The 121,006-nt window shown below is 51.4% G+C and overlaps 4 protein-coding genes and 1 long non-coding RNA gene across 7 annotated transcripts; 2 read left to right on the top strand and 3 right to left on the bottom strand.

The window, feature by feature from the left end:
* Nucleotides 1–15,113: 15,113 nt before the first annotated feature.
* UBE2H (ubiquitin conjugating enzyme E2 H) lies at nucleotides 15,114–65,709 on the bottom strand. 2 transcript variants are annotated; one of them, XM_061346875.1, is made up of 7 exons: nucleotides 65,535–65,709; nucleotides 41,865–41,941; nucleotides 41,132–41,206; nucleotides 29,245–29,284; nucleotides 28,736–28,788; nucleotides 23,953–24,081; nucleotides 15,114–17,483 (listed from the first exon to the last, which is right to left on the bottom strand). In XM_061346875.1, the coding sequence occupies exons 1-7, from the start codon at nucleotides 65,585–65,587 to the stop codon at nucleotides 17,359–17,361; spliced, it is 552 nt and encodes a 183-aa protein (XP_061202859.1). In that variant the 5' UTR covers nucleotides 65,588–65,709; the 3' UTR covers nucleotides 15,114–17,358. The 2 variants fall into 2 exon arrangements, with proteins under 2 accessions (XP_061202859.1, XP_061202860.1); XM_061346876.1 differs by lacking the exons at nucleotides 41,865–41,941; nucleotides 65,535–65,709 and adding an exon at nucleotides 30,064–30,200.
* A 2,352-nt stretch (nucleotides 65,710–68,061) lies between these two features.
* ZC3HC1 (zinc finger C3HC-type containing 1) lies at nucleotides 68,062–79,765 on the bottom strand. The gene is made up of 10 exons (XM_061346878.1): nucleotides 79,504–79,765; nucleotides 77,995–78,106; nucleotides 77,525–77,675; nucleotides 75,325–75,408; nucleotides 74,701–74,828; nucleotides 73,282–73,439; nucleotides 71,745–71,961; nucleotides 70,680–70,889; nucleotides 69,813–70,022; nucleotides 68,062–68,522 (listed from the first exon to the last, which is right to left on the bottom strand). The coding sequence occupies exons 1-10, from the start codon at nucleotides 79,629–79,631 to the stop codon at nucleotides 68,454–68,456; spliced, it is 1,467 nt and encodes a 488-aa protein (XP_061202862.1). The 5' UTR covers nucleotides 79,632–79,765; the 3' UTR covers nucleotides 68,062–68,453.
* Nucleotides 79,766–80,024: 259 nt separating this feature from the next.
* Nucleotides 80,025–97,316, top strand: KLHDC10 (kelch domain containing 10). Its single transcript, XM_061346844.1, has 9 exons — nucleotides 80,025–80,167; nucleotides 88,417–88,638; nucleotides 89,146–89,300; nucleotides 90,456–90,604; nucleotides 91,209–91,293; nucleotides 92,273–92,339; nucleotides 92,923–92,970; nucleotides 94,384–94,523; nucleotides 95,753–97,316. Exons 1-9 carry the CDS (start codon nucleotides 80,047–80,049, stop codon nucleotides 95,960–95,962), a joined length of 1,197 nt encoding a protein of 398 aa, XP_061202828.1. The 5' UTR covers nucleotides 80,025–80,046; the 3' UTR covers nucleotides 95,963–97,316.
* A 2,442-nt stretch (nucleotides 97,317–99,758) lies between these two features.
* On the bottom strand, nucleotides 99,759–107,043 carry LOC133208749 (uncharacterized). The gene is made up of 20 exons (XM_061346843.1): nucleotides 106,953–107,043; nucleotides 105,867–106,013; nucleotides 105,657–105,778; nucleotides 105,434–105,542; nucleotides 105,219–105,335; nucleotides 105,015–105,082; nucleotides 104,816–104,929; nucleotides 104,491–104,676; nucleotides 104,287–104,389; nucleotides 103,500–103,641; nucleotides 103,240–103,423; nucleotides 103,038–103,137; nucleotides 102,850–102,968; nucleotides 102,664–102,701; nucleotides 102,371–102,483; nucleotides 102,129–102,277; nucleotides 101,607–101,701; nucleotides 101,255–101,333; nucleotides 100,895–101,003; nucleotides 99,759–100,518 (listed from the first exon to the last, which is right to left on the bottom strand). Exons 1-20 carry the CDS (start codon nucleotides 107,014–107,016, stop codon nucleotides 100,445–100,447), a joined length of 2,232 nt encoding a protein of 743 aa, XP_061202827.1. The 5' UTR covers nucleotides 107,017–107,043; the 3' UTR covers nucleotides 99,759–100,444.
* Nucleotides 107,044–111,744: 4,701 nt separating this feature from the next.
* Nucleotides 111,745–112,813, top strand: LOC133208730 (uncharacterized). 2 transcript variants are annotated; one of them, XR_009724504.1, is made up of 3 exons: nucleotides 111,745–111,858; nucleotides 112,000–112,162; nucleotides 112,602–112,813. It is a non-coding gene; the product is annotated as an uncharacterized LOC133208730 (long non-coding RNA). The 2 variants fall into 2 exon arrangements; XR_009724505.1 differs by having other exon boundaries at nucleotides 111,746–111,849.
* The last annotated feature ends 8,193 nt before the right edge of the window (nucleotides 112,814–121,006 follow it).

Here is a 121,006-nt window from a genome sequence, read left to right as displayed (position 1 = left end):
CCGCTCGGCTCCCCTTGGTGCACACTGGAGACCTTGTCCTTACTCTCTGCTCTCGGAGCGTACCTGCCATTGTCCATCTTCTTCTTTCCTTTATTATTATTATTATTGTTATTATTATTATTATTATTGCCCATTTTTTGTGGATCTGAACCCGAGTGGGAACGCCTCTGGAGGGGCTCCGGCTGCGTTCTTCCCTGCTTGCCCAGCGCCGTCCCAGCGCTTCCCTCGCCAAAGAGCCACCTTGGGCTCATCCCAGTCCCCGTTATCCCCCCAGGACCCCACATCCTCCCTTCCCATCCCCAGAGAGTCTGATTCCCACAGGAAAAGGTTCCCTTGAAGGTCATGGGGGGGCTATGAGCACAGCCCTTTCCCTTTGGGAGACCCCTTTCCATCCCCAACCTTCCAACCTATCCCTCCTCCTGCCTTTTGTGCATCTCTAAAGGACTTTTAATCCCCATTGCCCCAAAACTTCTCCATAGGCCTTTGGAGGGGATATTTGGGGGGGGGGGGGTATCTTTACTTAACGTTCCCATAGGCCAAACCCATCCCAATGGATCTTCCTCAGCCGCAGCCCCCCCCGCACACACACTCATGGAGTTGTGCATCTTATTTAATTCTGGAGTCGGGTTTTCTTTATGGGGGGGGGTTAAAGTTTTCTTTCCACGTGCCCTTTAACGGATTCCTCCCCATCCCGCTCCGCCTTTGAGGGAGTTTTCAGGTTTTCTTGTATTCCCTTGTTTTCTATGGACAAAAAGAAGCGATCCCTTAAACATCCTTTGTATACGTCCCTTCCGTGCTGTTCGACGAGGGGGAAGGGGGATCCTGGTTCTCCCCATGGGTGCCCTCCCGTGTGGAATTCTTTGGGAATGACTATTTTTCTATTGTCGTTGTGAAGATGTCGGTGGCTTTCCCAAGTCCAGTGTTCCTTTGGCGATGAAACGATGCCCTTTGTCCCCCTGCCCTCCCCACAAAGAGGCACAAACCAGGCAAGTAGCAGAGCATGGACCCCCCCCCGTCCCCTCCCCTTTGTTTTTCCAGTGTCTGTTATTGCTTCATTCAATAAATTGTTACAACTGTGTCTACCCCTGCCTCCACCTCTCCTCTTTTTGGGGTGGTTTAAGGGGTTTTGATGTATTCTGCCATCCCCTCCATCCCTGGTGGGTGTTTTGGGGCTGGTCCTGCACCCCCGCCCCCCACCCCAGTGCTCCACACGTTGATGATGTTTGGGCTGGAGCACAATGGGATGATTTGGGGGCTTGATCCTTTCTTTATCCCATTCCTTTTGACTCTTCCAGCAGCAACCTGGGGCTGGGTGGGAACCATGGGGGTGCTTGAGCATCCCCGTTGTGCTCCCACCAAGGGCTGAGCTTTTGGGTTGAATTCCTCCATTTTCAGCCCAGATGCTCTCACCAGCGACCTAGGATGTGTTATTCGGAATGCCCCATCCCTGGCAGTGTTCAAGGCCAGGTTGGACACAGGGGCTTGGAGCAAGCTGCTCCAGTGGAAGGGGTCCCTGCCCGTGGCTTGGGGTTGGGACTGGAGGAGCTTTAAGGTCCCTTCCAACCCAAACCATTCCATGGTTCAAACCCAAGGAGGAGCAGGGGAGGCAGTGATGGGTTTCAGCAGCTTTATTTGAACGTGGGTGCAGCATCAGTGCTCCAGCACAGGGACTTCTTATAGCCTGGGGCAAGGAAGAGAGCAGAGGAAGGCCAGAGAGATGGACAGAAGGAAGGAGAAGGTGAACGTGTCTGTATTATGGGCATCCCTGACCAAACAGGGAGCCAATGCCCATCCGAGCTCAATGTCCTGGCACATTAAAGATGCTGAATCTGATGGGAGGCACCCCTGGGGACCCCAGGACATCCCTGCCCGTGCTGGGGTGCCCCAAAGAGCCCCAGATCTGGCAGTACTGGGGGGGGGGAGCAGCAGACGCTGCCACAAGGCTCTAATCTCTGTTAATCTCTGTAATAAGCAGGTCGGGGCCTCCCGCTGGGCTCCCTCCCTCCAGCTTCCCATGTCCCAGCTGGGAAGAGGCTGCTGGGGATGGGTCCTGCTCCTCTCCCCACCCCGGCCACTAAGGGGGGGTCCTACCCCCCCCCCCAAAAAAAACCCATCCCAGCACTGCTTTGCTTTAGGATAGGCCCCAAATGGCAGGATTTGACCCATGGGGGGTATTGGGGGTGCCCCCATTTGGGGGTGGAGCCTTTGGGAAGGGGGTGGTGCTTTGGGGGGTGGGGCTTGGGGGATGCTCCACCCATTCCCCCCCCATTGCTGAGTCCATTGGGGGGGTTAAGCCCAGCACTGGGGGGAAGGAGGCATGGACAGAGAGACAGCAGGGAGGTGGGGCAGTGGCTGGTTGGGGAGAGGGATGGATGGATGGATGGATGGGTGGATGGATGGATGGATGGATGGATGGATGGGTGGGTGGATGGATGGATGGATGGATGGATGGATGGATGGATGGATGGATGGATATCTACAGGACAGACCAGTGGATGGATGGATGGATGGATGGATGGATGGATGGATGGATGGATATCTACAGGACAGACCAGTGGATGGATGGATGGATGGATGGATGGATATCTACAGGACAGACCAGTGGATGGATGGATGGATGGATGGATGGATGGATGGATGGATGGATGGATGGATATCTACAGGACAGACCAGCGGATGGATGGATGGATGGATGGATGGATGGATTCATGGATAGATGGACAGATATCTACAGGACAGACCAGTGGATGGATGGATGGATATCTACAGGACAGACCAGTGAATGGACAGATACATGGATGGATGGATGGATGGATGATGGATGGATGGATGAATATCTACAGGACAGACCAGTGGATGGGTGGATGGATGAATGGATGGATGGATGGATGGATGGACAGATATCTACAGGACAGACCAGTGGATGGATGGATGGATGGATGGATGGATGGATGATGGATGGATGGATGGATGGATGGATGATGGATGGATGGATGGATGGATGGATGGATGCACAGATGGACAGATAAACCGGTAGATGGAGCAATAGCTGTCTGCCTGGACAGACGGACGGGTGGGTGAGTGGCTGCATATACAGGCAGATGGGTAGACGGACGGTTCAATGGCTACAGACAGACAGAGGGACGGCCGGGTGCCTGGCTGACCCTACAAGAGGATCGATGACCCCACACACAGACACACAATCAGCCTGTGACCCCCACCATCCCTCCCACCTTCCCCGGGAGGGTGATGGAGACCCCCATCCCTGCATCCCTCCCGCCCCCCGGTGCAGGAGGATGATTGGAGCCTAATCCAGCGTGATCCAATCTCCGCGGGCTTATGCTGAAAGCCCCGTAATCACCCAGCACTGCCCTACATATCCCGACAGCCGCATCCCGATGGGGGGGGTGCAGAGCCCCCCAATGTGTCAGCCTCTTCCCACACTATCCCTGTTCCCCCCAAACCCTGTCCCCGTCCCTCCTGCACCAGGGACACGTGGCAGCTGCTTCAGTGGTGCCTTGGTTCCCCCATTTCACCAGCAACAGGGGGCTGGGTCAGAGATGGATCCAGGACCAGGGGCTGGATCCAGGGCTGGGGATAGGAGCTGGACACCCCTAATCCCCCCCACAGCTGCCCTGCCCACATCATGGAGCCGGATCAGCCCTTAATGCCTGGAGTCACACAGGGACACGTGGCTGCGCTGCTCCAATGACCAGTGCCTGGCAGATCCCTGTCTCCATCCATGGAGACACCGGGATGCCGGATCCCCTCCATGGGGGATGCTCACCATCACCTATGCCCAAACACCCACTGCATCCCCTCACATCCATATGGATCAGGACCCATCCAGCCCAGCCCGGCAGCACCCATGGGTAGGTGGGTTTGGGGTGCACAGGGTGCCCAGCTGCACCCATGGGTGCCGGGGGGGGGGCCATGTCCGCGGCGGTTCCCCAGGGCTGTAGTTGGCAAGTCTAGAACCACCGGATCCTGCTACCGCACCAGTGTGAGTTCTACCATTGCCAAAGGCAGCCCCAGGGCCAGGCACCACCGGCCCCGTCTCCGCAGCCGGGTCTCAGTGTGGGGAATGGGGAGGGGGGGGGACACGGACACGGTGCCAGGCCTGGAAAGCTGCAAGAAATAGGGAAAAACACATAATTCCACCCCCCATAGCCAGAAACCCCCATTCATGGCCCCAGCATGGGGATGCTCGGCTCAACCCCATGGAGATGCCAGCAGTGTGGTCCAAGAGCGGAGAAGGAGCAAGGATCCCATCCTGCTTGTGACAACCACCATGGGGACATGGCCTAGATGCCTCCATAGGCTGGGGCACCACACTGGGATGGGCACAGCACCCATGGATGGGGTCTGACATCAATACCGGGCTGGTTCCCACCATCCCTCAGCATCCTTGCGCCGCTCCCACCGCCCAGCACCGATGCCCACCCGTGTCCATCTCCCCCCTGGTGCTGCTCTCTCCACCCTCTCCCATATTGGCACTACACATAATTGCTCAAAGGCTACAAACAGAAGCAAAAATGTGCTAGTGCCAAAGCGGGCGAGGGGATGGATGGATGGATGGATGGATGGATGGATGGATGGTGGTGGTGGTGGTGGTGGTGGTGGCCCCGTGGCGCTCGCGGGTCTGTCTCTGCTCTGTTTATGGCCCTATGGTAATTCACTGACCGCGGGGTTGCACAGTGAATTCTACCAGTGCCATACACAGAACAGGAGTAGCGAGCTCGCACCTTCTCCTGTTATCCCTTAGCCCCCGCCCCGGATACAGGGAATGTCCCCGGCCCCAACCGTCAATGGGAATGGAATGGGGATAAAGCAGCTTTGGAAGCTGCCAGCGAAGGGAGATGCTCGTCCCGATGCTGCACCTCCGGGAGGATGGGCAAAAGCCGGTCCCCAGCGTGGCTGGGGTTTTGGGAGTGCTCCCCAGTGGGATGGGGATGAGGGAATGCCAGGATCTGCCTTTGGAAGCCATTTCCCAGCCATCACCATTGCAGAGTGGCTTGAGGACACCCCAAAACAGCCACAACCCCCCCCCCCCCGATGGTTGCAAAGGCCTCGAATGGATGCACCCCCCCCCAAAAGCTCTCCCCCCCCTATGTTCCCACCCATCCGGATGGATGTAGCCCCCCTGAAACGCTCCAACCCCCCCCCAAAGGTTGCACATAACCCGAATGGCTGCGACCCCAAAAGCTGCAACCCCTCTGCATGGGACAAACCCTCCTGATGGCCCCCACATCCCTGCCTGGTGCCGAACCCCAACCAAGCTTCTTGATGGCTGCAGAGCCCCCCCGGATGGTTCCAAACCCCTTGAATGGCCAAAACGCCCCCCCCCAAACACTGGAAACAGCCCCATGGAAGGTGGAACCCCCCCCCCCCCAGCAGTGCTGCAGACCCCACTGATGGCTCCAAACCCTCCCAGAGGCTCGTAGCCCCTCAGATGCTTGCCAAGCCCCCCCCCGGGGTGGCCGTGACACCGTGGCCATGGCGGCGGTGCAGGAGGAAGCACAAAGTCTCCTTTGTGTCCGTGAAGCCGAGGCCCCATCGAGCCCAAGCGGATTCGGGATGAGCTCCGGGAGCCCCTGATCAGGACAACGGGACCTGAACCCCATTGGGGATGCAGCCACCGGCCCCTCCATCGCATCCAGCCTCAAACCTGGGGGTGAGGATGAGCGGCGCTGGCTCGGCTCAGCCATGCCATGGCTTGGGTTCCGCATGGAGGGGACGGACGTGTGCCCCCCATCCACACCCACCATGGGCACCCCAAAACCCTGCTGGAACCCCCCCCCCCCCAGGTCATCCCATAGCCCCAAAGCAAGAGAAGCCCCCCAAGGCCGCGGTGATGTCCTCACCGTGGGGTCCCCAGGAGGCCGCGGGTGCCATGGAGCCCAACCACCATCCTTGGGGTGACATTGACAGCGATGGCTTCACCCAGTCCCTGCATGGCCCCGGAGCGGCGCTGGGCAGGATCCGGCCCTTCCCCATTGACCCCAATGCATGGAGCTGGGGCGGCAGCTTTGGGGGTGCCCCCGTTGTCCCCGTCCCCCCCTATTGCCTCCACCCGAGGCCACTGCGGCAGCCCAGGGACCCCGGCAGGGCTGAGCCTGCCCCTCTGCAGAGGAGCCCGCTCGTGACGTTGGGAGCTGCCGCATTGCGGATGCGGCTCCCCCCGGGCCCCCCCCCGGCTCCTGCAGCCCCTCCGAGGGCTCTGCTGCAAGGCCCAGGAGCTCCAGAATGGGGATGGGGGGGTCATGGTCCCCAGGACACGTTTTGGGGCCCAGCGGGGCAAAAACCCCATCCCCATCCCCATCCGGCCACTGGGGATCCTGGTGGCATCGGCGGCTCCAGGATGGGGCTGGGGCGCTGGCTCTGCCATGGGCAGGGATGGGGGACGGGGTCTGTGGTGGCCTGGGGACATGGACACTGCCAATGGATTCCCCACCATTCCTTAGGGAGAGGGCACCTGCCCGTGCTCGACACCCCGATTCCATGGGTGCATCGCCAAGGGCAGATGGGGAGAACACAGGTGGGAATGGGGATGGGAATGGGGATGGGCACTGGGGTGTGGACAGGGATGGGGACAAGGACAAGGAGGTGAAGGAGGGATGGGAACAGAGACAGAGTTGGGGATGAAGAAGGGGATAGTGATGGAGACAGGGATAGGGATAAGAAAGGGGATGGAGAGAGGGATGGTGATGTGGACAGAGATAGGGGTAGGAATACACATCAGGATACAGATGAGGATGGAGACAAGAATGGGGCTGAGGATGGAGACGGACACAGAGAAGGAAAGGGAATGGTGATGAAGATAGGGATGGGGACAAGCATAAAGATGGGGATGGAGATGGAATGGGGATGGGAATGAAGACGGAGATAGGAATAGGAACGGGAACAGGGATAAAGATGGGGATGGAGATGGAAATAGGTATGGGGATGGAGATGGAGGCAGACTGGGATGGAAGTGGGGATGGAGACAGGGTGGGGACGGGAATAGAGGTGGGGATGGGGTTGAAGACAGGAATGGGGTCGAGGATGGAGACGGAGACAAGCACAGGGATAGGAACGGAGACAGGGATGGGGATCGGGACGGAGATGGGGACCGAGACAGGAATGAGGTCAGGGACAGAGATGACGACGACGAGCGTGGGGCTTGGGATGGGGACAGGGATGGAGACTGAGCCGAGGACGGGGTCGGGGGCAGCGGCAGCGCTGCTGCGTGCACCCAGGAGCCCCTTTTGGGGCTGAACGGGCACCCCCATGGCCCCACCGGTGCCCCAGAGCACGGGGGGACCCCCATTACCCCCCATCCCCCCCAGCCTGGCCAGGACCCCACCCTGCCCCCCCCACCGAGGGCTCAGTGTCCCCCCCGCCGGGCTTTCGTTATGGGCTCTATTGAGTGACACCGGAGCTGCCACCGGGGCTGCCAAGCGGCCACATTGCAACGGAGGGGGTGAGGGGAGGACCCCCCGAACCCCAAAATACGCCCCCCCCAGGCCGAGGGGCAGCGATGGGGCTGGACCCACATTTCGTTGTCACCCGCTTCGCCCCGGTGCGATGCGATTGCTGCGACACCCCCCCACCCCCGACGGCAGAGATCTGGGGTGCGCGGGGAGGACGGGGGGGAGCGTGAAATGGGGGGGACGGGACTCGGCCCCAATGGGAGGACCCCTCGTAGAGGAACAGAGGGGAGAAAGGAGAGGGAAACGCCGCAAAGGGGCGAGAGGGGGGAAACGGGACCGGTGGGGAAGGGCACGGCCAAAACGGGGTCCGTGAGCCCCGGGGGGGGCCCCAACCGGACCCGACCCCGTTCCCGGGGCCGCCGCACTTACCTCAGCTCCGGGCGCTGCTCGGCTCCGAGCGGGACCCGACGGGGGGGGCACCCCGGGGCTGGGAAGGGCACGGACGGACACGGGACCCCCCCCCCCCCTTTCGCCCTCCTTACCCCGGGGCGGGGGGGGGGGTCCCGCCGCCTCCCGCAGCCCCGGCGCTCGCCCAAGTGGCGGGGAGTGGAGGCGGCGGCGGCCTTAGCCCGGCCGGGGGGACCCCCCCTGCGGCTCCCAATTGGCCCAGGTGCCCCGGAAGGTGGAGCCGGGACCGGGGCGGGGGGGGGGGGGGGACGGACGGGACGGGGACGGGCTCACCTTGGGCCACCCACCCCCAGTACCCCACCCCCGGGGCCGCCCCGCCGCGGGTCCCGGCGCTGAGGCTGCGCCCCGATACCCCGAGGGGTGCTGGTGGTGGGACCCCCTCCTAAAGCTCCCATAGCTGTGGGGGGGGGGGTTAAACCGGAGCGACCCCCCCCCCACCACCACCACCACCTCCTTCTCCAATCCCTTCCCTTAATGGGCTGGGAGGCGGTGCCCGCCCATCACCGCGGCCTCGGGGCGGGCGGCTCCGTCCCGGCGGCGGCGGCAGCGGGCAGGGATGGGGCGCAGGGGGGGGGAATGGTGAAGGCTGATCCCGAAGCGGCGGCTCCGTCCCCCTGGGGGGTACTTTTATAGCCGGTGCCGTCCCGTCCCGCCCCGGGGCCGCCGTCGGGGCCGCTCGCCGGCTGTCGGGACACCGGATACCGGCGGGAGGCGGCAGCGCGGCCGCGCACCTGAGCCGCCCCTGCGCTGCCGACCGCGATCCGGTTTCCCGAGCCCTGAACCCCCCCTTCCCTGGGAGTGAGGAAAGGGGGGGCCCCACACACACGGAAAACGATCCCCCCCCCCCCACCCCCCTCCTCAAACATCGCAACTCGAGAGGCGCCGCCGCGCCCGCAGCTGCCGCCGCCCGCCCCGAGGGGACGGGGATGGGCGCCGGGGATGGGGAAAGGAGGGGGTACGACCCCACTGTGTGTAATGGACCGGGGGGGGGGCTCCCTGTTTGCCCCTGGGGTGATTGAGCCGGGGGGGGGGTTGGTTCACCCTTGTATTTAGCCCTGAAGCGACGAGGATGGCCCGCACCGGGGCACACCCCTCCCTTTAAGATACACTCCCCCCCTCTCCAAATTGTATCCCCCCCCCCCATTAAATCCACTCCCGCATCACACACAAGCACCCCCCAATGCACCCCCATCAATGCAAACCATATATAACAATATATAGAGAGATAAGGGGGGGTCATTGCAGATCCAGCCCCCCCCACCCCAAAGTGCTTGTGCAGCGCTGGGCTCCAGTGCAGGAAACCAGCCCGACCAGTTTGGGGCCGGGCTGCCCGCTGGGACCGGGATCAGGTTGCCGCAGGCCACGGGATGGAGATGGGAGAAGCCGGTTGGTGCCTCCCCGATGGTTTTGGGGGGTCAAATCCAGTGGGAAGAGGAGTTTTGGGGATGGGGAGCACAGGGGGGAATGTGGGGAGCACACCCCCCAGCCCCCCCCCCCAAGGAGATGGGGGGGAATAGGGCAGAGGAGAGGGGCAGTTTGGGGGTGAAGGTGTCAGGTCTTGGGGTGGCCATGGGGATGGGGTTGAGCTCAGCCCTGCAATGGGGATGGGGATAGGGATGTGTTTGGGATGGAGAGAGCTGTGGCACCCTGGGGTGCTGCTGGAGAAAGGAGGGACCCTGGGATGGTCCCCAAGCCCTGCAATGGTCCCCAAGTGAGGTACCCCAGATGGTTCTGAGGACCAGGAGTGGTCCCCAAGAGCCAAGAGGGAGGCACCTCCAGATGGTCCCCAAGACCTTGGGATGGTTTCCCAAGATCCTGGGATGCTCCTCAAGCAGGGATGAGCCCTGGATGGTCCCTACCCCATGGTGTGGTCTCTGAGACCCCAGGATGGTCCCCAAGCACCAAAGCATCCCCGGGAGCCCTGATGGTCCCTGAGGGTTGGTCCTGAAACAGAGCCCCCTTGGATGTTCCCATGTACAAGGATGGGCACCAAGACCTTGGGATGATCCCGAAGCAGGGAGGAACCTGGGTTGGTCCCCAAGAGCCCAGGATGATCCTGGAGACCCCAGGATGGTTCCTGTAACTCTGAGATGGTCCCCAAGAAGGGAAGAGCCCCAGATGGTCCCCAGAAGCCAGGATCATCCACAAGACCCCAGGATGGTCCCCAAAGAGCAAAGCACCCTGCATGGTCCCCATCCTCGGGGATTATAGAGTGGTTTGGGTTGGAAGGGAGCTTCAAAGCTCATCCATCCGCTCCAACCCCCTGCAATGAGCAGGGGCATCTTGAGCTAGGATGGTCCCCAAGCAAGGAGGCACCTGGGATGGTCCCCATGGCCAGGGATGGTCCCCAAGCAAGGAGGCACCTGGGATGGTCCCCATGACCAGGGATGGTCCCTAAGCAAGGAGGCACCTGGGATGGTCCCCATGGCCAGGGATGGTTCCTAAGCAAGGAGGCACCTGGGATGGTCCCCATGGCCAGGGATGGTCCCCAAGCAAGGAGGCACCTGGGATGGTCCCCATGGCCAGGGATGGTCCCCAAGCAAGGAGGCACCTGGGATGGTCCCCATGACCAGGGATGGTCCCTAAGCAAGGAGGCACCTGGGATGGTCCCCATGGCCAGGGATGGTCCCCAAGCAAGGAGGCACCTGGGATGGTCCCCATGGCCAGGGATGGTCCCCAAGCAAGGAGGCACCTGGGATGGTCCCCATGGCCAGGGATGGTCCCTAAGCAAGGAGGCACCTGGGATGGTCCCCATGACCAGGGATGGTCCCTGGTCCATGGTCCAAGCACGATGTTGCCCCTCCTGGCACTGAGCTCATCCTTCTCTCCATCACCATCAATATTTGGGCTCCTCATGGAGCCAAACCACGTGGAGGCCTCATCCTGCGTAAACCGAGCGGCACAAATGGCCCTGTTTAAACATTTACATCGACTTCTTCTGTTCCTCACCCGAATATTGGATGTGGAGGGACCTGGAAGAGCCTCTGGAAAGGCCGGGGGGGCTGGGCAGAGGCCGCCCCACTGGCGTGAGGACCTGGACCAGCTCCTTTCCATGGCGCCGCGCTGGGCTCAGATGGGGATGGAAACACTAATGCAATATTGATGTGTCGGGATGCGGGAGCGCGGCTTGGAGCACATTAGCCAAGGAGACCTCCCTGGAATGGTTTATGGCACTGGGGAGGCTGGAGGTGGCTAAATCCCCCCCCCACCTCCATGAGACCCCATGGGGTGAAGCTCAGGGGTGGGGAGGTGGTGGCCGTTCATCCCGGTGGGTATCATCCCGAGGTGGGACGTGCAGGGATGAGCATCCCACCCCGGTGGGCTGGATAACACAGGCTTCGTGGGGAATCTTGGTCCGGGATGGAGCTGTTGGGTCGGCATCACCACGCTCAGATAGGGAGAGGAAAACTGGGGATGAAAGGAGGGGATTTTGGGAAAAAGAGCTAAAAACTGGGCAGGAGCAAAGCGGGGAGGAAGAATGGGTCAAAATCACGGGTTATGGGGAAAACCAGAGGGTTTTGCCAGCAAACATGCCCCGAGTTGTGACTGTTCCTTGCTCCTGGTCCCCTGGGGTAGCGGGACCCTTCCATTCAGCATCACGACACCGTGCTCACGCTCCCGTGTTGCCCACATCCAGCACCAGCACAAGGGGATGCTCAGGGCCCTCCCCGAGGGGTGCAGAGAGCCCGGGGGGGGGAACGGGGGCCGCTGCAGGGGTCGGATGCAGCCGTGTCCCATGGGAGCATCATGCATTAGTAATGGCCACCGATCCGCCAGCGCTGACGCCATTTCTTCCAGCCGGGAGGAACAATCCGGTGTAACCGGAGCCGGAGCGGGCTCAGGTGTCCCCCGGGGTCTTGGGGTCACCAGTGTGGCCCCACCTCGGTGCTTGGAGGTGCATGTCCCTGTGTCCCCCCCCCCTCCCCGGTGGTGGTGTCCCAAGGGATGTGCTGCACCCCACAAAGGTCCCTTTGGGTCCCCTGCAGTGGTTCCTGCCCATGGATGAAGCCGGGATGGGAGGGAAGACCCCGCTCACCCCATGGACCAGAGCCCCCGAGGGCCTGTCCCCATCCATCACAGGGGCTGCGTGGCCATGGGGATGGCACCCAAAGCACTTTGGTGAGGGCAACCAGAGCATGATGGGGGTAGCACCCAAAGCCCCACAGGGATGCCACCCAAAGCCTTGTGATGAGGGCACCCAGAGCCCCTTGGGGATGGCACTCACACCTCCATGGAGATGACACCCAAGGCCTTGTGATGAGGGCAACCAGAGCATGATGGGGGTTAGCACCCAGACCTCTGTGGGGATGAAACCCAGAGCCCCACGGGAATGGTACCCAAAGCCCTTTGGTAAGAGCAACCAGAGCCGGATGGGAGTTGCACCCAAGGCCCTTGGGAATGGCATCCAGACCTCCCTAGGGATGCCACCCAATGCTCTGCGATGAAGGCACCCAGAGGCCCTTGGGCATAGCACCCAGATCTCCATGGGGGGTATCATCCAGAGCCCCTTTGAGATGGCACCCAAAGCCCCTTGGTCATAGCACCCAGATCTCCATGGGGGGTAGCACCCAGAGCCCCTTTGAGATGGCACCCAAAGCCCCTTGGGTATGGCACCCAGAGCTTCACAGGGAAGGTACTTCAGGGATGTCACCTAGGACCCTTTGGGGACGGCACCCAGAGCCCTATGGTGGTAGCATCCAGACTCTCTTGGGGATGGCACCCAAAGCCCCTTGAACACATCACTCATGGGGAAGGTAACCAGAGCCCCACAGTGACAGCACCCAAACCCCCACGGGGAAGGGTGCTTGGAGCCCTGTGAGATGGCACCCAGCGCCTGGTGGTCCCTTGGGCCCCTGGTGGCTCCCTTGGCTCAGGGCTTTGCCCTTTGGTGCCCTTCAGCATCAACACAAACAGGCCCAGGGGAGGGTGTCTGGGGCAGCGGGCACCCAGGGGACAAGGGGCAGAGCAGCGATAGGGCCGCTGCAGAGGGCACCCAGAGCCGGGTTAGGGTTAGGGTGCGGTGGGGCACGGGTGCCACCTGCTGGGCAGAGGGGGCAGCGCCACCCCGCGCCGGCTCCGAGAGCCCCCTGCGAGAGGAGGATGCAGCGATGGAGGTTTCACCCTCCATGGGGTGCCGTCCTGCTCCCTCCCCGTAGCCATGGTGACCCCAGGGGGTCCCCATCCCCTGGCCCCAGCATCCCCGGGGTGGATGCTGGCAGCAGATGGCACCGGCACCGCCCTGTCCCCAGGCTGGGTGCAGTGGGGACAAACGGCCCTAGACGGGGAGGAGGATGGGGACGAGGCCCATGGCAGGGCGCTGGCCCCTTCCCTCCAGCTCGGGGGTCCTTGGGCTGCTCGCACTGCCCGTGTATCCGTGATCCCAATCCCCAGCAGCATCGAGCCAAAAGGATGCGTGATCACACGGGAAGCAGGCACCCCAGACACAGCTCCCACGACTGCAGTGCTCCCTGCAATGGCTTGTCCTGCTGCATGGGAGACCATGGGTGGAGGATGGATGCTCATGGATGAGCTGGTCCCTCATCCCCAGCCCGACACCCTAACACTCAGCTCTGGTGCCAGGGCCATGGGGATGGGGCACGGAAGGGCAGCACCCGGTTGCTTGCACATGGCTGGAGAAGGAGCTGGTTACTACAAGCTCCACACTGGGTGTGCACAACCACCTCTACTCCCATCTCCAGGCAGAAGGCAGGCTTCAAGTGGGAATTCACGGGCCATGGGGTGCAGAGTCAATGCCATGAGGTCCAGGGTCTCCCCTGCAAGCCCCAGTGACCAAACACCAGGCACGTGTCAGGGTATAGACGTGTTTTACACAGCAAAGGGTTACAGGTCTTCCACTGTACACTGCTGCTGGGGGTTATCCTCTGATGGGGTCAGGGCAGCCGCGGGGCCCACGCTGCAGGAGTGACACAAGAGAAAGGGGGTGAAAGAGGTGCCAAAGGGCAAAACACCCCGAATCTCTTCAAGTATCACCCAATGGGTCCCAAGCACAGGCAGGGAACCCATGGCCATTGCTCTGCTGGTGGCAGCCTAGGGAAGCACCAGCAGGACTTGGGTGAGAAGGGTGAAAGGAGGATGAACTAGAAGAGGAAGTCATCAAACAGCTCCCTGATGGGCACTGGGGAGGGTCCCTGCTGATGGGGGACACGCAGCAAACGGGGTGGAAGGGGAGCACTGTCTCTATGGCCTGTGTTAAGCGATGGGTTGGAGCTCAACCATAGACACACAGTGGGATGACGGCTCCAGCCCTGCACACCAGCATCCACCAAACCAACCTCGACCTCGGCACAGCCCCGAAGCACCAGTTCCCACCACTGAGGGCGCTCAGTTCTTCATGGCACCCACAAACCTCAGTGCCAACAGAGAGATGACAGGAACAGAAGCCAAAGGCTGTTTCCACCCAGCACCAAGGGGCTGGGACAAGCTTTGGTAGCAGGGAACTCAACCTGGGATCCATCATAGGCTGCTGAGAAATTCCCATCGCCCGGATAGGGCACAGGGTGACACCAACACTGTTGTCTGAAGGAGAAAACCCCCCAAATGACCCAAAAGAGCTGCAGCAGGGCTCCACCTTCCCTTCCAGGCTATGTGAGTGCAGATGGAGTTACAACCAAGGGAGTTTCTTTTGGGAGAAAGGCGATTTGGGAATAAAAGAGGTGGGAAGTGATGGAGAAGCTGTGCTCCCACCTTGCAACATGAAGCCCACTCCACATCATTCCCTAAAAACACCTTACATCCAGGACCGACATCCTCCACAAGCAGCATTTGGGTAGCTGGGATTTCTCCAGTGTTTCCAGCACTTGGGAATGTTGGGAAGAGCTGGGATATGTGGTTTTTCTGGCTCTGGATCTATTGAGCCCCCAGTCCACAGTGCTTGGACAAGCTCAATGATCCCTGCTGCATCTCTGCACCCAGAGCAGGAATCCTGGCAAAGCTGCAGTGTTCCTGGTGGGTTTATTTTGGAGCATGGATATCCCAAGAGGAAGTGGGTAATTCCATGTTAGGGGATGGAACGCTGCTGTAGGGTGGCTGATGTGCCCACACTACAGCATCACCACAAGCACAAGAGGATAGAAGGAAGCTCAAAGAGGTGCCAAAGGGCAAAACACCCCAGCATCAATTCAAGCATCACCTCATAGGTCCCACACATGCCATGGGGAAGCACAACCTGAAAGGGGGGGGGGGAGGTAATTAGAACACTGTTTTTATACAATATTGAAAAAATACAAATTTTTATTGTGATTTTTTGTCCTTTTTAATCTTTGAAACTGCAATCACCACCCAGCACTGAACTCTACTCCTAAGTAGCACCTACAAGTAAAGGTTATAGCACAAGCAAACTGCTAGGGCAGCAGGTAAGCAAGTTAAACAGTGCCAGCAAACCCTGGCCCCTCCCTCCCCAAAGTAATGAGAACAACAGCGTGCTAGATAAGAGTTAAGGACACCATAACATGTTAAATAGTTAATATTACCCTTCCCACAAGCCACAAATGCTAGATAGAAAACTTCAGCACAGTCACTAGCCACAGCCCTAACATTACTGCTTTAAAATCAAAAGGGGAGGGGGGAAATCAAAACCTTTGTTTCATGCCCATCATTAACAGAAAGGATTTGGTTGTAGGGTTTTACTAAGGAAAATCATGCTAAAGCAAAGTGGTACTTTATGAGTTGGTTTTCTTCCCTCCCAACTCCCCCCCCTACCCCAAAGAAAAAGGAATTGATTGTGCTTTATGAAGCAGGAATAGGATTGTGACCTTCCAACCCCGACTTGGTGGCATTCCTAAAGCAAAATCCCAAATAAACCCCCAATCATTCTGGGAGAACGACAAAGGAACAAATGAGACATTCCAGACCCTGCTCCAGAGCTGCTCAGGGTGGGTGGGTTCATTTCTCCATGTTGGTTGCACCACGAATCAAAACACCTTGTCCAAAACAACACCCCCCAGAAGGATACAGCAGGTAACATTCGGCTTTAAAGGAATCCAGCTTCAGTTCCCATCTCCAGTGCACAGTGATCCAAAATCAAGTTACACTGGCATGCCAGGTAGACATTGACTGGATTAGATTTCATAGCATCAAACCAAACACAAATCTCAGCTTGCCGCAGGACACCAGGAGAAACTCAAAACATTCCAAGTGGGAAGCATCCTGGAATAAAGAAGAAAACAACAAACCAAACCCCAAAACAAACCAGAGCAGATTCACTTTTGCTTCCTCAGCGGGTGCTTTTAGGCTCTTTTATTCATCTCAATTATCTTTCTAGATCATATTCTTTTGTTAACTCTTAAAGGAACTTTAATCCTGTTGTACACACACAAGCAGATGGCTACCAAGCTGGTGCAGAAGGGGGAGGCAAAAAGGAAAACAGAAACCAGTGCCGATGGATTCGTGGACTACAGCCAATGGGGCCAATCGTCGTGGATCCAAAGCTCTCAGCCAGGCTAATCCATCTGGTCAGAGGACCCTCTCTTAGGAGATGGAGAGTGCTTGTGAGGTGTTTAACCATACTTCAAGCAAGAGAAAGAAAATAAACCAACCAACCCCCCCCCCCCCTTCCCCAAAAGAAAAAGCAATCTCGAAGCCATTAAAGGGCAGCAGTTCCAAAACTCTGACAAAGGAAGAGTTTTGACTTCAGATGTGCTCCAGCTAAATCAAAGCACTGTTCAGAGAGCATCACTTGTGGTTTGTGTTGTTCTTTCTTTCTTTTCTTCCTCCCACAAAGGGAACGGCTGGTAATCCACACCAAGGAAGTGAGGAACATCCACACGAAAGGCTTTCAGAAGTCCCCAAAAAGCAAACAGATCAGTGGTTGTCAGTCCCTACAGTTCAGAAGGGCAGGCAGGAGTCCACATAGGAAAAAACAGCCTTCAAATCCAAGTCAACTTAGTTCAAGCTTCAATGCTCTCAATAGCTCCATGCATTTGTATTCTCTCTGATTGGGTTTTTAATGTGACTTCCATGTGAAACAGGATCAGCAAGGTTGACCTGAAGGAGCACCTTTGATTCCACTGTCTGATCTACACGCTTAAGTGTATCATCCCCCAGACTTTAGGCTTTGAGACAATGCTGCTCCACGTTAGCATCCAAGGTGGTGTCTTTGGAAACCTCTGATAAAGAAAGCAAACATCTCTTTTGACTAACTCCCTACCTACCAGGGCAGCTGTTTTAGCTGACAGTTTAGTAGCACACAAGTTGACTTGGCCAAATGGAATCTGAATGCATGCATTCGGGCTGCATATTGCTACCAAAATGGAATGTGGGAATATGCTATGCACCTCGGGTTCGAGAAATGACCAAGAAAATCAAGATCTAAAGGGTGATATATATATCTCAATGCTATTATTCATAAAAACCTTGTTTAGTAATAAAAAAAATTGCTTTGTTTAAATATGAATATTATAGTCTGCTTCTTATGGTTAGGAAATTAAGAGTCTCTCCAAAAATCAGGTTGCCTCTTTTACTACAACTCCATATCCTGAGCCTCATCTTCCGAGAAGTCAGACATGGAGCTCTCGGATGAGCTATCCCCGGTGCCTTCTTCCTGTTCTTTTAGTGCTTCTTCTGTTGCATATTTCTGAATGTATTCTGTGTGTGACAGAAGAGAAAAAACACAGTAAGCAGCATGCATCCAACAGTCAGGGGATGAGAGAACTATGACCAACAGCTGGGCTGGGGCGCATCGTGTTTGACAGGTCACAGATTCCCGTATTTCTCAGACCAAAAGCAGCACAACAACATGTGAAAACAGCTGATGGAGACCTTAAAGACATGCAAGACCCTTGAGAACAAGTACGATCCCAAAGCCCCTACATCAGCATCGTGTGTAATTGTAGCTAGACACAACCTAAGTCCTCCCTGGGATGGTGTTATCTCACGTAACAGCATTCGATTTACTGCCAAAACAGGCGCCTGCAAAGGGGACCTACAGAACAAGCCTAAAAGCCAGCAAGGTGTCACTGTAGAGCCTGACTTTCAGACGTGAGTATCTGAGGGTTTAAACTGATAGGGCAGAGCAACCATCATTGAAACCAAGCTGAGAGCCAGACTAAGCTTCCAGACTAAAGCCTGCATAAGCAGAGCGTAAAGGATGGACACAGAAAGCAGAGATGATGTCTAATGCAGGAATAGCTGCATTTATTTATTTAGCCCCAAAATAAACATGCCTCTGCCCCAGGCTCTGTTTTCAAAGCACAACTCTTGCAACCTGCTTCACATCAGAGAGCAGCAATAGGATTAGCTGAGAAGAACCCACAGGGAACAGGGGCCACCTCACTGCAGGTGACCCATGGAAACCATGTTTCACAGCAGGGTCTAAACCACACTGGCTCTGGGCACCCACATCAACGCCTTGAACTCCAGCCAGGAGCAAGCAGGAAGCTGTACAGCAAGCAGGGAAACTGGTTTACTGGGATTCCTGAAGCAGGCAAAGGAACTGCTGCCAAGTGTGGCTTGTGTGGTCACCTCTGTGCAGAGGAACAGAACAAAGAGGCACCATAAAGTGGGTCAGGTCAGAGTGAATCTGGCAATCCCCTTCCTCCCTTTGTGGCTGCAGGAAGCTCCCAGTGTCCCCTCTGAGATCCAAGGAGGGGCTGGGGATCCCACCTTGAGCAGAGAAAGCCTGTTTCTTACACACATGCAGGCCTGCAGAATGAAGCAAGGGTGAAAACCTGGCACAAAACTGGACTCACTGGGGAAAAAGGGAAGACCACCAGCCCTTGAGAATAGAGCCCCTGCATGGAAATGTCAATGTCACATCCCACCGCCAGCCCAGCAGCCATCTCAGCTGTATGCTCTTTAATTCCTCCCAGGGAATGAGGTCCACAAGGAGCAAGCACCTCTCCTCCAGGAGCACAGATCACTGTGCTTTTCATTCCCCACTGCATCAGCGCGTGGATGCACTGGCAAAGCTGCAGGAGGGTATAGCTAATGCCAGATAACCAAGTGCTACAACACAGGCTTTAAAGGCTGCACGTTGCACAGCCTAAAGCTGTCCCTCCTTCCCCCTGCACTTCCATCCTTCAGCCTACTGGATACTCTCCAATAGGTCTGCATCACTGTGGAGTTTTCCCCCATTTCTAGAGCTGATGTAAGGACTTGGAGCCTAAAAGTGTTAATCCAGCTTCAGGAGCATAGCATGGCCAAAGCAACCCAAAGGCAGCACTTTGTGGAGGAGCTCCCAGGATGCAGCAGCTGGTGGCCTTGGCAGAGCCACTCCACCCTGGGAAAGCTGGAAGGTGCCTTCTGAGCTTCAGCTTCTCCATCTGCTGACACACTTGGCCTTGGTCAGAGTGGTTCACCTACACGATTGACCTGCTCACTCCAACCACAGAAACAGCTGCTCAAATTTGGCTTCCAAGAACTTGTTAAGAGCTGATAAAACACTGAAGGCAGCTATGTAAACACTGGGGAGCATGGAATGCTCAAGGTCTTGGATTGCTCTCAGGCTGCAATGTAGTATCAAACACAAAAGCACCTCTGTGCTCCATCCTCAGGTTCTGGCCACTGAGAACCCCTTTGGAAGGTGCTGCCTGTGTCACCGTTGAGCCTGACCCCATCTCCTGCCTGTACTGGAGAACAGAAGTTGCAGAGTGTGAGGCAGGAAACATCTGCCAAGAGCTGGATACTGCAAGGCTGAGAGGAAGTGGAGTGACAGACCCAACGGTTTAAAGATGAGAGGGAGCAACTGAAGGAGGCACCCCAAAAGGCAGCATGCCTTGGGTGATATGGTTTAGAGCAAGCTGTCCCTGCCCATAGCAGGGGGGTTGGAACTTGATGATCTTAAGGTCCTTTCCAACCCTAACTATTCTATGATTCTATGTCTTCAGAGAATGTACATGGGAAGCTGGGTTGGCAGTAGGTGACAAGCAGAGCTAAGGAGATGGGATGCTGAGATGACATATCCTTGTAGAGGCTACTCCCTTCCCACAGTTTGCCAATTTTCCCTCTGGAAAAGGGCTGGTTACCCAGAGAAGTTGTTATTCCTTGCACAGTAAAGCAAAGAGAACCCAAGTGCCTTTGCTGTAAGACTCTAGATGTCCTTAGATGACAAAGACAAACCCCTTAGTGGGAACCTTCCCTGTATGTTTACCCCAAAGGCACCGAAACAAATGCTGTAGCTGCCTTGTGAGCCCCCAGACACATCAGACACAGCCATGACGTTGGCACAAGAGGCTTCTTCACTGACTGCTTCACGTGCTCTCTGGGCCACTGGAGATTTGGCCATGGAAGCCACTATCTCTGTTGGAAAAGGCCTGCTTGAACCTAAGCTAAACCACAACCTGAAGCACTTTAAAAGTGCCATCTTCTACCCAGGAAAGCAACAAGCTCCTGGGCTGGGTGTTTTTTTACAAGGTTTAGAGTGGGAAACACCAAACTTCCAGGGAGCTTCTGTGCTGAATGTTGTGCTGAACCTGGATCTTCTGCTTATTCAGGGAAGGTTATTGTGTGTGCGGTTGGAACTGGGTGATCTTAAGGTCCTTTCCAACCCAAACCACTCTAGGATTCTAAGAAAAGCAAAACATCTAAATACTGATAAACTGTCTTCTACAGAAGAGGGCTGAGTAAAGGAAAGCCTTGATAAAACCATTCCTCCCAAGGAAACATCACTTGGATTCAGCTGGTTTAGAACCCTGGAGCAACAAGCACAAGCTGTGGTTATGCCCTATGGCTGGTACATGCCAGTGAGCCATCCTAGTGTTTCAAAGGACTCCACTGGAACTCCAGAGCTGGCACATGGGATGGGAGGACTGCTCCCAGAGGTGTCCTCTGCTCCCTGCAAGCCCCTCAGCACCCTTCAGCTGCCAGCACCACCCTCCCAAGGGCAGTTTCTACGTTGGATCTACCAAAGAGGAAGAAAAGCAGCAGACATAGGAGTTAAGCACCAATTCCCAACAGCTCAACACGAATATTGAGCTGGTTTTATGTAGCTGAAGCCCACCTCCTGGTGCTCTACCAGTGCTGAGGCAAGTCACCTCACCAAGGACTGCCAGGGAGACTTTAAGGGAGCACTTAGCTCTGTGTCCATGACATTCACATCTACCTGAATGCTCTAATGCTAAAAATCACAGTTTGTATTGGTGATATTAATGGACATTTACAAGTTGCATGGCAAATCCTCACTTGTTTGGGTCTCACATCAACAACAATCACAGCAACTACAAATCCTGCGCCCCATCTCTAAGCTTCTCCCCATCAGACAACCATGTCAAACAACTGCTTTATGTGCTCATCACTAAAAAATGAGGAAAAGCAGCAATAAATTATGTATTTGCACTAGTGAGTTTCCCTGAGCAGAGAAGCTGCTACAACCCAGTGCATCAATTTTAGCATGTCCAAGGCTATTTTTATACATGCTACAAGATGAGGGATGATGGTGTTGAGCTCTATCTTCTCCTTGGCACGCAAGCTTGGGAAGAGACAGCAGAGGCAGGACTCTGGGGTATATGGAACACAAGACATGTTGCAAGCACTTAAAGCTCCTTCCAGATTATCTTCAGGGCCTATACCTGGCTGTCAAGAGGGAAATGATGGAGCAGACTATCCCATTTAGCCTCCCTGAGGGATGTCCTCAGATCTGCCCAAAGCTCCTGCTCTTGCCAGCATCAGTTGATTTGCTTATTTAGGGGTGTATCTTCTTTTATCCCTGTTTCATTAAAGCAGAGAGGACACCCAAAGTGTCCCTTGTGTTTGCCCCAGGGATTTTATCTGACAAACCCTTCTGCCTGGAAGTGTCTTCATAAGGAACAAGCAGCAGTGGACTTCAGGACACTGAGCAGGCCAGACCTGCAGGGTGGTTTTCATGCTCCTGTCATGCAGCTGTCAGAGAAGCCAAGCAAAGTGGGCTGAATAACTCAGCCTTTAAATCACAGCTTTGCCTGGCCTCATTTGGTGTTCCACCCACAAACAAATTGCTGCTGCTGAAGAGTCATTCTGCATCAGAACAGAGTGACTTGAGGTTTAACCACTCAGAGTGATGTGGCAGAGCTGATGGAAGGCCTCTGTCACCAAATCCCATTTCTTCCTGGGATACCTGAGCTCTCCAAACACAATGCTGGTAGGAAAGCTGCTATCCCACCTCACACCGAGAAGACTATGGGATTGTGTGGCTCATGGAGGCTGTACTTGTTGAACTACAAACCCTTCTGGCAGGGCTCCCGTGGGCAAACAAGCCTTATGGTTATTGAGTAACAGAAACAAGAATCAAGCAGTCATGGCCCCTTAAAAACTTAGTGGAAGCCTAAATGCAGGCCAAAGGCTGTAGATTTCCCACCACTACATGAAATGCTGATTGTGTTCACTGGATCAGGGGGCAACTGAAGTCCATGGCTTTGCCACAGGCTGTCACATAAAGGAATTCCAGACTGGTTTGGGTTGGAAAGGACCTTAAAGCAACCCCTGCCATGGGCAGGGACCCCTTCCACTGGAGCAGCTTGCTCCAAGCCCCTGTGTCCAACCTGGCCTTGAGCACTGCCAGGGATGGGGCAGCCACAGCTTCTCTGGGCACCCTGTGCCAGCGCCTCAGCACCCTCACAGGGAAGAGCTTCTGCCTAAGAGCTCAGCTCAGTCTCCCCTCGGGCAGGTTCAAGCCATTCCCCTTGGCCTGTCCCTACAGGCCCTTGTCCCAAGCCCCTCTCCAGCTTTCCTGCAGCCCCTTTAGGCACTGGAGCTGCTCTAAGGTCTCCCCTTCAGGAGCCTTCTCTTCTCCAGGCTGCCCCAGCCCAGCTCTCTCAGGCTGTGAGAACTGGTTCCCTGCTCCTCTCTGCACGCAGCTGATTCTAGGGAAAGCACAACTTTAAAACACAGTTCTCATTTTTTTATCTTATTTCTTACATTTGCAAGACTCATTTCTCATTTACCAGCTCGCTAGGACTGTCCTATCACTAGGCTTCCCCAAAGTATTTGAGAGTCCTTACTGGGAGCATTGCCTGACCCCAAGGAGGTACTGACTCCATTTCCCAGCCTTGTCTAACATGTCCTTCCAACCCTTCTAGGAGCAGATATGGAGCACCCTCACTGGCTCTGCCAGCACTCACCTGCCCTCACCAGTCACTGTTAATGTTTAGCCTGGGCTCCCCCAGCTGTGTCAAACTAAATACCTGTGGCCACATCCTGCTCACACTGATCACAGGATCAATCATTCCCTTCCTCTTTGAAGGCACATTTGATCCCCTGGATTAAACCCCTCCAATTCTTTCCCTCTGTCTTCTTAAGACCCATCTTCAAGACATTCTGCCTTTCATAGAATGTTTGGCTTGGAAAGGACCTTAAAGCTTACCCAGTTCCAACCCCCTTCCATGGGCAGTGACACCTTCCACTACAGCAAGTTGCTCCAAGCTCTGTTCTTCTTTGTATCTAAACCAAATCTCCCTGTTTCAGTTTGAACCCATCACCCCTTGTTCTATCACTACAGTCCCTGATGAAGAGCCCCTGTCCAGCATCCCTGTAGGTCCCCTTCAGACACTGGAAGCTTCTCTGAGGTCTCCATGAACCCTTCTCTGTTATACTCTAACAGACTTCACTGGTCTCCAGCTTTCTTAAACAGCAGCCCCTGAACTGGGCACAGCACTGGTAAGCCCTGGCTGGACTAGAAGTACCAAGGAATGAATACCTGCCTTTTACCTAAAACTCCTGCTCTGTCACAGTACAAAAGTGCTCTCTGCAACAGCACCACCAGTTCCTTTATTGCTGCTCTCAGACCACTTTCCATGCCACTTTCTATCCCTTAATTGTGCAGGTGGATGATCCCATTTAAGTTCAGCCCTTTTCCCTGTCCCTTCTTCTGTCACATACTTCTTACTCCCATATCTCAAAATCATGTTGAATTCTAACCCAGCCTCCTTGCTTAGGGTCTGCAATGATTTAAACCCCTGCCCCACATACTGCAGTGATTCATCTACCCCTTACTTCAGACTACCCTGTATAAAATGGATTAGACCTTTGTAATGGGAAGGAATGGGCACTGACACACAAACAGGTGGCAAAGACAGCTCTCACTCCCCCAGGGTGGAATCACAGCAACACCATTCACACCACAATGTGCCATTAATGCCCCTACCTTTAATTTTCTGTTTGTACTCTTCTGGTCGGTGGAGGTACATGGCTGCAGCATCACCATTTAGAGGATCTATAGGGTTGGGATAGGCCAGCAGCTGGGGCAGGAACGATTCAAATATATTGGTGAGATCTGCAAGAAGACACAGACACAGCCTCAGAGTAAGCCTCATCCATCAGCCTGCACTGACACAGCAGCACAAAGCTGCAAGCACACTGAAAAGCTGGGCACAAGTCAGAATGAAAGGAAATGGTTTTGGAAAGCACAGACATGGCTGGTAAGAGAGCTGCTGCTGCTGGAGGAATGCTGCAGCTCCTCAGCTAACTGCACCAAACTCAGCATCCCAACAATGGAGATACAGAATCCCAGACTGGTCTGGGCTGGAAAGGACCTTAAGCTCATCCAGTTCCAACCCCTGCCATGGGCAAGGACCCCTTCCACTAGAGCAGCTTGCTCCAAGCCCCTGTGTCCAACCTGGCCTTGAACACTGCCAGGGATGGGGCAGCCACAGCTTCTCTGGGCACCCTGTGCCAGCGCCTCAGCACCCTCACAGGGAAGAGCTTCTGCCTTATCTCCAACCTGAACTTCCCCTGTTTCAGTTTGAACCCATCACCCCTTGTCCTATCACTGCAGTCCCTGATGAAGAGCCCCTCTCCAGCATCCTTGTAGCCCCCTTCAGATACTGGAAGGCTGCTATGAGGTCAATGTAGATATTTAGGGGTTAAGCAAAGAAGCAGAAGGGCACAACTGTGTCCTGCTTTTCCATTGAAGCTCAGTCCTAGCTTTAAAAATGGTAAAAGTTCAGAAAAGCAGTGCTGTGCTTCATCCCTCATTGAAGTCTTCTGCTTCTATTAAGTTTTTACGTGCCTTCTGCACCACTGATGTACTGATGACTAAATCGATGTATCCTGAGCACAAAGCATCTTCCAGAGTGCTTTAGATAATTGTGTTAATAGAAAGAGCAACCAACAAGTCCCTCCCCCAACTCAAAACAATTGTCAGAATGTGAAGCTCACATTAACACCTTGGTGCCAGTTGGCACCAGTCACTAAATAATCCACAGCAGGAAACCTACTTCTGGTGCTGAGTAACTGTGGATACGTGAAACCCTCTTCCCATATCCCTAAGACAAGAAGGGCCACACTTGAGTCATGGGGGTGTTCAGAAAGAAGCCCTGCATCATCATTCCTCTTAGGGCCTTCAGGAGGACCACAGGCACCCACACGGAGCTGAGATTAAACCCCCAGAGCAGGGCTGTGGGCCAGGTTTCCCTTTAGCTTCTGGATAACTGCTGATGGAGACAGAGCAGCTTCTGTTGTATGGGGTTTTCTAATGGATTTCATTGATATTCTACACATCTTGTGTCAGGATTCCCCCTTTCCTCCCTAATTAAAGAGTCTTTTATGGTAGCAGAGAAACCCTGCTTTGGATGAGCACCACAAGTCCCATCCAGCATGAATCTAAAGGGACTTATCAGAAGGGAAGCCCAACACCACCCAGGATCCACTATGTGAGCAGCTGAGCCATCTCAACCTACCTGTGACAGGAACAAGGCTGTGTGACTATTCCCAAGCCCAGACAATGCTGAGCTCCTGGAGCTGCTAAATTCAAGCAGCTGTGATGGTGAGCAGGGATCTCAGAGCCATTAACATTCAAAAGGAGTCAGCACAAAGGGGTGGGCAGTTGATGGGGAGAGATGCATGTAGCCTAGCTCTGGGCTGCAGTCATAGAAAACCAGGCTCTAACTCCATCACCAGTGAAGATACAGCCTCAGAAGAGCTGCACAGTAAGTCCAGACAGATCTTTGCTATTGCCCCATGTTACCACCTCTAGAGATCTACCAAAGGATGTGGTTATTTCATCTTACTTAAGAGGATCAAAGGAGACTTGATGTTTTCTGAGTTCCTCCCTCCTCCATCAACACATGTAGGGTGTACAGACACTGTGCTATGACTACTTCAGTCACCCACTCAGCATCAACTCTGCTGAGCAGGAGGAAAGGCCATGGCTTTATGTACTCAGGAGCATGCATCACCCAGTTCCAAGAAGTAATGACACTGATTGCTATGGAGAGAGATCAGCTGGTCTCCACTATACAGGTACACCACTAAGAAATCAGGCCATTTTACCCTGAAATCTCTGCTATATATAAACTGTTGCCCATCCAATATTGGCTAAGGACAGTGATGAAGCACTTCAGAGCACACATTCTACAATGAAGCACAACAGCAACTGTAAGAAGGATCCTAATGCAAAAAAGGAGCCTCAAAAAATGGGAGTATACTCTGTAAGAACATTTTGTGCTCTGGCAGTGGCTTGCCCTTGGTAAATCAGTTAAGCCTCCTAGGATTGGGTTCAGACACTGTCAGAAAGAAGTTGACTTCAGTTTGTGAAAGCACCTGCTTTGGGACAAGCCTCTGCCCAGAGCAGGCTTAAATCAAGTACTTCTTTGTGGCCATTAGACAGCTAAGATCTCATATAGGCTGAGCAAGCAAAGCCCTGGAAGGACATCACAGTTCACAGGACACATTGCATGGATTTTATGAGACTTTATAATTAAATCCCCCAAAGTAGCATTGGCTTAGCAGGAACGAGTCAAACACATGTAGGAAGCCCAGCCAGAGGACTAAGGACTTCATTAGGGAAGTACAGAGGATCTAACCATGAGGTCCTCATGAATTCATTAGTGGTTATTCTGGGTCTCTCCCATCTTAACTGCTCCTTGAATTATCTGACCTGCATCCTCTGCAAGCACAGGAGTGCTCTGTTTTGAAGGGGTGACTCTCCAAAACAGAGCTGTGCTGAGAGGCACTAGGGAATATTATTTTCCCCTTCTCAATGAGGGTGATAAAACACTGGTACAGGTTGCCCGGAGAAATCAACTCCATCCATGGAGACATTCAAGGCCAGGCTGAATGTGGTTCTGAGCAACCTGATCTAGTTGAAGACTGCAGGGACTGGACTAGATGAGCTCTGAGGGTTCCTACAACCCAAACTATTCTACAATTTTCATTTCATGTTCAGAAATGGGCCATTTCCTTACATCACATAAGGATGCAAACCCCTGGGAGTGAAGAGATGATATAGGTACTCTAGCGTCAATGTCTTCCAAGAGCAGGGGCAGAGAGAATGCAGTCGCCCCTGTGTCCCCCCTGCAGCTTCAAGGCATCCTGCAGCAAGGCAAGGGATGTTTGCAATGAGATGACTGGCAAGTGATGCACTTTCTAATGCCATGTTTCACCAGCTGCTTTGGAAAGCGCTCTCTACCTTCAAGCTGCCTAACACCTATCACAGGGAGAAATGTAGGAGGGTTTTGCAGGCTAGCTGATATGAATACATCCCAAGCACAGCAAATATCAAACTGTTTTCTTCTACCTTTATGAGCAATGATGACAGAAATACAGTAGCACTCATTAGGAAACCTCTCATAGGAAGCCTTCCTATGGAACTGTTTGGCAATAGCCAGAAACCCCACTGCGGCCTTCTGTGAGAGCATGCAGCAGCACAGGGAGGTTATCCATGCATGGCTTCCAAAGAAGAACCCAACTGAGCACAAAACCAGCATCACACTGGTTGTACTGGGGTGATTTTGTTTTGTCCAGCCATTCCCATGCTGTGCAGGTGGCATTTAAGGCTGTGGAACAGCAGCACAAGCTGCAGTGAGCTGGGTTCATGCAGGTTCACCCCTAGCAGAGGGCTTGGTTTGCTAACAACTGCCTCAGGCCCTTCCAGGACACAAGAGCATCCTCTTCATCCATTAGCAACACCACCAGGGTCATGGCTAAGCTGGTCTCTCATAACAAACCCATGTGAAGTGTGTGCCCTGCATCTACCACATGAGGACTTCAGGCATTCAGATGAGGAGTAAAGTTCAACAAGTTGCTATAGCAATTTCTCACCCAGGATTCACCAAGTCTGGTATTCCCTTACAAACTGTGCTGGTGAGGAAGGAAAAGCAGCTTGTCTCTCTAGCAACTGCTTCAAAGCTTCAACGAACATAGGTAAAATCAGCTTTTCATGGAAGAAAGGGAAGGATTTTACGTGCTTATTCCCCAAATACTCTTCCACAAAGCGTAACTGGAACATCTGAAGAAGTTCACATTTAAATGAAGCCAACCTAGGGTAGATACGCAGCTGTACTCCCTTGAACAAATCCAGCTTGCCCTAAATGCTGTTTTAATGGGCCTTCAGCTACCAACTGGTCTTTTTATGTCTCTAAAAAGGAGAGTTATAACCAGAAATGACCCAATGGGAAACCCAAAACATCCTGCAGCAAACAGTGCAGTCATGAGATGCAATCCCACATCTCAGCCTGCAAGGAAACGATGCTGCCATCGCAAACAGGAATGGTTTTTGGTGCCAGCTTTTGCACAAGTAGAATCATAGCCTTGTGCAAAGAATGCCAGCTCGAATGCATGTGCAAAACATGGATGGGGGAGCTGGAACTAGGTTTACTTTAGATGCAGTCATTCTTTCAATGCTGAATCATGGTGGGGTGTAGTTGCCAGACAATGCCAAGCAATGGACTGAGCAATCCTTGGTGAGGCTTATGGAATATTTTTGCCTTTCTAGCATAAAAACAGTTTACAAAAGTACCACCAAACGAAAACCTTCTTTTTCAGGAGATCTAGACTCAGTGAGGAGCCTAAAACTCAAGTAAAAACCCCCAGCAAACCCAAACAACCAAAGCTGGCCTAAGTTCATGTGTCTCCAGCAAGCTGTGTTATGTTAACATGCCAAACATAGATGTTCATGTCAGGTGCTTTCAGGGCAATGCCAAACTCACCGTAGAGAGCTGTCCAAGTTTGATTGATTACATCTAGACATACGGTTCCTGACCTGAAACATACAGAAAGGATGGAATTAAACACAGTCACACTCAGAAATACTCCGGGGTTTTAATACCATCTACCTCCCCCCTTCCCCTGTGCCACTGTTTCAGATAAGCTGTGATTTACTCCTATCTTGTGGTTAAGAGGAGGTGCACCCTTTAAATACATGATGCCAACGAGGAGGGGGACTACAACCTTGAGTTTTCTGTAAGTGAACCCCATTGCAATACAAAGACCATGTCTGCAAGAGAATCTGCAGCATGCAGCTCCCTGCTGTTACCCACGGCCTGACCCACTCCTAAAAGTTAACCTGTGACAACATCCACATCTATCAAATCCCGCAGGCTGGACTCTTAGGTTGATGAAAGCATCATTCAACTCATCAGCATTATTACTGTGAAGCCAAAATGCAGTTACAATTAGGTAACTCCTCAGGAAACCCACACACTGGGGATTTACTTACGCTTCGTCAATGTTGGGATGGAAAATTTTATTCATGAATCCTGCAAAGAAGAAAACAAAGATTTTTTTTCCTTTATTTTTTGTACAGGAGAAGTCTGGAATTCACTGAACAAGGACCCATCTGACTGGTTTCAAAGAGAACCCAGACTTAGCTATATATAGCAAGGTAACCTTTAAAATACACAGGCATCGTTCTGACCCCAGGGGCCTTATCCATCCCATTGAAATTCAGCAGAACCCTCTGCTTCCAGTGCAGCAGCACCACAAAGGCTTTGTGGTTCAGCATTACCTTGAAAAGAGCTGCCCATCAGCACAATGGAGCAACCACATCCAAGGAAGTGGTCTTAAAAGCTGTAAGGATCTTATGAACAAACACTACACACAAAAATGAAGTTTAATATTTGCTTTAAGATGAAAGGGTTGATAATATCTTCCAACATATGAACTTGAAGTTGCACCATTGATCAGAGGATCATGGAATCAAGCAGGTTGGAAAAGCCCTTTAAGCTCATCCAGCCCAGTCGTTCCCAGCACTGCCAAGGCCACCACTGACCCATGGCACTGAGGCCTCGTCTCCACGCTGTGTGAACACTTGCAGGGACGGTGCCTGCAGCCCTGCCCTGGGCAGCCTGTTCCAATGCCTGAGCACCCTCTGGGGCAGGAATTGTTCCTCAGCTCCATCTAAACCTGCCCTGGTGCAACTTGAGGCCGTTTCCTCTTGTCCCATCCCCTGTTCCTTGGGAGCAGAGACCCACCCAGGAGCAGAGAATGAATGCTTCAAGTTTTGCATCAATACAGCAATAAATTCCTCAGTTGGTACCTCTGGTCTCCTACAAAATAGCTCAGATGCAAGGTCTACAACAAGAGAGCTCTCCATGGCTTTGTCCACATTTCAGACTTGTAGATTTGACAGTGCTTTCTCTGTTCTGACTTGCAAATTAAGCTGCTAAATAAATCCTGTGGTTTCGAGATGAACAACATCAGGGCAGAAGATGCCTCACACCTGAAGGACTGTATGTGAAAACAGCAGCTGGGGGTAAACTGTGTCTTCCAGCTGCCTACTTAAACCTCAAGTTCAAGTACGGAAGCCCAAAACCACTCCCCTCTTCTCCCACAAACAGAGCTTATAAAACAAAGACACTCAAGGAGTTAAAACACACCACGCTTGGCTCCACAGACTGTGTAGAGGTAAAGCACATCCACCCCAAAAGCAAAGCTCAGTGTTTCAGATGATGCAGAATCTGGCTTCCAAACTCTTCCCTTTCCTTTCAGTAGGAGGAACTTAAATAGCTGGGTGCAGGACACATCCCCAGTGCAGAACTGACATGCAGTAGGGATGGAAAACTGGCTTTTCCAGTTATTTCACTGTCAAACGGATCGAGTATTCCTACACTTCTTGTGGCCAAATCATTTGGGCTCTGCCCAGAAGGGCTGCGGCATCCTTGGATCAGCACCAAGTTCAGCTGCTTCCAGATCCAGAACTTAAAAATAAAACCTTCTTTCCTTTGTTGTACCTCCATTCTGCAGCCTGTAAAGCCCTACAGACATTGTCCACATGGGAACTGTACCTTCCTGCAATAAGGAATAATCTACTTAAGCCAACAGCAACGATTTCTTCTCACAAAGGTCCATGTTTATATAAACGGGTGAGAAATTTAGGTCTGGGATATTGACTCAATCCATTTCCAAAGCTCCTTCCAGGACTCAAAACCACACATAAATCCCTCCAGAAGAAATACATCCCTGTGTATCATCCAGGAAACCCCCTTCCTTTACCCAGCCATTCCAGACGAGACACGGCACCAGCGCTGATGCACCATCTCTGCCCAAACAAGCAGCAATCGTGATTTGAGGAACAGCATGGTTCCCATCTGGGGTAAGAGCTGACATATGGATTTAACTCCCTTTCTTTCCACGTATTATGACACAAATATCATTCCATGTTTACTTGTTCTGCTTGGGTTTTGCATAAATACAACACAGGGCTGAAACGCTGCCCGAAGCCAGAGCAATCTCTAAAGGAACCACCAAAACCTGCATAAACAAACCCATGCTAACAAGTGTCTTTTTACCTTGCCATCATTTAGCTTGAAACACTGAAGCAGGCTCAAAAAAGGAAGTTCCATCAAATATTTACATTATGGCAGCTCTCACAGGTTTAAATCAGGTCATGGATCCATTATGCTGGCACTGGAGAGCTGCAGAGAGCACTGATCCTGATTCTAAATCCTGGCTGTCTCTTAGGGGAGAAAACAGGAAGGAAAAGTTAAGCTTCTGCTAAAGCAGAATAGAAGAGAGGATGGGGGAAGACACCAAGTAGGAATATGATGGTAATGTGTAGACCTGCTGAATTAAACACACTCTCTTCTGATATCTGGAACACAGAGTGTCTGTCTTTAATCCAGCCAGACACAGGCATCGCTCTGCCTTCTCTCATTTTGGGTTTGTGATCACCTCACCTGTTTCTCAGTATCTTCTACCACAGTCACCTGCAGCTGTGCTGCAAACCCACCTGTAAGGTCTGGGTCAGCTCCTCCTTCACACACTTTGGCATGTATGCTGTACTCCATACCCATGGAGAAGAGATTATGTTGTCTGCTTGAGCAGCTCCTGTGCTAGAGATCTGTAATTCTCTCTCTGTGATCTTTGCAACCACCCAAGCAAGGAACAATCCCGTCTTCCATTTGGAAAGCTTAAGACCAATGACAGTGTGAAACAGTTGTTCTTCAAGAGAGAACACAAACATCCTCTCCCTGTACTCCCTATTTCATCGGTTGTTACACCTTGCAACTCTTCAAGGTCCTCCCAGTCTCATTCTCCTACAGATATAAACTGCCCAGGCCAAAAGCAGCTGTTCCTGTTCCTTATCTTTCTTTTTCCTGACCTAGAAATAAGCCCAAACCATTATCTCCTCCTGTATTTGAAGTGTAAAGCTTCCTGCAGCAGTAAGGCGCCAACATCGCTCCAGTAATCCCAGCTTGCTCTGTTATTTAGCTTTACACCCACAAAAGACAAAGCAGCACAAACACCCATGTCAAAATGAAACTCCAATTTAGAGAGGAAGCCAGGAGTAAGGAAAACCAGCACACCCAAGCCAGCATAAACACTGGAGCAGGTTTACTGCCAGTTGTGAACACAGCACGCCCCAGTTAACATGCTGCGTGCAACTCGAGGTGAGTGGTCCATGAGGCATGCCAAGGGACAGGCTCTTGATTTTGGGCTCTCACCATAGCCTGAAGCATGGAGTCAAGGTCACAGCCTCAGCAGTCATGATTCTGTCTGCAGGACTGGTTGTAAACCCTTAATTTAACGTTTCAACCCAGTATTCACACTGAACTGTGGAAAAGTCAAAGCTCAGGAGGAATCTGAGTGGCTGCAGTCCACCCTTTCCATAGAGGCACTGAGCTCCAGGGTTGGTTTTGAAGGTAGAAAGCAAGACTGCCTAAAATCTATATAGACAAAACACCCTGGGGTGATAACAGGGTAAAAAACCCTATACATCCACAAAGGGGTTACACAACAGAGAGGGAAGCACCTGTTCTGATACTGGAAGATGCTGAGGCCAATATGCAGGTGCTGGCCTTCAAACAGGCTGGTATTTCAGCAACAGCCCTGCAGAAATGAGTCCTTGGGTGGACAAAAACCTTTGAATAGTAGTTCTAAATTAAAAATCAGCTCACTGAAAGGCTGTCAATCTGCCTGGTGCTGCAAAAACAGGGACATGCATAAAGCTCCAGCAGCTGCATGTGTTCCAGTGTGAGATGAAGCTTACTGTGCTTACACATCAACCATGGATGGGGCTGAACATCAAGGGCCTTGACCTGTAGCTGAGAATCAGGTCCTGTAGCTGGGTGACAGCTGAACACACCCAGTGAGCAAAACCAGAGCAGAACTAGGGAGGAATTGCAGACTTTGGTGTCAGTGTCTAAGAACCACTTGCAGGGATGGTGACTCCAGCCCTGCCCTGGGCAGCCTGTTCTGATGCCTGAGCACCCTCTGGGGCAGGAATTGTTCCTCAGCTCCATCTAAACCTGCCCTGGTGCAGCTTGAGGCCGGTTCCTCTTGTCCCATCCCTTGTTCCTTGGGAGCAGAGCCCAGCCCCTCCTGGCTCCATCCTCCTGTCAGGCAGTTGGAGGCAGCCATCAGGTCCCCCCTGAGCCTTCTCTTCTCCACACTGAACCCCCCAGGTCCCTCAGCCCTTCCCCATCACCCCTGTGCTCCAGGCCCTGCACCAGCTCCGCTGCCCTTCTCTGGCCCCACTCCAGCACCTCAATGTCTGTCCTGCAGTGAGGGGCCAACTCTTACACAACTCCAGACTAAGACTCCCAAGAAATGGCTTGAAAGCACTTGAGAACCAACCTGCTGTCGTGAGCTGCTTTGCCATCAAGTTTCTCCCTGAGACCAAGAGCCCCAGAATAACCTGGGGAACACAGAGGACTCCCAAGGCACCTCTTGCTGTCCTGTAGTCAGGTTCCCTACCTTGGTACAGCCTCCATGGAATCACAGAATGGTTTGGGTTAGAAGAGACCTTAAAGCTCATCCAGTTCCAACCCTCCTGCCACGGGCAGGGACACCTTCCACTAGAGCAGGTTGTTCATCTTCCATTCAGGCAAAATGAACTCAAAACTTGGATATAAGAGGGATCAAAATCTTGGGCTGGAGACTTCCTACTCGCTCCTTCCACAGCTCCAGCTGCACAACACTGTCCTGCAGCAGTGGAAACCTCTCTGCACTCCTCCATCCTTCTCCAAGTCAGGAGCTTGCTGTGATCCAACAAGCAGCACTTCAGCAGGTGGCCTGGTGCTCATCTTACCCAGCTGAGTTGGTAGGTTAGGGTGAGAAGTCCCCAAAAGGGACATTTTTTCCCTCATCCAAGTGATGCTATTGCTGCTAGTACTGTGGAAGCACGTGGGAGGGAGGGAGGAAAAGCAGCAATCCAGTACATCCCAACTTCCCAGCATTGCCTCTTCTTGCTCAGGGGAGCCAACCCACACCAACAACCAATGCAAGAGGACTTCCCACTGGCTCTGGGGAATGTGGAGCTGGTTTCTATCCATTCACCCATCCCAAAGTCACCACTGCTTGCCCACATGTTGGCTCTCTTTGCTCACATAATAAAGCCAGCTGGGCACTTCTCTACCTGAACAGCTGTGACAGCACATTCATATCTGTGTGACACCATGGAGCCAACAGTTGATGGGACAAGGGTATGTAACAGCTCCTGACTTTTCAGTGGGGCAAGCCTGACCAGCCTCTAAGTTTCCTTTTTCATAGGAGATTAAGGCCAAATGAGGAAATGGGTCAGACTGGCTGGCTGGTGAGGTGGGAAGGTGGCTGCAGTGAGTTTTAAATGCCACACCAAATCAATGTGGCTTAGGTGACCACCCGAAGCTTGGAGCAGAACTATATGCAGAGAGATCAGCACACAAAGAGCTTATGTACAGCACAGACAGGTCAAGAGCAGGGTTTTTTCATCTGCTGCTTTTAAACCACCAAACAACCTACCTAACGGAAAAAGATGTCCCATGTACCTGTGCAGTGTTGCCAAATAGCCAGATAAGATTGGTCTAAACTTCATGTTTTTAACTTCCCCCTCCCCAGACACCCCAAAGCCTACAAGGGAACATACATTTAATTATTACTTTTAAAAACACACTGCACTCATTTCAGGGACAAAGTTCTTGTGATCATGAGCCTGCCACGCACCATGGGTTGAGAAACTGTGGTAGGGGATAGGGAGAGGGCACAAGAGCAAGACCTCTGCCCCCAGTAGTCAACTTAATACCTGTTCCCCTCTGCAGTGGAGCAACTGGTTTAGCACGTGGCTGTTCACCATCTGAAGGGCACAAGATAATAGATCACAGGATAGTTTGTGTTGGAAGGGACCTTAAAGCTCATCCAGTTCCAACCCCTACCACTAGAGCAGCTTGCTCCAAGCCCCTGTGTCCAACCTGGCCTTGAACACTGCCAGGGATGGGGCAGCCACAGCTTCTCTGGGCACCCTGTGCCAGCGCCTCAGCACCCTCACAGGGAAGAGCTTCTGCCTAAGAGCTCATCTCAGTCTCCCCATTCCTTTGTCCTGTCCCTACAGGCCCTCATTCGAAGTCCTTCTCCAACCTCCTTGTACGCCATGCCTACACGTAGGATCTGCCTACCTTGGGGGTATGCACCTTGTCCAGCGCTCAGGTCACTAAGATCTCACTGACAAAGACAAAGATTCCTTTCTTTATGAAATTTGGAAGTTAGGAACCCATTCAGATCATTAACTCTGGGTTCAGAGTTAGGACTCTGAAGTCAAATACAACACCGTGTGCTCAGCACAGAGGCATTCACTGCATGGCAGTGGCGTGAGGTGCTGTGTACCATCAGCTTGCTAACAGAACTAGAACAGTTTCTATTACCACATTCAAATCCTTGCAGCTTTTCAAAACAATACCATAAATAATTCTGTGGCAGTTTCATGAGGCAAAGATGAGGACAGAAAACCATGGCTGCAGCTGATGGAAAATAGTGGCAGAGCTGTAAACTCCAGACCTCCTGCTCAGAGTCAATCACTGAGTGGGTCCTTGGAAGCTGAAAAGCTGCATCCACACACTCACACTGGTGCTAAGAGCAGCAATCTCTGGAAGAACACCCAGAGCTAAGCACAAAGCAATTGCCCACTATCAGTTCATCTCATTGCTTAGGTGCACCATCGCCCATGTTTCAGAGCCTGGCCCAGAAAGCACTGAATTTGTGCTAAGTCAGGCTGAAAACACCTACCCCATTTTATCAGTATCTTCCCATTCTCTGACTGTAGCAGGGAGTCTGCAGAGGGTGCAGAGTTGTGCGTCAGACAGGAGTGGAGACAGGGATACAAATTACCTTTAGGTGTCTCATCTTTCCCCTCAGACAAAGCCAAAGCACCTTTGAAAGCAACAGCGTTTTCCCATCACTTATAGGTCAGACTAAGGGGCAACACACAGAGGGAAGAGCAAGCTCAGAATGGTCACAGGCAATAAGTGACTCATGAAATTCTACACAGCAAAATGTAAGGCAATCCAGAGAGGAGCTGGAATAAAAATAGCAGCTGCAGTTCAAAAGCACAGGCCAGGAGAGATCTGTTAAATCCTGGCTGGAGCTAAACACCTCTTCATTCCTGTACTGGCTGCCACAGTGTCTTGTGATAGATGTATATATCCACACATACTTCCATGTGTTTTGTGCTTATACTGACCATTTTGTTTAGCAAAACTCTTTGAGAAAGGTGAAATCTAAATGCAAGCTACCTGCAGATAACTGGGCCAGAGGTGGAAGGAAAATGAGAGCTGTGTATAAATATACAGAAGTGATTTGAGAAATGGAGGCTCTGAGCATATTGTACACAAGCTCTGACATTTGATTGTTAAGGAGCAAGTGTTGGCCTAATATTCCTGCAGATTTGAGCAATAAAATAAATGCCACCATGCTGCCAGGTAAGAGCCCAGGCTCCCAGGTTCATATGTTACTACTGCTCTTATCATCTGAGCAGAGCAGGACATTCCCACTGTGCTTCTTTCCATGTTTATGGCATCAAAGAGCGTTAATCTCCAGCTCTTGGCAGGAGTATGGACTGATTAAAAACATACAAGAGTTACATAAAGTCTTCTCATGACCTGGGAGCTCCGAACAGGACTTGAAGTACTTCACAACTCCCCTTTGGAAAAGCAGGAAAAGACTAAGCAGAAAGTTCTCCTTAAGATACTCAGTCCCAGAGGGAAGGGAAAAGCAGCGGAGCTGTGCCAAGAGGGTTACTGAAATCATCAACAGCTCAAAACACGTTGCCTGGGTGATAGCAGAAATGGAACCAAACATCTAGCAGGGGAGTGCTTGAGGTCCTCATAAGCACACAGGGATCTTTACATTGATGAAAGGTTCAGGAACAGCAGCATTCCCTGGCTTCAGGAATTGGGTTTGTTTTACCACAGAGCTCAAGTTCAGGTTTGTTTCCAACCTGAAGATGTGGCTATTTAGGGATGATGAGTGGAGTTAGTTCATCTCAACAGGAGCACTCGAGCCCAGAGCCAAGAACAGCCCCACATCTGGCTCTAGTTAGGTCTGTGTTCTTCCAGGATGCACGTTTCCCTTTTTCCTCTATGTTGTATAGATTTTGTTAGGCAAAAAGTCACCCTGCTCCAATATGGGATGTCAGATTACACAGCGAAGAGCAAGCAAGGAACAGGCAGTGCCAGAAACACCAGAGAGATACTGCAGGACATGCTGACACACCGGAAGCTCTCCCAGGAATGGCTCTTTTCACAGATTCCAGGATTGATTTAGGTCTTTAAGCAGAGACATTTACCCACACTGCCAGGAAAATGCTGTCGCTGGAGCAGCATCATTTAACAGACTACAGCAATAACTACCAACCTGAGCAGGGCAGGAAGTGAATGCCACACATAGCTGAGAAGGGAGCTATGGATGGGGAAAGGGAGCTAAGATATGGCAGAAGAGCCACCACACTGAGCAAAGGCTTCTGCTGAAGACCCTCAATAGTGAAGAAGACCACCACTCATTTAGGGTTTAAGAATAGGGCCTCACCTCTCCAGATGAGAAATCTGAAGCCCAATTTAAAACCCTTTTCTATTCAGGTTTGTCAGTCACACTTAGAACAGAACACCAAGTTTTCATGTACCTTATACTTATGGTGGGATAGAGGCAATTTGAACAGACTAGGAAGCAACTATTAGCAGTTATTTGTCAGAAGCAGCTCTCTAGAACTGATGGATATGCTTCAAAGCATCACGTTCTTTGTTGCAAAAAGCCCATGCCATGCTCAAGACTGCATTAGGATGGAAAGAAAATGTTAGCCTATAGTAAAAGGAACAAGGAAAGCTGCAAGGACATCACTTCTGCTTTAAGCTTCAGCATAAAAGTGTAATTTATTAAAGGAAAAGAATCTGCTGCATTCTGTACTTTATACAAGCTAGTGAGTGACTTCTACAATGTGAACTCTGCATGTCATCACCACAGTGGGAGCTATCTGGTGGTGAGAAGACAAGGCTTGCAAACAAGCTCCATGCGTGCTTTACATGACCTTCTGTCCCTTTACAAGCTCTACCACCTCTGAAATCCTTCACTTCTACCTCCTTCACATCAGAGATTGTCACAGCAAGTTTCTTCCCTACCAGTTCCTACCCCTGCGTTATCCAGAGCTCAGTCCCAACTCCTGCTAGGTTAGGACACCCTTTTTCATTGGAACAGGCAGATCTAGGAGAGGATCACATGTCATTTACAAGCTTGTGAATGCTCCCAGTGCAGCTAGGATGAAACCTTGCTCTGGAGCTATCTATAATGCCAAATCCAGCAGTATCAGGCACTGCACACTGAGCCTGCCCCCAGAGCAGTGGTGTGGAGATCAGGCTGTCCCAAAGGAAGGGGTTGAGACATCACTCAGCCCTGGCCCCTCCAGATAAGCTGGGCTGGGGCAGCAGAGATGGGAACCAGACAAAGCAAAACAAACCTCTTCCTGCAGCTGGCTGGGAGCTCCCACAGGTCCCAGCTCTCTCCTTGGCACTTCCACTCCTTCCTCCTCACAGCAGAGTTGAGCCCTGCTTTGCTAAGCCAGCTCTTGTCTAGCATCAACTGTTTATTCAACCTGAAACCTCAGCTGCACACTGCTTCACTTGGGAGGGAACCTGCACTTCCAGCAGCCCTTGCCCAGCACAGAGCAACACAAAGCCCCAGAGCAAGAGCCAGCATTTGGGCAGCTTAGCAAGAAAAGAGGTGGTCTCCAGCCACTGAAATAGACTCCCAGGGAGAGGGAAGCATGCAAAAAGGTCTGCTGAGTCCAGAATAAAACAGTTGCCACATAGTGGATATAACAGAAAACTGCTGTACTGAATAGAAGAGAAAAGCAACATTAAAAGGGACAGAGCAATGCAGTGAAAAGGGGGAATGGCTTTAACCTGCCAGAGGGGAGACTAAGATGAGCTCTTAGGCAGGAGCTCTTCCCTGTGAGGGTGCTGAGGCGCTGGCACAGGGTGCCCAGAGAAGCTGTGGCTGCCCCATCCCTGGCAGTGTTCAAGGCCAGGTTGGACACAGGGGCTTGGAGCAAGCTGCTCTAGTGGAAGGTGTCCCTGCCCATGGAAGGGGCTTGGGACTGGATGAGCTTTAAGGTCCCTCCTGACCCAAACTAGGCTGTGATTCTGTGATGATTTAAGCAGAAAACAACTCCCTGCACACCCACCCCACCCAGAGCTCACAAGGAGAAAGGCCAATCTTGTGGTGTCGTTCTGAAAGCGCAGCTGGGTTCACTCTGATCCCAGTTTACTCCCAACCAGCACGAAACAGCCTCCAAGCCAAACCACCCAAAGGTCAAAGCTACCACCTTCCATGCAGCTAATCAGAGCCTAAATCAACAGCACAATGAAGTTACAAGAGCCTGGCCAATGTTCAGCTGAATGCCTTCACAGGCTACTGGAAAGAAGGTTTGGTTTCGCTTTAAGGCAGCAACCCTCATTTCTGATATGCACAGACAGAACATCAGGAGAGAGAAAAATACATCTTGAGGAGACCAGTACCAAAGCAATGAACGGCAAGAAACTGGGTTTAAATGGTGAGTTTGTCTGTAGCCAGCCCACATTTCAGATTGCCAATATGACAGTACCCTGATGTGCAGCAGGGAAATGACTGGCACCAAATAACACGCTGTGGATCTCAGAAGCAGTCTCTAACCCAAGAGGTCTGTAGCAAATTTCACAGCTGACTGTGAAAGAGGAAGGACAAAAGGGTTCACATTGCTACAGCACCACTGTGTTGTTACTCAGCTGTGTGCATGTCTCTGTGGTTCAGTTAAAGTCTCAGCAGTAAACAAAGGTAAAGGATGGTGTAAACCCAGTGTTGCTCTTTCCAAAAAGGCACAGTTCACATTTGGAAACAGCCAGATTATTTTTCACGCCAGAGAGCTTAAAGAGAAGGCACTCTTAGTGGAAGAGTCTATTTTAAGAAAGCAGCTAATACTTATCAACTCCAAATCAGGATGTTGATATTGGACGGGACCCATCTTGTCCAACCCATATAGTCAAGTTTCCACATCATTTCTCCTCAGGCAGTCTTCTCCATTCTTTCCAGTCCTCTGTGGCTTGAACCACAAGCACACCCTTCTGATGGAGAAGTGCCATGTCACTGAGTTACCAGCACTTATTTCATAAGCCAGAATAGAGATGTTGGAACTTCATGCATCTGCTCTAGTTTTTCAAGCACTGTTGGCTATTTTATTTAGAGCTTAAGTGATTGCAATTAAAGCTGTCTACCGAAGACATCTGAGCACCATTACCCAAGGACAAAGGCAGCATGGATAAACGCTAAAGAACATTTCCTTATCAAACTCAGAGGTGAAACAAGGCTGACCAGTCCAGCCAGTTGCCATATTTCTGGTGACAGGTCCCTGCTTCATGTTCTTCTACTTATGCATCACCCAGTCCAAGAGAACAGACGGTTCACTTCCATCCACTTCTGGACATCCCAAAAGCTAGGTTCACCCCAAGACCATGAACATGCACCAAGGTCTTTGCTCTCCATACTAACAGAGTCTTTTTACATAAACAGGCTCCAACCACTCACTGCACCTTTCCCATGAATGAAGCTATAATTAAAACCACACATGGTGAGAGACTCAGTTCATCCACACATAAATGTGTGATCAAATCCCATTTCCAGCTCCTAACCGTTCAGCCAAAAGACCCAACTTCCTCTCTGCTTAGCATGTGGTATCTGGCTATCTATGATACAGCATTCTGCAGACCTAAAGTAAAGATCTTCCGCTTGCACCGAGGGTTGGTACAACTTCATCTGCAACAGTGCTGCAAGCAATGGTCTCTCCTGCACAAACAGCAATATGATTTTGAGTAGAAGTGGTTATTAGTTACCTATAGACGGCGATTTAAAAGGGTATTTATCAGGAAGGTCGACTCTAACTTTCCACACTCCACCTTCATATGGTGCTGCAAAGAAAGAAATGCATGTGTCAGACACTTCATAGAGAAGAAACAGAACTGCAACATGAAGCAAAACACAGCTTTGGATGAATACTTGGCTCCATCAGGGGGTAAGATTTGTATCAAACCTCCTACGGTAAAAGCCTTTTCCTGTGCTGCCTGACAGGAAATCCATGATTTTAACTGATACTGCAGCAGATCTCAGCACAAAGGCACAAGAGCTTCTTCAAAACACAGACTTTGGAATAATCTACTTACTTTTAGAGATGTTACTATATTAGGGCACGCTGGTGACCTGACTTGTGAGCTTGGCATTAGAAAAGCCATTTGTATTACAAGCTCCACCAAAAATTCAGATGACTGATGCAAAATTTATGAGCCAGGTCTAGAAAAGCTAAGAATCAATGGCACAATGCTGAAGGCCATAGCAGAGGGCTTAGCTGTCCAAAGGCTCTGCTCAGCTCCAAGGGAGGTGGTTCATCTGCATTACTACTCACAGTTGTTGTTTCTCCCCGCCCTTGAATAGCCTTCCAACACTGCTACCCTTTGATTTCTCAGCCCCATTTAGATTTGCTCATCACTTCTTCCACTCCAAAGGAATGTGTCATTTCAGTGTTCCCCACCATTAGCTTGTTTTTACAGAAGGGCTGGGTCATATACTTACTTCCTTGTGGTCCATAAAACTTCACAACAAATTCATTGAGTCCTCCTAAGATTGTGACTTCGTGCTTGCTCTCAATACTGATGTATTAAGTAAAGGAAAACATTCTGGCTGGGAAATAAAACCCATTTACTCAGATATGGGTAACTAGAAGCCTGTCAAACCAAAGAGTTTCAACCCAAATCTTCAGATTATGCTACAATGTGCAGTTTAAGCATCTTGACACATGCAAGTGACCACATCACCACAATGACATTAGTGAAAGCCTGTTCTAAGGATAAATAATACATCCCCCTGTGCTGAGCAATCTTGAGATGATTTCTCCCTTCCCTGTCAAGCTGCTCAGTGTTTTCCATCTACTTAGCTTAAACTCTGATTTAAGAGGACAATGAGCCACTGTCAGAGGCATACCTGACACATATTTGGACTGTGGAAAGGAGCTAAAAGTCTAGAACTAGCCCCAAAGCCTCACCACACACAGACATGAACCAACCCAAGAGGCAAGGCTTGGAGGTGAGGTCTCAGACCTCTCTCCAGTGCTCAGGAGCTGAGCCACAAAGCACAAACCACTCACATGAAACCTTTCCTCTCCTGCCCCGATGAGAGGAGCAGAACTGTGCTCTGACAAACGCAAGAGCTGATGAATTCAATTCTCCTTGGCTGCCTTTGGTGCTGTCAGATGGTCTCCCGCAGCTACGATGCAAATGATGGCAATCTCATGTTAATCTGACTTTGTGAGACCAAAAACCTCCGTGTCTTTGGAGACGTGGCAGAAGGGTGAGATTATGAGGCACAGTGTGAGAAGAACAAGTGTATTTCTCAACACTGAAAGGCAAGAATCAAAGCAGCAGTGCTTTGGGAAGAAGGGAATATGAACAGAGAGGCAAGAAATCTTCATTTCAAGTAAGGCTCAGTTAAGACAATTAAAGGTGATGTTTCAGCACCTGAGCTTGCTGAAGAATTCTGCTCTAAATTAGGGTTAATGGATTGTGAATAATATCCTACAGCAATTGCCTTTAATCAATAATCTCAATATGAATTATGAGAGAAGCATCAGAAAAAACACAGAGCAGGAAGAAAATCAAAGGTTTATTCCCACCTGAACTTCAGGCTGCAGCAGTACTGCCTCTGTTTGAGGGAAGGGAGCAAGAACAGAGAATATCAAGCATGAGATCCTTCACATCACAGCAGTGAGCTTGGCAGAAACACTCAGGCTAAGAGGAACTGAAGGCAGGTTCCCTTTAACAACCAAGACTTTTCACTCTGATGCAAAAGGTTTTCTGCTTTCAAGTCACAAGATTTGCCCACAAAGCTCTACCCTGCGTGCCTTCACTCACTTAAATATTCCTGATCCATCAGAATGTAACTGCCCAGGACCTACTCCTAGGAGCAAATCTCAGCTCAGGCCTATCCCTGAACTCACATGATGATCTATAAAATCTGCTTAAGGTGCGTCACAAACTAAGAGGAGAGGCTTCTGTATCCCAAAGTGCCAATTCGATCCCAGCAGTCTCTGTGTGTGCTCCTCAGGATTTATTACAGTTCCTCAAGTACAATGGCTCCCAGATTGGATGGAGTTTTCCCACAGTGCCAGCTCCAAGAGAGTTTGGATGCAACAACCTCCTTCTTCCCCTCATTCTCATGGGGAGGGAAAAGAGCTTACAGTGGTTTGGTTTGGCTCAAGAGTTGTCTTGGTTCAGCATAAGCTCCTCTGCCCTATAGTGAAACGGCAGCAAGTACCTAGCAGTAACCCAAGAGCAGCTCACAAAGGGCAAATCCATGCCTAAATGCCCCAAATGCAAGTCATTTCTCTCCCTAAAAGCCAACAGGCATCTCTGGGAAAAGCTCCATCCCTCCAGGTTTGCAGAGAGGAGCTTAGTGTTATATATACAACCAAGTATTGCAGTGTGCTTCAGACCTGGCCTTAAGGGACACTGGTCACCAGATCATGTCAGCCAGTGCTACGATAGTAGGTTTTAAATATAGGTTCAACTGAGGTTAAAATGTACACACTCATCTAAGGGATAACTACTCCAGGTTGAGAAACGGGCTCTTACACAAACGTTTAGTGCTAAGTATGATAACACAGCAGCCCCATGGATCAGGTTAAATACAAATGGTTTTACTTAGGACTAAATCAAGTCCTACTTAATAAAAACCAGCTCTCTCAGCCTGGTTTTCAGAGCCAGCTCCTGAGCAGCTGAAGGCTGTAATGCTCTGCAAGTTAACACTGACCATAAATTAAAGCAGAGCTTTCTGCACTCAGGCTCACTCCTGGTGTTCCCAACTTCAGGAGACTATTAGTAAGCAACGTGGTGCCATATTTGATTACTGGCCCTGCTGTGGCAAGGGCCTAAAAGTCCTACAAAATACCCCAATGAAGTAGTAAATGAGTTAAGTTGGCAAAAGGGAAATGTATTGGGATGCAGATGGGAGGTTTGGGAACGACCACATTGTTTACTGACATGATACAAGAGATTAAGGACAAACAAAGTGACTTTCAGCAATAAAGCTCTTGTATCTACACAGGGGAAGTTCTCTGGAAATGCATTAGCAGAAATGAGGTAGCCAGGGAAGTCCTTTTTTCCAGGGCACAAGGTGAATTCCATGTGCCAGCATCTCAAAATCCCACTAACAAAGTGATTGAGAGCACTAGTCAGGGAAGTACATGGAGCAATTCAGAAAGAACAACATTTACACCCTATGAGCTCCTTCCATCTCCAAGAAGTCTTCACAAAAGGAAGCCCTTGGGACTCCAGGAAGACCAGGAACCAGAGGCAGAGCTCAAGTTTTCCCCATCCCACAAAGCCAGAGAGGAGACTCTCTAACAACACAAGAGAAGAGCACAGAGGAACAGCAGAAGGGACTTGACAAGTTCAGAGGACTCCAATCCTGATCCCAGAGAAAGCTCTACCACCAAAGCTCATGGTATGTATCTGAGTAAAGAACACAGGCTCCGACCCAACAATTTTCTCAGCTCCAATATTTTCCATAATCCCAAATGAATCCCATTCCAAACACGTTTCAAACAGCAGTAAATCAACTGTCTCAGATCCAAGAGCTGCCAGTTTGGAGACCCACAAAACTTAAGGAACCCAGTTGTGCCTAGGGCACAACGAACTTCCCTTCCCTAGACTTCAAAGTTCTCCATTCCAGTGGCAATCCAGTGGTTCATACTGGTATGAGCAGTCTGTCTTATTTCCACAGCAGGACATGAACTACACTGTGTGTATACGGGGTCAAAATCAGAGCTACAAATCCAGCCTGTAACACATCACAAGTGCTAAAATGTTTAACAAAACCACAGCCAAATCCCTTTCAGGATGAGTCCAGTGACTTCTGGCCTTGCTGCTTTTATCTCCTTATCATCTCAGGATGCTAATTTGACCTGGTGTCAGATACAGCCAGTGTAGAAGTCAAGGGAAAAGAGGAAAATTGGGATACAAGTCAGGTTTCTAATGAATTAGAAGTTCAAAAGCCTTACCTTAACACCAAAGGAGTCCCGAGGACCTGAAGGTAAATTATCTTAGTCCCAAGGCTCTTAACGAGAATTTCAGTGACAGCAAGTGTTGAAAATATTTGGATGCTGATATGGAAAGCAAGCTTCTTTTACAGTATCAGTTCAGAAGGGGTTGCTAGGAGAGAGACAGGAGGGAATTTTCTGCAGCTGATTACAGGCTCCCTATATAGTGCCTGAAATGTGCCAGAAGCGCAAAGGCCAACGGTGGCACGTATTAGCATTACAGTAACATCCACAGCCCCCTATCAAGATCAAGGCTCTATTGTTCAGGCTTGAGCTCGTAGGAAATTGTTTCTTCAGCGAGAAAGAGAAGTGATTTAAAGCATTTTGCCTATTCTGCTTTGGGACAAAACCCTTTCAAATGTGGAGTGTGAGAGACTGCCCAACCATCAGTCAGAAAGAGAGTGGCCACTGTAGATTTGCCTGTTCCAGGGATGAGTTCCCATTCCCTCATCCTTGTGCAGGGCCACCCACCACTGTACAGCTGGATCTCCCTTGTAGTAATAAAAAAGATAATGGTAGGACACAACTTCACACCCAGATCTCCCCAGATCCCAGCTGGATATCACACCCAACAGATACAGGTCTGTTTGCAGGGTTGAGTGGCTTTTTCCTGGCCTGCAAAACAACTCCAACAAACCCTTCATTAAGTTCCTTTTAAATTAATCTAAGTTATAAGCTTGGATACATCAGTTTTTCAGCTAAAAATACTTCCCTGGCAACATTCGTGCAAGCCTAGGGCCATGAGCACCTTGCCCTAAGCACAAAGAGGCAGACAGAGGAGAAAGGGAATGCCCGAGGGAAAAATAAAGTTGTATATTTATGTGTGCGCATCTCAAAGTCACAGACAGGTCAATGGTCATTACCAGAAAGCAAGTTTCTACCTTCTAGGATCTTTGCCATGCTTTCTGCTACTTAGAGGCTTGGTTACAGCTATTCTTTCAGATTAAGAGCCTCATCAAATAAAACACTCCGAATTTGAGGGAAAAACCGGAAGACCACACTTACGTATCTTTAAAATATAAACAGGATCCCAGACTGGTTTGGGTTGGAAGGGACTTAAAGCTCATCCAGCTCCAACCCCTTGCCACAGGCAGGGACACCTTCCACTGGAGCAGCTTGCTCCAAGCCCCTGTGTCCAACCTGGCCTTGAACACTGCCAGGGATGGGGCAGCCACAGCTTCTCTGGGCACCCTGTGCCAGCGCCTCAGCACCCTCACAGGGAAGAGCTTCTGCCTTAGATCCAATCTAAACTTCCCCTGTTTCAGTTTGAACCCATCACCCCTTGTCCTATCACTCCATCCCCTCTCCAGCATCCTTGGAGCCCCCTTCAGACACTGGAAGCTGCTCTGAGGTCTCCACGCAGCTTCTCTTCTCCAGGCTGAACAGCCCCAGTGTTCTCAGCCTGTCTCCATACAGGAGGTGCTCCAGCCCCTGATCATCCTTGTGGCCTCCTCTGGACTTGCTCCAACAGCTCCATGTCCTTCTTATGTTGAGGACACCAGAACTGCACACAGTGCTGTAAGCAGTGTCTCACAAGAGTAGAGGGGTAGGATCACCTCCTTTTGGGATGCAGCCCAATATAATCAGCTCCACCACCTGAGCAGCTGAGAACCCATCTCTGAGAAAATAATCAGCTGTATTTTGTGACAAAGGGCGTTTTAAAATGAGATTAATACAGCTGATCTTTTCCTTTGTGATGAGCTTTGCAGGCAGTGAGTGCCACTCCAGCTGCTCATGGTTCAGACAGCACTGCTCTGCTTCTTTAAGGCATCAGAGGTGCGAATCCTGAAGTATTTACAAGCAGAGATTTGCAACATAAACAGCCTCTACTATTGGGACTGATGGTTATTCTGCTTACTTTCTTACAAAGGCAGTGCGTTACGCTGTAAGAAACACGCAACCTGCAGTCATCTGTAAGGAGCTTTACGATCATGCAGCGTTTCTGGTTCTGCTGACATGCGGGCAGCAAGAGGGCAGGTTCAGCTCCATCACCTCCCTGCCTCCAAACCTTCCTCACCTCCTCCAAACTCCCTGGTACAAGTTACCTGAGGTGCCAGTTGTGCACATGAAACTGCAGCCAGCATCTGCACTTTGATGCTTTGAGCATTAGGAATATATATTCTTATTTTCCCCATGTGAAACTCCCTATCCTTTACTCACATTTCATGTTCTCCACGCTCTCCTGTCTATCCCTGCAGCACACCAGAAGAAAGGACACTTAGAAGTGGAAAAGGTTATAAAGAACAAAAAGCTCTCGTGATTTCTTTGAGCAAGAAGAGGCAGCACTTTTTAGTCACCCTGTTTGTAGCAAATTTCTTGAGAAGTCCAGGCTAAACCCATTCAGACTATTAAAATCCATGGATTTTCCCCCAAGCTAGTGATTCCCCTTGCTACAGGGCACCCCTCACAATTTCCAGCTTTAAGCAAAGGGGTTTTCCAGCACCAGAAATAGGTTCACTATTTGCCAAGGCTGCTGGGTTGCACAGTTTCTCATGTTGGCATCCACAGCCCCATGCTCCCTGCACCAGCTCCAAGAAGGGAAGACACAACGGGAGCAACCTTCCGTTTATCTTCACATCCTTGGGGAAAATCTCAGCCTTTCTTCATCTGAACTGGGCTTGCCCAGGAATTCCACAGCTTTAGAAGACATAAAACTCAAATCCTATAGTGTAAGGGAAGCAAATCACTCACAGGCAGTTGCGGACAGCTCTGAAGACATCCAGCTTTTCCATCCCTTCACTCTCCTGCTGCAAACCAGTGGCTGCATTACACAGAGATGGTTTCACTCCTTACAAGCCGATGGCCAGTTATGATTGCAGCTGAAAATGCTCTGAAAGCAGGGACTAATGAATGAATAACTGCACAGCAACCTGGGCTTGGTTGCTGAGGTTTTGTTTTGTTGTACACAAGAGTTTTCTTGTTAGAAATACAGTTTTGCTTTAAAAAAGCCCCCAAACTTACTCCCTGCTCAACCAGCTTTTAACTGAGATAAAGAATCCCAAAAGAGCATCCTTAAGTTATTCTGCACACACCCTTCCCCATTTCACATCGAATCTCCCTGGTCATAGCAAGCCCATCAAAAGGCACTTTCCTGCTGCAGGGTGCTGAAGGGTAACCTTGTGGATGCTACGAGGGTTTTGAGGAGAAGGAACTGCTGCTCCAGCAAACCCTCCAGCTTGGCTTGCTTTCTTTGGAGCTCTTGATGATTTAAGTCTGGCCATTCTCCACCAGCTTTGTGCCAAGAAACTGGAGTAATAAAAGGCAGAAGGAAAAGCCAGCCTTCCCCAGAAGACAGTTTGCATACGAGGTGCCTGCTATGAATGATTAGAAGCTAAGTTAGCATTTTCCTTACACTGAAGGTTTCCAACCTGGTCTTCCCTCTCCAGAAATGAAGGGAACCACCAGAAGACAACAAGGTGTATCTCATACCATGCTGGATTGAGTAATACCACTCTTGTCCTTCAGAAAACAAATGAATTCATTGTCCTCCCCGGTTCCATGTTGTTCCCTTGAGAAGTTCCAACTTGTTCAGAAAAAGATAGCAGACAGATAGGGTTGTGCCACAGAGAAAATAAACTGGAATAAATGTGTTTAAAACCCATTCTCAAGCTGGAGACCCTCTGAATGGGTCAACATTTAATTGCAGTGGTGGCTCCAAAAGCTCCTTCACAATCAGGGTCATTCTGATAGCAGGTAAGTGCTGCAGCAGTGCTGATTCCTGTGCAATCCATTTTCATGTACAGACAAGGAAGAACACAACATGTACAAGCATCAGGCCCTGGTTTTACCAAGTATTGTTAGCCAGTGCCAGCAGCAGCATGTTGGAAGGAAACAGCTTGAAATCACTCAGAACTCTGAGTTGCACAAGGATTGCTGAGGTGCTGCTTGAGAAAGGCAGGGAAATGCATTAGGCAAGGTCAGAAGAAACTGGCACATGAGGCTTTTATGCATGAAAGGAAGGGACTGGACTTGATGAAAGGGAGGTTGAATGATGTTGTGATCAGTATAGCTTAACGGATGCGCTGGTGTGTGACCATAACATTGTGTTGCCTCCACAAGCACAAGATTTCTCTGACTCTCAGTAAAAGACAGACAAGGATCCAAGAGAATTCCAGTGCAATTAGTCCATAATTATAAGCAACTCTCAATGAGCAAACTCCTTAAATGGATCCTACCTGGAAATGAGTTTGAGGAAGGCATCCCACCAGAAAGAACTAGCAAGGAAGACAATGTGCAGAGCCATGATGCAGGAGCGTAAGGCCACGTGCGTCCCTGGGATAACAGGAGAGGTGGCAATGTCCAATGGCACGACTGCACTGGTCTCCTTTGGCCTGAAGAGTTCAATACAGGCTGTTCACCTGATGTGAACAAAGTGGAAATAACCTCATATTCTCAGTCAGCACCAAGCCAGAAGCCACTGAATTCACGACATTAAAGTCAGTCATGGGTGAAGCCACAGTCAGATCCAGAAGCACTGAAGATGACAGCTGTAGTAGTTTACATGGCCATACATCTGTCTCTGAGCTAAACCACTAGATGTAATATTTACATAACTACAGCTCCCATCAAGAGGAGTTTGTTACCATGGTGATTGTACATCCTGCTGGAAACTATTTCATTGCTAATAAGAAACTTCTCAAACAAGGGAGAAATTTCAAGTGTGTTTTCAGTGAAACATCAGGAGGAGAAAATCCAACCATTTCTTTTCCCAGTTGTGTTGGGTAACGCTGATTTCCTCTTTGTGAGGACTGAAGAAGTGCCACAATGCTTCTGAAAGAGAAACTGTGGTTGTAAAGCCACAGAATTGAGAGCGTGACCTCAAACGTGTGCTAAATCGGAGGCTGCATGTCAGGTCTAACAGTGCTTTGCGGGCTGTGCCCCATCACATGCTTTACAAGAACATTGTTCAAAGCAAAGTGCTTTCAAATACTTCCCTAATTCAGGCTTCCCAGAGACCTCGATTACTTTAAGATGTGGCCTCTTCCCTCAAGTGAAGTTTTAGGTTTCTATAGACTTTACTGAAATGCTTTTTCATTCCAAGAAAGCTCCACAGTCATTTAGAAACTGCAAGCACGTTAATCTACCTCAGCGACATAAAACCCCAAAGTACAACCAACCACCTCCTCGAACTGTGAAGCCCTAGGGACAGGACATGTTTGTAGTCACAGCACACAGATGCATGGAAGGGTAGCAGCAGAGAGAGTTTTTAGCTAGGAAAACACATCTAGAAGCACCTCAAGTTCTTGATTTTAAGCAAGATAAAGAGTTTAATGGGGGGGAGGAGAAAGGATTTTCATTCTGCTAAATCCACAGTTATATTCTCTTGAATATAAGCTTAATATTAACATGCTTTGACACACAGAAGTTACCAGTTACAGAAACAGTCTCCATTCTCTTTGCTCCCCTTTACCAGGATCTTTCCTTGCCTCCAAAGGCTGCAGAGACCCAGTTAACAGATGCTGATACACTGCATCGTCTTGAGCTACATCCTAACACTGAATTAACAAAGTGTTAAATATGGGAATCCTGAGCACTGCTTTAATAAACACTCCACAGCAGGATGCCTCTCCAACAAAAATCCTGAAGTCCTCTCTGGAAGAGGATGTGCACAAACTTAACCTTGAACTATTAAAGTATCACGGGGCGGAGGAAACAAAGTCCCATCTAGGGTCCTGCTCCCTTGAATCAGGGTAGCACATCACATCAGCTCTCCATGGCCTGCCAGGACTGAAATTCAGTGGGATTTTCCCCCTTTTTCTTGTGTACAGGCACAATGGAGGTGAGACTCACCAGGAAGTGCTGGTTTAGCACAAAACCCCTGGCAACACACCAAGAACTGGTCCATGTGATAAGCATATGTGATGAGAGCAAGTCAGTTAGTCTCTGGGGCTGCCTTTCTGACAAGTACAAAAGGGTCTGGCAACGTGACTGGAAAGATAGCTGTGGGGCACCTACTGGGATGTATCGCCTCTGATGGCTTTAAAATGGGATCTATAGAAGAGGTTTTGCTTTGCTGACCTTTGCTATAAACCTCATGGAGCCAAAAGCTGAAGCAGAGCATCTGAAACATCAGAGCAGAACCAAAAGGCAGAGCTGCTCCATAAGTACCTCTGCAATAAGGATATGGAGCTACCTACAGCATAGGAGTTCCTCCATCCCCACACCAGCAGTTGTAAGAGAACCTGGAAATGGTTCTGATTCCAGGACTAAGGAATGAGTTTGTACCTGCTGGAAACAGGAGCTCCTCATCACTCTGTCCTTCTGCTTCTGGTCTAGGAGCTTGTTGTAGCACATCTGCTCTGGGTTCATTATCCCCCTTCCACCTCAGGTGCCTGATGAGGCACATCACTTATCTGAAGACAGAGCCCAGGGCAGTTTTACACATTAGCCATCCCAATTTATGTCCACAGCTTCCTGAGAGCTGCAGGAATAACACTTGCCTCAAGGTTTCCTGCAGGAATAACGACACATGAAGTTTGTTACGTGGCTCAAAATCCACCACAGTCAATTTAAAGCTGAACTTTGTAATTAGGTTTTACACAAATCACCATGAGAAAATGAACACTATCAATGTAAATCCTACTGTTAGAGCCAGCTTTTTGACTGGGTTATGGAGCTTTGGGAAGGCGAAGGCAGTCTTTGCTTATACTTAGTTAAACACAGCTGAAACAGAAGATTCCTTGACATCATCTGGTTGCTCACCATTATAGGACCAAGGAACACCACAACAACTACACTAAAACCCAATTAACACAATTTAGTCGTTAGTGGGTGCAGCTGCATGAGAAGAGGGATTTTGCCCCCCAGTTTGAAGTTATCTCCTCCTTCAGAGATAAGCTGGGCAAAGCCACAAAACCGAAGGCTTCCATCACTGCAGAACAAAGCAGGCTGGTGCTGACCTCCACCAGATGCTCTGAATTACAGGTGACCCCAGGCAGAGTTTCAAAGACACACATTTATCACAGCCCTCTTTAATACAGGAGAATTAAGCAGACTTGACACACTTGAAGGCATTCTGGATGACAGCATTCCTAATGCACAGAAAACCCCCCAATTAACCACTGTGCTACTGCTAAGTAAAGAGAATCCTGCAATAACCAAGGAAGTTAAAATAAAGGAGAGCTCGGAACTGCCAAGCCAGAGCTCTGTTCCAGCAGCCTTGAAACGTTCCCTTGTACTGTCACAGTGACTTATTTCCCCCTTTACTCATCTCTGCCACCCTGACAGTTTTAGCAGGGATGTGGGGCTTGAAAGGAAGGAGGTGGGAACATCCCCTGCTCGAGATGTATTTTAAGGTTAATGAGAATGTGCTTCTCCCTTTCACTCTGAGCATGCGTTGTTCCTACCCCTGAACCTACTCAGAGCATCCAGAGCTCAGCAATCCACAACTTTTGGGATATGGAGGCAGCCAACTGACACACAGGCAACCGAAAACTGGACAGGCTTTCCCTCTCGACCACCTGGAGACCCTACATGGGACTCAACCCCATCATCCACAAGCTGAGAAGCTCCATGTCCTATTACTAGTTCAGCAAACTGCCTGGGGGCTTCCTCACAGCTCCCTCTCCACTTCAAACAGTATTGTTAAGGAACTTGATAGCTCAAAATATGATCGAATTTAAGTAAACCACAGCCTGCTTCACAACAAGAGACAGTTCTCCACTGCTACATCGTATATGTTTCAACACAAGGTGGGCTCAGACCAAACAACCATTCTATAACAATAGGGAAGTTTATTCCTGTCTCTCATCTCCTGCTGGCTGCTTTAACTCTGGCACCATCAGTTCATAAACATCAGCCTGAAGTGGCTTACATACAAAATAAACCAGTTTTTATAAGACAGAATAAACAGGCAGGCACACAACTGAGCTTGAGGCACTGGCACAGGGTGCCCAGAGAAGCTGTGGCTGCCCCATCCCTAGCAGTGTTCAAGGCCAGGTTGGACACAGGGGCTTGGAGCAAGCTGCTCTAGTGGAAGGGGTCCCTGCCCGTGGCAGGGGTTGGGACTGGAGGAGCTTTAAGGTCCCTTCCAACCCAAACCATTCCATGGTTCTTTGCAAACAAACCTCAGTGGTGTCCCTGCTCTGTGTGTTCAAAAGGAAAAGCAGGCAGGGATTTCACTCCTCATCTTCAGCAGATGTGTGACTGGCTGTGGGGCACAGCCCAAGCAGACAGCACAGGAACAAGGACCAGGGTTGGATACAAAGCCTCACACTGATTCATGCACTAAATATAACCAGTCTGGTAATGACCTAAAACCAGTTGATGTGGGTTTCTGTGACACATGTGGCAGTCTGCTCAGCTCCACTGAGCTCCTTGGAGAAGAATATGCACACTGCAAAGTCCTGATGCCTTCTGGGTGACTTCAGGAGAACCAAATGGTAAGAAGTAGTTGATTCACATTTACATACAACAGCTTTGAGCCAAGAGGGTTCAGCTTTTGATCCATCCTATATCTTGCAAGAATTAGGGGAATATTCCCCCCCCTTCCTAGGTGTTTTCCATGCTCTTGACCACAGTTTGTGTGTTTTAAAGGAAAACCAGCAGGAGAAAACTACCACCAGTGGCAAGGCACACACTTCCAGAAGCATATAACTTGCCAACTCAGAACCTTCTTTCTTTTAAGGGGCTTTTCTCCTGTTTGAAGCACCTTGAAAAGGAGAATAAAAGCCTTCAGTATCATACACCTGACTGGGCAGCCTTCTGGGTGCTCACAGCAACAGATCCCCAGCTGCTAAGTTAAATAAAACAAAACCTACCAAGGACTATGAAGCTCACCTATTCTAAGACTCACTTCTTGTGCTTTCCAAGTCTGCAGACAACTGGTGAGACAGAACTGCACACAGGATATCCTGAAGTGTCATAATTACACAGAACTTCAGGTAGCAGTGAAGAAATCTGTGATTTTTGGAAGCCAAGACAAACAGAGGGCAATTTAAGGGTTCACTTTCTGCTGAGCTGGACATTCTGAGACAAAAAGACACTAATGCAGCTCCTGACGCTGAAGAATCCTGCTGCACCCCAGCCACACCAAGCAGAAGGGCCTTGCAAACAGACAAACTGAAGTCCAAAACCAAAGGGAACTACATCAAATGCAATACTCACCAGAGGACCAAAACCTTTGGCTCTAATGAGACAGAGATGCTGGTTCAGCCTCAAACCAGCCGGTTATAACATGAGCTGTTCTCATACCCCATCCCCACTTACACAACCAACTCCAGAGCAAAACTAATGCAGGAAAACCACTTGTAAGGCCCTGAAGCCACATGCACAACGGCGAGAAGAGGCACCAGCAGCACCTCTCTCGAGGCACCTTTGCATGACAACCTCAAATCACCTCCACTAGAATCCTCACGCAGTCAAAACCCCACAAAGCACATTTCATGCTATGACTGAACAGGCAAATCTATGCTTAACCCTGACTCTTCTCTGATGCATCCCACTGAAGTGAGGAGTGTTTCTTCCTTTTCAGAGAACTGACATTTCAAAAGCTACAGCAGGTCAGAGAGAAGGGACAAACCTTCAGCAAGCAGAAGATGAGGCAATGGACCTGTAAGGATCTGCACAAATCAATGTGCATCTGCTGGAAGCAATGCAAAGCAGTTCAGTGAGAGCAACTCTCCTGGTGACATTTGATCTCTGCATCCCACTGCAAGAATCTAATCCTTTAGCTTCAATGTACACCAAGAACCAAACATACCCCTCTCATAAGCAATCTATATCCTAAATCTGTAAAATTCATCTTAGCAGCAGAGGATGGGCACTGGTTTAAGTGTCCAGGGGTCAATAAGCTCTGTAAGGCTGACCATCGAGTCCATTGCAGTGGGTCAGCAAATTTCCTTCTCTGTTTCCGAGCACATGCACATCTGTGGGATGCTTTGAAATGCAAAGCAGTGCCTTCTCAGGGATGCAGGGGCTTCACGCTATGAACACATTACTGCTAATCAGGTCAGGTTTACAGTGGGTTTTGTTTCACTTGGCCAGATGTGAGTCTCAGTATTATGCTAAGGAAATTCGAGTGGTGACCAATAACTAAAAGAGGGTTTGCAGTTTAAATGACCTGCCGAAACCACAGGGGGCTATTCCTTCAGTCTTGCTCTTAACCACAAGTAGTGAGCTGAGATCTTCAGCCCTACCCCAGTCACAGGTGCTGGAGCTCTTCAATGTGTGGAAATGCACTGCTCTGCTTTAGCAGAGTTAGCAGAGCACAACTATTTACTGACCAAATCTCCTTTTGGAGCCAAACAAGGCAAGTGTTTAAACTTACCTTTTCATAGCAACTTTCTAGTCACACTGCCAATATCAAACAAAAGAAATCATGGCAGAAACCATGAAGTAAGGATTAGGACTAACTTATCACTGTCTCAGCAGTTGCAAGCACGCCAGGATCTGTTTAAATCCAAGACCTTGGAGCTTTACACAGAAAACAGGAGTTCATTCTGGTGTCCCCACATTTGAAACCAGTGTGAAGCAGCACTAAGCTCCCTTACAGGGTGCAGTCACTCCTATGAGGCAGAAGAAGGGTGAGCTAACACCTCCCCACATACCTTCCCTTTCAAGGAACACAGACGCCGGTGCTGGGTTACAGAGATCTGATTTCTGACATCTCAACTTTTCAACTGAGTGGTGTGTCCCCCCCTCCCAGTCTCTCAAAACCACATTCTCCCTCTTGGGATCTAAGCTTACCCCAATTACCGGGCAGGGATTCCTCCCCTAGGCCAGGAGGATTGAGTTACCTACAGTGGCAGGCCTGTTAAAAAGAACGCTCATCGTTTGGCTTCCTTCTTTTCACTCCTTCCCTCATTTCACAACTGACACAGGGGTAGGCTGGAAGCCTTAAAAGAAAAAGAAAGGTGAATAAAGTAGGAGGTGCCTTCCAGAGTAGGTCAGTATAACCACGCTGAGTCACGTCACAGCTGGATTTGACAATGCCAGAGTGCATGCTTCACTCCTGGAAGGGTTGTTGCTTTATTTCACCCCTGCTTAGTTCACCATCCCATCATACAAATTGGAGGATTACAAAGCAAAGACACCACCTTTTCCTTTTTTAAGGAAATCATGTCATTCTTGTCCAAGCAAACTGTAACTGCCACAGCCAAGCATGAAGTAGATGCCTTCAGGAAGCATCAGAACACACCACTATGGAGGACTGCTCCCAGGTACCATTGACACAGACACATCTCACGCAGAACATGAGCTCAGCATGAAAGCAGCTCAGTTGTTGAGGTTTCAAGCTTGCTGCTATGTGAAACTAGCACTCTGCACACATTCAGCTGGGTTGGCTTTGAAGATTGGAGGGGGAAGGTCAGTGGGTTTGAATTAATGGTATTAGCTGGAAGAAGAACAGAACTGGTTTCATTTGCCTTCAGCAGAGTGGAGGGTGTAACAGAGCATTCACTTCCACCAGCTCCCCCCAGTGAAGCAGCTTTCATTAAATGTAGCATCAGGGAGAAACCTCTCCCCATCTCTAAAAAGAAAGAAAAAGGAAAAAAAAGAGAGGGGTTCTGTGTGATAAAAAGGTCTTTCCCCAAACAAAACAGCTTGGGAACAGCCAGGACACAAAGGCAAGTTTTGGACTTCAACTATCACCAACTCCAGGCCATGTTCTTCTACTCCAGGTTTCAAAAGCATCAGGTTCCTCTCAGTGCAGATCTCCTGAGGCTGATCCTCTGTTTTAAAAAGCCAAGAGTCCCCTTCCCCAAATGCATTTAAAAGCCAAACCTGGTTCTCTTCAAAATAAAAAGATCTGGCTGCAAACCATTCACACTTGACTGAGCAAGACTTAAAGGAGCAGCTTCATTTGCCCCTAAAACCAAGCTTACTTGGTCTTAACTCTTCACCCACGTCCACACTGGTGACTGAATAGGTTCTATGGATTTAAACCACCATTTTGATCCAAAAACACCTTGAAGAGCAAAAGGATTTTCAACCTCTGCTTAGACCTCGGCAAACAACCTGGGTTTTTGTCCTCACCCAGCTTTCCTGCTGCAGAGGAACAGGTGTCCCATCTGACTACGTTCCTGCCCTGCTTTGCAGCTCCAGAGCACGCCTGGTCCTGCCACCATGAAGCCAGACCAAAGCAGCAAAGCCCACCAAGAACAACCAGAGTGCTCAAGTTAACAATTTATCCATCTTTCCAACTCTGCATCTATTAATCTACAACACCAGAGGTTAATCAGGGACACTCAGGCCTGCTTTAGCACCACACAATGATTTCTACCTTCTTCAGGGGGTGTGCTTGGTAACTGCACAAATACCTGATCCTATCTCAAATCCAGTTTGGATTTCCAGTCAGAATCTCAATCTTTACAGCCTGTCAAAGTGTGCCTCCAGTGCAAACACGCTTAACCTTACCTTTCAATGTCATACCTTGCTCAGGGGCCAGGAGCAGGCAGGCTGGACACTATTCATCCTCTCTCAATACCAGTGATTCATTATTCATAGCACCACCTCATCCTTTCTTCTTCACCTCCGTTCCAACATAGTCCAGCCCAATGCAGTCATTATAAAAGGTCCACAGACGACTGACTGGAAACAATCAGCAGTTACACAGAGAGTATGAAGGCAGCAATGATTTGCACGTCTATAATTCACATGCACAGTCCCCCATCACTGCTCTCGCAGGAGAAAAGAGCTCAAGGCCAGGTAAAAAACCCTCCAGAATTTGGGAATAATGCAAAATGTATCTAACAACCAACTGTCAGCTTTTAACCTCAACCTTTCACAAGGGATGACAAATGCCTCCAGGGTTAAGCTCCCCTAAAGGGCAGCAACTGTCAAACGCAGCCTTTTCTTAATGAAAACATGAAGACAAATGGGAAATGTTCATTTTTAAGGGAGCAGCCACCCCCAAATGAAAGGCAGCTACAGGCAGACAGTGCAAAATGCTACAGAATAATCCACCCAATCACTCTATTGGTATAATCTCCAAGAAAATACGTGCTGCTGCTTTCTTCTAGCATTTAATCCCAGGAAAGCATGCACCAGGGAAATGCAATCATTGCTGGAAAGCTTGGGAATGCTCGAAAATGGTTATCCCTTCCTGCCACTGAGTCACTGCTATCTGGAAGTCTACTCCACCTGCCATGCTTTCCTGTCCACGGCTCATGCAGAATACACAGGCACGCTCCACAATTCCCAGGTTAAAAGGGATTGGAGTCGACAGACCACCACGACCTCTGTTTAAAACCAATACCCACAGATCCAGCCCTCTACCTGATTTGAAACACCTAATGCCAAGAAAATGGACTGTGAGTGATTTGGCTTCTCTTGGAAGGTTGAATCAATTTGCTTCAGGGAATAAGGCAAATGATTTAAGACTAAAGGACAGCTCTTGGAAGCTGCAGTGGTTAACAAAAAATAGAGTATCTCAGTCCTGAAGCCGGGAGTGAATCCAGACCTGGTACCAGCCCCAGTGTGCAGAGCATCATTAATGGTTACACAAAACCAAGCTGTGAAATCACCTTTTCCCAAGAGACTAAATCCACCTTCAATCTCAGACAGATGATTACCAGACAGGAACTGGAAAAAGATGGAGACTGAAGATGAGGAAGGAGATAGGATTTAGAGGTGAGTGCTCATAAGGGACAGGAGAGGGAAAAGCCTGGCAAAGACTAAGCAGAGAATCGCCTTAGCAATGAGGAAATGAGTCTTTGTACCTCCCTGCAAGAGCTGAGCAGTATTCCAAGCGTATCAGCCTCAAGGAAGAGACAATTCTGAACATTCCAAGAAGGTGGAAAAAAGGAATGAAGAATTAGTGTGGGGGGCAAGTGAGAACCACATGGCTCTGCCAGGAATAAAACTGACTCAGACCATTTCCCTGGGACGCAGCAGAAGATCCATCACACGGGGTGTTTGCTAACAGTGAGGCCTGCAAGCTGCCAGCTAGGATGCATGACCCAGGAGAAACTAGAGATGGCCAAGGGATGATCCTTCAGTCACACGAGCTCTATTTTGGTGAAGAAACACAAAAAGTGACTCTCTATGTTCGTTATTCCAGGAATACATGGACAAAATCCACAGGGAAATGGAGGGAGGGAAAGGAGGGAAACTGAATGTACACCGTAAGACACACAATGAAACACTCAACTCCTATAGGCACACCCACATACAAAATTCCATTCAATATTAAGAATATATTGTTATAACCTCTCATTTTTTGTGCCAGAATGATGTCCAGAATGGCAGGAGAGCAGAGCAGAGAGTTCAGACAACTCTCCCTCAGCACCACAACCCCTCTAATTTAAGCAGACAGTAAACCAGACAGCTATTTGGCTGGGAACCCATTCCATACAGGAGCTGTCACTTTAACTGTAGCAATTCCCTGCCTTAACAACAACCTGTTATGTGTTTATTATGACTCTGAATAAATCAGGGCTTAAGAAGGGCACCGCGTACCAACAGGTGCTGAGAACATGAAGTTACACTACAACCAGGAATGGCTCTGTGCTGCGAAGGTTTCAGATGCACCCTTCCCTTCCTGACAGCCCAATTCCTACTGCTTTTCCTTGCTTGAGGAAAATAACTGGGGACAAAAGTCTATCAGGACTCTTAATTCAAGCTTTTGCTTCCAACAGGATGGATAAAGGCAGAGGGCTCCAAAAACAGGAGGGAAAAGAAGGGAAAGCCTGTGCAGTGAGTTGTCCTTTGGGAGGGGAGGAAGTCTGCCCAGGGCCACCAATGCAAACCTGGAGCCTCCAAAGAGCAAGCTGCCATCACCTCCTCCCAGCACGATCCAGTGGTGAGGTGTGAGCTCCTCATTCACCCAAACCTCTGGAGGAGGCACTCAGCATCTCATAGGATTTACTCCTCTGGCTTCCAGGTTAGGTCTGCTCAACCTGCTACAGGTAGGCACAAGGTAAGGCAGTGATTAAGTGTGTATTTGAAGGAGCAATTGATGCTCTTCTAAAAACAAAGACAGAAAACACTGTGAAAGAGCACACCTCTGTCTGCTGTGAGCTCGGGAGAGGAAGGAAGCAGCACAACACCGGGCAGCTCCCGCTCACCACTCGGGTACCACAAAGCAAGCATACAGCAACCTCAAGGCTTTGCTTCCAAGCTTTACATCAGATTCTTTATCAGAATAAAAGCACGTAATTTGAATGCCAGTGCACAGAACCAGGACAAAACATGAGCTGTACCTCTGTGAAGCTTAAATGGTCTATTTCTCTGGCAAATGAGACAATGCAGAGCCTCGTCAGGGGGCATCTCCTGCTTAATCCTACCCATGAAGACTTGGAAGAGGGTCTGTGAGACTCACAGCCAGGCTCAAAGGGAACGTTACTGGTTGGTGCTGCTGCTGAGAAATGTTGAACACGTGGGAGTGCACTCACAGAGCTTGCTGGGATTGTAAGATATTGTGATGACACTCAAAAACAATCACCTACTACAAATCCAAGCCTGCCTGGATCACAGCAGAGCTTCAGCACACAAGGCAGAAGAAATATCACCAGACACAGCAGCAGGAAGGAGAGCAGGGACACCATTTTACCAGGCAAGCCACTTGTTCTCCCTCAAACTGTCACTACAAAGAAAGGAGCCTCCACAATTTGTTTAATCAGCAGTTTAGTCATTTGTGCCAGTTGAGCCTTAAGAAATGGGTACCATAAGGATAATCCTAACTGATGACTGTGCTGTATTATTCAGAATACCCAAATCACTGCTCTGAATGTGGGGAATGAGATGGAGAAATAGTTAAAATTACCCAAATGCAGAGTCACACAAAGGCTTTATTTTGCTTACTTTAAATAGGGGCCGGGATGTCAAGCTACAACAGGCTCTCTGCTCCAAGCTGCACCAGATTCATATTCTACAGTTTCATCTCAATGACCAGAGCAATTATATGATTAAGCAGGTGCACTGTGCTTTGAGGTCTGCTCCACAAGCCCCAGCTTCAATAGCCTCCACCATCAAACTGACAAGGCAACAATGGAAGAGTGAACTTACAGTTCCAGCCAAGAGCCCGTCCTTATGGAAGGAGGGGGGGAGAAAAGAATCCAGCTCCCAGCAAAGATGCCACATTCAGCTCTAAAAGCAGCAGGATGACACCCTTGGAAGTTGATATTTAGGCAACAAACATGATTTATCTCAGTTTTAGCTCCAGTTGGTTTGGTTTGGGCAGACTGAGTTTCAAGTTCTCCTCATGGCAGGTACCACTGGATGTTCTGAGCTGTGTTTAACTGAGTTTTATTTATAAGCCACAACCTGTGCCAGCATTCCTGGCTGCTTTGGGGGCAAGAGGAGGGGGGTTCTCCCAGCTCTGCAGCAGGGCTGCTGCCATGTCTTTGTGTGTTTTGAAGTACCACCACACCATTACCCTCATCCCTGGAGACCTCATTAAAACAGAGCCCCAGAAGCAGAGAAAAGCGCAACGTGACATTGGAAAACGTACATTCCGACTTGGAAAAGTTTCCAGAAATGGCTGTCCTTTAGGAAGAAACTCACAAAAAAACCAACAACAAACCACCACCAAAACCCTACCAAAACAAGACATTCCAGTGCACATGCTCTTCCCCTGGGGACAGGCCAAAGAGAACAACGCCACGTGACAGCCCTATTGCTCAACGCCACTCTTGGAAGGTGTTCAAGTCGGATGATAAGTGCGGTGTAAGCCTCCACTGAAGAGAAAAAGGAATTTAGCCCAAGTGTAAACTGTGTCCTACCCTTTGCCTCAGCTGATCCCGGTGGAGCAAACACCGGGGAGTTTTGCAATTACAAAATGCTCCACAGGTAAACTAAGGAGCTTTGTACCTTTATTCTCCTTTAGGATGAGCCTAAAATTAGAATTAGCTCCGTGTATTACATTCCCTGGTATCTCTGAGGCGCGTTACCAACACTCAGCTCTGGTAAACTGGTCGGCACAGGGAGATTCAAATGAAGCTGGGTGCTATTTATAATTCCCTTCATGCACAAAACAGGGTGACACTTCCCTTTTCCAGCTACCATGCTTAAAAATAGAGCCCAGGGGACTACAACCCAGCCAGGAGCTTGTAATCCACCAAAGGAGGAAAATACATCAGCACAGAATAAACTCCCCACCGAGGGGAGGCTGCAGGGAGCTCACCCTGTTCTGTTTGTGTTGCTCCACGGTGCAGAACAATGAACCCCAGGTTGGAACTGCAGCAGGCAAACAGCCCTGTGGGCACTGGGGGTGTCAGGGTGCATCCCTCACCCCCCATGGGATATACACACTGGCTGGGGCACCCCATCAGCCTCCAGCTCGCTCCGCCCCGGCCCCAGTTTCCGGGTAGTAACAGAGCAGCCAATCCGCAGAGTTGTGAGCTCTGCCCGAGGCCTCCTGCCTGCAAACACAGCTCCAAGGCCGAAACTGGGGGGGACCAGGGAGGGGATCCCCCGCTTTGGCACCCCGAAGCTTCCCTCTCTACCTGAGCCTTGAGCTTAAGCGCTTCCCAGAGGGTCCATAGGAAATCCCTGTGCTTCCAAGCAAGCGGGTCTGGAGGTGTTTTGGGGGGGGTATGAAGCTTCCTACAAAACCTTGCTCGCAGGTGGGGTGCAGGCAGTGCCTCCCTATCTCTGGGTACACAAGGGCTGCAGTCCCCTAAGAGGAGAGGGAGGCAGCGTGGCTCCCACTGCAGGCCCTTCCTCAGCCTTTGCACAGCGTTGTGAGCACGATGAGGAGAGAAACAATGAGTGAGTCAGAGTTTCAGCACAGAATCGTCCAGGCGATTATTAAACATCAGTTCAACACATTAACACACACACACACACACACAGAGCTCTGCCCTCCCTCCAGCCCCAGAGAGAGCTGAGCAACCTCTCCCCTTCCCTGCTCACAAAGAGGCATCCACAAAAGGACAGGGACGTGTGAGGATTGAAAATAGGAATAATAAAAAGAGCCCACTCGGCTCCTAAACCTGTCAGAGCAGAAGGCAGCAGCGTTACTCACTCTGGCCATCACCCCCTCCCTGCTCAAAAAGGTAGCTCCTGGCAGGCCATAAATCCATGCCATTATTCTCCATTGGAGACATGAGAAGGGGCTGAAGAGGGAAAGTGGAATGAAAATGGCAGCAAAACGGGGGAAAAGAGATAAAAAGGAAACCCTGCACAACAACAAAACCCTGGGGAGGAGCAGCCTTCAAGTACATTCCTTCAGATGAGCCCCCTCTCCTTTGGTCAGCACTGAGGCCCTGCTCGCTCCCACGTCTCAAGCCAGATCCCGATTTCAGATGAGCTTCCAGAGAGGCAGATTCCCTCGGGAAGCATCTCCGGGAGCTTCGGCCTAGCCTGGGCAGGCGAGGCAAGGGAAGCAGACAAACAAAAAAGGCTGGGGAGGGAGGAGGAGCAGTGAGGAGTCATCTGACACATCCAACTTCCTAAGTTTGTTGTCCGCAGGAGACCGACCGCTCTAACCCTCACCCCTCACAACACCGGGAAGGCGAAGCCTACAGGAACAAGGGAAAAGGCTTGGGAAAGCTGGGGGTTTCTTTTGTCAAGGAGGGAAGGAAAGAGCAGAGTGGAAATGAGCCAGCGTGGGGAGGAATGCCAGGGATTCGGGGCTTTCTACCTACCACCACCCAGCCTGGCTGCTGCTAGGGATCCAGAATGAAGCCACTTGAGGAAAACCTGCTCTTTGTCTCCTAAAATGCTGCAGATTCCAGCTCCAAACCAAACAAAAAGGGGGAAAAGACATAAATAAAGAGAAGGGGGAGGGGAAAGGAGAGCAGCACTGTATCAGGTTGGGCCTCAGCCCCTCTCTAACCCAAACCTCTTCCCATGCTATCCCTAAGACTGGGTTTATTCTACTCCCCTCCCCAAAGAGCTGAATTCCCAACCCTTCTCCCGGTGCGGTGCAGCATCGATCGCGATCGGCATTCGGCAGAGTGTGACATGTGTGTAACTTTAAACCTCTGGATAAAAATAGCTCCCGATTGAAGCACGAGCAGGAGTCATTTCCTATTTGCTTCAAAACAAGGCAAAAAACCCCCATCCGACTACCAAGCAGCAGCTTCGGACAGAGAAAAAGGCTGAACGTCAAACAGAAGTTTCCCTTCGATAAGGCACAAACAGGAGCCGTGTCGCTCCTCCCACCCACTTCCAAAATAACCCCAAATCCAAGTAAGTTTGTTTATCTCGCTCTGGAAACTACATCAAACCTGGTTCTGGACCCCTCAACACCACCAAGACCCAAGTCCTGCTCAGGGAAGATCAAACACATTGAGACAACACAGCTGGGAAACGGTTTTGGGCGACACTTTGGGTATTACGAAGCCTCCCCCCCCTCCTTCCTTTCGGTACCTTGTAAACAAAAAAAACTATTAATAATAGAATCCCAGCACCAAATTCCCAACGATATTTTGCAACGCCACCCACACTCCGGACATGAGAGAAAGAGGATTCGCCACCCTGGGAAGGACCAGGAATCAAAATAAGAAGGAATATAAACAGATTATCATGGAAGAAGTGGAAGAGGAGGGGGGGGGAATAGAAATAATAAAGCTTAATCAAACCTGGAGCATTACATAAACGGGACCTCCTTTGAGATGAGGGGGTTTGGGCACTGCTGCCCTTCAGCCACCCCCTTGTCACCCAGCCAGGGGTCTGCTATAAGCCAGCCCCCCCCCCGAATTAAAGCCCTTAAGGCACTACCCGAAGCTTCGTGAAGCAGAGGCTGGAATGGGGGAGTCAATAATCATCACAAATACCACAAAAGCCTTTCTTTGGGCTGTGGCTGCCGGAGCTGCTCTCCCCCTTCTTCGTCCTACCCCGGTGGCTGGGCCACAGACCAGGGCAGGCAGGGGGATGCAGGGCAGCCAGGCTGCGGGGTGGGGGACCCTCACCAAACGGGGGGTTTCCTGCAGGGACACCCCTACAGCACGCCGAGGGGTGGCTGTCAAGTCACAAAGGGGGATAACCCCCCCCCAGTAATAAGGTAAAAGGGGATTAGGCCTCTCGCCGGTAACGGGGGGCCCTGACCCTAAGGCGGAGGTAAATCCAATCCCAGCTCTGAGGAGAGGCCTAGGCCTGGCCTCGGAAAGGGGCGCTGCCGCCGCTCGGGGCTTGGGGGGCAGCCACACCGGAGGGTGTCCCTGGTGCCCCCGGTGCAGGCTCGGCTGAGGAGCCGGGTTCACCCCCCGCGGTTCCCGGTGGAGGGTGGGGAGAACGGGATGGGGGGGGGGGCTCGGTAAGGATACAGCTTGACCACGTCGGTGTCCATCCGCCTCTTGCCCGGGCTGGGGGAGGACATGGTGGCCGAGGCCGCCCCCGGTGCTCCGGGCGGGCTGTCAGCGCCGCCGCCGCCGCCCGGGGACGCCCGGCAGAGCAGAGCTGGGGAGGGGGGGCGCCGGGCTCCGAGCCGCTGGGACCCCCCCGCCGGTGTCGCCGCTGTCGGTGTCGCTGTGCCTTGTCCTTGTCCTCCTCCTCCTCGTCGTCTTCGTCCTCTCGCCGCGGTGCCACCGGCGCCGCCGCCCGGTTCTCCCCCACCCCCGGCCGCCTTGCGCTCCCTCAGCCGCTTCGGTCGCCTCTACCGGAGCCTCTCTCTGGACCCCTGACGTCACCCGCAGTGACCTCACCACCTCGCATTGTTGCCATTGGTTGCGCCGGCAACCCCGCCCATCCCGAGGCATGCTGGGAGCTGTAGTGCGGTAGGGAAGGGGCAGAGGGGTGATGGAAGAGCCGCAGGTTCGAGACCCGGCGGGGGCAGCAGGGATGGGGTCACCCCTAAGGTGAGGGGATGACGAGGGGTGATGGCAGTGTCACGGGGGCGTGAAACACCATTAAATCCCAACATCCTCCCTGGATCACACAGCGGGAACGTGGCAGCCGACCAGGCCTCACAGCACGAGTCATCACACCGGCTTTCCGGTGTGACACCAGCAAAGCATAGCCTGGTGCCTCAGTTTCCCCAACCGGACGGGGCAGGGGAGGTCCCCACCAGCACCCCGGAGGTGACAGTGGGGCACGTGATGGTGTTAATGGGTGTCTCTCAAGCCTCCACACCCCGAGGTGGATGTCCTGCATTCCTGACCGCAGCATCACCCCATGAGTTATCTCAACACTTCCTCCATGTGTGGGGAGGTGACACAGCCAAAGAACCCTCAAGCAGAGGGACAACCTCACCCCCCCCCCACACACACACACTGGTGGGGTGATTTCCTCTAATGCCCCAACACACCCCTCAAGCCCAGAGCCCAAAGCTGGGGCAGGAGGTAACACACCCCAGGTGAGCTACAGCAGGAAGAGCAAAGCAGCTGGAAAAGTTGGGATAGAGGGTCCCCCACTCCCCAGTCTTAATGCTCCATGGCTGGTTCCAACTAACTGGGAGAACAGGAGTGGGGAAAAAACAGGATTTTATCTTAATTTCTTTAAATTCTTGTATTTCACCAGTGTGATACCATGGGTTTTGCACCCCCACCCCTTGCACAAGAGTGAGGAGAGGATTTTGGGACCTCTGAGCCCTCCTGGGTCTGAAAATCAGGGCACATGGCTGCGGGGGGTGAGGTGGCTGGTGTTGTCCACTGCGGCATGGGGACTTCATCCTTCCTGGTATGGATGCACCCTATGGATTGTGGGGTGGTTCCCTGACCATGGCAGGGATGGGAAGACAGGGGAGATGATGCTGGAGAAACACAGAAGTTATGGGGAAACAGAAAAGATGTGGGGAGCAAGGGGAGCCATAGGGAATGATAGGAAACCATTGGAAATGGAGGAGCTATGGGAACCAGAGGAGTTTTGGGGAGCTACAGGGATGCCCTAACAAGCACTGGAGAGCTATAAGGAGTGGTGGAAACCTACTGGGGATAAGGGGAACCAGAAGAAACTATGGGGAACTTGTTTGGGACAGGGACATCTGTGGGTCCAGGCAGCTGGGCAAGGGGCTCCTCCATTCCCCATCCTCACCCTTCCAGGGCTGGGGGTACCAGGGTGGTTGTGGGGGGATGACACCCCAAGTTGTGGGTTGAGAGAGAGCAGGGACCAGCCCTGGCCAAGGCAGCCGCTGCCTTCCCAGGCACAGGATGGCCAGAAAGTTCCCAGAAAGGGATGGATTAAGATCAGATGGAGAAAAAAAAACCAAAATTGGAGCTGGGAAACTGAGGCAGGGGAGGCTTCTTCTCTAAAGGGCAGCTGTGGCAGACCTGGGATGAGGAGTGTGCCTGTGGGGTCTCAGCCCTATCCAAACGCCTTCCCCACTATCCCAGAGGATGGAGATGAAAGATCAGGGTCTCCCTTTCCAGCTTCTCCTTCCCATTCCACATAGACCTACCCCTCCCTAGCATCCAGCCTTGTGGCCCCAAGCCATGTGAAGCTCTAACCCACCTCCTCCCAGATTTTGGTTCGATCCCAGCCTCCCCTGCATGCCAGCCTGGGTGATTTACTATGAGGGTGCTGAGGTGCTGGCACAGGGTGCCCAGAGAAGCTGTGGCTGCCCCATCCCTGCAGTGTTCAAGGCCAGGTTGGACACAGGGGCTTGGAGCAAGCTGCTCCAGTGGAAAGGGTCCCTGCCCGTGGCAGGGGCTGGAGCTGGATGAGCTTTAAGGTCCTTTCCAACCCAAACCATTCTATGATTCTACACATCAGGTATGGGAGACAGCAAAAGTACGAGTGGAAAACAGGAAAATGAGGCAATTAAGCACTGATCCCACAAAGACGAGCATCCTGAGGGATACAGGAGCCATGTTCTGGGTCCAGAGCTCATCCCCCCCCAAGAATAAGCACTAAGAATAAAGAAAAAACAAAACTGAAATGTTTATTCCCACCTGGCATCACCTCCCTGTGCTGCTGGTGGCAGGTCACAGCCGGACAGGACCACCACCCTCAGGAGGTGACACATCTCCTTGATCACCCCATGTGGCCACAGCACATCCTGGCTCTGGCTGGGACTATGGAAGCCCTCAGAGCCCAGGGCTCCAGCAGCAGTCTGTGAAGGCAGGGGGCTTCCAAGGCAGGCAGGCAGGCAGGGAGGGGGCCCAGCAGCTGCTGTGGGCTGCATCTGGTGTGGAGGCTCCTCAGCATCACCTTCCCCAGGACACGGAGCTGCCATGGGAGCAGCTTGAAGCAGATCTCTGCCTGTTTGATGTGATGCTCCATGTCAGTTCCCAAAGGCAGAGGCCTGTTCAGGAGGAATTCATGCTCTCCCACTGCCGGAAAATGCGGAATACCTTGGAGGACTTCTCCGAGAGGCTCTGTGAGAGGGGGGAGCAAAGTGGCAAGCAGAGGTTAAGGCACCACAACAGGAGCTGCAACTGCCCCTGACCTATCTATAAAGTACATGAGGAGAAACTCATGTGGCAAAACAAAACAAAAAACCTCTCTTTTTCATGAGCCCTATTTATCACAACCAGAGGGGAGAAGAGCAAGGAGACTGCAAGAAAGAAGAGAGCACAAGTGTGATGGAGAAAGGGCTGAGGGACCTGAGGGGTTCAGTCTGGAGAAGGCTCAGGGGGGACCTGATCGCTGCCTCCAACTGCCTGACAGGAGGATGGAGCCAGGAGGGGCTGGGCTCTGCTCCCAAGGAACAAGGGATGGGACAAGAGGAACCGGCCTCAAGCTGCACCAGGGCAGGTTTAGATGGAGCTGAGGAACAATTCCTGCCCCAGAAGGTGCTCAGGCATTGGAACAGGCTGCCCAGGGCAGGGCTGCAGTCACCGTCCCTGCAAGTGTTCACACAGCGTGGAGACGAGGCCTCAGTGCCATGGGTTAGTGGTGGCTTTGGCAGTGCTGGGAATGGTTGGGCTGGATGAGCTTAAAGGGCTTTTCCAACCTGGTTGATTCTATGATTCCAAGAAGCAGGACGGGATTCAAACCATCCCCTGCTCCTGGTGGGTCTCACACCTCTGACTTTATCTGGTGCTACAGGACCTGCTGGTGCTTTCTCAGTGCATTGCACAGCCACAAGGGGTCACAACTCACACGAAGTCCCCAAGACAAATGCTGAGGCAGGACTGCTCCACTGGTCCCTGCAACTCAGCCCCAACCGAAGGAGGAGGAATCCAAGCGGATAGTAGAGCTTAGGGGCTCCAGGGAGGCAGCAGCAGGTACTGGCTGCTCCACAGCCACTTGGGGACAGGGGCCATGGCCTCAGCTCTGGTCCCCTGGCTCAGCAAACCCCACCATGCAGCAGCCTGGGGCTGCAATCACAGTGTGTACAGAGAGGGTCAGGAGCTCTCGATGGGGACATGAAATGAAACTGGATCTTGGGCAGTGCTGATCTGCTGGGGAAAGGCTGTTATTTATAGCAGCCCTTGTGCAGATCTGAACACAACATTGTTGTAATAGATGAGACCTGGCTGAGAGGCCACCAGCACAGCTAGAGGGGAAGCTGGGGCTCTGCAGTAACAAGCCTGGTTCTGGCCACCCAACTAGGTTTGCAACGATCCCAAAGCAAGCCCATCTACCCTAAATTCACTCCATAAGCTTTCAGCACTAGAACACTGCTGTAGCCTTGCCTAAGTGCTTGGGTCCCTCAGACTCACCACAGGCTCTGTCTCAGGCACTCTGTCACACTTCCTGGTGGCAAGGAGCATGTTCAGCACCACTCGCCAGCCTGGCTCTGCCTTTACAGGCTCCTTCTCCATGGGGCTTGTGGTATCCTCCAGGACTTCCCCTCTATCCACTGCATTCACCCAGGGACACCAGTCACGATGCTGAGAGCTGGGGTCAAAGAAGCTCCTCAAAGACATGTCCTAGGTAGGGGAGGAAGAGAAAATGATGAGGACAGTGACAGAATGGTTTAAAACAGACTCCAGTGACATGATAAAACCCTCCCTGTGCCTAAATATCAGCCTGAATCCTTTATCATAGGATGGTTTGGGCTGGAAAGGACCTTAAGATCACCAGTTCCACTCCCCTACCACAGGCAGGGACCCCTTCCCCTAGAGCAGCTTGCTCCAAGCCCCTGTGTCCAACCTGGCCTTGAACACTGCCAGGGATGGGGCAGCCACAGCTTCTCTGGGCACCCTGTGCCAGTGCCTCAGCACCCTCACAGGGAAGAGCTTCTGCCTTATCTCCAACCTGAACTTCCCCTGTTTCACTTTGAACCCATCACCCCTTGTCCTATCGCTACAGTCCCTGATGAAGAGCCCCTCTCCAGCATCCTTGTAGCCCCCTTCAGACACTGGAAGCTGCTATGAGGTCTCCATGCAGCTTCTCTTCTCCAGGCTCAACAGCCCCAATCTCTCAGCCTGTCTGCATACAGGAGGTGCTCCAGCCCCTGAGCATCCTCATGGCCTCCTCTGGACTTGCTCCAACAGCTCCATGTCCTTCTGATGTTGAAGACCCCAAAACTGTATGAAGGGCACCCTGCCCAGACCCCTCTCCTCACCCTGCCCCAGGTCACTCACTGAGCTGCTGGAAGAGCAGAGCCGTGTCCTCTTAGCTTTACGGAGGGGACTGGATGGCACCTCCATGCTCTCCCCCTGTCCCATGCTGCGGGTGATGGGGCGGCTTCTTGGGGTGGGACTGGGCACCTCCAACTCACTCCGGTCCGTGGGGATAGGAGAGTCCCAGCCCCGTGGTGGGCGAGAGATTGCAGAGGATGGGCTCTTCTCATGCTGCCAGTGGGGAAAGAACAGGGGATTAACAGAGCACCTCTGGTCACCAGCATGTCCTCTGCTTGAAAGGGACAGGGGGGCCCTGCCCAACACAAACAAGAGATCAAAGCCTTCTCAGACATTTTGGTAGGAGTCATCCTGCCTTCTCTTAATACCATGGGCATTCAGATTTGTCTAGATGGAAACAGAATCAAAGAATGGTTTGGGTTGGAAGGAACCTTAAAACTCCTCCAGTTTCTAACCCCCTGCCACAGCCAGGGACACCTTAGACTAGAGCAGGTTGCTCCAAGCCCCTGTGTCCAACCTGGCCTTGAACACTGCCAGGGATGGGGCAGCCACAGCTTCTCTGGGCACCCTGTGCCAGCGCCTCAGCACCCTCACAGGGAAGAGCTTCTGCCTTATCTCCAACCTGAACTTCCCCTGTTTCACTTTGAACCCATCACCCCTTGTCCTATCACTACAGTCCCTAATGAAGAGCCCCTCTCCAGCATCCATGAAACCCCCTTCAGACACTGGAAGCTGCTCTGGTCCCCACACAGCTTCTTTTCTCCAAGCTCAACAGCCCCAGTGTTCTCAGCCATATATGGATGATATGGATATACCCCTGAGTCAGAGAACCTCAAGCTGAACAAGCCCCAGGATGCTGGCTGGAATGGCCCTTTTTGTGCCCTCCTACAGGAGGGCCAATGGAGAGGAGGACAGAAAGCAAAGGGCAAAGGCAGCAACAACCCATTTCTGTTGTACGATGGCTACAGCTGGAGACACAGGACTAAAATGTGCCTCTTTCGAGGCAAAAGGCACCCAAACTACATCAGCCTTGCCTCCTGTATGCCCCTTGAGCTCCCTGGGCTATACCTGTTCAGAGCCTGGTGGGAGCATGTCCTGGCTCCGTGTGAGCATCCTGCGTGGAGATGTGGACAGGAGCGGGAAGCGCTCAGTGGCTGTGCTGCTGGGGCTGCACGAGTCCAGCTCCAGCCCTGCAGACTCCAGCTGGTGAAAGCTCCACAGTCCCACCTTCCTCATGCAGCGGGAGCAGGAGATCACTGAGAGGTGAACTGAGCCAGAGCCAGCACTGCAGGGACAGAGCCAAGGCAGGAGAGAAGGTCAGGGATGAACCTGGGCCCACAACTGCAGCTCTCACAACAGATGCAGGTATTTGCCAGAACACGAGGATGGTTTCAGTTGCCAGCACATTTCAAGGCATCAGTGCCCCTGGGTTGAGGCACAGACTCAGCTGTTTGTGCTAAGAAGTAAAAAACCCCATTAAACCCCATCCATAGCATTGATTTAAACTAGCTTGGTTACACTTTGGCTTGCCATGAAGCAGGAGCACACCCATCAGCCATGTCCCCATCCTCACTGGCCCAGCCACAGCGGTAGCCTTGCTCTTCCTCAACATAAGCCCTTTCCCAGCCTGCACCATAAGAGATCTCTTCACCTTCAGCAAGCTGCCTCAGGCCCAAACACTGTGGGTGTTCTGCTCACAGCTTTGGGAAGCTGCAAACCTTCAGGTCACAAACCTTCCCTCCCTTCCTGCAGGCCTGATGAGCAATGAAAGCATTACTGAGAATGATATCACAGTGACTGACTTCAACATCTACAAGAGCAACACAGGGGCAACCAGCAGCTTGGTTGTTTCAGGCTTTTTGTTATCTCAGAGAGACATCCATTTCAGGTTAGGGAGCTTTGCACTGGGGTTTCTGGAAGTCCATCAGTTTCTAACAGCTGGAGATAGTAAAACACTGAAATAGAATCATAGAATGATTTAGGTTGGAAGGGACCTTAAAGCTCATCCAGTTCCAACCCCTGCCACAGGCAGGGACCCCTTCCACTAGAGCAGCTTGCTCCAAGCCCCTGTGTCCAACCTGGCCTAGAGCACTGCCAGGGATGGGGCAGCCACAGCTTCTCTGGGCACCCTGTGCCAGCACCTCAGCACCCTCACAGGGAAGAGCTTCTCCCTTATCTCCAACCTGAACTTCCCCTGTTTCAGTTTGAACCCATCACCCCTTGTCCTATCACTCCAGTCCCTGATGAAGAGCCCCTCTCCAACATCCTTGTAGCCCCCTTCAGACACTGGAAGCTGCTCTGAGGTCTCCATGCAGCTCCTCTTCTCCAGGCTCAACAGCCCCAATATTCTCAGCATGTCTTCATACGGGAGCTGTTCCAGCCCCTGATCATGCTCATGGCCTCCTCTGGACTTGCTCCAACAGCTCCACGTCCTTCTTATGCTGAGGACACCAGAACTGCACACAGTGCTGCAAGTGCAGTCTCGCAGAGCAGAGGGGCATATAGGGGATACTGAGCATTTCACAGGAGGAACAGCCACATCCTTCCAGCCTCTCACAGGTTTCCACAGCCTCCACTTCAGCACCAGTCCTACAGCACCACTCACCTGCAAGTCCAGCCACACAGAGCCAGGATGCAGGCAGGAACCTGCACTTGCAGGGTTTCTGAAGCAAACTTCACTGGTGGTTTCTCTCCCTCTGTTTTGTGCTCCAGTTCCTCCCCGATCAGCTGGAGGAGCAGGCTGATCCTCTCCTCTGTCAGGGACTGTGGGGCAGAGAAAGGGGGCAGAGCTGAGGCAGCCTGATGAAATCTGCTGCTTCTACTCACAAATCATGTCCTACATGGAGGACAATCCCTTTTTCTCTCCCTAAAAGGGCTGGTGAGCCAATACTTTACTCTGGTTAACAGGAAAAACAGTGTGATGGCTTCTTCTTGCCTTGTGTCCATCTGACTCTCCCCATTGCATGTACCTGTTCAAGCACAAGCCTCAACACTCCTCACACATTCCTCCTATCCCAGGGAGGCAGCAGGGGCTGTGTTTGCTTTTCCTCAGGCAAACCATGAGTACTTCTGGGGCCACTCCTGAGACACAGCAAGAAGAGAGAGTCCCCAAAGGCTCAGTCAGGCTCCAGACTTGCTGCTGGGGAGTTAGATGTGGAGATGAGATACATCCATTGGCTTTATGTGGTCTCTCTTCAGAGGGCTCTGATGGGTTGCATAGCTCAGCCAGCCCATAAAACATCCTGAATGGATGAAGAGTTCCCCAGTTCCCACATGGCTTCTTGCTGCTGACAGCCATCTGCTTCCCAGCAAGCAAGTACCCAAGAAGCCACACTTGGCTGGAGTAGAGCAGGGCCTGGCCAGGTCCCTATGAGAAGGCAATCCCACACCTGCTCCTAGCTGTAGCTACATTCCAGCTTTGTGTGCCAGAGCTCCTGCTCTTCCCTCCTGCCTGCTGAGCCCCCCTGTACCACACTCCCAGGACTCCTTCACCTTCATGGGCTTCTACCTGTACCTCTGCTCCAGGGCAGCCTCTGGCATCCCAAACTCCTGATCCCACCTAATACAGTGACTGTCTCCAGTCTTGTGGGATCCCAGTTAAAGGGCTGCCACAGATCATGGAGTGCTTAGATACAACTAACAGGAATGAGGGCTGCCAGGGAGAGCTCCTTAAGGAGCCTATGGGACCCCAAACTACTTTTGCCAGGCACCAAAGAGCACCACACACACTGGGAAAGGCGTAGAATGGGAACCTGACACTACAGCCCACCTCCCATTGTGGTGATGTGAGCCCGTTGTGCCTGCACTGATCAGAGAGAAGAAGGCTTTCCAAGCACCCTTTTCCACTCATCACCATGGTGAGAATACACAAGGAGAAAGCCATGGTGATGGCAGACCACTCACATACATAAGTCTCTGGTTTTAATCTCTCCACTGTTTCAGTCTGTGTTTGCACAGCACAGGGGTGCCTAGCACCCTCACTGGGGACCTGAATGCACCCACAGTAGGGTAGATGGGAACTCACCATATTCTTCATGTCTTCTGGTCTGAGCGAGGGCAGCTGCAGCTCCAGCTGACACAGGCTCTGGAAGCGCTCCAGGAAGTCCTGGAGAAGGGCTCTGGGCTCGTCCACCAGCAACATGGCAAAGCGGTCTGGTGAGAGCAAATATGGAAAGCCTGAGCTGTGCCCTCAGCATTCCCACCACCTCCTGATGCCACAGGACAAGAGAGATGAGCCCAGGTCTCCCCATAGCAGCCTCTTGGCTTGTAAAAGAGAAGCTGAGCCCTTTCCCTTTGCAACCACCCTTGCAGTATAGCTCTGAAGATGAGCTCTATGACCCTGTGTCATGCAGACCCCCCTGTACCCTCCCAGTTACAACCCCAAAAGCATTTTAACTGCCCTAGAGGCACACAAAGGTTAAGAGAGGATGGGTACAGCCCAGCCATGGCTCAGTTTGTTGAGGCTGCTGAAGGACACTGCTTTGCCATTGTATGTTTTATTGTCCCCATAAGGAAAAAGAGGACTGTGATGACACTGCTTTGACAGCCTGAAGAGTAACCATAATTCTTACAAAGGATGACAAGAGCAGCGACAGAAAGGGAGGAAAAAGCAGGGAATAATGGTGGATATGGGCTCTGAGACACCAACCTGGGCAGGGACTGTCTGGCCAGAAACAGAACTTCTCATGAGCAGTGCACAAGGCCTTCTTCAGCTCCACGCAGCGCTCCTTATCTGCAAGGCAAAGCTCATGTCTACTCCCCTGCAGAGCCACCCCCTCAGGGAATGGTTGGGAAAACCAAACCAGGAGAGGAAGGCACCAGGCCATGAGGGGTTCCCTGCTCCTCCTGGGTGATGGATACAACCTGAGGCTGCAGGTTGCAGAGCCTGAAGCTCTCTTCAGACTCATCTCCCTCCCACCAAAAGGAGCTGTTCCACTTCCAGCCTCCCTGTAGGCAACCACAGAGCAGTGGTTCCTGTGGCAGTAAAGTCAAGCTGGCTCAAGGGGTTTCCTCCTCCACAACAGGCATCACCAGAGCAATTCCACATCCCTGCAGCCAAAATCCCTTCCCATTCCCAGGCACAGCAGCCGTGGAGCAGGAGAGCCAGCCACATTGCACAGCAGTGCAGTGGAAGCAGCTCAGACCATGGGCACAGGGACCAGCTGCTTTAGTCAGTTTTATCTCTTAGGTCTGCTACCAGTCCTTGGCTAATTCTCCTGACCCCTTCATTCTTGCTGTAGGAGCCAAAGAGCATCCATGTCTGGAAATCAATCTTTCCCCCCCAAAATATTTCATATTTAAACTTAGTCACACCTTTCTGAAACCAAATAATTAATTTTTAATGTATTTTCAAGCCCTTCAACCTCTGATGATTGCTTTCCTAAACCAGTGTGATCACCAACAGAATCATCAGGCCAAGGTTTACCATGAAAAGATAGTCTGAACACAGGTCAATATGCAGAGTGAGCCAAAACTAAGTGCTCGTGCAGCTCCCATTACACATGGCCCAGGCTGCATTCGTTAAACAGCAGGGATCTGCTCTCTGCTACCTCCCAGATAACAAGAGCTGGGACTTGCAGTCTAGGAGGATGGGAAGTGGAGGTGACTTTTACTTACAGAGGGACAATAGATGTCTTTCTGCGGAAGGCAGAGGCAGGTAAAGGAAAGTGAAGGTCTGGGCATATGATAAACCACAGGCTTTATCATCACTACCCTGTGGCTTAGGAGCATTCCATGGAGGCTGGAGTTCCTGCTGCTCTCCCGGCCCCATGTTGTCCAACATAGGAGACACAGGAGCTCTTACTGCTCATTAGTTGTACGTTATAGTGTCAGGACAGGCCAGTGCTCCACAGACACAGGAAGGAAACTGGTGCTGGGCCTGGGCAGGGAGCTCAGTGAGGGCAACACAAAGGGGAGGTTTACTGCTGGTAGTTCAAGTAGATCATAGAACGGTTTGGATTGGAAAGGACCTTAAGCTCATCCAGTTCCAACCCCATGCCATGGGCAGGGACACCTTCCACTAGAGCAGGTTGCTCCAAGCCCCATCCAACCTGGCCTTGAATTACTATTTAACATTTAGTCAGCCAGTTGGACTAGATGATCATTCCAGATCCTTCCCAACTGGAGCTATTCTATCCTAAGCCATCTCTGACAATGGAGGCAGGAAGTTTTACCACTTCCTCACAAACTAAAGGAAATTTATTCAACTTGTGCTTTATTTTGAGAAACGAGCACCCAGCATGTCCCATGACAAGAAAAGAAAGACACACCAAGGGAGACACTGAGGTGCTAGAGCAGGGCCAGAGAAGGGCACTGAAGCTGGTGCAGGGCCTGGAGCACAAGTGTGATGGGGAAGGGCTGAGGGACCTGGGGGGGTTCAGTGTGGAGAAGAGAAGGCTCAGGGGGGACCTGATCGCTGCCTCCAACTGCCTGACAGGAGGATGGAGCCAGGAGGGGCTGGGCTCTGCTCCCAAGGAACAAGGGATGGGACAAGAGGAACCGGCCTCAAGCTGCACCAGGGCAGGTTTAGATGGAGCTGAGGAACAATTCCTGCCCCAGAGGGTGCTCAGGCATTGGAACAGGCTGCCCAGGGCAGGGCTGCAGTCACCGTCCCTGCAAGTGTTCACACAGCGTGGAGACGAGGCCTCAGTGCCATGGGTCAGTGGTGGCCTTGGCAGTACTGGGAATGGTTGGGCTGGATGAGCTTAAAGGGCTTTTCCAGCCTGGCTAATTCTATGACAAGACTCCAGAAGTCATTTATGCATATGATTCTATGGTTCTATGATGATGCATGTACACCCCCAAACCCCACAGCCCAGGCCATACCCACCAGGCACCAGCATACATACACTTGTTGAAGTCAAATGCAAGCTGCAGGCTCATGCAGAGGAAGGCCTGGCAGCTGGAGCACTTCAGCATGTCACATTCCACATTGACCCAGCCATACCTGGCACAAACCAGGGGAGACAGCTCGTGAGGCTTGCCTGCCCACTTCAATGGGTGCTCACATTAAGGAAAAAATCCCAATCAGTGGATTGACCAGGCAGAGCTTTGGCCAGGGTTTACTTGGGCAAAGAAAAGCTTCCAAGAAATGAAGTCTGCAGAGAAACCACAGGAAGGGTGGCAGCAAAGCCGTGCCCCATCCCTGGCAGTGTTCAAGGCCAGGCTGGATGGGGCTTGGAGCAACCTGCTCTAGTGGAAGGTGCCCCTGCTCATCGCAGAGGGGTTGGAACTGGGTGAGCTTTAGGGTCCCTTCCAACCCAAACAATTCTATGAAGCAGGGTGGGGAAGACTGGAAGCTCAGCATCAGAAAGGATATGGTGAATGTTTCCACCCTGCTGAAGTAGGCTTCCTTGCTGGCAGATTCCAAGGAGAGAGCATCCTTTTCAGAAGATCCATTAGTTGATTCTGACCAGTTGGACATGTCCTTCCTGAAAGGAACAGCAAAGTCAGCAAGTGAAGCATCTGCATTGTCCTGGGAAGACTCCATTCATAGGAAATGCACAAAACACTTCCTAATCTCTCATCCTGCAAAACCCTTTCTCCAGAGCTCCTAAGCCCCAGCTTTCAATTACTTTAATCCCAGTCTGGTTTAGGTTGGAAGGGACCTTAAAGCTCCTCCAGCTCCAACCCCTGCCACAGGCAGGGACCCCTTCCACTGGAGCAGCTTGCTCCAAGCCCCTGTGTCCAACCTGGCCTTGAACACTGCCAGGGATGGGGCAGCCACAGCTTCTCTGGGCACCCTGTGCCAGCGCCTCAGCACCCTCACAGGGAAGAGCTTCTGCCTAAGAGCTCATCTCAGTCTCCCCTCTGGCAGATTCAAGCCATTCCCCTTCTCCTGTCCCCACAGGCCCTTGTCCAAAATCCCCCTCCAGGTCTTTTGTAGCCCCTTTAGGCACTGGAGCTGCTCTGAGGTGTCCCTGGAATAATAAATCCATTTTAAAAGCAGTGCAGCAAGCAAAGGTGTGAATGAAACATTCCACAATGATCAACAGCAGCAGACAGGGATTTGATGTGACAAGTAGATGACAAGAACTTCTGTGCCTGGCAAAGCCAGACTGACAACTGCAGCTTGTCTCTGATGTTGTGGCTGCTCCCAAGCTCCCAACACCAGCATCCATGGCTGGAACATCATCCCTGTGGCAAGCACTGCCCTTTGGCCTCTCTTTAACACTCCTCCATGGACCAAAATCCAAGGCTGGCTGGCTTGGGAATGAACAGTGCCTCTGACAGTGGCCGCAGCTGCTTGACTTCAGTGATTTGGGTATCTACCCCCAAAGCTCTGCCACCCATTGCCCATCAGTGCCTTCCAGACTCCTCAGTGCCCACCTCTGTGCCACCCCGGCGTGTAGCCACACAGTCTTTGGGTCAGAGACCCCACACTTACCCTGTTCAGCTCGCTCAGACTGCAGGGATATTGGTACTCTACCGGTCATTTACTGCCCCTGTCTTCCCAGTGCTGCTTCCTACTGCCCACTACTGCCTCCCAGTGTCACAGCACCTTAATCCGCACTCCTGCCTCCCCACACATCTTACCCTCCCGGTATTCCCAGTGCCTCCCAATTCCCCGTATCGCCTCCCAGCGCCCCGCACCTCCCAGATTCCCCCTCCCCGTGTTTCCCAGTCCCTCCCAACCCCCTTTTCTCTCATTACCCCCCCCCCCCCCCCCTAGTAACACCTCCCAGTGGCCACCAGCGCTCTCCATCACCCCCCAGTGACTCCAGTCCCATCCCAGGACCCTTCAGCATCTCCCATCGCACCTCCCTCCCCACCCCCAGTAACCCCGAGTGCTCCCGCCCCCCCCACCCAGCCCCTCCACTCCCCTCACCCTTCGGGGCCGGCGCCCTCCGCAGCGATCCCACCGCCGATGAGGTCGCGGATCTGCTGCGGGGTGACCGCGGGCGGCCTGCCCCGGGCCCCCGCCGCCGCCGCCGCCTCGGCGCTGGGCGCCGCCATCTTGGTCCCTCAGCACCTCACGGCCCGGGGAGGGAGGGCAAGAAACGTGGCCTCACAGCAGCGTTCCGGCGCCGCCGCGGGGCTCGCCATGCCCGCACACAGCTCCCGCACAGGCCCCCACGTCCGCACAGAGGGTTAACGGAGCGCTGCCGCCTCCACCGCGGGGCCCAGAGTCCCGCCGCAGCCGCTTCACCCCCTTTCCAAGCTCCCTCTTTCGTCGCTCTGTTGCTCCAGCCTGCCCCCGCGGCAGCTCGATCGATCAGCTCAGCACTCACAACAACGGCGTTCGCGCCTGGGTTTCCCCTACTTGCCAACAAGCCAGCTTTTCATAGGTAGCGAAGGAAGAAGCTCGCCGCTGATTGGTTAGTGGCGGGGGCGCGTACGGGAGCTTGCCCTGAGGAGAGCGGTTGGGGCCATGTCGGCGGCGGCCGGAGGGTGGGAGGGCGACGGGCAGGGCCCGGGCGGCGCCGCGGGGGCCGGCGGCAGCGGCCTCCTCAACCGCTTCGTGCAGCTACCGGGCAGGCCCCGTTTCACCGGTGAGTGGCAGCCCCGCGACCTCGGGTGTTGGGGGCCGGGGCACCCCAAGGCGCTGAGGGGATGGGACCCTGCGGCTGGGGGTGTGACACCGGCCCCGCGGCTCTGGGGTATGCTGGGGGGATTTGGGGTACTCCATGTGTATGGGATGGGGAGGGGGGGAGTTGTGTGGGGAGGGCTGCGGTGTTCCCGGCCCAATAGGTCTGGGATATGGGGGTACAGTGAGAAGGGGGGCGATTATCTCCTTATAAATGGGCGTAGGGTGCTGAAGGGGACTCACAGGTTTGGGAGTGGAAGGGGGTCACCCCGTTCCTATGCCTTTAAATGGTGGTGGTTCTTCCCTCTCTAACTCAGCAGTCTCCTTGGTGATGCTCCACATGCCCATGGATAAGGGAGGAGTGGGAACGGGGAACCTCACAGTCCCATTTGGGGTCAACCCCATCACAGTCACCCTGAGTTCCTGAATGGATTTGTATGAGCCTATGGTGACATTGCTCCTTCAATCCCAGTATATCAGGTTTTTGGGGTGAGGGATTCCCTCCCTTGGAGGGGTGATGCTGGGATGGTGGGTCCAGGTAAGCAGAGGGCCATTGGATGAGACATCAGCCCAGTCCTGTGCCCTAGGAAAGCTGGTTCTTCCCTCTCTCCACCTCCCTTTTAGCAGTGTTGGTGTGCTGGGGGGGGGTTACCCCATGACTCTGGACCCCTAGCCCCAAGAGCCCCAAGATATTAGGGGGAAGAGGTTGAGGTTACCCCATAATCACAGCACTGGGGAGATCACCCCTTTCCCAACAGCTTTGTGATACTGGAAGGGATATGGGGCACCCCATGGTTATGCGATGGGGAGGATATCCAGTTGGTTTGGGGTCCCATAGCACCCCAGTTCTCAAGGACCACATATTGCTGGGGTGTGCCACCCAGCATGGGGTTACCCAGGCTCAGGGCATCATTTCTCCCCTGGCCCAGCCACTCAGATCCCTCACTGCCTATAGGGTAGCAATGTCTGGAGCACCCACAGCAGCTGGGAAGGGGCTGTCGGTGTGTCTATCTGTGTGGAACCTGTCTCAAGCTGGATTTGCAGCAAGGATGAGCGAATCCCTTCGAGCCTTCTGCAAGGCTGCTGTGAATGTGCTGAGTGGCCCCACACCTTCTATTTTTGGGCAGATTCTCAGACATGTTTCCTTCCTTCTGTAATAAAGGCCTTTTTTGGGAACACTGGATGTGATTAAGTTCCTGAATTTAATCATTGGCTTGAGTGAACTGGGAGCACATCCCCCTGGTACAGCTGTAGTGATCCCACTTTTACCTCTGGATTCTGTGCCAATGTGGAATACTGCACACAAGGGCAGATGCTGCAGCCCTGGTGACATGCTGCCCCCGTTCAGCTCAGCTTTAGCATTTAAGTCCAACCTGAGCAAACCCAAAGCTGATTGTCCACCTTCCTGAAAAATTTCTTGGTGGAAAACCCCCATTTGAGCCAATTCCTGGAGTTTTCTCCCCATTTGACACCTGATAATGTCCTATTTCTAGAGCTCCAGCAGCAGCTGCCTTTATGTAACCATTGAGATAGGGAGGGAGGAGTGGGGTTTTTACCCCCCCTCCTTCCATTTCCTCCAGCCAGGTTTGCTTTCTTACCTCCCAGTTCTCTTCCAGAGTTTCCAGGAGCATTCCTTCATTTCCTCCCCACCATCCAATGCCCTAGACTCTTTCCATAAGGAGAACTATCTCCTTTTAATCCCATTTTTATAAGCAATTCCTGTTGTGAAAGCATGTGAAGAACTTGCAGCACACTTTGGCATTGGATGTGTTTGCTACATGAATGTGTTTGCTACATCCCTCCCTGGAGAGCTCTTTTTGCTCCTGTGTGTCATTTGAAGTAGATCTGAACTATCTCTTGGTTAAACAGAAGAGCATACATGTTGATCTCGGGGCTGCTTCTGTCACATTCTCCTTTTCCACCTACTTGCAGAACAGATTTTAGACCTTTGTCACCTTGTTAATTTCATTTGCATGGAGGAATGACCACAAAAAAGTGAGCAGGCAGTAAGTGGGAGCTGGTGCCAGGGTTGTGCTGCTCCGTTTGATTTCTCAAGAGGAGCATTTCTCTTGAGGGTTTCTCCAGAGGGACATTTCTCAAGCAGCATCTACAAACCATGACTTAACAGCTCAAAAAAACCCCAAACAATCCGTGGTTTTGCTGCGTTGTGATGGGTAAAGATTCTTTATGCATCTAAAATCATACACTGGGGAAAGAAAAGGGAAGAGCAAGTTTTAGGTGCTTGTAAGCTTTGGAAAGACCAAAAATGTCAACTATAGGTGGTGTGTGGTTTGTTCTTCTCATCCCTGTCCACATTTAAACTGTTTCAGTGTTTTCACCAGACTCTTGGAGTTAAGGGAATAGAAATAATCTGCGAGACCAAAATATATCCCATTTATGCCCTTGCCTGGAGCTATCATTTCCCAGTGTAGCAGTCACATTAAGAGGTTTTCTGTATAGAGAGGTTCAGGTTTTAAATCCCAAACATCCCAAGTCCCTGTGTCCTGGTTGGAAGCAAGTTGAAAGCTGTTTCGTTGAAGAGCAATGTCCATGTGATACCTTAATCTTACCTTAAGGGAAACCTGGACAGGCTGGAAGGGTGGGCAAGCAAGAGCAGGGTGAAGTTGAACGTGACATCCCAAGGGCATTCCAGTATGGACTGGGATCTGTGTGGTGTGGGGAGCAGCCTTGCTAAAAGGGACCTGGGGGTCCTGGTGGACAAAAGGTTGTGTGTGAGTCAGCAGCAAAGGCGAATTGGGTCCTGGGCTGCATCCACAGGGACATTACTGGCAGAGAGGGATGGAATCATCCTGGTCTATCCAGTGTTTGTCAGGCTGCCCCTGGGATGCTGTGTGCAGTTCTGGTCCCTACAAGTCAAGAAAAACAAGGGCAGACTGGAGAGGGTTCAGAGGACAGGTTGGGAGGAGAAGTGATTGAGAGCAGCCCTGAGGAGAAGGACTTGGGGGTGCTGATCAATGAGAAACTCCCCATAGCCCGGCTTCAGTGTGTACTTGAGCCCAGAACCCTGCCTTGTGCTGGGCTGCACCCCCAGAGCATGAGCAGCAACTCAGGGAGGGGATCCTGCCCCTTTGTTCTGTTCTGGGACCTCACTTGCAGCCCTGTGTGCACTTCTGGTGTTCTCAACATCAGAAGCACATGGAGCTGTTGGAGCAAGTCCAGAGGAGGCCATGAGGATGACTGGGGCTGGAGCACCTCCCATATGGAGACAGGCTGATAACATTGGTGCTGTTGAGCCTGGACAAGAGAAGCTGCGTGGAGACCTCAGAGCAGCTTCCAGTGTCTGAAGGGAGCCTATGCTAGAGAGGGACTTTTCATAAGGGACTGTAGTGATAGGACAAGGGGTGATGGGTTAAAACTTAAACAGGGGAAGTTTAGATTGGATATAAGGAGGAAATTCTTTCCTGTTAGGGTGGTGAGGCACTGGAATGGGTTGCCCAGGGAAGTTGTGAATGCTCCATCCCTGGCAGTGTTCAAGGCCAGGTTGGACAGAACCTTGGGTGCCATGGTTTAGTGTGAGGTGTCCCTGCCCATGGCAGGGAGGCTGGAACTGGATGATCTTAAGGTCCTTTCCAACCCTGACTATTCTATGATTCTATTACTTCTGGTAACCTGCTGCTGCCAAGGAATCTTTGTGCTGTTTTGTTTTGTTACTCCTGGCTATTCATAGATTTCTGTTGCTGTCAAGGTCCCAAAGTTGGAATTTAATAAACTTTGAAGCTTGTGTTATAATAGAAACAGTATTTATGAACCAGCAGGTGCAATTCAGCTTCATCCTCCCCTGGGGACACCAGAACTGCACACAGTGCTGCAAGAGGGGTCTCACCAAAGCAGAATGGAGGGGCAGTTAAGATCACTTCAATTAATAGAAGAGTTTAGTTACAATTTAACTTGGTTTATCATTGTCCATTGCTTGCATAGGTGACTCAGAAGATGGACAACTTTTTTCCCTGTTTAATGAGTAGATAAGTCATCTTCTCTGAGCCTCCGCAAGTGGGAGGATCTAGTCCAGTGAGATGAAATGGTCAGTGAAGAATGAAGCTTAAACCTAGCAAGCTGGGAAACCTTTGGAGGGAAGTCAGTCCTTCATGTGGAACATGGGTTGAGCAAACAAAGCCTGAATAGAGCAGAGAATGTGTTATTCTTGAGCAGAGCAAAATGAAATTGGTTGTGTTTATAGCTACAGGGGCTCTGGTTGACATTTCCAGTTCTCCTTTTTTCTGGGAGTCACCACCATGTAGCAGGCACAGCAGGAGGAAACATTTTGGCTGCTGCCATCCCCAGTTTGATGCTTAATGCTGAAGACAGTGGATTTCCCCCTGAATTCATGGCCAGGGACAGGCCAGGATCTATAGCTTTTGACAAAGTTACCGAGTGAGTGGTTAATGGACTTTGTTCCTGTACTGCACAGAGTTCTTGGATTTGATGGGAATGAACAGGGAACTAGCGGCAGATGTGGTTTACAGCAGGAATGCTGCAGGGGAAGGATGGCCCTTTCAGGCTATCTCATTTGGGTACTTGGAATTACCTAGTTGACAGCAGCTTCACCTTCTGCTGCCCTTTTTGTGTCTTCAAAATATCTTCCAAAAAGCATCTTTTAAAGACAGGAGATGTGTTTGCAGGTAAATGGAAAGAGGTGAAACCAGTTGGCATGTCTGTGGGCTTCATGTACCCGTCTTGCTATCTCAAGGACCTGCAAGCATCAAACGTTGATGCCTTTCTGTTGAAACTTCACTGTTCTGGGGCTTTATGGCAAAGTCCCTCTTTGATTCTGGGAGGTGAATGGCAGAGAAAGTCTCCTTGGTTTTGTTCTTGAATCTATTTTCTTTGAATTATGCCTCTTCCTTTTCAGTCTGTTGGCATTATATAGAACTCAGCCTTATTTATGTTGGGCGCTTCTAAGGTTAGGCTGGATGAGGTGCTGGGACATCTAGTCTAGACTCTGCTTTTGGCAAGAAAGGTTGGACCAGATGATCCTTGAGGTCTTTTCCAACCTGGGATTCCTTGACTTTATGATTATTCTCTTCTGTCTGGAAGATTCTCATGGCAAGGGTTATAACTAGAGGGAAATAGGATCTATAGTTGAGGTAACATTTGAACTCCTCATTCCCTGTCACCTTTTAAATTCAATGAGTGACTGAATTAAATCCTCACTCCCCTGCAAAACATGTACATCAGTGCTCCTAATCATTGCTGGAATTAAGCTCCTGTTCCAGTTCTTCCAAGTCATCTCTTTGGAGACCTTCAAGGCAAACAGAAAAAGAAACAAGGAGGAGCTGCCTGTGGCCAAGCATATACACGTGAGATCCTCTATAGGCTGCAGACGCACGGGCACTTCTCAAACACAGTTTTGTTTGCAGATCCTCAACATCAGATGAATTCCCCTCTTGAAGCATCTCCAATTTCAAGAGTCTGAAGGATCACCTTGACTAAATACCTTTATTGTCAATGTATTCACTTCAAACTGAATCCATCTCTTTGGATAGCTTAAGAGTTTCAAATAAAGAAGTTCCAAAGGGATGGATGTTTCTCTTCCCAGTTGTGAATCACCTCTAAAGCACACAATGTTTGTTTAACAGTTTAGGCCAGTAGCTTCCTGGCTGCCACTGTGAGGACATGTAACACCCACCCTTTCTGTGCTGCAGTGTCCATGCCACACCATGTGTCTGAGGGTGCTGCTCTGTCTCAGTAGCCAGGCCAAAGACTCCAGATTTTTCCACTAATTCCTTAACTTTCTTCCCCTCTCTTTTAGCCAGTGCTGATTTTCTAAAGTGGGAATTGCTACAAGACACAATTATTACTGGAAACAACCCAAATCTGTCAAAACAGGTACAAGGACCTGCAGAGCAGCTGAGTTCTGGACAACAGCTGGAGCTTAAAGCAGCAAATGGGGAGCATGATGAAACAAAGCTGTTTGTGCTGAGTTAAACATTACTGTGTCTGGACAAAGCATTTATTTCACCTTTGCTGTAGGAAAGATTCTTGATGGCTTGTTCATTGTTGTCAGATTTGTCGCTGAGGATTGTAACAGCCTCTAAGAAGCAAACATGGGTCCTACTTCAATGTTTCTCTGGGTCCTGTTCCATCCTAGAAGTGTGTAAAAGAGCTGTGGGAGCAGTTGGGTGGTGAAGATCTCTGGTTTGTTTGGGTGAGGAGTCTTCAGTGAACTTCTTTTGATGCCTCCGGGCCATGTTGGCAGGGTTTGGAGCAGTCTGCTCTAGTGGAAAGTGTCCCTGTCCATGACAGGGAGGTGGAAGTGGATGAGCTTTAAGGTCCCTTCTAAAACAAACCAGCCTGGGATACTATTTTGGGCGGTTTCTCTTTACTGTCAACTGAACCAAAGCAGGTCTTGAGGTGCCACAAGCAAAGGATGTGCTTGAGGGAGTGATGGTTACGCACTGAAGTTGTACATCTCGGGGACTATTATGTATCCTCCTCAAAATGAAGCTTAGAGTTACTCTCACCATAACACTTGTATTGCATAGAAAACATGATTTTTGAAACCTCCCTGTTTTCTACATTTGTCTCAAACCAGCTTCTTTGTTCAGGACCTGATCATTTTCTGTTCCTTTCATGTTATTAATTCCTTTATGGACCTGTATCTTGTAGGAAAATATCCATGTCTGGCACTGTGCTTGGCTCTTGCTGTGCATTGAACCCGAGCAAGCTTGGAATTGCTTTTTGATCAACTGCTGTTCTCCAACAAGAATATTGCTCTATAGGTTCTCCTGGACTGAATCAGTCTTTTATTGTCTATTCCAGTTCAGTCCTGAGCCTGTCCTCCCTGATTTTATTCCCATTGGCTTATAGTAAAGAGGGTGGGCAGCCCTTTTGGAAAGGGCTGTGTCTGCCTGTAGTGAAGCATCTGTAGGATCTTGGATGGGTTCCCTCTGTGCATCCTCCCAGTGAAAGTGCCTTTGTCTATAAGCAGATTTTCATCATGGAATGGTTTGGGTTGGAAGGGACCTTAAAGCTCCTCCAGTTCCAACCCCTGCCATGGGCAGGGACCCCTTCCACTAGAGCAGCTTGCTCCAAGCCCCTGTGTCCAACCTGGCCTTGAGCACTGCCAGGGATGGGGCAGCCACAGCTTCTCTGGGCACCCTGTGCCAGCGCCTCAGCACCCTCACAGGGAAGTGCTTCTGCCTAAGAGCTCATCTCAGTCTCCCCTCGGGCAGGTTCAAGCCATTCCCCTTGGCCTGCCCCTACAGGCCCTTGTCCCAAGCCCCTCTCCAGCTTTCCTGCAGCCCCTTTAGGCACTGGAGCTGCTCTAAGGTCTCCCCTTCAGGAGCCTTCTCTTCTCCAGGCTGCCCCAGCCCAGCTCTCTCAGCCTGGCTCCAGAGCAGAGCTGCTCCAGCCCTCGCAGCATCTCCATGGCCTCCTCTGCACTCACTCCAACAGCTCCACATCCCTCTTGTGCTCTTTGCTGTATCAGACCTGTGTTGCTTAATGTTTAGGTAGCTGAGGGGTGTCCAGGGTGAAAGAGCCTTCTTGAGATACAAGGTGCAAGGAGCAGAAGAGAAGAAACCAAGAGCAGGTTTGTGTAGGAGGGGAGAGCAAATCATTACTTTTCTTCTTTATTCCCATCTGGCAGCTCAAATATAAACATTTTGGAACTGTTTCCTAAGTGAGATCTGCCACAGAGAGTGACAGAAGGGGGAATTTGTAAGATAGCTCAGAAATCGGTCTCATGGAAGGATTGACACATGGATTGTTGTGCATCACCCCACAGGCAGGTCTCTAGGCTGGTGTGGTCCAGGGCCTCAAGACATGAATGCGATGGTGACATAGAAGCACAGAATGGCTTGGGTTGGAAAGGACCTTAAGATCATCCCGTTCCAGCCCCCTGCCATGAGCAGGGACGCCTCACACTAGACCGTGCCACCCAGAGCTCTGCTTGGAGAAGTGGATCTGTCACTACAGAGCTGTGTCCCCCTGGCTGCAGCTGTGCTTCCCTATGGCTAAATGCCAGACACTCTTGTTGGAGGATCACCAGAAAGCTGGAATTGCTTTGCTCTGGAGCCAGGCTGAGAGAGCTGGGCTGGTTCCACCTGGAGAAGACTCCTAAAGGGGAAGACCTTAGAGCATCTCCAGTGCCTAAAAGAGCCACCAGTGGATGTATTCCTGACCCTCACATGCAAGCTCAGCTCCTCTGCTGTCCATTCACTGAATCTCTTTTAACTTCTTGTTTTGTTGTAGGCCACAGATCTCCACCAGCAAGAAGTGGCCATCGTTGTGTGGCAGATAATGCCAACTTGTATGTGTTTGGAGGCTACAACCCTGACTACGAGGAGTCTGGAGGGCCAGAGAATGAGGACTACCCCCTCTTCAGGGAACTCTGGCGGTACAACTTTGCTACAGACACCTGGCACCAGATGAGCACTGAAGGCTACATGCCCAGGGAACTGGCCTCCATGTCACGTACGTATGGAAACTCAATTCCTTTGCACCCTCTCCTGAAGCTATTTTAATCAGTGTCACTTGTGGAATGCAAAACTGGGCAAGAACTGGACAATTTGGATCCTACTTCCAGCTGTAGGCCTTGAGTTTGAGTGCCTTTTGTGATTTTTCTTTCCCCCTTTGCTGAGGTTAAGGCAAAGAGTTTCAAATGCAAGAGGTTGTCCTCAGGTATTTAATAGTTGCATTGCACCTGCACCTCCAGCAGGTTGATGCTCAGTGCACTCAGACATCCCAGAGCATCCCAAAATAGATCTCTTTGTTCATTACCCATTTTTAAAAGTAGGCCTTTGGTTTCCATGGTTTTAGGTTGCAGTCTTTCTCCTTTAGGGCATTGCAAAGCTATAAATGCAGAGTGTGAATTGTAGGGTATTGAACAATACTGAACTCTCTGTTGTCTCCAAAGCAGTCTTGTTCTGTTTCGCTGCATCTCACAGCAACAGCTCTCATTGCTCTGTCTCCTTCCCCTAGTTGTGCTTCATGGCAACAACCTGCTGGTGTTTGGGGGTACTGGGATCCCCTTTGGGGAGAGCAATGGCAACGACGTCCACGTCTGCAATGTCAAGTACAAAAGATGGGCTCTGCTCAGCTGCCGAGGAAAGAAACCAAATCGGATCTATGGGCAGGTATGAAGGACAGAGCCTTGTGAGGCACTTTGTGCCTGTGTGCACTGGGCTGTGTGCCACAGAGCACAGAGCTCTCTTCTCTGCTAGTTGTTCTCTGTGTATGTAAGTGTAAGTAGAGGCAGGTTCACTCATAAATAGAGCAGTCTCGGTTCTTTAGGTTTTCAAAGGAATAGTCTTCTTGTAGTTAGAAAAGCCAGAATTTGTTCACTAACTGTCAGATGCAGTTGAATGCAAAAGTGTGCCTGACTTAAGGAATGGTTCTAGAGTTCTAGGTAGGTTCTGGAGTCGCACTGCAGCCTCCTTACAGCCTTTAAAACTCAAGTTATAAGTGCAAACAGTGGCCAGTAGATCTTATTTGTAATAGAATAACAACTTTGAGGACTTTCCATAATATCCTGGGTAAACATGATGTACAAAACAACAGACTGACTCTCACAGGAGGCTGCTACCTTTTGCTGTGCTTTCCAATAATACTCCCAATGTACTTGTGGTGCAGACATTTATAACCCATCTAATGTCTCCTTCAGATGCGTGCCAGATGGTTGGATAAAGAAAGCAGCATTCACTTTTCCCAGTTCAGCTCAAGCTGGCGTTGGGCAAACAGGTAGTTGGGAGCAGAATGTGTCTGCTTCCACCTTGGACTGCACCAGGGAATGGTGCCTTCACAGTTTCGGTAGGGTAATAGTCCTGTGTGCTTTCCAATTGCACACTCTCTCTGTTGTTGAGTCTGAATTGCCCACTGTGGGGTTTCCCCTGTTTATCCTTAATGCCACTGGCTATCTCATAGCTGGTTTATAAGAATCTCTGTAACAGTATCTGTATAAGGTCAGCATGGAAGAGATTTAGGGTTAACTGTGCTTTGGGTTTAGCTCCTGAGAGCCCCTGCTGCACTGATCTGCCTTGTGTGATGCCTAAAACTCAGCAGCTCCACTTCTAGGTCTTCATCTTGTGATCATGGAGTTACTTTCCACTCCTGCAAACACCTCCTGCCCCCCATCTATTGTATATCATCTTTGTTTGCCCTTCATGCTGCTCACTTTGTGAACTATAGGTAGAACTTTTCAGGCAGTGTCTCGCTTTGGGAGGGCAGGAACCCTCTCTCAGACACAGGATGTCATGTGTCTTTTTAACTGGTTTCTCTCTGTTACCTGCCAGGCCATGGCCATCATCAATGGTTGTCTCTATGTGTTTGGAGGAACAACTGGTTATATTTACAGCACTGACCTCCATAAACTTGACCTCAACACTAGAGAGTGGATCCAGCTGAAACCAAACAACATGTCCTGTGACATGCCAGAGGAGAGGTGAGAAGCTGGGCAGTCTCAAAGAGCTTTTGCACTGGGGACTCACCGTCTTTACTGGGAGTGAGAGGCTGAGAACACACAGGCAGGGTGCTTTTAGAGCAGTGTTTTTGGCTGTGAACCTGGCACAGCCAGTGCTCCAGCAGCCTGGTGTGCAAGGGGATGTGAAGCCTTTGCCAGGATGCTGATTTGGACTTTGTGGTGCCAGAGCAGAGCTGGGGACCTGGAGCAGCTGGTGAGTGCTGAGGAAGGGAAGAGGTTCCAGTTGCTCCGTGTCCCTTGTCCTGTTCTGTACCAAGGTGTGGAGGAAGGAGGGCAGGGAGATCAATCTGTGACCATCTTAGGTTGGAATATTAATGGTTAATCATGGTACTCCATAAATCTTTGTACTCTGCTCTCAGAAGATGCCTTTCGAGCTTGTGGGGTGCAGCTTAGATTGCTCATGAAAGCTGCCACTTCTTCTGAATGCTCTCAACCTGAGGGACTGATGCAGCGTGGCCAGGCTTGGGGTGTCTGCTTAAAGCACTACAATGTAATGGTATTTTCCAGAAGACTTTTGTTGTTGCACTGACTGCTTGTGCTTAAAAGTCCTTTTTGGTACTTCCAGGTACAGACATGAAATAGCCCACGATGGTCAACGGATTTATATCCTGGGAGGTGGAACTTCGTGGACAGCTTATTCCTTAGATAAGGTAATCACCTTCATTTTGCACATCTGTTATCAAAGATTCTCCTTTTAAAACACTTGGGACATCTTTCTAAATGTTGTGCCAAAGCAGGAAAGTGCAAATACCTAAAGGTGGGCCTAAAGGACATCTGGAGAGGGGCTTTGGACAAGGGCCTGTAGGGACAGGCCAAGGGGAATGGCTTGAACCTGCCAGAGGGGAGATTGAGCTGAGCTCTTAGGCAGAAGCTCTTCCCTGTGAGGGTGCTGAGGCTGCCCCATCCCTGGAAGCGTTCAAGGCCAGGTTGAACATAGGGGCTTGGAGCAAGCTGCTCCAGTGGAAGGGGTCCCTGCCCATGGCAGGGGTTGGAACTGGATGAGCTTTAAGGTCCCTTCAACCCAAACCATTCCATGATTCTAAAACAAAGAAATTCCTTGATGTTAAGTTCATATATTGATACGATGACTCTTCTCTTCCCCCTTAATTGTAAGCTTTAATTTCCTTTCTTGTGGTCCACGTTTCTCTCTGATACAACTTGGGGAGGGAAGAACACAGTCATCTTGAGCGCCAAAGTGATAAATGAGGACACTTCAAATAGTGCTCTGCTTTCATGTAAGCTGAAACTGCAGCAGGGAAATGACTTTTTATCTCTCCATTTTCTGCATTTCTTTCCTCCTTGCGTGCAGTATGAACTAGGCATTTCTAAACACTTCTGAGAACTGGAGGGCGTGGGTTTAATGGCTACAGGTGTTTAGAAGCACTATTCTTTTTCTTCAGCTCTAGGGCTGAAATAGCAAAGCCTGAGGTGAAAACTTTAGTAAGCTGCTGTTCTTTGAAGGTGATTTTATACCTGCTTAGTCACTGGCTGAGATTAGCTATTTTTGGTTTTACACTTAACGAGAAAGAGTTGGTATTTATAGTGGTTTCCTGGGTCAGAGCCTGAAACTACGTCATCGGCGTGATGGGAGGGCTAGGAGAAACAAATGGCTTCTCTTTGTCTCTTCAGATCCATGCCTACAACATTGAAACCAACACCTGGGAGGAAATTGCCACAAAACCTCACGAAAAAGTTGGTGAGTCTGGAATTTCCCCCTGGAATTCCCCTTAGAGAGTGGCCAAGATGCTTGAAGATGCAGTTTTTTGGCAGGCTGAAAGCCTTCTTCATAACCTTGTCATACAGAATGTGACAACACTGGCTTCAAGGTCCTGCTTGCTTAGAGCTTAAACCCATCTGAAGCATATTTAGCAGCCTGGCTTCTGTCCCTCCCTGGTTGGGAAGGATGACAGTGGCTGGCTCTCCTCCCAGAAGAAGATACACATCACCTCTGCTCCCTTTGAGGGACCACATGCTGGCCTGGGTAGCAGCAAGGGTTTTCCTGGAACCTTGGCTGCTGCTTTCACCAAGCCAGAGCTGAGAGCTGGAGTCTGTGAGGAATGAGATTCCAGCACATTTCTTCCTTCCCTGGAGAGCAAGTAGGAGTCAAATATGAAACAGCAGTTGCTGAATTAGAGATGTTATACCTGGGATTGTAGGAAGAAGCCCCTTATAAAGGAAGCAAGTGCCTCCTATCCATGATTATGTGTTGAAATATAATCACCAGTTTGCCCAAGCACTTTAAAGCAACTATAATTGATTCTTCTCTTCATTCTACTCAGGCTTCCCAGCAGCCAGAAGATGCCATAGCTGTGTTCAGATCAAAAATGGTAAGATGTACCTCGAGTACTGGTGTATCTTATACGATCTAGCAATGAGAACCTCATCCTTCTAGCCTGAGAGCTGCTGACCTCCAGCACACATTTGAGACTACTGCAGGGCACATGTGTCTTTTCTGGAAGAGGATTTCTTTCTGCTTAACAGGCCTTAAGCTGCCCAGTTGGCACCACTCCGCTTCCCAGGAAAGTGCTGGAGTCACCATCCCTGCAAGTGTTCACACACCATGTAGACGAGGCCCTCAGTGCCAGGGGTTAGTGGTGGCCTTGGCAGTGTTGGGGAATGGTTGGACTGGATGCTCTTAAAGGGCTTTTCCAACCTGGCTGATCCCTTGATTCTATGAGGAATCTTGCTGCTGTAGGTGAATTTACTCCTGCCCTGAACAGTCACTTCCTGGAATTCTGCAGTATTTTATGCAACATCTAAAGCTCATGTGGCCATCTCAGTGTAAAAGAGCACATTTTAGCCACGAGTGTCCATGGTGCTTTGCAACTTCCTGGTTACAAACTCCTGAACAGGTATGAATGATGCGACTGCTACAGCTTGAGGACTGTATAGTCTTTACAGAAAGACAAAGTGAGGCCAAGTCCTGGAATCCAAGTTCTGAGATGAGATTGTTCAGGGATGATCTTAAGGTCCTTTCCAGCCCTAAGTCTTCTGTGGTTCTATCTTTACTGTGAGGGTGGTGAGGCACTGGAATGGGTTGCCTAGGGAAGTTGTGAATGCTCCATCCCTGGCGGTGTTTAAGGCCAGGTTGGATTGAGCCTTGGGTGACATGGTTTAGTGTGAGGTGTCCCTGCCCATGGCAGGGGGTGGGAACTGGATGATCTTAAGGTCCTTTCCAACCCAAACTATTCTATAATTTCTTCTGATCAATGTCAGAAGATAGAGAAGGCTCCAGGGAGACTTTAAAGCAGCTCCAGTGCCTAAAGGAGCTGCAGGAAACCTGGAGAGGGGCTTGGGACAAGGGCCTGTAGGGACAGGCCAAGGGGAATGGCTTGAACCTGCCAGAGGGGAGACTGAGCTGAGCTCTTAGGCAGAAGCTCTTCCCTGTGAGGGTGCTGAGGCGCTGGCACAGGGTGCCCAGAGAAGCTGTGGCTGCCCCATCCCTGGCAGTGTTCAAGGCCAGGTTGGACACAGGGGCTTGGAGCAAGCTGCTCTAGGGGAAGGGGTCCCTGCCTGTGGCAGGGGTTGGGACTGGAGGAGCTTTAAGGTCCCTTCCATCCCAAACCAGGCTGTGATTCTGTAAGTGGCCCCTGTGCTGGGACTGATTTGGGAGGTTCTGAGACCTTCTGTTGAGGTAAAACAATTGCTGATCCTAAAACTCCTCTGGGAAGGTGATCACTGACTTAAGTCCCAGCATGTTCAGCAGTTTCTGCACTAAGGATGGCTTTCCTGTCTTACAGATGTGTTTGTTTGTGGAGGATACAACGGAGAAGCCATTCTGGGAGACGTTTGGAAGTTGAATCTACAAACTTTCCAGTGGGTCAAGCTGCTGGCTGCCATGCCAGAGCCAGTGTATTTTCACTGTGCTGCTGTCACACCAGTAAGTGACTCATTTGTTTCCTACGAATCTGAAGTTCAAACTGTTCATCCAACCACTCTGACGTTTGTGTGGGCTGCAGATAGAGCTGAAGCAGGGTTACCAAGGAGGTGACCTCCACTGTAGGAGCTAAAGGCTGGTGTGAGGTCACTGCATCGACTGCTTTTACTCCTGCTGCTGTTTGAAGAGCTGGAACACGCAGTATGTTCTGCTCTCTAAAAGCAGTGATGCATTTTAGCTTTTAAACTGTATCAGCTCTGAGGACTAATTCCATGTATGAGCAGCAGTTCTTGTTCGTAGAAGGAAAAAGGACAAATAGTGCCCTAAGTAAACTGGTTTTGCTTACTGAGAGCAGCCTGAGGTGAAGGATTACAGGTGAGTAGCATTCTTTGGAAGACACTGCTGACAAAATATAGGTTAGTATAGGAAATATTTATATATATAGCAAAGTATAGGAAGGTATTGCCAGAGCTGTTTGTGTTAACCAGAAGCTTAGAGACCTGTGATTGATAGGTAGGCTGCAGGCAGCAAGAAAGACATTTAGCTGTGATTTCAGCTCATCATCACCTTAGGGCAGTGGGTGAGGGCAGAAATCAGGTTCTTTGATTGTAAGTGCAGATTTGACCTCGTTTGGAGATAGCTATAAATGCAGCTTCTTGGGAAACTGGTCTGATGAAGGTGTTTCCCAAGCAGGGAACTGCAGGTGGGTGCCTGGACACAGCAGGAATGCCTTTTGTTTTCCTGTGTATTGAAGAAATGCCACTCACAAAATAGGTTAGCAGCTGAGCTTCTCCCATTTCCCATGTCACTCCTGTGCTGAGGTAGCAGAGGGAATGCAGCATATATATGTATGGTGGGGGTTTAGTTTAAAAGAATACATTCTTTTTAGCTGAAACCCAAGTATGGTTCCATACTAATTTATTAATGCTTTTCCCAACTCTTAAAATGTATTTTTGGGGGTAGAATTCACCTAAAATACAGAGCAGAGTGCTGGAAATAGCAGATCCATGCTTTGGGATGAGCCCTTCAGCACTGATTCCTCCACTTGGCTATGAGAGGAGCACGACTGGCTCAGGCAGTGACACTTCTATGTGCACACAGAGGTGTGTGAGCTCAATCTCACTCTGTGATTTAACCAGCTGGGAATCTGGAGAGCTAAATCCTGCTTTTCCTCCCTGTGTTGCTCCTCAGCACCTTCTGTGCCCTGTGTAACTCCCTCTTTTCCCACCTAGGCTGGCTGCATGTACGTTCATGGAGGGGTGGTCAACATCCATGAGAACAAACGAACTGGCTCTTTGTTTAAAATGTGGCTGGTGGTGCCCAGCCTGCTGGAACTATCCTGGGAGAAGCTCCTGGAATACTTCCCTCACTTAGCAATCCTCTCCAGATCTCAGCTTCTGCACCTTGGACTGACACAGGGACTTGTTGAGCGACTAAAATAAGACCAGCTCATGCTTCCGTCCAAGACATACTACGTTCCAGAAGCCCCCCTTCCCACCTCCCCTTATTTATGGATACCATGGATGGTCTTGCTAAGAACATGGAGGAACCTGCTCAGCGCCTTATTCAAGCAACTACATCGATGCCTTCCTAGAGATTGTTACTTTCAGTTGTTGAAAAGCCACTTTTTATTTATGGATCTCTAAATTACACCATTTAATCCAGAAAACTGTTCTCTGGTACTGTTTCATAACATCCAGCCATTGATCTGGTGTCAGCACATGCTTGCAACTAAACCGGGGAGGGTGGGAGCTTTGGGAATGTCCAAACCCATGCTTACATGTGGTGCACTCAACTTTTTATTTCTATCCAACAGAGGATGCTCAGTGCGGAGCAACAGCCACCCTGTTCTTTTGCTTTGGAGAGCACTCATCCCCTGCCACTCAGCTGAGCTCTCTAAACCCAACAGCTCCTGCTTTTGAAGGCTTTGCATGTGTTCCATGGGCATGTTCCCATCTCTTGGAGCTTCAGAAGACGGCTGGAACGTCGCATGGGGCAGCGAGTGAAGCTTTGCCTGTGCAGCTTTTCCAGTGCAGTGACTTGAACCACCCCCTGTCTGTGTGTTCCTCACCTTTTCATGTGGAAATGTTTGCTTGGAAGACTGCTTTAAAAGTTGCCACTTCCTGGACTATTGTGTAGTTTACTCAGGGTGCTGAGGGGAGGGAAAGGTTTGTGCTGAAGCTGTTTTAACTCTTGCTGCTCACCTTGCAGCAGCAAAAACTCACCCTGGAGCTGTCAGAGCTCGCTTTTAACCTGCAGCACATCAGACCCAGTGCCTGGGCATGAGCTTTGTGTTTTTCTGCCTGCCATATAGCACATGTTGGCCTTTTTCTACTCAGCTTCATGTTCCCCTGGGGTGGGGATGTTCTTGATGTATGTGGTTTTAACCAAGGTTCCCAAGTGGCTTCCTGGCTCCTTGGAAGCTCATGGATTGCTCATCCCAGGAAACACAGCATCAAAAGAAGGGGAGAGGGAAGATCTCTCCCTCTTGCTGTGAGCAGTGGTCATGGCCACACAGGCAGGAGGCTGGCCCCTGTGTTGTTGTGCTCCATATACAGTGACGTTGGCTCTGGAGACCACACTAAGTGGCTGCTGGAGCAGCTCCACTTGGCTGGCATCACATTTGTGCAAAGTCCTTTTCAGTTGAAGACCATTTTTAAGTGCCTTTTCTTTTAAATCAGCTTTTCTAAGTCCCTTCCCCTTCCTCCCATCAGAGACAAAGGGGTCATTTGGGGATTTAGTTTCTTTTGAAGAGATTACATTTAAATAAACCATAGCATTGGCTTTGTGTTGTTATTTCAACAGCACTGCCTCATCTATCTCTGCTACCCCTCTTAGGGAGCACCCAACTGACCATTAGGGGTGAAGTTCTCCTACTGATTTACCCCAGTATTAAGCTTTCCCTGTTCTTGGGGATAGTTTTCCCTCTTATAGCATCACTTGCTGTTTTCTCTCCTCCAAATCCCAAGAAAACAAAGGTTGGGCATCCCCCTGAAGCATTTCCTGGTGCTTTGGACCACCCAAATCGGTGGAAGTGGCTTGCAACTCTGGTTTACCTCCCCTTTGTTGTACCTTTGCAGCTCAAAGGGCAGAGCTGGGAACTTCAGCTGTGCCACGTGGCTTTGACAGTCCCCAGTCTGCATTTGGGCTAGTTTCTGGCTCAGAACCTGTGCTCCTGGAGAGTATCATCACCCTATTTCAACCCCTTCCAAGCCACCTGACTGCTTGCTGCAGCTCAGCAGTGAGCCCAGACCCTGCAGGCAGTTGGGGAATGGGGTAACTGCTCTCCTGCCCCTGGCTTGGGGTGTCATCTTCTGCAGGACCACATCGGGTCCTTTCTCCTTCTTCTGACCTGAGCTCAGTGGCTCTCACTTCTTGCAGAGGCTGAATGTCTGCACTTCAGCTTTGCCTCCTGGCCTCCAGTTCCACTGGGACCTTTGTACTGCAACAACCTGATCATACATGTGCTGATTCTTCCCTTACCTTAAAGGGCATCTCCCGTCAGCACCAAGATGGCATTAAAGCCATCCAAGCCTGGGTCTGTGAGCAACTATGGCCTTGAGCTCTTGTGTTCTCCTCACTTTGGCAGGGCCCCCAGATGTGAACACAGGGAAGGACACATCTGGCCTCAGCATGGCTCTATACTGACACCTATAACACTGTCCCTTAATCTTAGCTTCAAATCCTGACATGGAATGTGTTCAGACACCCAGGAAGGATGATACAACCCTTGACATCCCTCTAGACACACCAAGTCACTGTTGGGTCACCCAAGCACTCAAGGTGCTGGACCACTGTAAGTGCAAGCCCAGAGCCCATCTCTCCCATCCCAGTCACCTGTATGATGGGTACAAGACCTCAGAGGCTGCTCCTTCCCAAAATTGCCTTGTTTTAAGCACTGCAAAGCACCCAGCTCCCTTCTAAGGCTTTGAGTTCCTGCTCCTCCACTCTGTGTTGAGGTTTTGAATACCTAAAGCTACTTCTGGCTCATGGTGGCAAAGGCTTTGCTCTGGGTGCAGCTTGAAGGATACATGGCTCCAGTGTTTCTTGCTCCATCTCCTCTTTGTCTTCACCTGCATCCCAAGTGATGCCCAAGTGCTAGTTCCTTTTAAAGGAAAGTTAATTCCCTCTGTGCAATTCCATGTGAAAGCAAAACAGCAGTTACTGCCCCTGCCAGGGCAGAGCTACGATTTCCTTAAGAGAGAGGAACAAGGATTCAGCATCTGTAGCAACTCACAGAAGGAGAGGAGTTCACATCCAGAAAGCTGCTGGGGATGGGACAGGACACACCAAGACAGAGAAATCCACCTTAGAACAGGGGTTTGCCTTCACCCACAACTTACACCTGCTGCCAGCCCCAAACAGAGCAGCTTGGGGTGATGTGGGCCCTCTTCAGGGCACCCTTGTAGCCAACCAGCAGGTAATGCTGAGCTGGGCCTGCTTCCATAGACACAAAGACTGGCTCTAAGAGACCCCCAAAGCATCCCTCAGCCCCGGGTAGACGTTTTCTGCTTGGCCTCAGCTGAGCTGTAGGAAAACCTGCTCAGTGCCATCATGGGCCCTCTCATTCCATACCTTTTCCATCTCCTATTGCTATTGAGCCATCAGCCAACTTTGGATACTCACCCAGGAACATTCCCAACCATCTGGATTGTCCGTACTGAATGCTCTACCAGGAAATGAGCTTGATAAAGCAGTACTATTGACTGCTATCAGGCTGCTACCCACCTCTCTCTGGGCTGTTCTATGTCTAGTCCTGTCTCACTGCTGACTATGGGATGTTTTGGAGCCCAGTGTTCACTGGAGCCACTGAGCAGTGGTCCCCTTCGTGGTTTTTATGCCAACATTGGACTGGGGAGGGAGAAGGGGCACAGGAAGCTCAGTGCCTGGGTTCAGCTATTGTCAGTGTCCTGCTTTGGGGTCGGTTTGGGTGTTTGTTAAAGCTGGGACAATAAATCCATCCAAGGCACCTTTGTCCCCTCACCTCAGCCACTGGGGTTTCCCTTCACAGGGGGAGATGAACTGGGCCCTGATAACACTTTGTACCGTGCAAACAGCACCAAGAGAATCCCTGACCCCTCCCAGGAGCCTGTAAGAGGCCTCTGAGCAAGGACGGCCCCAGACCAGGCTGGAATCAAGAGCTGGAGCCCAAAGCCATCCCACTGCTGGCCCTGTCCCCATGGTATCATGGTGGGTCTCCCTTGGGCGCTGCAACAGGGGACACTGAGTGCTTCCTGCTCTGCTCCCAGAGATGCTGGCTCCAACCGAGCCGTTACTGCTGCCCAGTGCCCACTACATCATCAGTGCACCAAGTGGCCACCAACCCAAGACCATCCCTAACCTGGGTTGTAGGGACCTGGACAAGTGACCAAGGGCTCATGTAAGAAGAACCAAACTTGTTTCTGATTTATACAAAACTGCTTTAGTGACAAAAGAGCTGAAAACCACTCTTTGGTGCGTTTCTAGTGCCATCAAGAAGCCCCGTGTGGTCCCCAGACCTGAGTCCCTTCCAGGCCTCAGATCACCAACTGCATGGAAGGCCAAGAGGCTCTTCTCAGTCACCTTCTCCCAGTGCAACACATCCTAAGGGAGGGATCTGTCACTGAGACCACATAAACACCCTTCAAGACCCTCCACTGAGGACCATTTTCCTTCCAACCACACCAGTGTGGGCTGGAAATACCCCTGTGAAGTGCTCTGACATCACAGTTCCTTCTTGGATCAGGAGTGTTTCCATTGCTACCACTCTTCCCATCATTGAAGCCCCATTGACACCCATGGAGAGGGGAGCCAAACAGCAGCAGGAGCTTCAGTAAATGATGCTTCCAGCCTGGAGCCAGCCCAGCCAAGTCCCTGAGACACTGCATCACACCTTGAGAGGTGCTGAACCCCATGAGAGGGTGGGAGAGAGCAGAGTCCAAACCTCAGCAACCACTGGGCGATGGGGCGAAGAAATACACAGCCAGGAGGATGAAGTAAACCATCACCAGCACCGTGCCTAGAGGAAACAGAGCAGGGTGGAGGGGTTACAACATGGAGCAAGGAGGGAGGTTGCTTTCAAAACCTTCTAGTGAGGTCTGGATTAGCCCCACTGTAGAGGACTTCCATGGATCACTTTAAAGCCTCAATTAAAAGGGGTTTAAATTCTCTTTTAAGGATGGAAAGGGAGTGATCCCCCTCGGAGCTACTACAGGGTGGCAGCTCCATCCCTGATCCAGCACCTCCAATATGGTCAACCAAGACCTCAGAATTGCTCAAATCACCCCAGGCCAAGAGCTGCAGTAAGAAGATGACCCTAGGGCCATATCCAGCACAAGGAACATGGTCACACCAAGTCCCACAGCAACCTCATGGGTGAGTACTGAAAGTAATACCTTGGAAGTAGTCACATTTGCCATCCATGAAGATGTAGTTCATGAGCACCACGCTGAACATGCTGGCGTAGACATGGAGGTCGCTGAAGATAAGTGTGAAGTTGGTGGGCTACAAGGCAGAGATTTAGGGTTTAGGGTCTACCAGAACAGCCCCGCACTGACTGTGGCTGGGGCTTGAATGTCACCCCTTAGCCCCCCTGTGCCACATGTCCCTAGGGCTGGGGACAACATCAGCCAAGGTAGGAGGCATCTGACCCCCCTGCTCCCTGCAGTGAGGATGGTGCCTGCACCCTTGTCACATCTCATGGAGAGCTGTGTGTGCCCAAGCCTGCTGCAGGAGCTCACCCAAGGGCTACTCACATAGAAGATGGTGAAGAGCACCAGGATGGGGATCTGGAGCATGCAGACCTGGACAGCGATGCAGTTCCCAATCTCAATGCTGGAGAGGACAAAGGAATTAGGAGCTGCCAAGTGCCAGCTCCTCAGCAGCCCTTGGGTTGCTCAGGATAAGAACCACCCAACTTAAGGAACCAAACCACGCACCCCAACTTGGTTCTGCCCCCATTTTGGGGGTGGTTTTAAGTCCTTTTCACAGGGCAAGTTGGCAGGATCTGAGCCACCAGTGGCATGAAGCTGGGGAGCCCATCACTGGCACCAGGGCACAGCTATGGGACCAGAGGACATCCCAAACCCCATCCTGTGAGCCCCTCACCTCAGGCTCAGGTTGTTCTGCAGAGCAAACTGGATGCCATTGACAATCTCTGGCAGCTCAGGCACCATCGCCAGCACCGTGACACCGATGAAGTACTGCAGGGGAGAGGCAGATGGGATGGTTTGGGTTGAAGGGGCCTTAAAGCTCATCCAGTTCCAACCCCTGCCACAGGCAGGGACACCTTCCCCTAGAGCAGCTTGCTCCAAGCCCCTGTGTCCAACCTGGCCTTGAACACTGCCAGGGATGGGGCAGCCACAGCTTCTCTGGGCACCCTGTGCCAGCGCCTCAGCACCCTCACAGGGAAGAGCATCTGCCTAAGAGCTCACCTCAGTCCACCCTCAGCACGTGTGTATGGCCTCATCCTGACCCTGCACACCAAGCTCCTCAGTGCATGGAGCATCTCAGCACCTTTTCCCTCCCTGCTTTTGCGGCTTCAACCGCACCCAGGGGAGGTTCCCAGCACATCCTGGTCCTCAGAACCACCCAACCCTGCTGCATCCGCATCCCCGTCCCCATCCTCACCTGCGAGATGGTGGAGTTGGTGAGGATGGGGCTGATGTGCTCCGTGGCCAGGTCAGCACAGGCCGACATGCAGAGGGTGGAGAGCAGGAGGATGACCAGGGCCCGCCAGCGGGACCAGTGCACCACAGCGCTGTGGTGGTGGCCAGGCACTGGGGACAGAGCAGGGACATGGTGAGACACCCCAGGACAGGGACAAGAGCCAGCCCCTGCAGCCAGGACATCCCCAGCCTGGGGACACTCACTGTGACAGTCGCTGATGTGGATGTCATAGATGTGAGAGTGAGTTTTCAGGGTGAAGAAGAGGCCGATGAGGTAGGCAGCAGGGAGCAGGAGGGACACGGTGTACACCAGGGGTCTGTGGGACACGGGTGACACACACTTAGTGCCACCAGGGTCCGGCACGGAGACCCCAAAGGGCTTCCCTTGGGATGCTGGATCAGAGCCCTTCACTGGGGGCAAAGAGGGGACCGGGGATGGGTGCAGGACCACAGCCAAACCCTAATGCGGGGACAACCCTATCCCAATGGGCACTCACTGGACGTGGCTGTAGTAGAGGGTGCCGTTGTTATCCATCTGCAAAGACAAAGTGCCTGTCACTGGGGATGCAGGGGACAATGGACAGCCCCAGCGCCACCGCCCAGCGCGGGAGCAGGAGATGGATGGGCTCAGAGCATCCCCAACCTCACCCCATTGTGTCTGGGGGCCCCCTGTCCCCACTCACCAGGTCAAAGTGGCAGTTGTGGCACAAGTAGTGCCCCAGCGGGTTCTGGGTGACGTTGTGGCACTCCCCACAGACCAGCTTCCCATAGACCTTGGAGAAGAGCGTCGGGGCAAAGACACCTGTAGGGATGGAGGGACACGGGGTGAGCACCTGCAGTGGTGGGGACACCCACCCCATCCCCAACTCACCTCCAACAGAGAGGAAGAGCAGGGCTGAGCTGACACCGGCGGAGCGGCTGTTGAACCGCTGCTCCTGGTGCCGGATGCCCCCGATCACCATGCACAGACCCTTGGGGATGGAAAAGCCCTCATCAGTGCTCAGCAGGGAGCTCCCTGCAGGGACCAGGGGCTGTTGTGTTGTGCTGTCCCCCCTCACCTCACCCCATCTCACCGGGACGAAGAGGACGCAGCCGACCAGCGTCCCCGTCAGCGCGGACTTGACGATCTCGGTGTAGCAGCGGTTGCCCTCGCGAGAGCCCTTGATGAGGGCACTGATGTAGAAGGTGAGCTCCGTGATGGAGCCGAACGTGGCGTTCACCACCGCTCCCACTGCAAAGGTGCTCTGGGCTGAGATGCTGGAGGAGGGGGAGGAAGAGGGTGTCAGTGGGGCCAGCACCACCACCAAAGGTTCCCCCCCCCATCACCACTCACCTGGCGATGGCCATCCCGATGTAGTAGGAGAGAGGCATGATGGAGAGCAAGGCCAACGTGAACTTGATGGAGGAGCTGGTCAGGCGGTTGTGGCTGTCCACGTAACCCAGCACCAGTGTGACCAGCACCAGTGGCAGCAGGTCTGGGGCAAGGGGGTCAAGGAGAATGAAGTGGGCTTTGGGGTCATTCCCCCCCCACAACACCCTTCTCTGCATCCAAAGAGGGGAATCCTGCCCCTCTGCTCTGCTCTCGTGAGACCCCACTTGCAGCACTGTGTGCAGTTCTGGTGTCCTCAGCATCAGAAGGACATGGAGCTGTTGGAGCAAGTCCAGAGGAGGCCATGAGGATGCTCAGGGGCTGGAGCACCTCCTGTATGGAGACAGGCTGAGAACACTGGGGCTGTTCAGCCTGGAGAAGAGAAGCTGCGTGGAGACCTCAGAGCAGCTTCCAGTGTCTGAAGGGGGCTCCAAGGATGCTGGAGAGGGGCTCTTCATCAGGGACTGGAGTGATAGGACAAGGGGTGATGGGTTCAAACTGAAACAGGGGAAGTTCAGGTTGGAGATAAGGCAGAAGCTCTTCCCTGTGAGGGTGCTGAGGCGCTGGCACAGGGTGCCCAGAGAAGCTGTGGCTGCCCCATCCCTGGCAGTGTTGAAGGCCAGGTTGGACACAGGGGCTTGGAGCAAGCTGCTCCAGTGGAAGGGGTCCCTGCCTGTGGCAGGGGTTGGGACTGGAGGAGCTTTAAGGTCCCTTCCAACCCAAACCATTCCATGACCCTATGGAAGGATACTGACAGCAAACACATTGATGCCATCCACAGCATATTTGTAGTAGTAGGGGTTGACCGCACTGTAGCAGCACAGAATCACCTCCCCTTCCAGCGGCACCTCTGTCTGCAGAGGCACAAGTGGGTGACACTGCTCCAATCCCCCCATCCCTAACCCCACCTTGGAGCAGGGATGCGGGACCCTCACCCCTGCCTCGAGGCACCCACCATGCGGAGGCGCCGGACGAGCACCCTCTGCGGGGGCAGCAGCAGGACGTGGGCAGCGGTGCAGGCGCTCAGCTTGGCCACGGGGATGAGGAACACGAGGAGCCACGCGGCGATGCTCACCAGCCCGTGGGCCACCACCAGCACTGGGTAACCCAGGCACAGCCACACTGCGGAGCCCACGCATTGCTGGGGATGGGGGGGGGGATGATGACACAGCTTTAGTTTGGGGGTTCCACCCCAAAGACTCACCCCAGGGGAGCACCCGTGGGTGCTATCCACACCACGCTAAGGAAGGGGGTATCAGCACATCCAGTACAGGGCTCACCCAGTATCCAGTGTCCCTCCAGCACCGTGGGCGCCAGCGGTGGGGCAGAGGGCCACCGAGCAGGGGTGAGCTCTCCTCTGCGCCAGGTTTACACACCCAGTGGGATTTGGGGGCCTGGAGGAAGATGGGGATGTCAGGATGCTCCCAGGATACCCCAACCACCTCCTGCCATGGCATTCCAATTGGGATGTGCCGTTACCTCCACTTTCTGGATCACTTTGCCAAAGGGCCAGAGGAAATACCCAGCCAGGTCCCAGCAGAGCTGCCCTGCGGGGACACGAGAATCAGCTCTGGTGGGGACACGCACATCCCCTCCAGCTCCAGGGCAACCCCATAGAGAAGGGACCCATAAGGCCCACAGCCCACCCACCCCTTCCCACAGGGGTCCCAATCTGGGGCTCACCATAAGGAGCCCCCACAACGGTGATGAACATCACAGCAGCCACGATGCCATAGAAGAGCCAGAGCCACCAGCCGAAGAGCAGCAGGTAGAGGATGTTCCCACACGTCACCGTGGACCCTGCTGAAGGGGAAGCACAAGACGGGTCCATTCTCCCCTACACCAGCCCAAATCCATGCTGCCACGACCACCAGGGACCTGTCCCCATGGGCACCCACCTCCAGAGCCCCGGATGATGTTGAGGTCGGAGTAGAGCTCCTTGACTATCTCAGAGCGGTCCTCCCATGGCCGTGCCGTCACGTGGCTCTTCCACTTCTTGAAGCCAAACTGGAGAGGGACGTTATAGGGGGTGAAAGGGGGAAAACAAAACCCATTGACCCACCATGGCCATCCAGGAGCACCCATGGGTGCCCCCCCCCCCATCATGCTGCAGGCACCCACCTTGTAGTTGTTGGAGAGCTTGTTGGCCTCCACAGCATTCTCGGCCGTGAGGGTGGTTTTGACCACGCAGCTCTCACAGACCTCCTCCGAGTGCTGGTGGCAGCAGGACAGGGGGGACACAGCTACGGCGACAACGGGTGGCAATGGGTGGCAACTGGTGGCAATGGGTGACAACCCCCCCCCCCCATTCCTGATCCATTCCCATCCTACCTGTGGGGATGCGGGGCCGGTGCAGGTGGCAGCCCAGGTCGCTCACATCTCCCTGCACGTTGTTGATGGTGGAGCAGTGCCGGTCGCAGAGTGAGCCCCGGCGGGGGCCATCGCTGTCACCCCGGGGTTCAGTGGCCTTGGGGACATCTGTGGGGGGGGGGGTGGGACAGGGTCACACGGGGGCCTGGGCTCAGCACCCTGGGTCACAGGGTGATGCTGTGAGGGGCTGTCCCCCTGGCCCCCAGAACATACAGGGAGGATCCATGGAGCTCCCAGAGGATGGGTGGGAAGGGGGAATCCATTGGTGCCAAGGATGGGGATGGGGGATGCCAGCAGTGTCCAGAATGGGGACAGTCGCCAGAGCAATGCTCAGGAGTTGGGGGACCCTACTGGTACCCAGGATGGGGTGGGGGGGACCCCAGTATGATACTAAGGAGCTGGGGGAGACCCCACCAGTGCTGAGAACAGGAGGAGCCCCCAGGACCAAAGCAATGCTGGGGATGGAGAGACCACACCAGCACCCAGAACAGGGTGGGAAGGACCCCAGGAGGAAGGAGGAGGAACCCCACCGGTGCTAAGAAAACCGGGACCCCCAGTGCCCAGAGCAATGCTTGAGATGGGGGGGGGACTCCACCAGTGCCCAAGACAAGGTGGGAGGGAGTACGCTGGGGCAATGCTCGGGAGCTGGGGGTATCACGGTGCATTGCTTGGGGGTTAAGAAAGGAAATTACCATTGCCAAAAATGGGGGAGCTCCCCAGTGCCCAGAGGAATGCTCAGGATGGAGGGACCCCACCAGTGCCCAGGAGGAGGTAGAAGAGAGGTGGAAGAGTCCCAAGCAGTGCAATGCTTGGGACTGGGGACCCCTCAGTGCCCAGAGCGATGCTCGGGATGGAGGGACCCCACCGGTGCCCAGGATGGGATGGGAAGGTGCACCCTGGTGCGATGCTCGGGGATAGGGAGGGGGACCCCAGCGGTGCCGAGAACAGGGATACCCCCCAGTGCCCGGAGCGATGCTCGGGAAGGGGGAACCCCGCGGGTGCCCAGGACGGGGTGGGAAGGACCAGGCCCCCCCTCCATGCCCTCACCGAACGCGTCCTGCGCACAGCAGCAGCAGCGGCGGCGCCGGCCGGTCTCGGTCTCGCTGGCCATGGCGGAGCAGCGGCGGTGCCGGGGGTCGCAGGGATCGGTTCCCCCCGCCGGGGCCAGGTGGGATTTAACGGGCGGTGCCGGGCATGCGCGGGGCGCGCCCCCGGGAGCCGCCCCGTTCCCACCGGGAGGGGCCCGGTCTGGTCCCCTCCCGAGCCTCGTCCGCCGGGAGCTGCGGTGCGGAGACAGCGAGGCGGGTGCGAGGGAAGCGGGGTGCACAGGGGACGGGATGCGCGGTGAATGGGGGTGCACAGGGAGCGGGGCACACAAAGCGTCCGGGTGCACGGGGATGTACGGGAAGCGGGGTGGCACTTCCAGTCAATTGCCAGCACCTATAATAAATGCTCGGAGCAAGGCAGAGGGATTCCAGCCGCTCCAGCCAATGAGCCAGCTTCACTTGAAGCTCAGGTGATACCTCTAGAGCATTAGAGCAACCGTTAGAGCAGAGACTAGGGCTCCATTCAAGGTTGAGCCCAAGTAATTCAGAGATCATTGTTAAGCCTAGTGGAGCCCTTTGAAAGGAAGAGGATGAGATGGGAAGAGTTAGAAGGGCATGGGAAAGTCATCACCTCCCAGCTGAGCCCATTACCTGTATTTTCTGTCCCCAGGGATAAGAAAACACAAGTGCAAAAGGTACCCAAGATTTCAGTATCTTCCTTTCCAATCCACACCAGCCCTGTCTGGGAAAATGTGCTCCCAGCAGACCTGCGGGACAGCAAGGCTCAGAAGTGCAGGCTGCAATCCTGAACCTGGCACTGTGCAGATTGACCTGCCAACATCACTAAGGGACTGTTTCCTGCTCTTTTACTCTGTCGCCCATGCTTGTAACCTGTCTAACCCCCCTTTTGTCTCCTCACAGTCCTGCCCATGCTGCTGGTGCCAGAGACCCGCTCTGAGCATCGCACTGGCGGATGATGAGGGCTCTGCTGGGAAGTCTCTGAACTTGAACTGCTGGGAAGAGCTCTGAACCAGACTGATCCATCCCCTCATCCGAGTCACTTCCTGGCGAGAGGGAAGGAGATGCTGATCCTCATAGGATTCTTCATTTCCAGGTAGGAAAGCCATGTCGCTTCCAGCCATTTGTCTCAGCTGCGCAGACTGGGTCAATTGCTGAGGTGAGCAGCTCGAGAGAGGACGCTTTCAACACCTGAGCGGGGGCGAAGCTCAGCATCCAGGGCCTCGGCTCAGAGGGACGAGAGCCAGCGAGGGAGCCTCGAGTCCTCGCCAGCCCCTGCCCAGGGACTCACAGGGGGCAGAGCCAGGGGGAGCGGTACCAGCCCTGAGGGGGTAAAAACCTGCCCCAGGGAGCGCGGGGAGGCAACAAAGCGGGCAGGCGAGCGGGATGGTGAGCACTCGCCTTATGGCCAGGGCCCGCTCTGGGAGCTCTGCTCCGGCTGCCCCAGCCGTGGCAGCGTAGGCACCCAGACAGAGCCGATGGGAGGGGAGGCTGCAGTGTAGAGAGTGCCTGGACTGGACTTGTGAGGGGAGGGTGCGCAATGGGCAGGGCTGCACTCGGTGCAGGTCCTCCTGCAGCAGGGGCTGAGCTGCGGGACGCTGTCAATAGGCTGCAAGATGGCAGGGAAGCTGAGAGGAAGCAGCACTGCTTGCTCCAGGCCCAAACTGTGCAGGGGCCTCAAGCGTCCCCTGTAGCTCATGGAGGAGAGAAGGAGGCCGTTAACCCAGAAAGGTGGGAATTAGGAACAAAAAAAAACCAACAAAAAAAGGAGGAAGGGGACAATCAAAAGCAAGGGGCTTCCTCCTGAATCTGTTGTCCCCACCCAGAACCGCTTTCCAGTTCTGCAGGGGGCTAACGAGGACACACACTCGCAGCATGAACAACCGACTGGTGCACTGCGAAGGAAGATCTCTGCTGGTGCTGCCAGGAAAAAGCGGCGGGTCGTAGTAGTAGGGGACTCTACTTTGAAAGGCACAGAAGCACTCGTCTGCTATCCTGACCCGGTCTCAAGGCAGGTGTGTTGCCTACCTGGGGCATGGATCAGGGATGTTGCAGAGAGGCTGCCTGCTCTAGTAAGTCCCACTGACTATTGCCAACTTCTCATGATCCATGTGGCTGCTAGTGATATAGACAGCAGTAGCCCAGAGAGCATTAAGAAGAACTACGGAGCCCTGGAGAGGTGGTCAGGGGCTTTGGAGCTCAGATAGTCTTTTCATCAATGCTCCAGGATAAAGGGGAGCACCTTACAAAAGGCTAGGCCTGATTTGCCAGGTTAATAAATGGTTAGAAGAGTGGTGCCATAGTAAAGGGTTTGGGTATCTAGAACATGGGACTCAATCTGGGAGGCCAGGTCTAGTGGAGGCTGGTGGAGCTGATGCAACAAAGAGAGGTTTTGGTAGTATTGCCCGGCTGGTCAAGAAAGCTTTAAAGTCCATGTGTTGCGGGAGGGGGCATCATTCCATCCCAGCACTTCCAGTCAATTGCCAGCACCTATAATAAATGCTGGGAGCAAGGCAGAGAGATTCCAGCCGCTCCAGCCAATGAGCCGGCTTCACTGGAAGCTCAGCTCAGATACCTCTACACAAAAGGGCCTGTAGTATGGGGAACAAAGGAGGAGTGAGAGATGTGTGCACGTCTGCAGGGGTATGATGGAATAGGCATCACAGAAACATGGTGAGATGGCTCCTATAACTGGAGTGTTGGAATGGAAGGTTAGAGGCTCTTCAGAAAAGGCAGGCCCGGCAGGCGGGGAGAGGGAGTTGCTGTTTATGTTAGCGATAGGCTGGAGAGTATGGAACTCTGTCTGGGGACAGGTGATCAGTCAACAGAGAGTTTGTGGGTCAGGGTTAAAGGGAGAACAGCAATGGGAGACATTACTGTGGGGATCTGTAACACACCGCCTGATCAGGGACACTCTGTGGACGAAGCGCTCTATAGACAGATAGGAACAGCCTCACGCTCACAGGCCCTTGTCCTCATGGGGGACTTGAACCACCCTGACATCTGTTGGAACGATGGTGCGGCCCGGCACAAGCAAGCCAGGAGGTTCCTCTATTGTGTGGAAGACAACTTCCTTCTGCAAGTAATAGAGAGGAGCCAACAAGGAGAGGTGTCATGCTTGCCCTCGTGCTCACCAACAGGGAAGGGCTGGTTGGAAATGTGATGCTCCAGGGCAGCCTTGAATGCAGCGATCATGAGATGGTCGAGTTTGAGATCCTCAGGACAGTGAGAAGAGCATGCAGCAAGCAAGTGCATCCCTGGGTGCCCAGTGGCCATGGGCACAACGCTGCCGCCATCACAAAGCGTCAGTGGTTGCTGTGGAGTTGCCTGTGACCAGCTGGGAGTGTTTGGAACTGGTGAGGGCATGGCATCTCCATGGAAACCACGGGGGCATTGTTACATCTTTCATGTGGGGTATTTAAGGCCCTGGAGCACCCTAGAGGTGGCAGTTGATCTGTGAATCCACGGCAAGTCTGCATCCATGGACACAGAAGATGCCAGCGGATCAAACGCCCGCTCCCAGCCTGCCAAGGGCAGGCCAGGAGTGCAAAGGCGACGCCAGGTGAGGGCTGGGGCAGGAGTGGGAGGTCGGTGGTGGGACGGGGCCACATGGAGCTGCCTTGGTGGTGGGGCTGGGCTTGCCAGCACTGCGAGGGCTGCTGTGCTAAGGCAGCCGCCTCCATCACACACCTCTTCCTCCTCCTCCTCAGGAGACAGAGGAAAGAGATTCTTGTGATGATGGTGAGCAGGAGGCAGCACCACAGGCAGAGAGTCAGGCACCTGCCCTGATCAGCCCTGATGCGCATGAGATGGTTCCACAGGGAGCAGCCCTGCTCATCACAAGGGAGCGTCTGGTCCAGGCTGTGGCTGTGGAGGAGGAAACCAGCCAGCAGCTGGCAGAACCTCAGGACGTGACCCAAACCCTGGGTGCGGCACTGGACAAAGAGGAGAAAGAGTGGGAAGAGGGCGTTGATAAAGTGCTGTTCCAACAGGAAGAGATCACCATCCGCAACATCTGGATCAACCCCTTGGTCCCAGAGCTCTTCCAGGACGCCCAGGCCGATATCCAGGAGGGGTCTGGCTGCCCCAGCAGCAGGGGCATGGATGGGACAGAAGAGGCTACTGCAGACCTGCAGAACACGTCTCCTATCCCAGCTGGACCCACAGGCACCGAGTCAGCAGCTTCTCCGTTAGCTGGAGCTGCAGAGGAACAGGAGCTCTGCGCACCTCTCACTCCAGTGGCACACGAGGAGGTGGCACCGGCACCGGTTTCCCCTGCCTGTGGCGAGCAGGAGGAAGCACCACAGGCACAGAGGCAGGTACCTGCCCTGCTCAGCCCTGATGCCTGTGAGATGGTTGCAGAAGAAACAGCAGGGAACATCACTGAACAGGTCCTGATCATGAATCCGGCTGTGGTCCAGGGAGCCAGCCAGCAGCTGGCAGAACCTCAGGACGTGACCCAAATCCTGGATGCAGCAGTGCCCAAAGAGGAGAAAGAGTGGGAAGAGGGCGTTGATAAAGTGCTGTTCCAAGGGGAAGAGATCACCATCCGCAACATCTGGATCAACCCCTTGGGCCCAGAGCTCTTCCAGGACGCCCAGGCCGATATCCAGGTGGGGTCTGGCTGCCCCAGCAGCAGGGGAATGGATGCGACAGAAGAGGCTACTGCAGACCTGCAGAACACGTCTCCTATCCCAGCCGGACCCACAGGCACCGAGTCAGCAGCTTCTCCGTTAGCTGGAGCTGCAGAGGAACAGGAGCTCTGCGCACCTCTCACTCAGATCCCTGCAGCAGAGGCTGGAACATCCCATGTTCCTCCAGGAGCAGGTGACAGCGGAGATGCAGCAGCTTCTCCCTTGTGTCGGGACTCTCGGCGCCAGGTGAGTGAGGTGCATGCGGCTGACACCCGGGATCCCAAGGCCTTGGATGGCAGCTCCCAGGGGGCTTGTGACAGGGCTATTTCTGGTGCTCCCTGTGTCACCCAACTGACATTGCCCCCATTCCCTGCCTGTGCTCTTGCTACCCTGCAGGGTAGGGTCAGACGCTTTGTGAGGAAACACCTGGGCAAGGCTGTGACTGTCATCCAGGGAACAAGGCAACAGCAGGTGGAAGAGCCAGACGTGGCACTAAGGTTGGATGTGGAGTCACCGTCACTGTCGCCTGCTGTAGTTCAGGACAGCGAGAACCAGCCAGGTACTTCCCCGAGTTGGGTGGCACCCAGGCCAGGCCGGCAGCAGTGCGTGCATGCGTTCGGCTGTGTCCCAGCCTCCCCTGCACGGGCTGCGGGCTGCAAGCCTGCGGTGAAAAGGGCCACGAGGATGATCAGGGGGTTGGGACACCTCCCGTACGAAGGCAGGCTGAGAAGGTTGGGGCTGTTCAGCCTGGAGAAGAGAAGGCTGCATGGAGACCTCCTAGCAGACCTTCCAGTATCTGAAGGGGGCCTATAGGGATGCTGAGGAGAGACTCTTCATTAGGATCTGTAGTGATAGGACAAGGGGTAACGGCTTCGAACCTAAACAGGGGAAGTTTAGACTGGATTTAAGGAGGAAGTTGTTTACTGTAAGGGTGGTGAGGCGTTGGAATGGGTTGCCAGAGGTAGTCCCTCGCCTGCAGCTCTTCTTCACCCCCACAGGCATTGCCACTCTTCCAGACCCAGGAGCAGCCCCACGGCGACGACTCCATCGCTTCAGGAGAGTGCTGAGGGCTCTGCGCAAGTCTTTCCGTTTCTCCTGCTTCACCCCACGTGTGCAGGAGTAGCGCCCTGCTGACAGCACCAGGCCCAAGGGAGCTGTGCCGAGGATGTCGTGCTGCAGCCTGCACTTGTTGTGGCTGCTTTCTTGGGCCAATAAAAATAATTCTTTCCCCCCCCTCCCACCAGTGCTCGTCTCTGCCTGTACATTGGGTAGAATATGTTTGTGTCATTCATGGGCCTCTATATTTAATTAGCGTAAAACAACTGACTTCGATCTAAGCGGCTACCTATCTGTTGCAATTAGTTCTTGCTTGATAATTAATTGCCAATGGATGATTAAAGACTCGTTTACTGAGGGTTAGCAGCAATCAAGACATGTATCTAGTACTCGGGGGATTCACTATGCAGTAACTGGGTTGTTGAATTGAATTCTTATTGGAGACCTTTAAAGTGTGACCTGAGAAAACTTCTCTGCAGCCAGTGGGTCCTCTAAGGGCTTGCTCGTGCCCTCCTGGATCTGCTGCCAGGGGCAGTATTGCTCCTAAGAGGGGGAGGCAGTGTGGATCCTCCTGGCTCCCTGGGGGGAGTAACTTGCTTCCATCTGCAAGTTGAAGGTGGAAAAGCAGGATCTCAGGTCTTGGATGTGTTGGTGGAGCAGCCAGAGCCTCTTGGTCATGTTGGATGACGGCTGTGCAAGGTGTCAGCTGGTTGGTGATTTGCTCTGCATGGTGGCAGCAGGAACCAGTTACCAAGTACACACATGGTGTGGGGGGAGCTGAGATACCAGGAAAAAGTAGCAGGCAAGGATGGCAAGGCAAAGGAAACAAAAAACAGATGCAGTGGAAACAGAAATGCAGATGACCACCGTTGTGGAAAAACGACGGGAGACAAGTCCATCCTATAATGCAACTGGTCTCGTTTATTGAACGCTCGGTAACAGGTTATATAGCATCTATAATGAGCTCATTCATAGTGCAAAACCTGAGCTCATTATTGGTTAATTGCTAAATGTAAACGCCGCCCCTCTTGTGGTTAACTTCAGCAAATTAGAGCCTCTTTTTGCACCCTGTTATTGCAAAAAGGGACTTTCCCGCTAGCACAAGGGCACAACGACCTTGCCTATGATTGGTTGCCAGGCTGTTGCGTATACCTTGCTTTTGTTACTGGCCCACAAGCCGTACGTGCTCTTCATGTCCCCGCTCTCCAAGCCATGTCTCAATAAAACTCTCCACATTTCCCCCGTTTTCTTTTTGAACAATTCTCTTGTCAAATACGGCATGTGCCAAAGCTTCCATACGAGATGTTAAACACCTTAACAGGCATGGTCCAAAAAGACATATTATTAATATTATCAGTACAGGCATGGCTAGTGTCATTAATATGCTCCGAAACCAGGGTCCTAAACCTAGGCTTTTCAGCCATTCGTCCAGGCCAGGGCCGTTCTGTTTCTTTAACACATGTAGTCCATCTTGCAGCTGTTTTAGTTTAGTATGGATGGACCCGGAATGATCAGACAGATTCAAACAACACATTCCTTCAAATTCCTCACACCCATGTCCTTGTGCCAAGAGTAAGAAGTCGATGGCTGCCCTATTTTGTAAAGCTGCGTGATTAACACTTTGAACATCTTGTGATAACATATCTATTAATTGAGATACTAAATTAAGCTCATTTCTCGTCCAACATCCGAGTTGCTCTGCTAGTTTCATTGCTTTAGCGGCGGCTAAGCCAGGAAAAAGTGTAGCAGAAGCCACTCGTGCAAAATCACTCCAAAAGGTTGGAGTACCCACTTCAGTACACTTCAACTCATGTACACTACGTCTGGTCCTTTGATTTCTGTTATTAGCCCATCGCATTAACAGCGATATGTTGGGGTGAAATAGTGATAGTTTGCCGAGATAGCATGGGCCCCCTTGAAGAAATGCCGGTACGCCATTCCAAGCTCTATCACCACATATCAAAAATATGCCTGTTTTATAATATTAGTGCCATTGCAGCTGGAGTAGAGAAAATTGTATATAGAGCTTGGATCCAATGCAGAATCAAGAGACGCCCAATGGCGTCGGTGTTGATTAAGATGTTGTTCATTGATAGGCAGAAAGGAAAGCCATCCAGAGTTAGTGTTGGTAGCATTTACACTACCAAATAAATCCAATTCCTCTGGTGGGGAGGTCAACGTGGTATTTAAAAGTGATATTACGATACATTGAGTACCTCCATCCCCCTTAAAAGGCCCTAGGTTTGCACCAGTAAGGTTCCCATAAAAGGTGTTGTTAAGGAGCGAATAATTGAAGAATTTTTCTTCCTGAGCGACAAACCCTTTAAACTCTGAGGGTTTCCATACAGGCGAACCTATAAGGCACGTTCTAAAGGGGCTGGATACACTGCCAAAGCTCAAACAAAGAGAAGATTGATTAGTTTGGTTGGCTATGGTAACCCACATGTTGTCCCTTGGAAAATTAAATTGCTGCAGTGTTATACTTGCATGTCCTAAATCTAACATAATTACAAAAATGATCAAGCTGCTCAACATCATTTCCCCATTCTCTGCCAACTTCCAAAACCACAATCGAAACCACAACTACTACACCCCAAATCATGCAACAACGATTGTTCCACCCAGAAGGCTCGAGTACATCCCCCACACAATAGTGTTATCCACGCAGAACAGTTTACCCAACCACAATCAAGGCAGCGGTAATATGCTGGCCCTTCCCTATTAAAAGTCTGTAAGGAGTTAAGCAGTTCAATAAAGTCCTCAAAGTCTTGCATCGGGTAATGTCTCGATCAAGTTGCTTGTGGTAACCTTTCAGTTGTGACCGCAGGGGTATCAGGATGAGCTTCGCCTTCTGTCTGATTCTCCTTTTGGTCTCTGCAGTTATCGCTAGAGGGAGGCGCTGCATCAGCGGCAGGCCTTGTCCAGCGTGCGGGCACCCACACCGTTCCTGTTGGAGTGGAAACACAAAGATATCCCCTTCCCCAATATATAACTTTAGCTGGATCTTGCCAAACACCCGTTTTTGGGTCCTTATATTTAACCCAAACCTCTTTTTCATTTCCTAATGGCTTTCCCTGACCATAATGCTGCTCTGCGGGGGACTGAGTTGCGTCTCTGAAAACGCACAAGTAATTAATAACAAACAGACTCTTTTGCAATCTGGAATAAATATCCTTAACCTCTTTATGTTTTTCCAAGTATCGCTTTAGAGTACCGTTTGCACGTTCAACTATCGCCTGACCTGTTGGCGAGTGAGGAATCCCAGTTACATGCTCTATCTCCCAAGTTAACAAGAACTGTTTTATTCTATCACTTATATAAGCGGGACCATTATCTGTTTTTATTCTTTTAGGGATTCCCATTACCGCAATACAACTGAGCAGATGACGCTCCACATGTAATGCCTTTTCTCCAGTTTGGGCTGTTGCCCAGATAAACCGACTATACGTATCCATAGTAACATGTACATATTTCAGACGCCCGAACTCAGATACATGGGTAACATCCATCTGCCAAATTTCGTTTGCCTGCAGGCCTCGTGGATTTACACCGACTCCGAGGCCAAGACCACTATTATGATGGCTACAAATAGGGCAGGCTTTTATCAGCGCTTTTGCTTCGGATAGAGGTATTTTGAATTCCTTAACCAAGCCCTTAGCATTTTGATGGAACATAGAGTGAGCCTCTTGAGCCAATTTTAATTTGGATATCGGTGTCTTTTGAGCCACCGAGACTAATCTATCCGCTCTGGCATTTCCTTCACCCAGGCCCACTTCCCATTTGTGGCTCCTAACATGAATAATGGCATATGCATGTTCTCGCAACTTAGTTGCTCTTTTTAGTTGCATCAATAATTCAAACAGTCTAGGGTTTTTCACTTCTCTTACATAAGCATCCTCAATTCTATCAGCCACTCCTGCCACATATAATGAATCTGTTACCACATTTAATGGTCCCTTCAGATTCATTAATGCCCATACAACAGCCAGGAGCTCCATTGTTTGTAGGCTGTCCGAGTCCCTTGCTTTTAGCACCTGATGTTTCCACCCCCCTTTATCCTGCCAGGTCACTGCAGCAGTTTGGGATTTCCTCCCGGCATCAGTAAAGGCGGTTATCGCCCCTGAGATAGGTTGACTCTCTTTCTGTGGACGAACTATCCAATCCCAACCTCCCATCCATTGTATAGGTGGTGGCCGCAATTTATCTGTTTCAATCAAACTGCTTGCACCCAAAAGGGCCTCCTGCAGATCAGGACTATTTCTTAAATACCACTCAAAACTGTCCTTTTTCATAGGAATCCCGATTACTGCAGGCTCTTGACCCGTTATCTGAGTCAACCGCTCGCGACCTTTATTAATCAAGGCTGCCATATTTTCAGGTTTTTGTACAAGAGTTTTTGTTTGTTGTAATGGCGTGGAGATCCACTCTAACACCCATATCTCCCCCGTTTTCTTTTTCAACTGTGTGAGAGCCCCAAGAAGGTAAACAGGGCCATTCCAAATAGTTAAGTCGATAGAGACAGTCAGATCTCGGCGGAAAACCTGTCCTTGGGTAACACACTTTGAGATCTCTCACAGGGCTTGTCGGTGTTCTGTATCCAGGTGTATACGCTGGGCTGGATCTGTGCCTCTTAACAAAGGACGCAGCACAGATAGGAGCTCATTAGGGATTCCCACTATGGGTTTGAGCCATTGAAGATCCCTGAGCAGCTTCTGTGCGTTGTTCAGAGTTCGAATGTCAGTGCTGAGTTGCACCTTTTGAGGTGTTATAATCCGTTCTGATATCGTCCACCCCAGATATTCCCAGGGAGCTGTAAACTGGATCTTCTCAGGAGCTATGACAAGGGAAGCCTGCGTTAGCGTGTCCCGGATATCCATAATTTGCGTCTCTGAAAATGGGGTTGGCTGCGTAAATAAGATGTCATCCATATAGTGATATATGATTACATGAGTCCATTTTTGTCGAAGAGGCTGTAAGGCTGCATCCACATATATTTGACACAAGGTGGGGCTATTGCGCATGCCCTGGGGAAGTACAGTCCATTCAAATCGTTGATCCGGACCTTCTCGATTGAGTGAAGGCAATGTAAAAGCAAACCGCTTCATGTCTTGTGGATGGAGAGGTATAGTAAAAAAGCAATCTTTTAAATCAATAACCAATAAGGGCCATTCCCTCGGAATCATAGCAGGATTAGGCAGTCCAGGCTGTAGGGCCCCCATTGGTTCCATTTGTTTGTTAACAGCTTTTAAGTCGTGTAAAAGATGAAATTTTCCAGATTTTTTCTTAATTACAAAAATAGGTGTATTCCAGGGACTGGTAGACAATTGTAAACGCCCTTGTTCAAACTGTTCTTTGACTAAGTCATGAGCATGTTGAAGACTCTCCCTTTTCAGAGGCCACTGCTTAACCCACACCGGTTCATTTGTAGTCCAGGTAATGGGAACTGGGAAAGTCCAAGCAATGGCCATTACCCCAAAGGGCGCTCGTTCGTCAAAACCACCCCCAATTGAGCGAGAATGTCTCTGCCTATTAAACACTGAACAGCAGGGGGCAGCGTTGCAACTGAAAAAACTGCAGTGATCTGTTTCCCATCCATCAACACCAGCAGTGGTGGAGATTGGCTGGCCAGCTGCAACCCCCCCACTCCAGTCACCGTGGTGGTTGTGGGCTGTACTGGCCATTCGTGTGGCCAATACTGCGGGCTGATAATGCTAGAGTCCGCCCCGGTATCCAGGAGCCTCATAAGGGTTTCTCGTTGGCCTTGAAACTGCAATTCAATCTTTTTCTTTGGCTTGTCATTTAGATTCATAGTTAGGAGGGTAAGGCCACTGGTAGACCCAAAACCATTATCCCTCCTCTCATTCTTTACGTCCTTGACAAGGTTTTTAATCATTTGCTCTAAAGGTATTAATTGGGCGATCCGCTGCTCCGCTTTAATACTCATAGGTGGAAATGGGGTATACGCCATAATCATAATTTCCCCGTGATAATCAGCATCAATTATACCTGGAAGGACAAACAGTCCAAGCATGGAGGCTGACGAGCGTCCCAGCAACAAAGCTCCCATAACCTTTCTGTGGATCCGAACTGGGCTGTAAACGCCGGTAGGGACCTTAGCTGGGTGATTAGTCATTAGGGTGACATCTACTGAGGCTGCCAGGTCCAAGCCGAGGCTCCCGCTGGTGGCTGGCTGGAGGCAACTGAAGGTGTCTGCGCTGCAGCGGCGACTTGTGTCGGAGCGCGGCCGCTGGGTCCCGCGCTCTTCTTGAAGTTTCCCGGTCCGCGCCGGCAAATCGTAGTATTGTGACTGTCGGTCTGACATTTCTGGCACCACACTCCTGTCGCCGTACAATCACGACGGAAATGTCCCATTCCTCCACATTGACAACAACGTGCACGGCCATAGTTACGACGGCCCACATTAGCCGAAGCTTGAAGGGCCGAAGCTTGAAGGGGAGCAAGAGCGGCTAACACCTGAGTTTGAGGGGCTTTTGCCTGTTCCTGGAGCCCTACCGCTAATTCTTTTATAGCCTCCACAATTAAAGCTTGCGGTCCCACTGGAATTGAAGCCGCTTTTTCCAATGCTTCCTCTATAGACCAATTAGCCTCTAACGTATTTATCCCTGATCTAGTTGCTTGATTACAATTCTGCAAAACACATTGCTTCAATAACATTCCCTTCATAAAGTCTGGAACTCTGGCCCTTTCTATAGCAGCGGCGGCTTTATCAACAAACGATCCGAGAGACTCATCCCTGCCCTGCTTAATGCCCGTATACGACGGAATTCCCCCTGGTTCTTTAACTCGATCTATTGCCAGGCGAATGAGCCGAATGGCTTCTCGCCACTTCTCTGGCCCTATTAACGCCTGTGCCTCAGTCCGGATAAAAGGACCTAAGCCCATCAGCTCGTCTATTGTAATCCCTGCCAGAGGATCTCCCGGTCCCCTCTGTACGGCAACGCACTCGTTAACTAAATCCTGCCAGTGAGCGTTAAAAAGTAACCGTTGATGTTGGGTGAAGATCAATTTGGCTATGCCGCGACAATCGGCCGGTAATAAAATTTGAGTTCCCCAAATGTAGTCTAACATTTGGCGTGCTGGCTCACTCGTTACCCCGTATTGACTAACGGTCGAGCGTAATTGAGACAAAAGCTTCCAATCAAGTGCAGTGACTGTGGCTAATAAACCTCCTCCTGGGTCCTGCTGAAAAGTCACCGGGCACGCTAGGGACGTTGCTACTGCGAGCGCCTCAGTATCCCCCTGGTTAATACCTTCTCCAGCCAGTGCAGCCCAAGCCGCTCTCCTTTCTTTCGCAGTAGCCTCCGCTAGGTCACTTTCTGCCCCAGGGATAGGCTCATTGCAAATTGGAGGGGCTGATGGCGAGGCTGAATGCGGTAATGACTCCACAGGGGGTGCAGCGGGCTCCGCATTTTGACCAACGACCCCATTGTTCGGCGCAGGAGGCAGCACCATTTGCGTGAATGCGGGGGGCATAGGGGTGGAGGGAGACCAGCTATTATCATAATTACGATTCTTGCCCTGAGCAGCAGCCACTTGCTCGGCTGCCCGTTTCTCAGCCTGATATTGTAAGAGCTCATTATGAACCACCCTCCATAACTTTCCCAACTTTCTAGCAGTTTTATCATCTTCTGAAGTGCTTTCCCAAAGAATATCACCAAATCTACACCATTCCGCTAGCTCACGGACAGTGTGAGGATTGGCAAAAAGCCCCTTTGCCTGCCCGTAAGCTAACAGCCCTGGCAATTCCTTTTGTAAATCAATTCCCTTAACCTGTCGTTTCCCCAAAAAGGAAATAAATAAATCATATGCCGCTTGCCTTTCCATTATTCCTTTATGTCAGCACGCTGTTGCAGCCCTTCAAGGTATCGGCGGCACGTATCGGCCGGGCTCGTCTATACGGTCACCCGGGGCTCTCCTCCACTTAACAACGTCCGTCCCGCGGCTGCGATCGGGACCCGAACTCCTTCGTCGTCCACCGTGGTGCTTGAGTGATTATCACGTCGGGGTCACCATTTGTGGAAAAACGACGGGAGACAAGTCCATCCTATAATGCAACTGGTCTCGTTTATTGAACGCTCGGTAACAGGTTATATAGCATCTATAATGAGCTCATTCATAGTGCAAAACCTGAGCTCATTATTGGTTAATTGCTAAATGTCAACGCCGCCCCTCTTGTGGTTAACTTCAGCGAATTAGAGCCTCTTTTTGCCCCCTGTTATTGCAAAAAGGGACTTTCCCCCTAGCACAAGGGCACAACGACCTTGCCTATGATTGGTTGCCTGGCTGTTGCTTATACTTTGCTTTTGTTACCGGCCCACAAGTCGTA

The sequence above is a fragment of the Neopsephotus bourkii genome, unplaced genomic scaffold (genome assembly GCF_033783945.1).
Source record: "Neopsephotus bourkii isolate Nb327-2 ecotype Australia unplaced genomic scaffold, CSIRO-AGI_Nbou_v1 NB_281, whole genome shotgun sequence".
NCBI lineage: Eukaryota > Metazoa > Chordata > Aves > Psittaciformes > Psittacidae > Neopsephotus > Neopsephotus bourkii.
The sequence above is the reverse complement of the archived record's forward strand: the minus strand, read 5'-3'. Positions and strand labels throughout refer to the sequence as shown.

Excerpts from the sequence above, each read along its gene's own strand:
- UBE2H (XM_061346875.1), bottom strand. The coding sequence starts at position 65,587 with ATGTCCTCCCCCAGCCCGGGCAAGAGGCGGATGGACACCGACGTGGTC. Across the intron at positions 41,942-65,534 it reads GACACCGACGTGGTCAAGCT|TATTGAGAGCAAGCACGAAG; the intron begins GTATCCTTACCG and ends TTAATACATCAG. Across the intron at positions 29,285-41,131 it reads TTTTAAATCGCCGTCTATAG|GATTCATGAATAAAATTTTC; the intron begins GTAACTAATAAC and ends TCTTCTTTGCAG.
- ZC3HC1 (XM_061346878.1), bottom strand. The coding sequence starts at position 79,631 with ATGGCGGCGCCCAGCGCCGAGGCGGCGGCGGCGGCGGGGGCCCGGGGC. Across the intron at positions 70,023-70,679 it reads TCTGCTCTTCCAGCAGCTCA|GACATGTCTTTGAGGAGCTT; the intron begins GTGAGTGACCTG and ends TCCCCTACCTAG. Across the intron at positions 68,523-69,812 it reads TGCCTGAGACAGAGCCTGTG|AGCCTCTCGGAGAAGTCCTC; the intron begins GTGAGTCTGAGG and ends CCCCTCTCACAG.
- KLHDC10 (XM_061346844.1), top strand. The coding sequence starts at position 80,047 with ATGTCGGCGGCGGCCGGAGGGTGGGAGGGCGACGGGCAGGGCCCGGGC. Across the intron at positions 80,168-88,416 it reads GGGCAGGCCCCGTTTCACCG|GCCACAGATCTCCACCAGCA; the intron begins GTGAGTGGCAGC and ends GTTTTGTTGTAG. Across the intron at positions 89,301-90,455 it reads CAAATCGGATCTATGGGCAG|GCCATGGCCATCATCAATGG; the intron begins GTATGAAGGACA and ends GTTACCTGCCAG.
- LOC133208749 (XM_061346843.1), bottom strand. The coding sequence starts at position 107,016 with ATGGCCAGCGAGACCGAGACCGGCCGGCGCCGCCGCTGCTGCTGCTGT. Across the intron at positions 104,677-104,815 it reads GGAGGGACACTGGATACTGG|CAATGCGTGGGCTCCGCAGT; the intron begins GTGAGCCCTGTA and ends CCCCATCCCCAG. Across the intron at positions 102,969-103,037 it reads GCTCTTCCTCTCTGTTGGAG|GTGTCTTTGCCCCGACGCTC; the intron begins GTGAGTTGGGGA and ends CCATCCCTACAG.